Source organism: Alosa sapidissima, chromosome 19 (assembly GCF_018492685.1).
Source record: "Alosa sapidissima isolate fAloSap1 chromosome 19, fAloSap1.pri, whole genome shotgun sequence".
Lineage (NCBI taxonomy): Eukaryota > Metazoa > Chordata > Actinopteri > Clupeiformes > Clupeidae > Alosa > Alosa sapidissima.
In genome coordinates, this window is record NC_055975.1 from 4,405,649 (window position 1) to 4,548,324 (window position 142,676).

A 142,676-nucleotide genomic window follows, 5' to 3' on the forward strand; every position below is an offset into this window, starting at 1 on the left:
TCACTTCAGAGCACAAGAGCATAGCTGCCCCTTCCAGTCCCACTTCCTGGGCACCCCCCCCCCAACCACACGCTCTGCTCTGCACTGGCGATGTTGGTTTAGCCGGTGAGACAGGGAGGGGATCACGTCATGCGAGTGCTTGTTCTCTCTCCTTCACCTCCCTTGTTACTACCATGCCGCGGGCCAATCGCACTACCAGTCATCACAGTATATGGCACAGCCAGCGCAGCACTTCCATTTGCGTAGCGCTCTCTAACATGCTCTAGTTGGTACTGGAGCTGCATGGCTTTTCTGCTGAGTCTGGAAGGGGAGGCAGAGATGATAGGGTGGGGTGGGTGTGGGTGTGGAGGTCCATAAGATGGATGGTATACCAGAGAATGTGTTGGTTACAGTGTTTTTCATTAATAATAGTGCATCAGCTTTTTATTTGTGTGCAAAAGACTGATTGGGCAGATGCTGTTACAGAACCTCTTGCTCTGCACCAGTGGGAGTAAGGAATGGCCTGACACATGCTTACAAAACTTGGGCTGAGTTTCTTGTCATAGCTGGAACTGCATCCATGTCGAGTCCTGCAGCACACAGTTTCAACAGCTAAACCAACTTCAGACTCCAAGAGGACTTATTGATCGACTTTCGAGTGCAATAATCACCGTCCATATCTAAAGGGACTGTGCTTTGGCAGGTTGAAAGCTTCATGGTATTTGAGTTATTTTAAACTTGTACATCAACACAGTAAATGTAAATACATTTGGGGCACATCTCATTTATTGTAGGCTACCTGCTATATTGATCCTTGTTGGCAGAGTTACTGTATATAAAAATCTGACTGAAAATACATTAGATACCTTTAGATATTGGTTGTACTTGGGAAGATCCATGCAACTGTCCTTGTCAGCGAAAAAAATAGCAGTCATACACATTTGACTGAATGCATCTTTTTTTGAAATTGGGCAATCTATATTTTTGCATTTCAACGTGATAAAATGCATAACACATATTACCGCCCACATCTTCAACACACCTGGGATGTCAAGCAAACCAAATTGGCAAAACAGTCAGTTAGTGATATATCTTCCCATGCTTGTGGAATACACACACACACACAACATAAAAAACGACCAATAAACCTACAATTAATTTATCTGTGGGATGGACAGAGAGGGCTACAGTGATGTCTTTCCCCATTAAATGTAATTGTATTATGACATCAGTCCAGATTAAATGGACAGCGGGAGAATCGATGGCTTTCGCCTGGTCCCAAGGGTACCTAGCTGACCCGCTGCCCTGAGAAGTGTAAGCTAAACAGATGCATTCGATTTTTTCCAATGACTTTTCATGTACAGGAACCAGGAGCCACTGTCTCTATCCCACTTATCCATCAATGGGAAGCTTTTGTCTTGATTATACTACTCCCTGTACAATACATACAGTACTGTACCACATATAGCAGACTGGAGGATGCTCATGACACAACATAAAAACATTGGCTCTATGGTTTAGACCTAGCATACTTTACAAAATATTAGTATGCAATAGACCATAATATGTCATATGTACAAAATACCTTTAAGTAGACGTCAAACTATGGTGGTGTGGCGTAGGGGTTAAGGAGCTGGGCTAGCATGCAGTAGGTTGAAAATGTTGTCGGTTCAATTCGCGGCTTCTACAGTTGTGCCCTTGAGCAAGGCACTTAACAAATTGCTCCGATGACAATGGCCCTTGTAATATAATTGACATAGTAAGTCGCTTTGAATAGAAGCGTCTGCTAAATGAATTAATAAACTGAATTAACTATGTCATGCCTTGTGCGCATTGCCATTCTATGTCAACTCATTCTCCACAGGTGCCAGTGACTCTGTGCAAGTAATTCTACAGGTGCCTCTGGCGTGCTGGTATTATGTGTTATTACAGGTAATGAATGCCTTACATGCTGGTGAATAGGCGAGATCGACAGGCATGGAAGTCCGCTAAGTCAAGAGGGAGGGAGAGCTGAGAGCCTCTTCATGTCTGGCTCTTTACCCGCCTTTGATCTCCCTCTCTCCTTCACTCTCTCTCTCCTTTCTATCTCTCTCTCTCCCGACTTTCTCTTTACAGCAATCAGCTGTTTTTGCCTCTTTTTTAGTAGCTTCTCCAACCTCTCTTGCTCTGTCTCGCTCCCCCACTCCCCCCACTCTCACTGTCCATACCTTTCTTTTCTTTTTCCCTTGCCCCCCCCTCTCTCGCTCTCTTCTCCATCCTCACACACACTGTGTCCTTCTTAATGCCCTCTACATGGCTGAAAAGAATAATTTAAATGTTAAAAATGTGTTGAATGTTAAACGTTGAATGTTGATGTGTTTAGATGTCCATGTGATTAGAATTAGCTTGAAACTCGAAGCTCGAAACTGTCAGACTGTGTACTGAGGTTTATTGATACCTGAAGTCGAGTTTGGCAACTGCATAGTAATAGGTGTGGGCTAACTGTAACTTCTTTCTTAAAAATGTAAGACACACACTCAAAGCACACAAACACAGTTATTATTACACACATATTTCTTATTCACTTCTTCAGCTTTATTTGTTGGTCACTGATTTCACACAATACACTAGTGCACTAGTATTTTTGTTTTTGTCCTCATTATGTAGTAGTTTGATGACAGTGTCATAGAGGACTTTGCCTTCTCTGATTTTCTGATGATCGGAGAAGCTATTGGAAACCATGAATAACTAGAGATAACATAGATAACTAGAGGAGCACTCAGAGAGTGCAGGACTCCACCAGTCAAATGTCCTATCTCATTGAATTCAAAGTGAATTTAAAAGGATGCGAAAAAAGACATCTGTGGATCCACTCCCCATTGTAATGGATTCTACTTTGGCCCATGCTACAGCCTTTCGACACATTTCATGGAAGACTGGGATAGTCGACTGCATGAAGTAAGGGGCCCATCTACTGGTGTATTTTAGCACAAGCAACTCGAGTAACAAGAAATAACTTGCTGTATTTCACAATTAACCTAATGTAGCCTATGCTATGCCTTCCAGAATAGGCATACTAGCAACCTATCACAGTGCGCCCTTTGCAAGGACTCTGTCCATAATCCATTCTGTTAATAAATATATTTATTACAATATAATAGCCATACGTTTTAGTTTCGCCCCCAGAGGCCAACCTTATTTATGCACTGTGGTTTGAACAGGGTAGAGTAGCCTACTGTAGCCTATGCTACTGTGCCGGTGCGCCCCACCCAGTTTTATGTTTAATCCATGTGGATTCTGGATGGATATGTTCCAGGTACTTTGCCGTGAATGTTAACTAAATATAGACTAGACTTTATAGTAGCCTAATGTCAAATATTGACCAGGGTCTCCACCTATGGAGCTGCTTTGTCATTTGTGCGCACTATGATATCTTGAAGGAGAACGTTGAGACAGAGCAGTAGCTTACGCATTGACATTCTACTACTCTCGCTGCTAGTCAGCTACATCGACGTGGCGATGAGAAACGGCGGAAGGCGGACCTTGCCGCAGCAAAGCGCTATAGAAGTAGATTGTGAGATATTGTTAGGGCCGCGACACGTCCCTGGTATCCACGTGTACCCTGTCATTGATCATAACATAGCACACTAGCGATCGCAGTAGCCTATAGCCTACCGACCGACGACCATCGGCTCTCACTACGAGGAGAAGCAAGACATCAGTATCAAAGCAAGGTAGGCTACGTTTAGTTGTAGCGCATGCATGTTTTTACCTCAAAATGTTGCTTCGGGATGTTTGTAGCCTACGGCTATACCAGCGGTATATTTACATAACCTAGTCTACTGTTACATTGCCGTTACAATGTGTCGCTACATTTGTAGACAGCGTAGCCTATACAGTCGCAGGTATAGTCTGCTTAATGAAAGTTTGTTTTGTGATGTGAACTCAAATAACCATGTAGAGTGGACTTGGAACATGTGTAGTTTAGATGCTTGCCTCTCCGTGCAGCCCTGTCTTCAGCGTGGAAATGTTTGCGGCGGCGGTGGTCCCCCTGCTCCTCGCACCGCTCCTCATCCAGGGTGCTCCGCAGGGTCAAGAACCTGAGAGGTAGGCTACGATAGCCTACTGTACTGGGGATTGATATTACAGTAGGGGCGTTTTTACAAACACTATCTCGTTTGGTCTCTGTCTTTAGGCCAATTTCGAATATAGAATGTCATTTGTTTCTAGAAAACCAGCAACGATGCTTCGTCATTTGTTTTAGAACATGATGCAAATGTGCACCTTTGGACTCAGGTGTGTTGTATGCCCCACCTAAACGGATGAGCCACGCACCCATATCTCTTGATCTTTTGCATAATGACTTGTCTGTCAGTGAAGTAGGTCACACATAGTAGCCTAAAGTGGCAAATAGTGGCAGACTGATATGTTTGTGTGTGGCTGTTCTTTGTTTGATCAGATCACTCAACTCTTCTTATTGGGGTGTATGGTTTATCCATCTTCTTACAATTAAATTCAATTAAGCAACAAATTAAACAGCAATACAAGGTGCTTACAGCACATAAAAATAAGATAAAACAAAAAGAATAATAAAATCAACTAGAGAATGTAATTCCAGGGAATTACGAGTGCATGAAAATGAAGCTAGGACAGACATAGCATAGCTTAATAAAAAGTTGATAGTTTAGATGTAGACAGTTTAAAAGTTGAATGTAGATAGTTTAACAGTTGTTAATAGACAGATAGTTTAATAGACAGACAGTTTAATGAATGTTGAATGTTTAAAAGTTATATGTAGATAGTTTAAGAGTTGTTGACAGACTGATAGTTTAATGCGTGATAGACAAATAGTTTAAAGGCTCTATATAGGTAGATAGTTGACGATAACTGACAGTTGGAATGGCTCTAATGTTTGCTAGCAGTTATGCTAACAAAGCTAATTATTTTGACCAAGTTACTTAGTTAACTTAGCTCATGTTTTCTAGCAGTTTTGGAAAACATGCTAACATGCTAACTATGCTAACCATGTGACTTAGCTAATCATTTTTAGCAGTTATGTTAAAATGTTAACTATGCTAACAATGCTAACTATGCTAACATGCTAACTATGTTAACCATGTTACTTAGCTAACTTAGCTAATTATTTGTAGCAGTTTTACTAAAAATGTTAACAATGCTAACAATGCTAACATGTGAACTATGCTAACCATGTGACTCAGCTAACTTAGCTAATCATTTTAGCAGTTCTGCTAAAATGCTAACTATGCTAACAATGTTAATTATGCTAACTAGCTAACTAGCTAGTGAGGACTTTTATTTTGAAACAGTTAAAGGCAGAGGATACAGTTGATGGGAGTCATAGTTGACAAACAGTTACAGTAACAGTTGAACAGTTATGGGCACAGGAAGCAGTTGAACGGGATAATACAGCCATATTGTATGCTTAAAGCCTGAGACAGTTGCTCCAGGTGGCCTGAACACCTGGCATAGGATTCTAATTACAGTGCATAAAAATGCACTGTACTGTTCTTCCTAGGATTCTTCTTCTTCTTCTTCTTCTAACGCATTTAATGCAGCTTCAACCGTTTAACGTAGAAACTTCATTCAAACTATGTTACGTAGGTCTTACTTAGGACAAGAGTGCTATGTATTTTTCAGCTTTGTAACTTTTATACTTTTAAACTATTAATTAAAAACTGTTAAAAATTTCCCCATAGACTTAACATGGACTGATGACATCACAATAGAGCCGTTAAGCAATTAGAACCCTATGCCAGGTGGTCAGGCCACCTGGATCAACTGCTAGTCTCAGGCTTTAAGCATACAAACTGGCTCTATTAAGACTACACATCCTGTTCAACTGCTTCCTCTCCCAAAAACTATTTCAAAATAAAAGTCCTCACAACAATATTTCACTGTTAAACAATTTAACCCTTTAAACTACTGAACTTTTTAACTGTTCAGCCATTGTAACTGTTACTTGTCATACTATGACTCCTACCCACTGTAGCTAGTTAGCATGGTTAGCATAGTTAGCATGTTAACATTGTTAGCATTTTTTTAGCAAAACTGCTAAAAATGATTAGCTAAGTTAGCTAAGTAATATGGTTAGCATAGTTAACAGGTTAGCATTGCTAGCATTGTTAAAATTTTTAGCAAAACTGTTAAAAATGATTAGCTAAGTAACATGGTTAGCATTGTTAGCATGTTAACATTGTTAGCATGTTAGTTAGCATAGTTAGCATAACTGGAAAAAATTATTAGCTAGGTTAGCTAAGTCACATGATTAACATAGTTAGCATGTTAGCATTGTTAACATGCTAGATAGCATTGTTAGCATAACTACTAAAAATGATTAGCTAAGTTAGCTAAATCACAAGGTTAGCATAGTTAGCATGCTAGTTAGCATAACTACTAAAAATGATAAGCTAAGTTAGCTAAGTCACATGGTTAACATTATTATCGTTGTTAACATAGTTAGCATAACTGCTAGCAAACATTAGAGCCATTTCAACTGTTAGTTATCGTCAACTATCTACCTAAATAATTTAACCATTTAAACTATCCACCTATTTAAAGGTGCCATGTGTAATGTCCGCCAAAAAATCAATTCATACTCCACATTCCATAAAAGATGGGGCAGTATACCTCCAGAAAGTGAGTTGGTTTACCCTAGAGTAACAACCGAGAAACGTGTATTGCAGTTTGGCTGGCGGTTATGTTGCCCGCATACTGCCTCCCATGGCCGAAACTGGTATTATGATACCTGTCGGGCTGTGGCTAGTGATTTAGCATGCTAATTCAGGTTGATATCTCTGCAGCACTATACCTTGTCATTTTTTAATGACATCATCGTCCTTATTTCTTCTCATTCTTTTGATGCGTGTAGCTCATTTTTTGGATATTTTTACCTCAATTCTTACACATGGCACCTTTAACTATTCAGTCATTCCAACTATATTAAACCTCATCTACCTAGCAAATAATTTAACCATTTAAACTATCCACCTATTTAACTGTTCAGTCATTCTAACTATATTAAACCTCATCTACCTAGCAACCAATATAGTTTGTTTTTACTCTGTATGATATTTTACATAATTTTCATGCACTTACATAATTTTCATGCACTGTATTTCCTTCCTTCCTTTCCTTTCTTTTCTAGTTGCTATTGTGATGTCATAATCTAATGTTAAGTCAATGGGGACATTTTAGTAGTTTTTAATTAATAGTTTAAAAAGTATAAAAGTTAGAAAGTTGAAAAATACATAGCTGAAGTCACATAAGTAAGACTTACACAATGCAGTTTGAATGAAGTTTCTACGTTAAACAGTTGAAGCTGTATTAAACGCACAAAAAGCGTTAAAAAAAGCAGAATAATAAGAAGAAATCAGATAACAATAGAGTGCATTTTCATGCACTCTAATAAAATATGTGTACAAATATAAATAAAAATCAAGGTGCAAAAGTCATAAAATATGAAGAGATGTATACACACATGCATATGCATGCAGAACAGACACATCCAAACCTAAAATTCAAAAAGGTCAGGGATTTAAGAGAAGGCAAGGCTAAAAAGGTATGTCTTAAGATGTTTCTTAAAAAATCACACATTATCATTTGTGTATTACACTTTGACATTTCTGTCAGCTGAAGGAGTAAATGTTGTGTGCTCTTTTTTGTGACGTGCTCCGTTTTGACCTTGTCCTTAAAGGTCAGAGTCCACTGGTGACAGTCTGCCTCTTACGCTGGTCAATCCCTTTGGTTCTGCAGATGAGAGCCGCAGGTAGGCTTCAGCCAAATCTGTCTTATACCCTTTTTCAATTTCCCAAGGAAATAGCACATTGCTTTCATTTTCTCACATGGGAGATGGTATACTTTCTTTTTTTTCATGCAGCCTGTGTGCTTTTGTTGGGTAATCAGTCCAGTAGCAGGGGTACAAAGTCTTTACACACATCAGAGATTATGGTGTGATTTCAACAGGTGAAGACAAGGACATGGGCATGGCACCTGTGTCGGAAAAATAGAACTAGACTACAGCACAGTCCATTTGTTTCACAATTGTTTTTCTTCCCAATTTCATGTCTAAGCAACTTTCACATTCCCTAAAATGTCAAGCCTAGGCACACAGTTTAGGTCCAATGTTATACATTTGTACAGTATAATGTATACATAATGTATATAATGTATGAATATACATTTCTGGCTTTGTGGATGGAAATTACCTCACGATTCATATCATTACACACTACAAAAGGAAAATGCCAAAACTGCTCTTCCTTCAGTGGATTGACACATATTGCAGTCTTTAGCTCACTAGAAGTTACTGTGATTCAAAATGACTTACTCACCTTTGTATTGTGCTGTTTTTAACTCATCTCTGATCTTTTAACAGACTCTTACAGAGCTATATCAAGGCTAATTTGAACGAACAGGCAAATCCAGATGTCAGTACTCGGGAACAAGGTGAAGATCAATCACCCTAGTTATTATTAGCCTATCTTCTTTTTCAGCAGTGTCAAAGACTGCACAGTCCAAAAGCTCCTAATGATATGTTTCTTCTTTGACGTTCTTTTTGTGGTGTGGTGTGGTGACGTTCTTTTTGTGGTGTGGGTGCTATGTGGTCCGCACTTAATAATTAGGCCTCTTCCTCCCATCCTCCAGAGGTCTTCTTCCTCTTCTCCCTTCATGACTATGACAAAAGCGATCAGCTGGATGGCCTTGAGCTAATGAAGCTGTTGTCAGATTTTCTGTCACATCTTTCGCAGACCCCCAAATCAACTGATGGAGTGAGTTTGTTTTTTATGTCTTATTAGGGGTGTTGCTAGAGATTGTACATATTTTATCCATATTGTTATTCTATACTACCGGACGGACGTCAATGGGCTCCTTTCCAAAATGCAGAGCAAATTCAAATTCTCTAACAGGTTCGTCTGTATTCACCCAGGCTAATTATATGCTACTTAAAGACAATACACTTTTGTGCAACCACTTTGCAATTATAACTGCCTTAATTAAATATGACCTTGATTGAGTCTGCCAGTAGAGGCTTTCTGGGTGATCCAATTATGTAGGTCCCTGAGGTCCTCATCAGATATGGTTAAACATTACATCCCTCTGGATTTGTTCTTGGAGAAAACTGTAACTGATCAGCTTGCTGTCTATCTCCGTCCTCAGGTGGTTGCCATGGTGGACTATCTCCTGCAAACTCAGGATCAGAACCAGGATGGCCTCCTGGCTCCGTCCGAGCTGCTCTCCCCACCCATCCAAGCCAGCAAGTTGGAGCCCATCCCGGAGGCTGACCCGGCAGTAGAGTCCGACTCTGCAGGTGGTGCCCAGGATAAGCCGAAGGAAGAGGCCTCCCCGCAGCAGGACGGACCATCTGACACTGCCAATGAGCAGGAGCATCCGCAAGTGGAGGGTGAACAGCAAGTGCAGCCGCCTAAGGAGGAGAGAGGGGCACAGGGGGAGGGACAGGCGCCTGAGGAGCAGAATGTGGGTAACCTAGGAGACGCAGAGGAGAAGGAACAGCCAGAGGCAAAGGCTGCCGAAGAACAGCAGCAGCAGGCTGAGGGGCAGAGGTTAGAATCGAATGTCGTGGAGAACCATCCGAATCATGCTCCTGTGCACCAAGGACAGCCTGAGATGTAGAGAGGGGACGCTGCTTGTGCTGTGTGCAGTGCCGGTGGTCTGCCCGTGAGTATAATGCCTATGCAGACTGGAAACAGGAGTCAGCCATATACAGTAGGACAGACTGTTAATGGATGCTGTGGTTGTCATGGCCAAGTGATTCAAAACAATTCTGTCTCACGTTGCCTGGAGAAAGTTTTTTTTTTATCATTATATATATATTTTTAAATAATTCTGGATGGAAATTCAACAAAATAGGAATATCATTGCTTGATTTTAAAATGCAGGATGGAATCTTATTTAATACCTGCCCATATTAATATTTAAATAATTTCTTGATAAATTGTTGACAATTAATGCACTTTACACCACATACACTTCTATATGGTCATCAGTATGTGCATCCTAAAACAACTATGCATTTTCAGACAGAAGGTCTGTAAACAGTGTTTGTGCCTAATCTTCATTTCTTTAGAGAATAGATTTGTTCCCAGTCTCAAATTTACTTTCAGTGCTGTGGTACACTTAAGTAGTCAATCACTTATGTATTTGCACTATTAACTAGACTTGATTAATTGCGTTATGCTGCCATAAGTCATGTTTGCCACACTATGGGGATTTTATATCTAATGTGTAGAAGTCTTTTGCTGATTGATTTGTATATAATTGTGTGTGTATGTGTATTTATGGAAATCGACCCTTCATTACAGCTAAACACCACAACCAATGGGATATGACTAGATTGTTTCTGGAACACCACTCACTGTTTATTCCCACAAAACAAGTCTTACTCTGTCTGCTGTAAGATTACATGCGTTTAGAGTTTACATTTCTTCACAAACACAAATCCAATGCATATAATGCAAACAATACATGTGCGTTTGAGGCATTTCTGACCATACTTGCAAATCAGCCATTATGTATTACAGGTGAGAGAGCATCTGCAAGCATCAAAAATACTTAAAGGAAACTGCAGCCAAAACCAAGTTCCTGGTTTTAATTTACAAGACACTCTTGGATTGGTGGGATGGGGGGGGGGGGGGGGGGGGGTTGCAGTGAAGTGGGTTAAGAGAGTGTTGGTGTTAACTACTTTATTTTAGTATTCAGAAAATGCTGTTGACATGCACAATCAAGTGAGCTGCATTGAACAAAAGTCCATGGGCAGTACATCATTTAGAAACCATAGCCCAAGGGGAGACCGACATGGAGACATTTAGAGAGAATTGTATTTATTCACAGAAATAAAAACGGCAAAGTACAAATCCAAGCCCTGCAACCCAATTTCAAAAGAAATACTAACTTATAAAACACACCATCATGATGATGATTTAGATGAGCATTTTTAAAAAATATTACATATAAAAGAAACACAGCCACCGTTTGATCTATAAATCAGGTCAGAACAAGCATGTTTGATATCCACAATAGTTGCAATACTACAATGACTCTTATTCTAGTGGTTCAATTGTGCAAAGTAAGACCCTGTTCACATAGTTCCAATTCAGTACTATTCACTCACACACACTCAATAAAAATCACTCTTAAAATTTTTTTAAAACAAATGTGTAGCATGTCTGAAGCCATTTAAAAAAGGCCACATTGTAATGAATACTAAGAAACAAAGTGTCCAACTCTGCATCAGGCAGCACTAAGCCTTAAGCCACAAGTCAAGTCACATGTCACCTACAGTACAGCGGTTGGGCAGTGTTTTAAGTGGATGTCTCTACAGGGCGGAGGGCGCAGTGAGTGCAGTAGTAGCCGCCTCACCCTCAGTCTTCACCAACCACAGGACATATTATGCAGGGATGCCTGCAACAATCTCAGACTCGATGCCACAATGATCTGATCCTCTGAGGATTCTGAAAAAGCCTAATGGGAAGGAAAAAGAAAATCATGCATCAATATCACAATATAACATTTCTAACTATCAACTTGGGTCAAGATAAAGCAGAAATCTAAATATGTATAAATGAAGCCTGTAATAAAAACCCTGGCAATATTCAGCCCCCCCCCCCCCAAAAAAAAACAAAACAAATTGCCAGTAAAATGAACAGAAATATTCTTACTACATACCATTCTCGCCCCAATCAGTGTTCCAGGAGTTAGCACACAGCCAGTAGGGGGTGCCGTTATCTACTCCCCAGCCAAGGACCTTAATAGCATGACCTCCGACCTCAGACCCAGTCACATGCTGGTACACTCCTGGGGGCAGGCAATACAACAGTAGTCACCATCACCCAGGTCTGGTTAACACACCTACTATAGTTGAGTAATGGTTAAATAACTGGCTCCAACAGACAGACTAAGATTGAACAGCAGTGCTCACCACCCTTGTACAGCAGGAAGTCCTCGTAGACAGAGAAGGCGCCCTCTACTGGCCCATTTTCAGAGATCTCCCTCATAATCTGCTTCTCACTCGCTCCCACACTGTAGGAGGTCTTCCCTGCAAGCATTCAATTAAAAAATGTGGGGAAAAAAGAGAAAAGTGTTACATCACCTCCACCAATTTATCTACAATACAACAATCATAACAATTTACAAATATTCTGTTCTGGGAAACTTCAGTTAATAAAATGACCAGCACCTCTACAGGGTGAGAAACACAAGGGCGGACACACACTTACCAAAGTGTTTATCAGCTTTGTAGGCAGGGGTGTATCCATCGGCACATTTCTTCGTACATCTGGGCGTGTCACCACCCTCTCCAGTGCACGGGGGTCGAGAACCATTCACATGGTGCTCACAGGGCTCAATGGTGTAGGGACGGCAGCCTGTTCCAGTTTAAATTTTATTTATGATTTATTTGATAGATAGTGTACATAGACAAACTGAGAATTGACATCTGATGCAAGGGTCATCGTGTCAATTTGTAACACTGGTCCCCTGAGGGACTTTTGTGAATTCAGTACAATACACAAAACTGATAACAGTACAGTAGCAATAACTGTAATGCACATGGTACAAAGAGGAATTGGTAAATACAGCAATAGCACACAAATAAAAAGACAGACCAAACATATCTAGATAGTAATGGCATGTCTGGCCACTAGAGGGCACAACAATGCCTGTGCCAAATGGGATTGGAAAAGCTGGCCGTGGGTAAAACTTGACTAGGTAGGCACTTAGACAAACACAACAGGTTCATCAAGTTGACAGGCCAAAGATCTAAGGGTGCCAGAACTTTTTTTTTTTAATTAAAACAATATAATTTACAACATGATAATTACACCCCTACAACAAGGGGTGTCATGAACTCACCAATATGAGAGTTGTAGAGTCCGCCCGACACCAGCCCCTCAGTGGTCCAGAAGTCCCATGCTGCAGATGGGTAGCCACCATTGCACCTGTTTACCAAAATTACACAAGTAATGAATCAAGAAATACAAATACCAACAAATACTTCCAATTCCTAAACTGATGTAAGTAACAGGTGATCTTCTCAAGTCACAACCCCTCCAAAAAAAAAAAAAAGTTATATAATTTGATAAGCACAAAAGCTTTACTACACTGAACTTTTGATACAAACTCTGCACAGAAACAGTCAAATAGCAACCACTGAATGGAGCAAAGTCATATAAGAAAAGGCTTACTTCCTCCAAAACCAATGGCAAAATTAGTGTTTCTCAACCACTGGAGGAACCATTCTGAATGGGTTGCAGAGTGCCTGTGCCCTCAGAACTTTTGTAGAAGACTGCCTACATGCACTGTGGCTCTTATTTTGGAACGGTAAAAGCAGAGTCTTCACAGCTCTCGTGTCTTAATCACAGAGGACAAAAAGGGCAGAGGGCAGAAAATGCATTATTGCATGCCAAAGTCTCAGCTGGAGCATCCCAAACGCGAACAGGGAGAGCCAAGACTTAGTACCCATTACTGACTTTTGTAATTTGATATATACTACATACAGTTTTGTGTAGGAAAGAACATACATGTTCACATTTTGGCCACATTTACATTTACTTTCATTTTTCTGTGTTTTGAATGTTTTCAAATTTGTGTTGCAACTTTATGACCTTGGGGGTTTTGAACTGATCTGGTTCACAAAGAGCTACATAGAGATTAACACAGGCACTCATGCCATGGCAGCAGAGAATAAGGGGAGCTTCACTCACCCCATCCCACAGGACTCGCAGCAGGTCAGCAGGTCCTCAGAGGAAATCTCCACACTCACTTTGCCATCGCTGTGAATGCACACGCGGTCAGACATGGCCTCAGCAGCACCAAAAGCCTACAGGCAAGGAGGAAACTCATGCTGAGGAAGGAGTCCGGCCACTGGACATTGGTGAACAGCTGTGTTACTTCTATTAATGTTTGACAAATAAATATTTAACCAAGACTTTGGCACAACTGGACTCCATGGAAAGCTCCTAGTGATAAGGCAGGAGTGGCCGGCTGTAGGGACAAGCTCTTTACCCAGCAGGAACCGCATGAGCCCTGGTCCCTGATCTCTTTGATGGTGGGGCAGTTAGGCCAGTTCTCACGTGAGTCAAAGTTATCAGGCAGTGCCATATCCCCAGCATACTGCACCCTAGAGAGAGAAAGAAAGAAAGAAAGAAAGAAAGAAAGAAAGAAAGAAAGAAAGAAAGAGAGGTTGCATTTCCTCTTTCACATGTGCAATTATAGTAAATACAATTCTAAAAGTTCAAACTTAAAAAAAAAAAAGGTCTGCTCTTTTTTCCTTTGCATTTCTCTTAAACCCAAGACTAAGCCACGAATGACATTTAATATTCCGTTCCATCAGGTTTCACTTCCTCTGACAAGTGAGTGTGCAAGATACTCCTGACTAAATGTCTCAATTCCTCTTTGAAATGTTCCCCCAGTAACTAACACACTCACGTGATGGGGAGCCTCGGTCCTTTCAGTAGAGTACCACACAGCTTCTGCACATAGCTGTAGTCCACATTGTGAAAGTTGTGGCCAGCCTTCAAAGGAGCAAGTTGTAGGATTAAAACAATGATATGCTCAAGGACAAGGCACTGAGTTTCACTTGCTCACATCTAAGATTATTGAAGATCAAGCCAGTGTACAAATATTTGGATGGGTTTGACCGCTCTACAAATTGATACACCAACATACGAGTGTTCTAAGTAAATGTAGATGTGAATTAGCCAAAAAGAAACTTGAGATATTGTACACACAAGGGATTATGTTACAGTTTTTTATTTTCGCTTCCTTGATGGAAGCACAGGGTGATTCCTGATAGTTGGGTGGGGAAAGTCTTACCGTCCATGTGGTGTTGGCCTTGTTAATGTAGTTCACCATTTCATTCGAGAGAGGAGGGAGACGCGGTCTAGCCCAGCTGCTTGCCAGTGCAGCGACGAAACACAGACAAACCAAACGCCACATTCTACAAAAGAAAAAAAAGTCAATGATTACAGTAAGGTCCCCATCCCAAATACCACTACATAAACGTTCAATAACATTCTGTCCTAAGGGAGGAGGCAAAAAGATATTTCTACTTAAGATTCAAGTGGTTGTCACAAGGAACCAGTGATGCAGAAACAAGGGTCTCTTTCAGACACAGTCATGCACAGTGAAGAGACTTATAAGTCTGGACTTGAGCTCAAGTCCCCTTAATTTATTGTATTTGCATAACTAAATCAAGAGGGCATGACAAGGACTCTTAAGCAAGCTAAAGTAGAACCTTCATCTTCCCTTTAGGATCCACCTGCTAGTACACAAGGACACAAGCACTTTATTATGCATGGACATTCTTCCTGTTTACTTTTTGTATTGACTGACGCCAGAAACAGTTCAAAACTCAAGTTTAGGTTTCCGATTAAGGCTCAGAGATATGTCATTTTTCCATTTCAACCGACAGGCAGGAACATGCTTTGCGTAGGTTACTTCACTTGGCTACAAAGAGCGTGTCATGGGGCGCATGAATCACCATCAGAATCACTTCCTCAACGACGTCAGGTGATCGATTAATGCACTTTGTCAGCATATCTAATACGAAACTTTAGAAACCCAGGACCGGCTACACATGAGGAAATTATCAGGAGGAACTACAACTCCATTAGTGATTTTTTTTTATTATTTTGATTAACAGGACCTTGCCTTGATCACAGATTTGCCTGTAAACTAGAGGTCAACGAAGCATGACCAACAAACAATATCGCCTTGTTTCATAGGAGCGTAAGCCCAATGCATGCACCAGATGCTTAGGTTACACATAGGGACCACATTGTTTCGTTTTAAGATCAAGGTCAAGGATCATTGATTTATTACGTCAGCATGACTTTACGTGTTGGGTGTTTTGTACAACTACCAGAGACAGGTAACATGTAACACGTAATAGAGCTAACGTTAGGCCTCCTCCCAATCTAGTTTTCACAACAAATTGCGCATAAATGTAAACATGATGAACCTGCGCAGGACTAAACCGACTCGAGACCAACATACAACTTTGATTTCTCTCAACACTACGGAATACGGCAAACGGTAGCTTGTTTTGAGTTTAGCACTAACACATGAGCATACAGTTATTATACATAGTAGTAACTTCGCACATAGACGTTATCTTACGGGTGGCTTGTACGTTAACGTTACAATAATACACAGTACCTTCCCACAATAATTAAAGTTATATACACTTCCACACTAAAAATCTCTGCCCGATAACTAGCTGCTGGATGTGCGCCCACAAAACTAAAGTAAACATCATGACCTACTTTCCTCTTGTTTTATAGCCCACTGAACAATATGTACGATGCTAGCATCAGCGGCTAACGATAGCTGGTGAGCTCTCCAGACTAAATTATAGGAGAAAACCCGGTGACAAATTATCTCTTTTCCTGTTGCCTTCGCATTACTGTGAATAAGATAGATGAAACGCACAGCCTACCTTCCTGTCCACTGCTTGACACGCTGATAAGGGTTTGAATTTGACGAGGCGCCTGAGAGATGGATTTTCTAGGCTATGCACTCATTGCTTTCGGTTCTGTTTTTAAATAGACGTTTTCAATCACGTGGTCTGTCATGTGAACATCTGTCTGGTGACTCTCACGTGATATAAAATCTGTGTTACGCAGTGATCGTACACAGGAAAAATCCTAAAGTAGCTATCAAAAGTACTTGTATGAGAACTGCTTTTTGTATTTTATGATGTCGACACCCACCACGACTGTTTTCAAACAGTGTGCAGACTTTGAATATGCGCAGATTGCGCACCTCTACATCTATACGCATATCTCCACAAGGGGCACTGTTGTGCGCAGCACAGATAAGCGTGGCCTGAGGTTCAACATTGATAGACTTACTATTGATATCTACTATCTACTATTGATAGAATCATTGGTCATGGATTCATGACCTGTCGAAATCTGATTTTGGAAAACATGCTGACCAACGTTTTGACAACATCGTGACTCAAACCACATGAAGTGTCTAAACCAGTAAGACAATGTATCTGCAACTCAACAAGTTTGCTGCAATGTGATGCACATTGTGATGACTTTCATTTCCCATATTCATAGGGTTCTGTCGCGGTCAGAGGACATATTCAGCTGCACTTAGACCGCACAATCTTCAGAAAGCGTGCAAATCCATACTGTACACACAGAGAGACATATCCTTCACACATCCCCCTGACACACTTCTCCTGCCCTGTCCATGTCCATGTTTTTTGAGTACTGACTGCCCACTACTGCTTACTACTGTTTTACTACTGTTTTACTATTGTACACAGCCTAATGTTTTCACTACTGTTTTACTGGGGGAAAAAATTAACCTTCACATATCACCATGAAAATTACTGAGTTGATTACTTACATCAAGACAAACAAAAAATGTATTATAAGTTTTTTGAAATTGTCTGTTAACATGGGCAAACAGGGCATAATGTAATTATGTATAGCTAATGTATAGTGACCCAAAACTAATTGCAACATTTGACAAACAAATTGTCCAAGGCATGGAGGAAGATAATACATGTCTTAACTGGTATTATATATAATCTAGAGGGTATATGCTTATAGAAAATATATAGTTTATGGTGTTTAATTTGTTTTCCCTGGACAGTATAGGCCAAAATGTATCCACTTTACACTAGATTCGCCTTTACAGAATAGAGGGCAATGTATTGTGCATGGCATAGACGAAGATGGGAAATGTCTTAAAGGGTGTTATATCTCCTCCGGAGGGTATATGCTTTCAGAAAATATACAGTTTAGGGTGTTTCATTTGTTTCCCTTAATAGTGCAGGCCAAAATGTATCAGCTGTTGATTCGCCTATACAGAATAGAGAAGTATGTGTTATGCATGGTATGGAGGAAGATGGGACATAAGTTGATTGATGCTATATTTCATGTACAGTGCATATACTTTTAGAATATGTATAGTTTTGATTGTTCTAATGACTTTGGTAAAACCATGACCCATGCATAGGCATGCATTGTTAATTATTAATCTTAAACTATATTTATTAGTATAGCATTTTTGCCAGATGTCACAACAATAGAGTCACTTGGAGGCTAACTGCAGTTATCCTATCTGCACCCTTCTGTCGAATTAGGACATGATCATGTCCATCTTCAACTTTGCCTTCACAATTTTCCTGCATTCACTAACATAAACATACTGTGCTGTCCGATTATTGTTTTAGACAAAAAATGTGCAAAGTAAAGGGGCATCATACAGGCCCCTCTGATTGGACAGACAGTATATCAGTCAACCCCTGGGCAAGAGGTCAATTACTATAAGACTTGCAAAATGATGGACTGATACTTTAGTGTGATATTCTGTATGTTTCAGTGACCTCTAAATCAGATTATGTAAACACCAAAACCACTTTCCTAGGCTGAATAATGCCTAACTATGTGTTTGTACAGATTACACATTGTGGAACACTTACATGCAAAAACCCACTTGGCTCTATTTAAAGATTCAACAACCATTTCCATTGATTCAAAGGGCCACAATGTAAAAATAGACACCAATTTTGCAACAAACCAGTCTGAAATAAGCCAAAGAAATTCACTCTTTGAAAATAAAAGAATATTCCTCAACAATGCAAGATTCTAAAATTCCATGTTAAGTTAGATGGGGTCAGATATTCTTTAGAATGTGTTCTACAACATTCTAATTACAGTTTTGTCAGTATTTGCTGAAGAATAATGCATAAAACAACCCTCATTTTAACATATTTATAACTGGATTTTCTGGTCTTTTACTATGGTGTAAAGATCACCAATTGAAATATAAAAATGTGAAAATAAATTCTGTTGCAATTAGTTTTGGGTCAGACCTTTGCCTGGACTATTAGCTCCGTTGTGGTATTTATACAAATTAACTATAATTACATTATGCCCTGTTTGCCCATGTTAACAAACAATTTCAAAAAAACTTATAATACATTTTTTGTTTGTCTTGATGTAAGTAATCAACTCAGTAATTTTCATGGTGATATGTGAAGGGTAATTTTTTTCCCCTATTCACGTGAGAAAAATACTGTATAGGCGCATGAATAGGGTATATTTGGGTCTTTTTCTAAACTTTCCCCTATTGGGATTCTTCGGGGCTTTTTTTCCCTTACTCAGGACATATTGAGGATTCAAAATCAGTTAAGTTTGCTTGTGTTGCAATTTGTTCAACCTTGACCTCTATTTTGGCTTAAAATGACTGGACTAACTGTTTGCACCTTCACCATGACACTCACTCCCTTTAGCACCTCACCAGTCCCGGCCCTGTCACTACAAGCGTCTTATGCTTGATCACCCTCAAGCACATTGGACTTTCTTAATTTAACTTATATAGTGTATTTAGTATTTAGTTTTATTAGTTTTCTTATCTGTCTTATCTTCTACTGTCTTTATTGTACAGTGGAGTTTAGTTATATGTTTATACTTATACTTATGTTTACCATTTCTGCTGTAAGTGCATGTTGTGTGTTATTTCTATATGCTACTGAGACCCTTGAATTTCCCCTTGAGGATCAATAAAGTATCTATCTATCTATCTATCTATCTATCTATCTATCTATCTATCTATCTAAAGTCATGCCTCGTCCATATCTAGGGCCCACACACAAGGATCAACCTAACCTAGGGGTCCCCGGTGTGGTTTATACTACAGGCACACCCTGGGCATGCATTGGATGGCTCCATAGCAAGCCAGCCCACTTCTTACACCATTTATAGTGAGAGGAGAGAAAGGTCACCCCTTTTACCCTTGAATTTGGGCCTGTAAAGTACTAAAACTGTAGCCATAGGGCCAGAATGGGTGACTGCAGCCTCTATCCGCTATCAATGTTGTTCTCCTCCTTGCTGCAGTATAGCTAATCCTGACACTTCATTGGTGGATAAGCCAACAATGTGCTTTTATCTTTTCCAAAATCCGAAACAGAAATTATTTTTAAAAACATGTCTAGTGGACTGTAAAGTGAACAATAACACAAAATACATCTTACCGCTCCAGTCACTAATATCTGGACCTTATTCCACAGATAAGTTGCAAATTGGTAAACATTTACATTATCTTATAATACTCCAATATGTCTGGAATTACAAATAAAAGTGTAAATAATGTTTTTTTTTACTTTAAAATATTGTCAAAAGTTGTAAACTAGTGCTAGTGCTAGTAATTACATCCTAGTATCCTAGTGCTATGTAATCCTGTTGTATATGTCATTCAGTTGAATGGGCATAAAAAGATTCCATAATTATATTTTGCCAATTTACAGAAAACTCATTATATATAAACTTGTTTTAATGATAAATTGTTCATGTTAACATAGTCCAGAGAGTGGTGGTGGTCACAGAGGTACATCTCTGTAGAAATGTGAAGTACTAACAACATATCATAGTCATGTGACCTAACAATTATTTTTTTCATACAAAAATTAAAGTCCCCTTCTTAACTTTTAAATAATAAAATATAGGTTTGGTGTTACTACCAATTAGAAACACTAAGATATAATAACTGTTGCCATATGGCAACACCATGCAGTAGAGTAACCCTCTACTGCATGGTGTTGCCATATGGCAACAGTTATTACATCTTAGTGTTCAAAAACATATTTAGGCTTATGTTGTGGGCTTATGTTGTGGATTCACTTGGCCACTTGTAAAGCAGTTTAAGCCCAGTATAAGCCTATATAGCCTAGGCTACATTTCTAAACATTTTGATAAGCACCAAAAAGCCTGTCTGGACCCTTCAATGAATGCCAAGCAGAAAAGTAGGCCCCTAGCCTTGGCCTCCTTGGGTAGTCTGCCTATACACAGGAAACCCAGGTCTCTAATTTTCTCTTCCTACCCATAACATCTGGGGGGCCGCATGAATCGTGCTGGCAGGTCTGATCTGGCCCCTTATGTTTGACACCCCTGCACTATGTTGTAAATATGTTTTTGATATTACGTAATGACCAGAGGTGTGGACTTGAATTACATTTGGACTCGAGTCCGACTTGAGTCACGATTTTGATGACTTCAGACTCAACTTGACAAAATTAGAAATGACTTCCAACTCGACTTCCATGCTATTGACTCAAGACTTGAATCAGACTTGGCCCCTTTGAGTAAAATTGTAAAATGGTAAAATTATTTGTATCTTATCAAAATATAACTATTTCCTGCCCATACCAACTTCAGCACAGCAGTTCATCTAAGGTTACACCTGCTTTTTTTCAAAGCTCATCGATGAGAAGGAAATGTAGTAGCAGCAAAAACTGTCCTTTCCTGTTATTAGTGTCCCGAGAAACCCAGCCACTGTCTTGAGTAGTGTCCTGAGACACCCAGCCACTGTCCTGTGACTGTCCTGTCCTGTTGTAGTGTCCTGAGACACCCAGCCACTGTCCTGTGACTGTCCTGTCCTGTTAGTAGTGTCCTGTGACACCCAGCAACTGTCCTGTGACTGTCCTGTCCTGTTATCCTGAGACACCCAGCCACTGTCCAGTGACCGCCCTGTCCTGTTAGTGCCCTGTGACACTCAGCCACTGTCTAAAACAGAATTCTAAACGTTTTATACAGGACAGGACAGTCACAGGACCGTGACAGAGCTCCAGAGCTCATACAAGCCCTCTACTACTACAGAGGAGAAAGGGCCCGTGAGCTAAAGCAATTGTTTTTCAGCCCTTGAACAATCACGCACAAACCGTATGGGACAAACACAGAATAGCCACAGAACTTTTGCAAAGATATGCTTCCATTGGCTACACCAGACGAGCAAGCTTTTTTTTCTTTTACTGTCTATGCGTGCGAGCAGTGTGTATGCGCTCTGCTTCCGTTGTTGTTTAAAGATTCAGAGCCAAAGGCTAAAATTTAACCCAGTTACACTTTGTAAGGTATCACCAATATTAAGTTAATGTTACAGATGTATAGTTTACAATTAAATATCTATTAAAAAAAATCCCAATTGAGGATGTTTAAGAGTGTGATCTGCAGGCGACTTGTTGGCTATTTTCAGAAAGTGCGCTGCGGGTGCCTCATAGGTGCCCCTGTCCCGCGGGCACCTTGTTGGAGACCCCTGCTGTAAGCTGTTTGAGTGTTACCTACTACTACTATATTGTGTAACTGTAAGAAGCTGCATATTAAGCCAAGCAAAAGAGAATGTGCAGGACTGAGCAGTGGTCATATTTGAGATACATCTAGTGGTATAAATTGTATGCAGATTTATGTTTTAATGATTAAGCTGGTGTTCTCAATGGCCTGGATGACAGTCTGTCTGCTGTATGTACTATTTTCCCTGTATGAAACTTTAAATTGTGTCTTCACTGAATCAGTCATTGTTATTTTCACTTTCATCTCACACAACTTAAAGCTGCAGTTGGCAAGATTTTTCTGATCATATTCACTGAAACCGACACTATGCTCCGACAGAACAACATAAATCAGCCGGTTTTAGGAAAAAAACCTGCACTTCTACCTCCACCTAGAGCCTGTTATTTGTTTTGCAAAAATCCACAGTTCTTCTGGTCCAATCAGAGCAGGGCTGTGTGAGATCTGACTGTCAATCACAGTCTGGTGCGCACTGACGAGCACAAACTCGATGAGAGGGTGCTCGGTGGTAGTGGGGGAGGGGCATGAGAGTTGTAAACATTCAAAATTTTGGCTAAGTCCCTTCAATCTGTCAGATTTGCCAACTGCAGCTTTAAGTGATACAAGCTGATGTGCATAACTAGTGCATTGAGGTTTTGTCATCTCAGTCCTCATTCAAGATGCGGATAGGCTGTGGATAGCAGCTTTTTCATCAGTCTCTCAGTGCTGGCTTTCAGGCAGCGGTAACCCAGACAGAAAAGAGGCTATTGTTGGGATGACTGGGGTCTCTGATAATATTCTTGAGTATGCTTGTTCATCAATAAGGTGCAGTAGGGAGTTATCTTGTGTGCATGCTCTCACACTCAAACATTACAGTTTGATAGTGGGCAGTTTACAATGACAGAATGCATTATGGGTATTAAATGTTTTCAAGGTCATGGATTAAGACATCCTTGGGTCATTCTCCCATTTGCATCCCTTTTGCAGGGTTGTCTGATAATTCCACTGAGAAAACTTGGTCAAAGTCCCATCATCAGTTCACATGAAACCATTTTTTTCTTTGCCGTTTTTTGAAGGGTATTACCAAACCCAAGATCCAGCAGATTGGCTGTGATGTGTGGTAGGTGTGGTGTGCAACCGCTCACTAAAACTAGACAATGAAATGTGGAGTAAGCAGGATCATTTATTAATTTTAGCAATCTCCAGCTGTCAAAAATCAAGGTGTAGTCCTATTACAAAAAATATGATTACATTTTCTTTTACAGTGTCTACAAAGCTCAGCGCACATGCCTATCTATGCACATCTAATGGCTCACATGGCCGACTTTTGCTGTATCACAGAATTAGGCATGCATAGACAACATGTCAATATAATTGTCAATAGACAAAAAATTGGGGAGGCTCAAATACCAAATCCAGTTTTGAAGGGGTCTACAGTTGCCTCATATGTTTGTGCTTGTTATTTTGACAAAATATTTAGCTAGATACTGTAAAAGAAAGTGTAAGCAACAGCATACAATAAATAATCCCCAGGTACTGCTTTAAAATGTATGTCAATTTTAAAGTGCATTTTTATGATACTACATTTGGGTTATTTCAAACCAGTGAAAACAAACAAGACAAATAAGATCATCCAACACAACAATGAATGATTATCAATTCAAAATGATCTGGTCACAATAAATACAACAAAGAGTGTAAAATGTTAAATAACAAAATAAAAAACAAGAGAGAAATAAATATAGCCCTTGATGAGATACATAAACAAAAACTGCAACATGCATATGAAATGTCAGATATAATGAGGTCAATCTGATCCAATAAACATAAAGAAGCAAAACTAAGCAAGAAGCAGGTGTGATTCATACTGACATCAATGTGCAACCCCTATGTAAAATGAATGAAAATATTTGCTTCAGGTTATGGCTGCAAAATGTACATGAATAATAGCTTATATTAAGCTACCAGTACCACACTCATTACATTCAGTTGGACAAGACAACACATAGGGAACGGAAAAGCAAGAACATCCTTCAATCTGTAGTTCTGAGTTAAAGACAATCATTTTGATTGGGATGGTACACTGCATATATTCTGTAGTAGAGTGTGGCATAGATTATCATAACAATTTTGGTCAAATCAGGGTAACTGGTTTCAAGTATAAAATACTAAATTGTGTTGCTTAGGGCATTGATTTTGAGATCGATGCTGTATCTGTAACCGTAGAGCTTTTTAAAACAAACTGCCACTGCAATCCAACAATATTTGGCAGGATACTGTAACTACATGATTAAACTAGGCCCTAAAATTACTTGTCAAGTAAAATACACAGCAGACGGTATCTCTAAAGAATACTGAATACTTATTCTGAAACTGAATAAAGAATTCTGTAAAGAATGACATCACCAGCAATAATTTAAGAGCACTAAATTCTGTGCACTGCAATAATAATCCAAAATTTCAGTTGGTTAATTTCCCTATACGTTATACAGTATTTGACCTCTGTATGAAATAATTTGTATACACTTGACAATGTATATGGATTTAATGTCTTAAATAACTTTGGAGCACCACTCAATTTTTTACACAGAAAATGAGCCAATGGGAAAGCCAGTAGTCCATGCAAGGGTTCAGCAGCTACACAGGAATGTGCGTGAGCACCTCAGGTGATGTCTTCTCAGTTGGGGATGTCTGCGTTGTTGTTCCTGCTGCCGTACTTGTGGTGAATGAAGAGGAGAACCACGCCCAAGAAGAAACACACAGAGCCTACAGTGATGTAAGCAATGCCAAGGAATGGGTTTTTCCCTCCCATCCAGGAGATGGTGCTCAGAATCATACGCTTACGGCCTTCAAAGCTGCGCACAGGGTAATCTGGGATTATGTTATTAAGGGAAAAGATGTATATGTAACTAAACAAACAACTGGGCACATTAAGTATGACGCTTATAGCTTTGAAACTTTGAAAAAGAGATCCAAAACATGTTTGTGTATACCTCAGAGGCAATTATATGAAACAGCAGTCATTCTATTAACACCATCTGTTAACCAATTAGAAAAGAGTAAGCAGTATTTCGTCACCAGGGTATAACACACAGTATTTTCATATAGGTAACATTAAACTGCCACAATCGCCCTACTTGTGAATAATACACATAATAATAATAAACAGCCTTTGATTTCCCACACCTGCAACACATTTACTCATACTTCATGACTTATGAATTGTATCTTTTGACTGTGCATATACACATTTTTTTTCAAGTTGATGCTCAATATATGTAAAAAGATACTGTAGGTGACGTTCAGTGTGTAGTTTCCTCTGGGTAGTGTTGGCATCATGTTGTCCTTCTTCTTCTGGATGATGCGGTAAAGCTTTCTGAAAGTGGGAAGGGCAGCTGTGCGCATCCACACAATAAAGTCTTCATTGACAAAGCCATTGTTGTCAGGGTCGCTGGGGTCGAGCTCAAAGACAGGTTTCCGCCAGTTGACAGGCTTGGCTGTGCCTGAAATAAAATATGCATAACATTAACAATTAAATTAATCTTTCTGTCTTCATCAGCAATCTAATGCTCATATAATGATTTCATATCACAAGGCAGGTTACCTGCAAATGTAGCTGTTAGATTGTTGTTGTTTCCTCCTGGGTTCCTGAATTTCACATGCTTGTCAGTCCACCAAGCAATGCCCTTCTTTACTAATGGTATGGGAATGCTAGTACCATTTGGAAAATTGTAAAACAGCTCCAAGGTATCTGATTAATAATAATAAGTAAAACACAAGTAAAACACAGAGTTCATTGTCATTTCTTAATATAAAATCATGAATCATACAACATTATCTTACCATTAAAGAGACTGTTAGCAATAGCACCACAAGGGGCTATGGGTGATCCCTGACTAGAGCGGTAAGGTTCACATTCCTTACTTGGATTCTAGAAAAACAAGAGGAAAGGTATAAATACATACATGTAGATTTCCCAATAAATTTCATTTCTTAAACAAAACAACATTTCCCAGTTTCATTAAGGATATGAAAACATACTCTTGTGGTACAATATTTTTGCCATCAGGACAAATTAAACCAATCAAAGAAGACATCAAACTGTACATACCAATAATGAACTTTTATCACCATTCAACTGGCTATCATCCCTAGATTTCACATAACGCCTGTGGTTCTGGTAGAAGTTGGACAAGCCGTAGTACATGAAGACATTGCTCTGGAGAAAATATGAACATCAATGACATGCACAATCACTGTAGCTGCACTGGCAAACAGCAAATAGTACACAATAATACGTTCATTCATTCAACCTTTAATTCTCGATCCATTCAACCTCTAATTCTGGAAAAGTCATTGAGGGTAGACCTAATTTTCAATTAGATTACAATCACAATGAAAACAGTACACAATAGTTGTAGCACAGTTACAACTACTGTACACCAAAACAAATACTCTGTATTACAATGGAGAATGAAGCATACTGAAAGAACACATAATCAACCGTGATACTTTATTGCCACACAACAATGTTGGTGTTTTTTGTTATCAAGTTCTTCACACACCCAGTACAGTGAGATTACATTTTCAACAGCTTGTCCAAATATTGAAATAGTCTATCGATCTGTCCACACAAAAGCGGCACAGAAATAATAGGACAAGGCAAAGCACTTTTAGGTGAAAGTGTAATCAATGAAAAGCTATTTAGAAGTAAGTCTAATCAATATTTGATGAAAGCCAATGTTATTCTTGTTCTGTTCACAAGAAGGGCATCAGGTACAGATCAATGTCACAGATAATTTTGCTATAGTGTGAGATGTAACCCATAGTGTAATAACTTAAATCACATTAAAAAAAATAAAAGTATATAAATTCTATAAAAACCTATATAACTGCGTGATCGATAAAGCCTTCAAAATACTCAAACAACACAAGATTGCCTACCTCAAATGGTTGGTCAAGAGAGAATGGAATCGAACATTGGCAGGGAGTTGTATTATTCCAGGTGTAATTGAAAGAGCAAACATAGCAAGGACTGGACTCCTCTACTCCTGTGTAGTCGATCTGAAATATTCAAAACTTGTGCATGAGCTGTTGTCTTATAAGTGGCAGAACTGAGGACACGAAAACTTTTGACATTCACCAAAAAATAATTATTTGGTTGGATAACCAAAGACACGGGGCTCACCTCAAACTCTTTTATGTTGTTGGAAGTGACGAAGAGGCCAATGCCAATAGGGATGAAGATCAGCCCGATCACGAAAAACGCTGGGAGGACAGTGCCAGCTGTCAGAATTGGCTGCCAAGCTGGTAATCGTTGTTGTTTAAACGCCGTGTTATCGGGCTTCTTGCTCTTAATGACACCTGCTCCACCGGGACCTACGGCTCCTGAATGATGACCGTCCTCTTCTTTAGCATTGTAGCTCGACGCCATCATTGCTGCTAGCTAATTGGATGTCACCCGACTTGAGTAACGTTATTCAACCTAAACACTGCGTCAGACGCGGAATCTGAGCAGTTTGATGGCTATTCACTCCAATCGATTGATTTAAAACAAATACGATAAATCCTCAGCAGGTAGTAACGTTATTATAAGTACACAGCTACATAGCGTTTCCCATACTCTGAGTTGCACTTCTTTCAGTTTGTGATTAACCCAGGGTGGTAAACACGGAAGCTTTGCGTAATGACGTCAACAAACGATTTCAGTTTCCTCATTCCACTGGGGGGCAGCGTTCCACCTGCTGGCACAGAGCGGCTCTGTGCTGGCCTAATTGTGCAATTTGTAGGCCTACAATTCAACTCCAAAAAGTAATCTTCTGATTGCATACTTAGTTAGTTTAGTGATAGTTTAGTGTTTCTATCACAATTTATTATTGAAATCAATGGTAGCCTAGCCTATTTCTCCCATCGAGATTTGTAGACATTGTGTAAGGTCTGAGTTACTATCACAAGCTGTCCTGAGATGCAGAGCAGATCATATAGGCTTTTAAATATTGAAATCTGAACACTGGTGTAGCCAGTTCAGTGATCTTCTTAATGTTAGATCTTCTAAAAAATATCTAAAACGTATTTTTTTCCCTTGCATACATTCCTTGCACATCCCTCAAAAGAAATGAAAACCTTTTTATTTCAAAATGATTCATTCAATAAACAATAAAAAACCATTTTAGCTACTTTGTAGAAGATATGGCATCAACAGTTACAATGAACAACATAAAAATAGTATCACAAAGTCCCACTTAGTGAAATGGTTATGAATACAGAAAAGCAGTTATCGTTTTAGTCATTTAGCAGCATGTCCCAGCAGGACATCACCTTTGTTCACTCAATTATGATTAATACTAAGAAAAGATCCCAAGCTGATCCTAAACATAGATGTTAAATAGTTTTGTCTACCAGTATATTGACTTTCGGAGAGTCTGTATTCAAAACACATGAACAGCAATGTATCTACTCAAGGCTTTGTGGCCAAAGACCCAGCACCGGTGTACCCAGATCTTTTGTTAGCTGTGTACACTCAAGACAGGAACAGATTTGCACAAGCAAATGATGCCACCTGACTTGTTTTAGGAAATGGTCTTTAGAGTACAGTTCACAGTTTGAGCTGTTAAACTCCCTGACTGCTTCAAAAAGCAGGGTTGTTTTATTGTGAAATGTCCGCTTTTAAAAATTCAACTTTTCCCTCCGCTCAGAAAGGAAGCACCACTGATTGTAGACTTCTTCAGCTCTATTCTCATTGACTGGCCATCTGCGCGTGCCTCCATCTTCATTGCACTGGAGATGCCAAGGGCTCCCAACACTGCCTTCCCTGTTTTCATACCACGGGACATGGGGATTCGGCTTGCTCCAGACTTAGGGGAGAGAATGTCTTGTACTGGTTGCTGTAGGGTTAACAGAAGAGAGAGTAAAGTGATAAGAGAAGAGAGGGAGAGAGTATAACAGAAATGGGGAAAGATTAGGGCAAGAGGTAAGATTAAGATACAGTAATAGAGTAATAAAAGCTCTGCAGTAGCCATGTTGTGCAATCATGGAAACTGGAAATTGATTGTGATTGATTTTTCACTACTTAAACACCTTTTGTGGGATTTGTACATACAGTATGAAATGTTATTGTGCATTGTGACACACTGGAGGACAGCACTTTCCTTGTGAAGGAAAGCTTGTGGCTTTTATGCCAAACTGTTCTGTTGTTTCCACTGCTTCCCATATTATGCTACAGTATGTTACATTTGTTAAATGCTCATTTAAGATATATTAATTAGGTTAAACTAATGAAACAATTTCTAATTTCACAGGGATGTTGTGGGGCAGCCGTGGTTAGCACTTCGGACTTGTAACCGGAGGGTTGCCGGTTCGAACCCCGACCAGTAGGAACGGCTGAAGTGCCCTTGAGCAAGGCACCTAACCCCTCACTGCTCCCCGAGCGCCGCTGTTGTTGCAGGCAGCTCACTGCGCCGGGATTAGTGTGTGCTTCACCTCACTGTGTGTTCACTGTGTGTTGAGTGTGTTTCACTAATTCACGGATTGGTATAAATGCAGAGACCAAATTTCCCTCACGGGATCAAAAGAGTATATATACTTATGTATATATACACTCTCTCTCTCTCTCTCTATATATATATATATATATATATATGTTCTGTCAGTGACCTATAAATGTGAAATTGCATTGTTATTGTCTATCTATGTCCTTTAGAATAGTGCTCTTCTTTTGGCCCTCAGTTATCTCAATAGGTGATCATTCCCCAATTTTTAATTTAACAAAATGAGCCAAAGTACACATTTTTACAGTTAGAGCTTAGATTATGACTTCCTTCAAAGAAAAGCCTGCCATGAGTTGATCTAACAGACAATTAATCTACTTATGAGATATAGCCCATCACATAGAAGTCCAGCACTCACCACAGACAGCACTGGTCTTGCTGGGGCTGTGCACACTGGGGTGATGGTGATACTGCTCGTCACTTTGCTGGCTGCAGCCTTGGGAGTTAAGGAACTCTGGCGTGGGGAGCGCAGGACCGTTCCAGTCGAGATCTCCTTGCCCTCAGCTGCCTCAGCAGGTGACCTGATAGCCCCTATATGGTTGCTGCTTTCAGAAGGCTTCTTGAACTGAGAGCCCAAGTGAATGTGAATTTTGTTGTCCTCGGTGGTGACGATGTTGGAGCTGCACGCATATTTTTTAATAGGTGCGGGCACCATCTGCTTCTCAGGGGTCACCTTGAAAACAGCCCGACCAGTTATCATCTCCTGTGGTTCTGGAGAGCTTGAGACGTCTGAGAGTGAGGAAGTGCTGACGGACATGATTGAGACAGGTGACATGGATCTGTCTGAGCAGGGGATCCTGCTTTCAGGAGATTTTGCCCTGGAGATGGTTGTGATTGTGACTGGGGACTTGGCCCTCTCTGGCCCCCGTGGACATTCACTAGTTCTGTTTTTTGTGGGAGTGATGTGCGGGGTGGTAGGAATGATCGTTATGCGAGGCTTCTGAAGGCCCTGATTTGAGATCACTGTTGTACTTGAGTAAATGTTGGAGGTAGGCGCACTTGTGATTTCAAGGGTTGCCTGGCTGTTCTGGTGGTCTGGAGTTACCCTGATATGTAAAGGTTGCCCTTGTTTTTGGGACAAGGTGAGCTCAGCAGGTGAGCACTCCCCGTTTATTTGCAAAGACTTGTCAGAGCCATTGTGACTGCTGTCCTTCTTCCTCATCCAGGGAATCCAGGACTTCCTCATGTCACTAGCCGCAGAGGGGTAGCGGTCAACAGTTGATCGTTCTGTCGATTTTTTGAGGCATCGTTGTCGAAGGTTACTCATGATATGATTTTCCTCTTGCACAGACTTCTTGATAAACACAGCAGGTGTGTCCTCCTCAATAGTATCATTGGTCACTGGGTCAGTCTGCACTCCAGTAGATGTCATTGGAACGTCCATCATCCTACGCCCATTTGTGCTTGGCCTTAGGGCGCGACTGTAACGCTTAGTAACCTCAAGCTCTTTGCTGAGGTTGAGAACCTCATTGCTTATGCTCTTCTTCTTGTCTTCTTCTTCAAGAAAACGCTGTTGAAGGACTCTGTAGTCCACTTGCAGTTGTGAGAGCTGGTCTTCTTTGTTCATAAGTTCATGGATCTTCTCCTTCAGGGCAAGTACGTCAGCCTCCAGGTCCCTGTTTTTAGCCTCTTCTGCCAGGCATCGCTGCCGTAATTCTGCCTCCTGGATCACAGTCTCACCTCTTTCTATTGCTTTATTAAATGCAATTTGACTTTTCATCTCCTCTACTTGTTGAAAGAGATTGTTTGCCTTATCCTGCTCTGTCTTGAACTTTTTTTCTAACATGTCATACTCATCTTCAGTTTTGATGAGATCTCCCTCCACAACCTCGAGTTGTTTCAGACGATTCTTCAGCCTCTCGATTTCCATAGTCAGTTCTTTTATTCTACTCTCATCCTGTCTACTTTCATCTAACGGTCTACCTGATTCTTGCTTTAACATATATTTGGCAGATTCCTTTTCTACTCCCTCTAGCCCATCGATTTTCTGTGTCAATATACATACTCTTGTGCTGATCTCCTTATTCATGTCTTCCTCAATAACCAGCTTAGACTTTAGTTCATCCCTCTCTTTTGTAAGAATTGACATTTTGGTTTCCATTTCTGACTTGAATTTCAAAAGCTTTTTGCTTTCCTCAATCAGTCTCTCAGTGACTTCCATTACTTTCTCTTGCTCAGCCTTGTACAGTTTGCTCAACTCATCCCTTTTCTTTTCTTCTGATCTTATTCTCTCTGCCATGCTCTTGCGTTCATTAAACATCACAACAGTAACAGATTTTAGCTTTATAAGGTCATCCTTAAGGGCTAATTCTGCCTTTTCCAGTTTTAACTCACTTGACTCTAGTTCTTTCACACGGATCTTCAGTGCCACCAGTTCATCTGTTAGCTCTTTTGAGAGACTCTGCTCTTTTTCCAAAGCAATCTGGAGCTGCGAACAATCAGCTCGACTAAAACTAAAGGACCCCTCTAGTTTCTCCAGCTCAGCCATCTTCATCTGAAGTCTCTCAACCTCCAGCTTTAGCTCTTTGCCTTGGCACTCCTCCTCTTGGAGTTTCTTACGCAACTCTTTACAATGTGTTTCTGTTTTGGTGATCTCCTCGTCCTTGCCCTCCATTTCTAGAACTTTCTTACGGAGGTTCTCCAACTCCGCCATGAGGTTTGAGTTTCCATATTCTCCCTGGCTAATTTTGTCCCTGAGCTCCTGTAATTCATCAGCTGATTTCTGCAGTGCTCCATTGGTCTCTTCTAGAGCTTCGATTTTTGATGTCAGCCCAGCCACCTTTTGTCGCAACTGTTTGTTCTGGGACTCTTGACTTGTTAGCTTGGCAGTCATCTCTTCATGCTCCTTCGCAATCTTTGTTGACGTGTCCTTTAACTCTGTCTCTAGCGTGAGAACTTTCTGACTGTCCTCTTTTGCCTGGTTGCCAACCTCACTGAGCTTCAGCTCCTTCTCCTGGAGGTTTTGAGTAAGCTCCTTGGTCTTCTGGTTTTGCTGATCAATCTGTTCGAGGTGGAGTTGTCGTTCATCTACAAGCATGAGCGCAAAGGATTTGAGTTTCACAAGCTCTGCTCTGACCTTCTCCAAACGTTTGGTGTTCTCTTTGTCTTTGCGCACTTGATATGCTTTCTCTTGCTCCAGCAATCTCTTCAACCTATAGTGAGATATATAAAAGAAACAGATTATACGTTAAAATAATGTACATGTATCATCATTTGTACAATGTATTAATCATTTACCAAGATACATACACTCAGCACCACCATGATTTCACTCTTATACATTTTCAGAACAGGGAATCCCTTTTTGGATTTAGATGTACCTTAATAAAAGTTGGCCACTATTCCCTGACTTCATGTTATGAGGATGATGGTTTTGTTTGTTTGTTGGTTTGTTTTTTGTTTTGTCTTTGTGTTTACTAAAAACCTAATAAAAAGTTAATCACAAAAAAATAAAATAAAACACTAAACCTGATAATCAATGTTGCTGGGCAGTATTCCTGTGTATTGTTGTCCAGGCAAATTCCTGTTGATATTGGCCAGCATTTTTTTTTCTGGAGAACTTTAGTCAGCAGTAGGCAAATTGTCATGATCACCAGCCAGAACACATGGAACCGGTTTTGTAGTTGCCCAGCAACATTGCACAAAAAGTTGCCCCATCTCCACATTTAGAAAGGTGGCAATATCTCAACTACAGGAAATCATTATATTTCCAACTGAACTTTACTGCCTAACTGCAAATGAATTGCCCATGTTGCCAAGATATTCACAGTGTGCCCTGACTATACAGTAGTTGAGATTAGGCATGTCGAATGGATATGGCACAGTGAAGCAATGGCACTGGGGGCAAAGCGGGTGACACTGTAGGCTGAACTCTCATGTGATTCTTCCTGCTGGCATTTAACATGCTTCTCACACTTGATCAAGCCAGAGAGCCTCACCAGCACAAACACACAGACTTGCCAGCCAAAAGTGTTCCTACTGTTTTCTGCACTAGTGGCTGGAACCGTGACCAAAAATCCAAAATGGAAGTGAATGTTTAACTAAGCCCCTTAGTGGGCTATCTTCCCCCCCTTCCCTTCTTCTCACACTGTCTATGCATAGCCTTTCTTTGAAGACCCAGCAAGAGACCTATGTATTCAAATACACAAGAACTTTCTTCAAAGGAATGTGACAGCTCTTGCCTTAAATGTATATGTTAACACTGAGGACAAACAAGGTCTGGCTAACTTTGTGCAAAATTATTATTTTTTTAATGTTATTATAGTACAAGTGATAGCCTGTCACCATTTTGTAATAGCCCAACCACAATGTAAAACTTACCCTCTAGTGTGGATGTGCCACAGGTAAGTCCCTTTTAGAAAATCCTCAATTCTATCTTGCTAATGCTATAACATTAGACCTCTGCTCCTTAACGACTGAAACGTCAAATTCCAACACATGCTGTTACACCAATGAACAGTGAAAAATGTGCAAAGTTGCACAGGCATAGGCTGGTGATGTCATCATGCCCTTATATGGCACACATTTGTAAAGGCTTGGCCGGGTCTCCAAGGAGGTGGGATTATGTCCGTGGGGAGGCTGTTCTTCACTCTGCCTTTCATTGGTTCCTCCCCCCTGTTTATTACTAATAAATTCTGGGCTGAGTTTTGCCATGAGTAGAAATGACCACATGATTTCAGTGGCTGGGAAAATTAGTGCAGCTGACCAATTTTCTGTACCCTAGGACCTGTCTTTCTTTGTTCACAGTTTCCTCAGTAGAACATTTTGTCAGCAACGATGCAGGCATGGCTAATTTTCATTTGTTTTTCAAACACATGCTAATTTACTTGTATTCAAATCATTTGAGATACACAAGAACACACAAAAACAGGTGGTACTCCTAAGAGAAAATGAAAATGCCAAAGCAATAATTTTGTGTGTTATTTTAGAATGTCTAAATCTACATCTAAAACATGGCATAAAATTATGTCAGCAACGTTGAGAAATGGGAATAAGATGAGGGAAACATGTCTACACTTCCAGTATACTTTCATGCCCATGTTGAGTTTTTCATCTAATGTATAAAAGCTAGTTAGTTAACACAACACAAACAAGTCCTGTCATTGATCAAACTCAGATTTACTCCTGCCCGCAGGGTATCAGACTGCCCCGACCATGTCACACTCTATATTTATATACACACTTCTCACAGTCATTAACACCTTTTGAAACTCTCCCCTCAGTTTACTCTCAGGCAAAGGGTAGAGGCATGTGGCCAATGTTAAAGACAATCCAGATTTAGGTCACAACACTTACTCTCATCTAGAATCAGGGCAAAGGCCAGGCAAAATCTGCTGTTACTCTGAAATGGATGGGTTGGATTTAAACATCGATAAATACAGCTTTGTCCATAGCTGTGGGCATTGAAATCACAATTAAAGAGAGCTGTTGTTGCTGCAATATGTTGACCTCATGGATTCATTCTTACTTACTTATTATCAAGAAAGTCATCACTGCGTTCAAACTTGAATAGAAACAATGCTGTTATGATTCAACACTAGTATGGTCCCCAATTTTGATTACATTACATTACATTACATTTGGCTGACGCTTTTTAACCAAAGCGACTAACAACATGGTAAACAGTAAGTTTTAGAACAATTCTCACAATTTCAGGACAGTTTAAAAAAACATTAGAGTACAGTAGGAATAAGTGCGTCGGTGAGTGCTGTTTTTAACATATTATATTTCAAGCACATTTATGTACATTCAGCTAAAAGACACACAAGTCTGTGTGTGTGTTTCCATAAGTGTAGAATAAACACTTTCCTAATAAGGAGAAGAGTTGTGCAGGTGTGGGTTCAAAACTTGAGGTTGATTCCATTCAGGACAACCTTAATGGAATCACGCAATAAAATCAAGTGGTCAAAATTAAATGAAAACATTGGATGGAAACTCTCCCGGCATTAGGAACATCCATTCATTCAGTACATAGTACACTGTATAGTGAATCACTACTGGAATTGGAATTACAGGCAAAGAATGGAGGAAAGAAGGTGTCAGAGTAAGCATGTTGACCTTGGCCTTCAAAATTTCCCCACCAGCTGCACAAAAATACTAACATTTTCATAAACGCTCTCTGATGCCAGACCAATCTTGACACACTAATTATGCTATTGACAGACAAGTTCAGGTCTCTTGGCAGAGGTCACTATGGTGAGTTTATCCTTACTCAAGAGGTACCTAACATGATTTGCATATGGAAAGCCATGTGTTTTTTCATTCCAGTGTGCCAGTAGACCGCTGAGGGAAGAAGGCATGAGCGCTATCTGGGCTGATATGGCCTAAAAAAGGTTGGAAAGCAGGACAAGGAAAGAAAAACCTTTATACAAATACACCGTCAGATAAAAACAAACTTGGGCGTGGCAGAGACTAAAAATTTGCATCTGAGTTTATCTACAAGCTTAATATAGGTGTGTGTATGTGTGTGTGTGTGTGTATGTGTGTATGTGTGTGTGTGTGTGTGTGTGTGTGCACGTGTGTCCGTGCGTGCGTCCGTGAGTGTGTGTGTGTGAGAGAGAGAGAGAGAAACTGAGGTGATTGAGGTCATTCTCTGATACCAGAAGTTTGACAGCCCATGTTGGATTCTGTCTTTTCATGACTACATTAAAGTGGAATGTGATATCAGGCCCTCTGCTCAGTGGCAGTGCTGCTGGACCTGGAGTGGAGTGGTAACACCTGTCTGGCAGGGAGGCAACTAGAGAGCATTTCTAGCCAACCAGGCCATAGGAAATACCCTGGCAGATTAAGATATGCTTTAGTCCAGAGAGGACTCCAGTTCCAGGTCAGCTCATAGTCTGTCTTATTTTGCTGAGAAGGCAAAATGCAGTGCAGTAGCGATAGTCTTTAATAAACAGTCCAAATGAAACCAAGATCCACGCACAGCCTGGTTAGGTGCAGGTAGATTGCAGGAACATACCTAAATAGCAAAAATAAGATTGCTCTACCGCACACTGTTGATATTTGACAAGGCATATGAAAATGTGATACGATGTGATACGTCTAAGTTCAAGTGTCTCTGCCATGGGACATCTAACAGAGCATGAAACTTGAGTAATCCCGGTCAGCCATAAATGGACCCTAGGCCGGGTTCAAGTGGATTTTCTTTCTCTGATGAGATCCATGTGAAAATTCTCTCTCTTCTCGCTCATCTCTAGCCTCTTCAGCCTTTGATGCTGACAGCTTTGACATTGATTTAGCCTCCCTGTCTCCCCCCAAGGTCTTTTGCCAGTAAACGCAGGGGAGAAGGCCTTGTAAAGTAGGAGCGTTTCATGCTCCATCTGTCTGGCGCGAGGCTATTTGAAGTTTATGACTTGTGAGACTGGACCCATGTTCTGACCTGATGTTGTTGAAGTCACTGTGTCTGCTGTCCGGCCCAAATCACCTCATCTCTGCTCATCTGTCAGCCTATGCAAATGAACCATGCAAAACAACTAGACCTCCCAGCACAGCAACTCCTCAACCAATGTGATCCGTATGGGTGAGGCAACCAAATAAGCATTTAACTACAGCACAAATCTCAAGAGATTCACCCCATGTCAGTCAAATCTGACGTGGAAGATGACCCTTTACATGCAGAAAGGGGTTTGCAGTACACACAGACAGCAAGACTGTGGCCATAACGCAGACTAAATATGTTTGGTCATCTGTGGATTTCAAACCTGATGACTGGACATATACCTTTACACATAACTGTTTTAAAATAAAAAAAAAAACATGAATTAGGAGGCATCTGAAAGAAAACATATTGAATGATATTGAATGTTTCTTTTTGTCTGGTAAAAATCTGAATGAACCCTGCATTAACCCTTTTCTTAGGACGTTTTACATCAACATTATGTCTAAGACTTTGAATCATTCTTTTGTGTTTCTGGCATATTCTTCTAATGAATGAACAGTTTAATCACTTGTCTGATGGCACAGATCCCTGTGTGGCCCCTCTCTTTCCTTTTCATGTGTGCAGCTTCTTTTTTTCTCTCTGTTTTGCACGCACCATGTCCTTCTCCATTGATGTGGGCCCACCAGCGATTCCTCTCTACATCTCTGCACCAACTGTCTCTAGTTTTTGTCCTACATGAGCACGGTGTGGGACACACTTGCTGTGGCCATGGCGATGAACCCTGTGCAGTGACCCTTGGACTGAGTGTCATGGGAGCCTAGTTTAGTGCACTGAGCTGTGAGATAACATCATATAAACAGAGGAGACAGGAGCAGGAGGTTTGGGGGACGGGAGACTGGACCTCAAACTCTGTCTAGATTGTTGTCCCACTGACCTAATCATTGATTGACATAGACACATGGTTTTCAGTGGGCTTAACTCAGTGTTTCTCAAACTTCAGACCAAGCACCACTTAAATCAATAAAAAAGAACTCACGGACAAAAAAAAGTAGACCTACTTCAACAGTATATTACACAATAGGCCTACTCACTGAACCACCTTGCTTATAGTGTTAGAGGATTCATATGATTTGAACTGGCGTAGCTTACATAGGCAATGTTGCAGAACTGTTTGGATTTACATACAAGTTGGTTCAATATTGCAAACAACTCATCTATATTTTAGCATATCTGCTCGCGGACCACTTGGGATAGCTTGCGGACCACACTTTGAGAAACACTGGCTTCACCGATATGAAGAGATGTATATGCTGATTTGTTGTGAATATCTGATGCATATTATTGTTCATCATCACATGTGCACTTCATGCATGTCTTTTTCTGTTTTCTATAATCTGTATTTTGCTTGCATATTGCATACCTGTTTTTTTATTTTTGGGCGGGGGGGGGGGGGGGTTATTTTTGGTTCCGAGGGCACAAGTTCAGTGTATCAACAACACTCAATAACAGTTTATGTGATGTGTTAATCAATTAAATTCCCAACAATATCACAACAGCTAGTTCTGGAGTAGGCCATTCAACCAGCCCGTTTGCTTACGTCGAGACTCGGGCTGCGCAGTCGGCACCTGCTTCCTTATTTGGGTTTTGGGTTGCCAGGTTTTAGCCTATGACAAAACGGTTGAAATTGAAACTAAGTGATCGTGTAGGCCTATGTGTAGGGTGTATTTCATACACAATCTGGCAACCTGGGAGATGTCAGACTAATAGAAAAAACTAGAAAACGCAATTCCAGGGAATTACCAGTGCATGAAAATGCAAAACATATGGTGTGAAATATATTGTTAAAACAGATGATGTGCTAATTGGCAACCAACATGATGAGGTTTAATATAGTTGGAATGACTGAACAGTTAAATAGGTGGATAGTTTAAAAGGTTAAATTATTTGCTAGGTAGACGAGGTTTAATATAGTTGGAATGACTGGACAGTTATAGGTGGATAGTTTAAATGGTTAAATTATTTGCTAGGTAGATGAGATTTAATATAGTTGGAATGACTGAACTAGGTAGATGAGGTTTAATATAGTTGGAATGGCTGAACAGTTAAATAGGTGGATAGTGTAAAAGGTTAAATTATTTGCTAGGTAGATAAGGTTTAATATAGTTGGAATGACTGAACTAGGTAGATGAGGTTTAATATAGTTGGAATGACTGAACAGTTAAATAGGTGGATAGTTTAAAAGGTTAAATTATTTGCTAGGTAGATGAGGTTTAATAGTTGGAATGACTGAACTAGGTAGATGAGGTTTAATATAGCCTGGCCACCTGGCCTAGGATTCTAATTGCTTAACGGCAGTCTTAATAGAGCCATATTGTATGCTTAAAGCCTGAGACAGAGTATATAGTTTAAAAAAATGTAGATAGTGTAATGGATGTTGATAGACAGAAAGTTGAATGGATGTTGATAGGCAGATTGTTTAATGGATGTTGATGGATAGTTTAATGGGTGGATGAGTGAATGGTTTGAAGAGGATGAATGGATAGAAAGCTGGATGAAATGTGCCTTATATCCTTGTAGAATGGAGAGACACAGAGAGAGTTGGCCTAGTTCAGCAGAAAGCAGTTGATACAGGTGCAATCAGTTGAACTGATTCTTTGATGGGGCCTAGATGAGCAGCTGGAAGTTGATACAGGTGCAAATCAAGTTAATTAGTCCATTCTGATGTCATCAGCCTAATGTTAAGTCTATGGGGATTTTATAAAAGTTAATAATTAATAGTTTAAAAAGTATAAAAGTTACATAGATGAAAAATACAAAGCCCCCATGTCCTAAGTAAGACATACGCAACATAGTTTGAATGAAGTTTCTACGTTAAACGGTTGAAGCTGCATTAACTGCGTTAGAAGAAGAAAAATATGCTAACTAGCATGCTAACATGCTAACTATGCTAACCATGTGACTTAGCTAATCATATTAAGCAGTTATGCTAACTATGCTAACTAACATGTTAACAATGCTAACATGCTAACTATGTTAACCATGTGACTTAGCTAACCTAGCTAATCATTTTTAGCAGTAATGCTAACTAGCATGCTAACAATGCTAACATGCTAACTATGCTAACCATGTGACTTAGCTAACCTAGCTAATCTTTTTTAGCAGTTATGCTAACTATCATGCTAACATGCTAACTATGCTAACCATGTTACTTAGCTAACTTAGCTAATCATTTTTAGCAGTTTTGTTAAAAATGTTAACTAGCATGCTAACTATGCTAACCATGCTAACTAGCTACAGTGGGTAGGAGTCATAGTTGATGACAAGTAACAGTTACAATGGCTGAACAGTTGAAAAGTTCAGTAGTTTAAAGCATGGGTTCCCAAACTCCATCAACGTGGGCCTCCCCTCTGAAAACAGTGACACCTCCGCGCCCCCCCCCCCCCCCCCCCCCCCCCCCCCCCCCCGACGTTTGGCTTTGTTGCCCATATCAGGCTCGGGCCGTGCAGCGATAAAATGTGACAAATCTGTCCATTTTAAGTTAGCTATCGGAACGTCACATATTACCGTCACGTATGTCCAACCTCTTACGTGTATCTGTCACTTAATATTAATTTCTAATCTATTAATACAAACCAAGGCGGCGGATTCCTAAAGAAACGCAAGCACCAACACCATAAGTTTATCTCAATTAGCTATGTAACAAAAAATAAATTTTACCGTGACTCGAAGAGCTGTAAACAGTGTTGTAAGGCTGCGTGTACAAATCCTCTTGGAGTTCAAGCTCCAACCTGCAAGTTACCGTTCACTGGTAACTTGCAGCTAGCTCGGCTGGCGGCACTGTTGCTAAATTACGTTATGAAGTTTGGCACAATACATTCTCACTCAGGATAGGGATCAATAATACTTTCCACTATCCCAAAGATTTAGTATACATCTCTTCTATGATTTATTTCGATTTTATAATGTTGACAATTACATAATCATAGAAAAAAAACATAGATAGTTCTAACATGAATTAAAAGTTTTTCCTTCTTTTTTGAATCAATCTTCCGCGCCTCCCCTCAAATTATTTGGCGCCCCCCAGGGGAGGCGCGCCTCACAGTTTGGGAACCTCTGGTTTAAAGGGTTAAATTGTTTAACAGTGAAATATTGTAGTGAGGACTTTTATTTTTAAACAGTTTTTGGCAGAGGAAGCAGTTGAACAGGATGTGTAGTCTTAATAAGGCCAGTTTGTATGCTTAAAGCCTGAGACTGGCAGTTGATCCAGGTGGCCAGGTGGTGTTAAGATAGATATCCCCATAGACTTAAGCAATGTTAAGTCTATGGGGATTTTTTAAAAGTTTTTCTTTAATAGTTTAAAAAGTATAAAAGTTTCAAAGTTGAAAAGACATAGCAATATACAATAGTTAAAGTTTGAATGAAGTTTCTAAGTTAAACTGTTCAAGAGAAATTGCGTACGGAAAAAGTGGTAAGCGGAATAATAATAAGAAGTTGTTGTTGTTGCCTAGGAAGAACAGTACAGTGCATTTTCATGCACTGTAATGAATGGATCAATGATTTTAAAATGAAGTTTGATGGCCATGCAAATTACGGGAGTTTTCCGGGAGAAATAAAAAAACGGGAGGGGGCTGGGAGATGACCTTGAAATATGGTAGAACCCGGGAAAAACGGGAGTGTTGACAGGTATGGCATATTGTGTATTGTAAATGTAAATAATATATTTGTTATTTGTATATTGTACAAATGGCTTGTATTCTGATTCTGAGTGTGATGTCCACTGCTGGTTTTGTCCTCTCCTCACCTCTCTCTCTCCTGTTCCAGCAGGTTGGTGAAATCATCGCTCTTGTTCATGTAGTCGGCATGCTTGCGCTTCTCGATGTCCAGCTCGTGGAGGGTGCGACGGTGGCATTTCTCCACCATCAGGAGCTGCTCCAGCATACGACGATACGCCTCCTTGTGCTTATCCTGCAACTGGTCCAGCTGGAGAGACCACACACACACACACACACACACACACACACACACACACACACACACACACACACAGGTTATTAATGAAATACTCAATGTATATTACGGCAATGATTCATCAGTTGAAATCTGGTGAAATTCATGTTTCATTTTTGATTGGCAATGATTGGCATTATTCTCTACTTGTGTCATTTTAGAACAGAAAATCTGACTGTACCGCTGCCCTTAATCAAGCCACCAAAGCATATATTAATGATATACTGTGATGTATAATGATCACTTGAAATGTGATGACATTTTGTTTCTATAATACTTAATAATTGTATTGTTCTCCACATTTGTTGGTGGGATTTGTCATTTATAAACAGAGGATCTGACTGTACCGCTGTCATTTTGTTTGAAGCTACTTGATTTGTAGTCTGGGAATCCTCTTACAAACCTTTGGCAAATTTGGGATTTGCTCGGCGTCTGGCCAAGAAGCCATTGAAGCCCATTTCCAATGTCCCTAAAACCCGGGCATGCAAATACAGTTAATTGCACCAATTTAAGTTTCATTTCACTGCTAGTTACGCCCCTGCTGGAAGTCATAAGTCCATGAACCTTTCCAGACCTACTCTCAATTCCAATTGAGAAGGTCTGCCTGCTAACCAGGCTATTTCATTTGATAAACTGTTAATTTTAATATAAATATAATGTTTATTGATGTCATTGTAAGTCGCTTTAGACAAACAAATCTGTTCAATACCTTAGACATCAACATAAACATACCGCTGCAATGGGTTTCTCGTAGACGTCGTCCTTGTGGCCCTTGGAGTGCAGGAGGAGGCCGTCTCTCTGCAGGGCCTGCAGGGCTTTGGTGGGGCCCACAGAGCCGTAACGGGACTCCAGGCCTCCTGCGTCTCCCTGGCAATGCTGAGACCTCAGCACCCGGATCACATCCTCACGCGCCTACGGGCACAAAGTCACAGAGTCGCAATCAGAGCAAGAAAGCATTTATTTCACATTGTTAAGGGTTATGTAAGTTGATTGTCTTTCAGTATGCTTTCAAATACATTCAAATGCTGAATTGGTGTAAAAATTGGTGTTTTTCCAAATCAAAATATGATGCTTTGCATTTCTTATGCTTGGAGAGCATATATTAGATAGATAGATAGATAGATAGATACTGTAGATAGATAGATAGTTAGGTAGATAGATAGATAGATAAGATAGATGAGAGAAGAAAGAGAAAGAGAGAGAGAGAGAGCGAGAGAGAGAGAGAGAAAGAGTAATTATAAAATCAGATGAATGCAGTAAAAAGTAGATCAATAAAATTGTGAATATGATGAACAATTCAATGTTATCTTGCAGCTGAAATCATGTAAAAGCATAACACACATATATATGTAAGAAAGCCACTGGACTTTAAGACAAAAACACGAAACTTGCACCATTACAGACACAACATAGACATAGAGCAGACTATCTTGTCTCTTGCACTGATTTGCAGTCATCCTCAGTAAAACCTATCAAAGACACTAGATGGAGCCAGACTCTAAGTATGAATCTTTTGGCCCCACGTTCTCAAGTAACAGCTTTGTTGGCCCACCCACATTGTAAAAAGGCATCATATTTTAGCACTGTAAATCTGTAAGTAAGTAAGTGTGAGCATCCATGATCTAATGTGCCCCAAATACACATGTGAATGTGTGAATGAAGTGTGATCCCAGTTTTAGGAACAGTCTGATGAGGTGTCAGATCCACCGTGCTGCTTCCAGGTCCTAAAATTCTGTTTCTGTAAGGATAAACGAACCAGGCTTGGCATATTAGAGATATTCCTTCCAACATGCCATTGTGGGACTGCAGTAAGCATTTTTCACCACTAGCTTATGTCACTTTGCACTTACATATTGTTACATTCAACAAGCTATTGCATTGTGGTTGTACATACAGTACTTCTTTATAATCAGGTGTTTTTTTGCCGTGTGGTTACAACAACATATTTATCTTATTTTCTAATATGCCCGTGCCATGTTACCACATATTCAAAACTTATTTTAGAACTACTGGCACATGTTCCTTATGAGGAACCATCAGTGGCCCAGTTTTTTGTTTTAGTCAACAATACCAACAATGTGTTATATTTATATAGTGCTTTATCTATTCACCTAAGAACAATGCACTCCACACACTCTCCTGTTAGACATGCTTGTGCTCTCTGGCCCAGCCTGAGTACACGCTGTCCACAGCCGGCCTCTAATACGATGGAAAAACCCTCCAGAGAGGCCACGCCGAGGAAGCTGAAGGGACGCAGGAGAACTGGAGGCCAAGAGCTGAACTTGCCTGGAGGCTGACCAAATACAGCGCGAGGCCCAGGCCCACCCAGCCCCGAGATCACTTCCAGGAAATAAGGCTGTTTTCCAAAAGGACCCTGGGTCTGACCAGAGCGTTACACTAATGAGCGTGCTGACAGTGCTATCAGTGCAATGTCCGAAAATTACAGTGCAGCGCAGCGTGCACGCCACTATCCTAGCGCTGGGCAGTTATAACTGCTGTTAGCACAAAGTGATGTGACAATGAGCAGCTGGATGTTGAAGAAGAATGATGATAAATGGGATATAGTCTTGCAAGGATAAAGTAATTGTTCAGTGGTTTATCCACTATCATTACTGCGCTATGCAGTAGTGCTTCCACCAAGGCTGACGGGGCAGTTTATAGTATTTGGTAATCTTTTCTTTGACATTACCTGAACCTCCCCTTCCATGATTCCCAGAAGTTTCAGAAGGTCATCTTTGGACAGGTCCCTCAGCCCGGGGTTTAGGTGATTATTTTCTGTGGACTTCTCGTCTGTTTTCTCAGTCCCTGAAAGCTCCTGCTCTGCGTCATCCTTTTGCTGTTCTTTCAGCGTCTTACTCTTGTCAGGGGCATGCAGTTTGCAGTCCTCCTCTTGGCTGATGTCATGAGGTCCGCAGGGCACAACCAACACGCCATTAACAGTGCTGTCCATGCTATTGCTTTTCGATCGCATCTTCTACCTTTATAAAAAAAGGACATTGGAAAATGAGTATTAGTGCAAAGTATGTAATTACACACATTTGAAATCATTTGATGTCTATTTTAATAGCTAACCTAACATGTAACCCCGAATAAGGTTCAAAGATATGCCTTGGGACCTCCACCATGCTTTACATGTATTTTATATCACTAACCAGTGTATTACACTGAAGTGAAATGAAGCATGCTGTGGAGGGTGACCAATGTATGAAGCAGAACAACAAGAGGCCTAAGTGCTTGCAGGAAAGTGTTGAACCCAACACCCCTCCCGCTGACATCATTGAACCTCCCTGCAGCACCTGGCTCATGCCACGAGCTTCCACCCCGAGCTCACACACTCTCCCTCTGTTTCCCTCATCGCCCAGAGCTGTGATTATTCAGCGCCTCTGCTAGGCATGGGAGCTGCGCGCTGACCGCAGACATGCACTGATCTCTCAGGGATGCGTATGCGGGTGCGGGAGCCAAGTAGCACAGAGCAGGGAGTGGACACATCAGTAATAACAGCTTTCGTCTGTCAGGCTGTCCAATGAAAACAAGATGGGGTAAAAACATATTCTTGGCCACAATCTACTCAAACCTGGGCTTGTACAGAGGGAAAATTTGGCTTATTGTCATTCTGTTGTGATACTACCAAGGATCCTAGTTGCTTAATAGAACTCAAATTAATTGTGATAAAATATCCAGAATATCCAAAATACAAGTAGTATTAATAGTAGCAGATGGTCTTGATAAGTTTATCCATGCATAATGCAAATTACATTCTGCCTTTCTCTGCCTACATTGGTGAAAATTACCAAGAGAATTTTATTCATAGCTCAGATGTGAGCATTTCTTTATATTCAACGCTTAATTGCAACTATAAATTGAACACTACACTACTTGCTTGGCTCAGTTTCTGTGATGAACAGAAATAACAAATTTTTATCAATCATGAACTCAACCTAAATGCATGCAAATCTGAAAATAAAGGGTGATTTCCTGCCCCATCACATTATCAGACACACAAGCACACAAACTGACTTCAAGAACCCGTCTGACATTCTTGTTTGTCTATATCACAGCACATGGGTGTGGGAAAATGCTCGAATAAGTCGAATAAGTAACCTTCACTAATAGCCTACACCACTCATGCACAGCAGTTTCCTCAGGTACTGGAGCAAACAAATCACAGAGGTAGCCTACAGTACAGCACTTAGTTCTTATCATGAATTTGAGGAGGTTTATCACGCCCAGAAAACACCAACAGGCACAGACATGTGCCCATGTATAGCTAGACTAGGTAGGCGTTATACCCTTGAGGAGAACCTCTGTCTTCAGCTGTTAACATGGAAATGAACAAGGCAATCAATTAAACATATCTACATAGGAAGACATATTTATCAATCCCTGACATCTTTGACAGGTTTGCGTGGCCTGTACATAGGGCCTTTGGTTTAACTCTGTGGAAAAGGTACTGACACAGCCCAAGTCCAGGACAAAACGAGTTACGCTGTGAATATCTGTTAATTGAACTAATCATAAGCTTTGGTTGTTTCAGGTATGTGAACTTCAGAATTTACATGTATTGCTATAAGTGAATGAAAATTCAGTCTGGGCCAGTCATAAAATGAAAGGTAAATGATAAAACAAGCCAACAAACACCCATCAGAGCTCTGTGTCTGATGCCAGTCTCCTAATACTTTTGTGCAATAGTCATGTAAGTCAGAATCAATATAGATAAGTACACATTCATAATGTCGAAAGCCCCCCATTCAATGCCTGGTTGAAACTTGTGTGCAAGATAGAGTTATGCTCTTCTGACCAGCTGCTTGTAGCCTATATTGACCCTTCAGCTATATATAGTTGGCTCTTTTGTTGAGAGACTCCATCTCACCCAATGGGTTTGATGGAATGCTGTTTCAATTTTCTGCCGCCATTCTAATTAGTCTTATGGCCATAGTTGTCTTTATGGTCTGCCTAAACACACCAGAGAAAAAGCCCAAGTTGTTGATGCAAAGAGGGTGTATTAAATATCTGCACAAACCATCAAGGTTAAGGCAACAGGGTTAGGCTGTAAAACGCATCGGGGAACCCTGTGTTTAAGGTCTCCTTCCTGTCCTGCAGTATGTGGGAATGTTCAGTCTGGAGCCAGGCCTACTCTGAGTTACACATGTCCTGGGTTGGGTATTTGGACTAGGCATAACTGTCCAGTGAACAAACTCGGTGGACCCAAATACAAAACCTTTTCGATAACACATTGTATAACCATTGTGTTACAATACAATCACCAGCGGCATATTAAATATGAGGTTGTTGTGTATTCTTCAATACTATGTGTTCATTTAAAATGCGGTGGTAAGGCAGGACTAAGGTAGAAGATTCTGGGCAGCATTTCCTCCACAACTTGAGAACTTTTGGCTACAAGAACTGCAACTGTTCCAGCTGTCGGTTAGCTTGGGCTATTTATAGGACCTTCCTACACCTGTGCATTTGGGTTGGAAGGGTGGGAGAAACAGCGAGAGTATATTGCCCTATCAGTAATCAACATTCCAACAGACATCTCCCGTAGTCAAATACCCGGCCTTTATGACTCCCGCGTGGGACCCCAACCCCTCACACGTTAATGGCAGAGTAGTATTTCTGTGACTGGGCGAGCCACTTTCTGTGGACAGGGCACATTCCCATTTGCCGTCTATTTTGGTCTGTTTGTGATGTGTGTTATTTTGAACCTTTCTCTCTCGGTTTGTGATGCTCCCACGTGTCACGGGGACGCACCACACCTCAGGTCACCCTGTGCTGTTGGGGACACCAGTAGATAGTGTGGTGCTGAGGGAGGTAGGAAGGAGTCTGGAGTCTACTCATTTTGAACTTATTTTTTGATATTTTATTTTCTGCACAAATAAGATCCAAGCCTTGTGCACACTTTTTTATTCCGATTAAATTCCAATATGTGATTTTTAATAATATACTTAATATAAAAATAAAATGGAAATGGAATCCGACTTTGCTTTCATAATCGACTGCTGATCTACCGTCAGATTTCTTAAAAAGGCATTCTCAGTAGACTAAGTCAATTAGCTGAAATGCTCCTTGCCTTTGTAACACTCTATGGGCATGTGTGACACTCTTGCCTGATAGACCACTGCTGATCTCTGCTCTTGCAGTGGTCTTGTGTTGTTTTGGTGAAATCAAATCAAGCATGTTCAACAAGGTGTTTGTGTTCCCGCAGGGGTGTAAGGGGCGGCAGACAGCCCTGCTGTGTGCTCCTAATTTGGCCTCTGAAGTCAGCTTTTGAAGATCATCTCTCTCAGTGCTGCACCGGGCAGCTGTCCAAATGCCAGATTCCTCCGCTGCCATTGAAGAAATGACCGATTTCATTGGACATGTCACACATCAGCTGCGGGGAGACTAAATAAGGGCACGGGGAAGCTCCGGCAACAACGCGGAGGTTCCGTAAGAGAGGATGTCAGCGCATATTCCTCACATAAACACAGACAAGTGCAGCAGACAGCGCTGGCTGAGGCAAAGGGCCTAGACCTAGACATAACCTTAGAGATACTGTCACCCTGCCTAAACACATAAGGCTTCACAATGTCACAAAAATAGAGAACATTATTCTTTGAGGTCCTCAGAAAATGTTGCATCTGTAAGAGAATGTTTTTGCTATAATGCAACAAAAACAGTGATATATGAATGGCCCCAGAGGCAAACATTCAGTCACACAACCAAGCGCCCGTGACTTGGTCACAGAATAGCTTAAGCCACTGAAAGACTGCATGGTATGTCCTGCAAACATTTCTAATCATGAGGGCTCTTTTTCCACTCTCCTCAGCTCCACTCCACTCAGTACCTTTCGCTTCATGACAGCATCAACAGTTTGGACAATCTCCAGTTGATCTTACTGTATATAGTGATAGGCCTCTATTTATATCCCACGGCGATATTTCTCTTGCTGACATGTCCTGCTCAGGCAGAATGTCATTTTGCATACTAGGTTTCAACTAGTAGTATCCTCTTTATATGCCTCAGAAATATAGTGCTCAAACTTTGAGAGGGCCACTTGCTGTTGCCCCATGCATGAGGCTCAGGCAGTTTTATGTCCTTCTGACCCATGTGCACAGTGCTCTCTTGCCCTTGCAGTATGAAATCAATGATGAGGTCATGAGTGTTGTATTTTATGCATGGCATAAAACCGATGAATCCAATCAAGCTTGCTGAGTTTGGAGAGTTTTTAAGACTTGGTGTCCATGCCCACAGTGACTGTGCTATTTCAAGCCAGTTACCTCACTCAGCACATACATCACTCATTCAAGCCAAACAAGGCCCTAAGTAATTGCAAAAGTAATTTTCAGGGCCTAACGTGTAAATGAAATACTGTTAATGGGCTAAGCTGCATGGCTACACCATAAGCTTGACCTCCTGAGAAAGCAGAATGGGGAATATCATCCGTAAGCCAACACCTAGAGGCCACACTGCCTCCGGTGTCATGACATCATTTCAAGTCACCTTAAAAGGGTCCTCCAAGGGGGAGGAGTTCCGTGCGAAGTTCAGGTTCAAGTCGGGGTATTAATAGAACCTTTAAATGACACCAAGGTGACACTCAAATACTGTATACTAAGTCAGTAGGTTCCTTTACTTGGATGTTCAAGGCTTCTGGATCACCAATATCCAGTGTAATAAGACATTCACTGCATCACCACATCTCAAATGTGTTCATTTTTACTTTACACATTCATGTACAGAGACTCACTGCCCTTACAATGTGTGGACTTTTACTGAGTTAAAGACTAAGTTTGCAAGAGGAATGATTAAAAACACATCTGCATACTACAACAAGCTCTCACGGGTAAACATTTCATGATCTTGGTATAACATTCTTGACTCTGATATGTACATCTACCAAAACCAGAGATGAAAAGTAAAGCTTACATTGGAAAAGATGATCCACACCAGCTAAGCTCTCATGAATGAAGCTGTTTTTGCACCAGAATCCTCTTGCTGATAAACATGAAGAAACACTGACTAATGCCGTGACATCACTGTCCAAGTGCTGTCCAAGTGCTGTCCAAGAAGTGCCCAGCCTAGCATACAGTCTCTACTTAGGTTGAAGGCATATTCTTTTGAAGAAATGACAGAACAAAAGAGTCACTGCCGGCCTCTATGGTGTTCCCACAACAAACAACAGACTCTATCGCAGTCAGCTACTGAGTTTTGATATGAGCGGTCATAATCTTGTGTGAGAACAAAGGTCAACTCATTTATACAAGGTATGGGGACGTTTTCAAAGAAAAACATAACTAGCCATAACTACTGACTAGCCAATTATATGAGGAGGTACACTCTTTTCAGACACAAGATTAACCTTGTAGCAGTGCCTTCATTTGATAGATTACAAGTAAAGGTACTTTTCACTGTGGATCATTTGCTACTCCAAAGTATGTTAGACAAACAGTCATAAATTTGCTTTATGGGATGGTAATCAAATTATGGAAACCAAAGGCAGTTTAAACAGCTGATGTTTGTGCCCTTGTTTTTACAAAAGCGTGTGTCAAGTATTTCACTGTGGAAGACCTCTCAAATGACAACCATACATTACAGCTGTGAAAACACTCATAAACAATAACTAGAAGGCAAAGCAACACAATGTAGTTCTTATCCCTCATAATAACTGATTCAAACTCATTTTGATCAGTGCCACACTGACATACAATAAGAGGAATGGAGTCTCTTATTGCCAATGCATGTCCGGACGACTGATATTGCACTACGTCATGCTATTGTAGTGGGTAGGAGCATGACCCTTTTCACTGGTTTTAGACTAATTAGGTCTTAGTCTTAGCACTAAATGGGTACCCAGTACGTTGATTATTAACGAAATGGGGAATTCTAAACATTGTGTTACTTTAAATGAGTTTTGAGTGATGTCCCCTGAACTACATATGACTCACTATTTCACAGGTTTCAAAGGGGGTCTGTAATATAAGATGGCAGGTTGCGCACAGCATTTAACACCAACCATATCATCAACCTGTAGAGTCTGTGGAGTCGCCTCTCCTGTAGGGATCTAGGGGTATCAGCCTGTCAGTCTGGCTCCACTCAGGGTGTCTGCTTTGGTGTCAGACGTGCTGCACCTCACTCTGCTGTCCCAAGCCACTACACACTCACACCCCTCTCTTAACCAACCCCGGTAGAGTACAAGATGGAGGACTGTATCCCAGAAACAGGCAGATCACTGAAGTGTGAGTCTTGAACTCAAAATTCCAAGTGGTGAACGAGCTCAAAGACTTCACATTTGACTGCAGTGGACAGGCATGAATTGGTGTGTGGTTATTTTTTGGGGGAGTAGTGACATTGGATGGAAATACACACACACACACACACACGCACACACACACACACACACACACACACACGGTGGGATGACATATGGCCAGCATTACTTGTGCCTTTCTAAAAAAGCAATGTTCATAGCCACATTTAGTCATGTGATCACTCAATGCCCTATCCTGTCTTCACGTCATACTGACTGATGAACTCTTGTCCTTTGTGTTGCCTTTACTTTTTGTTGCTCTTCTTTACCCATGACTATGTTCAAAATAATGCTCATGTATTGTTGACATCATGAGTCCCATTTGTTTATTAAAGTCATCTGTTACCATCTGAATCAGACAGTTGAGTCACCTTGAGACTACAGAGTTATCTGTGAAATAGACTACAACATTATCTGTGAAATATGTAATCAACTGATTTCAGAACCTCCCCTTTTTGATATATAACTTAGTTCATGGAAGAGCATGACCTCTCAGAGCTATATCCATATTCCATATTGTGTATACAGTATGTGTTTGGGTTTTATTTGAGAAAAACTCTGCTCAGGGCAGTGTGGGCAGTAGAGTGGACAAGCGGAGGAGTGATGTCACATTCCAGCCGTTCTCTTATCATTTCCCTTGACAGGGAACAAGTGATGTGGGAAGCTAATAATGCAGTGATGTAAGGCACTGTGCATAGGGAGCCACTAATGCATCTTGTCTTAACTGCTTAATGCATGTCTAAGCTGTCTGCTCTTAAAATGAAGGAGTGGACTATTGTTTACTAAGAGAAAATGGTCTAAGTTCCTGAGAACAACCAAAAACTGATATAGTCAAGTCAAGTCAGTTTATTTGTATAGTGCATTTCACATGCACAGATATAACACTTTCATACAGACTTGCTTGTGTAAAATTAGTTGACTTATATTACTCAACTGTTTTAATTACTTGCTTGGACAATTGTGTCTAAATAGTCATGCTAATATATAAATTACAATGATACAAACCCAATAAGTTGATAAGAAGTTGACTAAGCCTATGGGTTTATATAACGAAATTTGATAACAAACAGGTCTACAAAGACAAGGACTAAAAACACCAAAGCTACCAGCTTTAAAATGTCAAATCATCCTTGACATTGTTAAATGTAAGAGTGCATTGTCTGAACCTCTCAGCCAACAAATAGCATGGGTCATATGTAAGAGATATCCATATAGTTTTAGAAAGTTAAACTACTGCCAAAGGTGGACAAAACAATCTGAATTTGAGCTGTTTCTACCTCACCGTCCAAGTTCCTCTTGAGAGCACAATTTGTCTGGATTAGCATGTCAGTGTGCAAGGTCTCAGCCATCCAGAAGGATTTAGAGTAAAGTAATTTATGTTTGCGTATAGAGTTAGTAAGCCAGCCCACCTCAGGCAATTATACTTCTAAACTTTGAGGCATATTGCAAAACTTCATCATTTACAAGATCCAGAGATCACATTAGCACAGTTGGGTGATGGTTTTTACACACTGTTAAATACAGTGGCATGGAGGGGTGACAGGTCTTTTTGGGAACATTTACTGTCTTATAAAAATCAAGACGGCAGTACTCACCCCTTTTACTGTGGTCCCTGGGTTCCAGGTGAGGATAATCCGTTAGGATGGAGGTAAGTCCTTATTAAATCAAACAGTTGAAAGGCTTTCCCTTGCCTAGAAGCCCACATTGGGAGTGAATGCCATCAGAGAGGAGCCTGTTCACTTTGCTCACTCCCCTCCTCTCTGGAGTGTGGTCAAGGAAATTATGTTCAGTGCAGAGTAAGGTTTTCTCTCCCTTCCTCCCTCCCTCTCTCCCTCTCCCTCTCTCTCTCTCTCTCTCACACTCACTCACTCACTCTCTCTCTCTCACTCTCTCTCTCTCTCTCACACGCGCAGACACACACACACACACACACACACACACAAACACACATACGCGTAAATAAACACAAACACACACAATAGCCTATACAGGTCAAAAAAAAAAAAAAACTGAAAGTGCGAGTGAGAAAAAGAGAGAAAAGCATAAAGAGACATGACAGTAAAACGCGCTGCAGATCACCAAGAGCTAAAATAAACTAATTCAATTGTGCTGCTTCAGTGGGTGACCCATCTAATTTGTCTGGAGTCCGGGTCTTCCTTTTGTTAGTCTGTCATTGCTCCTCCACTTAGAACCTGGAGCTGGGAGGATAAAAGCTAAATTTAGCCACTTTGCTCACTCACTTGAAGCCGTGAGCATCTGAGGAAGATTTGGGGGGCGGCTCTCGGACGTGACAGCTGAGCCCTCCCATTCTCTCATGTCAGGAATGTCCAGCAACAGCTACTCCACCCAGACAACCAGTCTTGGAATTGAGCACACACGGGCTAGGTTGAAATACACTGCAGCTGTGTCTGTGCCTGTGTCTGTGTCTGTGGCCATGGCTATTCTGTAGCATTATTAAAATACACCACCCACACTAATGTGAGAAAGAGGAAGTCATGTTGCCTGAACGTTACATGAACCCTCTCTTTTTACAAATAAAAAGAGACATCTGTTATACAATGGGGGAAGAGGCTGGACTGCTGACATATCACCAGCTCATGGGAAAAATAACAACCACACCAGAATAAGCAGGCAGGGGAACGGATCCACTCCTCTTGGAGCTTTCCTGTGGAGCACAACCACACCCATAGAGACGAGCATGCATGCATGTGGAGCACAACCACACCCATAGAGACGAGCATGCATGCATGTGGAGCACAAGCACACCCATAGAGACGAGCATGCATGCATGTGGAGCACAAGCACACCCATAGAGACGAGCATGCATGCATGTGGAGCACAAGCACACCCATAGAGACGAGCATGCATGCATGTGTCATAAAATTAGCCTTGTCGCACACTCTCAGCAACATGATGTAACATACTGCATTACTGTACCACAACACTACCACTTCACCATCCATACGCAGTCCTTAGGCTACAGAATGGCCGGATGTATGTCTATCTGTCTGTCTTGATGTATACAAAAAGTATAGGTCAACACGGTGTCAAGCGTAAAAATGTTCCAAGAATAATACATATTTGAAACTTTATTTTGTTAGTACACACCTAGCCTCTCTTAATGTTTGCGATGTCACCATGTATTTTTCTTGTTTTGATAGACTATATTTTTGGATTCCAAAATGCATTACTCAAAGAGCGAGAGAGATTCAGCCTGTTTTCTTAATGCTTTTTCAGACTTTCCCACAGAAGTTGTGGTATCATGACAGTTGATCTTGCCAAGGCTGAGGTAGTAAGGATTTAGTGTATTTTGAACGTCATAATGTCGCCACCCAATGTGGTCTGTTTCACTTAAACAGACGTTTATTTAGTTTAATTATAGTCTGAAGGTTGTCACAGTGGTGATACTCTGACAATTCAGAATGAAATGTTACATTTGTATGACGTAATCACAATCCATAGCAAAGTCTTAAACCCAAATAAAACATTTGAGAAAACTTGGTACAGCACTGTCCTGAAAAAGCATTATTCTGTAGGCTGATGACCACAAGTACCATACATTTAATATAAATTATGGTTCACATTATTGTGTCATGACATCTTAAAAACATTGAACTTGATACTTTAATGAGTATGGTGCAACAAATCTCTCATTAGGGAAATATTTTATAGGAAATCCTGATATCCTGATAAATACACCCTATCCGCTCGTAGCAATCTTTGATAGGGATTTCCTGTTTTTTAAAGACTTACAGTATCCCCACTCCGTTCTGTCTTAGATAACTAAAATCCCTGTGATGATGCATATTTTCACCTCTTCAGTCTTAAACAATGGACTGTTGTGGTTTTTGGTTAACTGCCACAATAACATGGCACAGACAAGCCAATAAAGTGCCCATGGTGGATTATGAAATACTGACAAAGCAGAATAGCACTAGATTTATCCTTGCTTTGCAGTAAGAGCATTGACAGTACAAATACAGTTAGTAAAACACAGTTAGTGTCTAGTTTGAAGAACAATGTTGCAACTTAAGTTGTTAAATTGCCAGGAGAGTCACTAAGCCTTTTTTAATTTAATTTTGTGTGTGTGTGTGTGTGTATTTTGTAAAATGTTTTGTGAATTGTCTGTTTTGCTTTTTTTTATATTTTTTTTTTTTATTATTATATTATATGAAGAGTTTGGTTCCAAAACACTATATCCACCATTTTAATGAATTTTCATAAATCATTTCTTTTTTTTTCTATTTTGTTTTCCAAGTAATTTCAGTATTGGGTATTCGTATTTGATATATCTGTACTCAATCAAAACAACACAACTGCAATTTGATTGATATTACCTAAATTACACAATTAAATAGCATGACTTAACATTTTATTATTATTTGTTATAGCCTAATTATTTCAAATAAGTGTGCTGGATTGCGGGTACGCTGGAAAGTCATGCCGCTCTGTCCAGCACCTGGATTTTTATTTTTACTGTTTATTAGGCCTATTTGTTCATTTGTTTGTTCATGCCTGTCTGTGCTAGGTTTGGGTACGCTGGCGAGTCATGCTGTTCTGTCCAGCACATAGTTGTTTTGATTCTCTTTGTTTGTAAACTCAGGGCCTTGCTGTAAAAGAGCTTAATGCTCAATCAATTCCCCCCTGAATAAACAACGGTTAATGAGGAACCAGTATCTGTCACAATAGACTACCGGTACATTTATTGGCACCACTGGTAAAGATAAGCAAAACAAGGTATAGAGAAAATTCTTTTAGCATTTTATATTAGTTTCAATGAGGACAACAAGGATACATTTACATCCCTTCAAAATAGATGTTTTCCTCATAGTTTCACAGTGAAAACAATCATAAAGTGCCAAAAGATGCTTTTTCCCTCTCTTTGTATTCATCTTCACCAGGGGTGCCAATAAATGTGAAGGGCACTGTAGGCTACTCAATTGGTAGATTAATTAAATGATATCTGCAAAACACCAGTGTCATCAACATAAGCTTCAGGATGATGGCCTTTTACACAGAGTTGAAAAGAAAATGGACAATAAGACTGGTCAATAAAAATAAAAGATTACAATGGGCAAAATAACATGGGCAATTGACAGAAGATGACAGGGGAAACGTGATAGACAGACAAAGTTGTTCTAATCACAAAGAACAGCATTTGTTGAGTGAAAAAACACTGATGGCTTCTTTAGATTTGGGGCCCCTAATATCTTCCCCTACACTGCCACCATGTGGAAGCGAAGGGTGGAGTATTAGGAAGTTCTTGCCAATGCAAAGCGTAAAGTCAGTCAGATATAGAACTAAATTTGTCTCAATAATATTTGCATATGCACAGAGGGGGATCCACAAATATTTCTTGATTTGCATGTGTGTTTTGATACCTACAAATAAAAAAAAATCATGTTTGTAACTCGTATATTGATTTTTACAAATATAGATGTGCATTTGTTAATAAAATGCCATTTGTAAAACCGAAAATTTCATTTGTGAAATGTGATTCTGCATTTGTGGATCACCAGCACACGCATTCTTCGTTTTCCAAAGCTACGTGTTTTTGAGACGTTCTTCGCATGAAAGTCGCACAAATCCACACGTGAAATAATTATATTTGTAACTTGTAAATTCGTTTTCACAATTGTAGATGTGTATTTGTCAATTAAATGGCATTTGTAAAACTGAAAATTGCCTTTTGTGAAATCTAATTTTGCATTTTGTAGCCCTGGCAGCAAATGTAATTAGGGGCGCTAGGGGCGCGTCTAACCCAGATCCACAAATAGCCTACCTTTCTAATCCAGTAGATGGCAGTGTTGTTCTATGGGACTCATAACACACAGAGCTAGCGAACCTAGTTCTTAAATGTAACAAGTTATGCCTTTTACAACAAGCTTTTTGATGGAAAAGTGGTGTTTAATTTCCATATTCTTTGTTTAGTGAACGCATAAAACCGTGAGTTTGTTGTAAAAGACATAACTTGTTACATATATTATATTTATAATTTTATTAATGAGAAATTATTTCACAGATGCACAACTTCGGATGCATTAGTTCACATTTACGCACGAATGTTGTGCATGTTCTCAGATTATGAAACACGGATGTGCAAATGTGTTTCACACCAACTGCGCTGCAACGATTGGAGTAAAAGTGTCGAGTATATGACTCTTGAAAGTTGTGACTCACAGGATAGGATTTGTGTACCTGTAAAAAGGATTTGTGAACCCGTAGCCCCTATTTTGTGTTAACAAGATATAAAAAATATGTACAACTTCAACTTTACTGTTACACATTTATGACTTTAGTGTGCACATGCAAAATCTGCAGTTAAATGTGCTCGCCACTTTTGCACCCAATATACCTTCATAGTGGTGACCCTGGTTGGTTAGTAGGCTATATGCGTCACTGCCAACCCTTTCCGAGTCAGGAGCAGGTACTGGGGCCTGTACTACGAAGGGAGCTTAACCTACCCAGATGTAACCCAGGGTTACTTTGTTAAGTTGTTCTAGTAAAGATTTATTTCCACATGTTCTTCAAATATGTGTTACGAAGGATTAATAGCTTGCGGAATGTCTGAAATGAGTTGAAATAATTAAATTGCCTATTTTGAGTTCATGGAAATGCCTACAGATGCAACACAATTTAGAAGTGGGCATATAGATTACAGTAATAGTATAATTGAATGTTTAAGTAGCCCCCATTGACTGATTTAGTGTATGCCTAATCCTGTGAACATTTCAGATGCAACACCATTGCAAACGCACATGGCAGCAGGTGAAAATGAAACACAAACACATTATTCATAATACTAGGTTTATATAGCCTAGTTATAGCTTGCATTAATATTTCTTAATTATGAAAACATGTAGGCCTAGTATGCTTATAGCCTTCACTTGGCCTCTGTTTTACAGCTAACAAGAAAAAGGTGTCGTTGAACAGTACTGTAAGGAGTGTTTTACAGTAGCAGAGGAGTTGGCCATCGCAAATAATAGTGGAAGGCCGATTATGGAGGGGGTTGAGGGAGGCATTCGGTCGGATTCTGGTGCTGTGGAAATGTGTAGCCTTTATGTGCAGGGTACAGTAATATGACATTCAATTCAACAAGTTTGTTAAAATGGTGATTTTTATTTATTAGGCCTACTGTAGGCCATGTCCGATTTATTTTAGGCTATTCTTGCTCAGATGTTCAGCATACTGTAGGCCTATGTCGGATTTATTTTCGGACATACAGTATTCTTGCATCACCGATTGAATACATGAATGTCCACGTACGGGCATTGCTATGAGACGTCTTCCTAGATCATCTGACAAAGATAACGAATTCCCTCGGCTGACAATCTATATCTTCATAGAGAATATCGTCCGGGTAGGCTATATATATATTTTCTGGCGGTCTCTAAAACCCCTCGCCCTGCGAAGAGAGTCCCTCACGATTTACGCTCCAATGTCGTATGGATCATCTAGGTACGCCGACATGTCTCGGGAGAAATTGTTAGTGGAGGGGTGGTAGCCTACTTATAAAGGATGTGGTTAATGGAAACCTCGGGTTAACCAAGAACATAACCTGGTCGGAGCAGGTTTGAGATGCAGCGTAAATTGCCATGGCAGCATAGCTACCTCGGTTAAAACCTATCCACTTTTCGTTGCCTACGGGTTAATCGGGAAATTACGCCACACGTGATCAAGTTACTCTCGAAGTTACCCAGATAAACCAGAAACCCCGCTTCGTAGTACAGGCCCCTGGTTGAATGGATAGCGATCTACTTGGTTGACAAACCATAACCCTACATACATCAACAGTCAGCTATGGATGCATGGTACATGGACGATTCTGATGAAGACCAACGATTACCACATAAACTAGTCCCAAACCAACCGGTATCCCTTGAGGAACTGCAGAAAATTGGAGTTTTCTATTGGAGGGTGGGTAGGTGCATGGTGGTGGGAACGAAGTTGACTTAAAGTAAGCGTTAACAAGAGGTTTATATAGGTCCTAGGCCTACTATACAGTAGTGTGCTGAGTCATTTCAACCGTGTTTGGTTAACCAGTTTGTTAATATCTCAAAGGAGTTAGTTTGGGAACTAGGCAGCTAGCCCGTAGCGTTAGGTAAGGTGCCTGCGTGAAGCTGCCCCCCCATGTTATTAAAAAATGATTAAAAACACTGCTATTCGTTTGTGCCGGTTTGTGCCGTAAAAATGATCGTTTGTGCTGTTAAGGGTTTTAAGTAATTCAACTTTACATTTTCTGGCCAGTGACGTCACTCAGCCCCCCATACTTGTTCAAATTTCCCCAAAATAGTGTCAATCGTTTGTCCTACGTTTGTGCTCATTTGTGCCGTTAAAAGTAACATTTGTGCTACTATGTTTTTTAAGATATTCCACGTTATTTGTTACACGTGTGACGTCATCCAGCCCATGGTCTCAATCGTTTGTGTTAGGTTTGTCGTAGGCTTTTGACGGCACAAATCAGCACAAACGATTGAGACCATTTTGGAAAGATTTGGACATTAATAGGGGGTAAGTAGGTAAGGTGGGTTGCGTTTCGCCAGCGGGCTGTTAAAAGATTTGTTTCGATATTTGTATTTTGATGTATTTTGGCAAGGACTCGTTTGAGTTTTGCAATAGCTAATACACTGATTACGGAAGGTCAGCAGACAGAGAAATACGAATATTTACCTAATTTTTCTCGGACTCGTTGGCTCATTCTCCAAAAGAGGTCTGTAGCAGCGAGAAAAACCATGTGGTGGTGGCCATAGCATAGGTTAATTCACAAAGTGGCTGGTGTGTAGGTAGGCCTACTGTTTTTAAGGGTTTTAAGGGAGATTAATGTGTGATATAAATGGTTAAATATAAATATTATATAAATGTGTATGTTTTTCTATGACTTCTTCAATACTGGGGTTGACGCAAACTTTGCCTTACGCTCTCTATCCCTGTTTCCATTACAAATCGTTACTGCCACCCAGCGGCTCCATGCGTCACTACATCATCCCCTTACTTTGACCTCCGTTTGCAAACCATGTTAGACCATAACAGAATCTTAAATGAGCTGGGGGGTATTCCAAGTACGTAGTTTACTGACAAACCTGGGTAAGTTAACTCAGAGTAAGTGGTAAACCTCCTAACAGAAGAGCTGCATGGATTCATTCTTCAAACAAAACAATACCATAGGGCTCTTGTTGTAGGAGGTTTACCACTTACTCTGAGTTAACTTACCCAGGTTTGTCACTAAACCACGTACTTGGAATACCCCCCAGATCACCTTCTCTCAGATTTGGCATTTTTTTGAGAATGTCAAAGACGACTGTCATTTGATGAAGGGTTTATTCAGCGTTTTTCCTACTTTTTTCTATCTGGGTGATGGTGTCTGTCTCTCTCTCTGGGCTTTACAGGCCCTACATGTCACCATATGAGCCTGTTAGCTGTTACAGTGGCAGCAGGTTTAATGGTTTGAAACGGTTCTTTAGATCTAAAGGTTGTTGTGAGTGGACCTCATACTACAACAACATACACACCAGTGTTTTAGAACATCAACTAAATTTAAAAGCCAACACGTTTTTAAAAGTGTGACACCCATGGACCAGCCAAATGTAACTTTGAACTCAGTCATGATAATTACCTGAATGTTCAAGCCACTTTGAATGAATTGGAGAGCACATGCACATACGTCATCAGTTGGAGACTAAATAACCCTATGAAATAACCTGCCTGACAAGAGAAGGAGCCAGGAAAGGTCCCCTGCCAATATTTATAAGCAGTCACATGAAAACTAAATGTACTGCAATTGTATGAGTCTGAGTTGATTTAGTAGAATTGGTAAAAAGAATAAGAATGTCATGTTTGCTGGCTACTTCTAATTGAAAGTTAATGTTGTATTATGCTGACCATCCAGTTTTGAAAGATCCAAATCTGATCTAATACACTAATTTCTAGTAGCTTGGCAAATTTAAATATTTTGTTCTTCCTTTACAGTTAAATGCAGACGTCTATGAAAATGACCCAGAACTAGAGAAGATCCGTAAAGAGAGGGGTTATTCATATATGGACATCATCACTGTACATAAGGACAAACTCCCCAACTATGAAGAAAAGGTAATTGTATACTGTACTCCTGTGTGAAGCAGCAGTAAAAAGTTTGGTCTAAAACTGGCGGCCTAACCATCTAATCTACTGTAAAAACTAGACTAACTGATCAAAGCTTGCTGGTTTACTTACTGGTGTTGGAAACAGTTTATTCACATTTGTTGCATTTCTACCTGTGTGGTTCTATAAATGTTGCCCTGACGACCTTGCATTTAGATCTCAGAGCTGGTTAGAATTCTTCCCTAGATTAGTATATTATAGAAGAATGTCCATTTTCCACTTGCTAGTAAATTCCCACAAAACTTTCCATCTCTGATACAGTGGAAAGATCCTTAAGTTGACAAAAGGGGGGATGCCTTTTGTAATGAATGTTCCTCTGTATCTGTATGTGTTTGGGGAAGTTTTGTTTTGTGTTTCTGTATGTGTGGCCCTCGGAAGTCTACCGATGAAGTGTGGAGATACATTGAGCCTCGTTAATGGGTGTAAAACAGTGATTTATTTGCATGGCTAGCCCGATGCCGAAGCACCACTATTGGAAAAAGCTGTTGGTAGCATCGGCTAACTAGCGCCAGATTTTGGAGTGCAGGGGACAAGCCGAGATGGGCTATGAGACATACGTTCACACTCGGTATCATGTTTCAATACACTTTAGGTCAATATCACACCGGAATTCTCCTTTAAGATTGAAAAATGGAGGCGTAATGGGTGTCTTTCACTAATTCTCCATTAGAAGCAAATCAAGTGGGCTTCATGGCTGCGACTCTCCTTTCTCCTACAGTTGAAAATGTTTTATGAAGAGCACCTGCACCTGGATGAGGAAATCCGATACATCTTGGATGGGAGAGGCTACTTTGATGTCAGGGATAAAGATGACCGATGGATCAGGATTGCCATGTCCAAAGGGGACATGATCACTCTGCCAGCAGGCATTTACCACAGGTTCACAATGGACGAAACAGTAAGGCTCAGCCCCTTGAAATTTGTATCACTCTCAATTTCAGCTATTTTCAAGTTACCGGTACTTTGGCTTGACATGGCCTTCTTTAACATGTTTTCTCTGTTGTACTTTTATTCTTCCAGAACTATGCGAAAGCCATGAGGTTGTTTGTGGGAGAGCCTGTGTGGAAGGCTTATAACCGGCCTGCTGATGACTTTGAAATCCGCAAGACATATCTGAGCTCATTAAAATGTGCTTAAGTGTCATGTGGTCTGCCCGACACTTGAGGAACCACTATGGATTGACTCACTAACATTTACAGCACAAGATCTACTAACCCTAATGCCTTGTTAGAGTGCTCGGTGGGGACATCTCAGTAACAGAAATTATGATTACTCTAGTGTAGTAATATTTGTTTACACCCTTTATGCTTTGTAAAGATGAATAGTTGACACATTTATGTCTATAATGGCAAGGCTAACATAAAGATACTAGGTCTATTGATTGTGTGCAAATGTAGAATGATACTCAGGTACAGTGAAATAAAGTTTTAATATCAGTGTTGTGAGTCTTGCATCATAACCCTTGCATCATAATGGGCGTAGACTTTATGTTAAGTTTACATCCTACTTTGCCTTACCTTTACAAACTGATAATAAATGGCATTGGCAGACAGGAAATAATGCATTTACTTTTGCTGTAAAAATTGACATACTTTACCACAGGCACTTTTGATTTTGAAAATGAACATCATCCCCTCTCATCGCTGACCCCCCCCCCCCCCCCCCATCCTGGTGGCTGAGGGAAATGTGAACACATTGAGAGGAGCCAGAATAGTATCTTAGTGAAATAAAAATGAGCAAAGATAGTCGGATGTGGTCAGGCTAGTAGAAATGCTGTTAACACTTGAAGAATTATGTTAGCTGTGTTCTGGTTTGAATTGAACTCCACTGTGTTGCAGGATGGGATGAGACGAATTTAGTAGAAAGCTACTGTGGTGGAGAGGGTTTATTATTTCTGGTTTATTCTGAAATCACACCCTCCTTTGGTACTGTCGCTAGACTTATAGGCCTTATATAGTCCTGCATCTGTGTCCCATGGACTTTGTGTGCCTCCCAACAATTTTGACTGCACGTCACACATCCCCACAAATCTTCCACAACTGGTTATGTACATTAAGTCAATATTTTTTTTGTATTGCAACTATTTTGAAATGTTATGTATAGGTTTGTAAATGAGCCATTATCTATTGAAATATGCAGTACATTGCAATACATTTTAAGTACAGAAACCCTACTGGATAAAGAAAAAAATCTTTTTGTTTTTCATTTTGAACATTTTAGAGTGAAATGTTGTACAATGGGTGTTTTGAATTTGGGTATTTTGAATAGATCAAGATACTGCCTAATCTATGATCACCAACCATATTCCCAACCCTGAACCAGATATCCACTTCAATTGTACTTACAAACACTAAAGTTTCCAGATATACTCCTATATGCTGGAGGATTTTATAGAGGAGGTTGTATATGATTTGTGACCTATTGTATGGAAAGTAAACAAAAGTTATGGGATATATATATATATATATAATATGGGTTTTCAGCAAATGTATGAAGACATTCTCAAAAAATACAGCATTTCAGGAATAACATTTCACTCAAATGTCACCAAAATGAAAAACAAAAAGAATTTTGAACCTGACTTTATCCAATGTTAGGATTTCTATAGCCTACTTGAAATGCATGCAAATTGTGGCATATTTCATAATAGCTCATATACATATGTATACATAATATCTCAGTAAACTTCCAGTACAAAAAAATATTGACATAATGTAAATAAGCAGCTGCGGAAGTTTTGTGGGGATATCTGTTAAGATTTTTAGCCTATTTACCTGTAAGGTATCCCCTCATAAGCGTATAATAGACATAAACAGGGTGATAACACACAAATAGCCAATGCAATGCTATCACTTATTTTCTAACTCCAGGGTGGTATACCTTGCCAAAAATCACTATAAGACTTATTCCCGCAGATGGTACCAACCGACCCATGGTACCGACTGGCTCAAGGACTACGTTTTGATGTTCCCTCTTCAGTCCTCACACAGTTTAAGGGATTACTTGTGTAGACTGCTAGATCACAAATAAGTATATGCACAAATGCTTCTTCCAAACACAGTACATGTTCCTCATGAATTGGGTTGAATTCCACATGTATAAAGATCAGTACACGTTTATTTGGATGAACATAATTTGTCTAAAATCACAAGTCATACAGTACAGATTGTGATTAAGATTAACACAGAATGTAAACAGCAATCAGCATTCAAGAATCATTCACATAATATTACAATTTAAGAGGTCATCTTTATACTTGATTCTTTTATTGTTATAAAATATGTACATTTTTGGATGATACAAATACTTTACATTCCTTTTTTTCACGAGATATGTGCTGTTTTACCTAGACCAAATACTACGCCATTTAGTGTTCAAGAAAAGAAACAGAATGCGACACCATGCGCAACACGTCCTCTGGCGGATTACTGCTATTGACTTAACGCTTTGGTCTTGGGATCACTTGCCCTCAGGAAAGCTTGTGTGCTTCTGGTGAAGCCTGAGCACGTGTTGGGAACAACAAGGACTCTCTCTGGTATTTAGTGACACACATTCATCAACAACTCCCGCCCAGTCAGTCACCGTCAGACCACCAGTTGCACCCAAACCTAACACTAAAAACTAACAAACAAACAAGGAACATTAGGCTTCACAGACGGCCAGGGAGCCGCCACCCTTTGGCCTGTGTGGTAAGCGAGTTAATGCCCAATCAGGGACCCTGCCTGTCCCTGGCTCGGCCTGCTGCTTTGGGAGACCTTTGTGACCGTCCGTGGCTGAGTGGCTGGCTGGCTGGACGGCCGGCCGGCGGGAGCCAGCCCTAGACCAGCTTGAGACACTGGGTGTTGAAGCTGTCCCCTTCACGAGCGGCAACCGCCTCCAGCAGTGCCTGTTTCTTCTGGGTGCTGCGTGACGACTCCAGCTCATACATAGTGGTGAGGTTGAAGAGGACGCTCTCGTGCAGGTAGAGCGTCGGGTCCTGCTGCACCAGGCTCTCCAGCTGCCGCAGCGACTCCTTCAGACGGCCCAGGTAGAGCAGGCACACAGCCGCGTTGTTGTTCGCCTGCAGATGGACACAGAGTGGACAGGAGTTAGGAACAGGCCAATATATCACACAACCTCTTATTCCTGCATTGTTGAAAATGTATTAACATATTAACTACAATCCATATAATCTCCACTCCAATGTCATGTACTAAAAGGATACATACACATGTATTGACTGTTATAACACTGAGCTGTACAATAGCAATTGCTTTTGGTACAAATGCTAGTGCTACATTATTATAAATGTTGTGGTCTCTATACAGCATGACACACAAGAGTAACATTTTAGATTATTGTTTTTAATGTGTGTGTTTACAACATTTCTTTGTATTGAGAGAGCTAGCATATTTGTTTGTTAATCTTTATCCAAGTAGGGAAATAAAACTGTGATGGCTTTTTGTAATGTAAGTGCAGGGCAGTAAGTATTCCCATCTGAAGCCAACCAAAAAAAAGACTGGATGTTATTGAGATTGTATCACCTGTGTAAAGCTTAGAGCTTTCAAAATCATTTAGATGAGTACAAATGGAGAACTTACCACAGGGTTCATGGGATCGATCTTCAGTACACCGGCGAAGCATGTGTGTGCCTCTGAATAGTTATTCTGACTGAGGTAAACGAATGCCCTGTGAAGTCAAGGTGTGAAAGACATAATCACACACTACACTAATAACTAACATTCAACAAGTACAATTTAAAACAGAAATTGTAACACACGCACAGCTGACAAGTGCTACAGTGTGACCTCCAGCAGCAAGATTGCACCAGGCCCAAATGGAGTGATACACTGTGACTGTGTCCGTAAGACCTTTCCCTATGATATGAGGGAGAACACACACACACACACACACACACACACACACACACACACACACACACACCTTACCTATTCATCAGCACTGAAGTATCCTGCATCTGCCCCTCTCCCTTTGCCTGGCAGGCCTTTTCCACCTCCTGGAAATACTTCTCCGCAGTCTTAATGTCCCCAATCTAATAATAAAAGATGATAGCAAAACAATTATCGCTTTGGGGCAACTATCGCACGGTTCACTGAGCACCGTCTGCTGTTATCATAATCTGAGTCGACATGCTGCAGAGGCACGAGCTAACTGATGAACACAGGGCCTGGGCCTGAGACCTTATCTTCTCTGTGTTGCGCTGGGTATCAGCTAGAAGCGCCACGCAGTAAGATGATGACACAAACTGCGTCCGGCTTCACGATAGCCCCAGACTTTGAGGAGTGGTTAGTAAAGTCCCGATTAAAAGAGGCAATTTTAGATTAGGCACCAGCAGGGACAGCAATGTGTGATAGCGAGGGCCTGGCAGCTCAGAGGGCACCTGGTGGCACCATTAAAGAAAAAATAGTCCTCCGGTAAAAGGCGCTGAGTTGGTGTAAGTGAACGAGGACAAAAAAAAAAAGGGGGGTGGGGGGGCTAAGGGCCACAATTACCTGCAGGAAAATACGGCCGATGCCGCTCAGCAGCTGCACCCTCTGCTGGGGCTCGTAGCGGATGATGGAGTGGTACGTCTCCACGGCCAGCACATAGTCCTGTGAGAGGGACCAGAGGAGAGGAGAGGGAAGGAGAGAGAGGGAGAGAGAGAGAAAGAAAGAAAGAAAGAAAGAAAGAAAGAAAAAGAAAGAAAGAAAAAGAGAGAGGGGGGGGGGGAAAGAGGCACAAAGGAGCAGATAAATCAATGGGCCCAGGCCGGTCTTCACATGGGGGAAGGTGGCGTGTGGGGGTCGGGGTGAGGGTGGGACTGTCCGTGCTGCAGCTGCTGCTGGTGGCTTCCAGAGATCACTCATGTGGATGCCCAGATAAATGCTGAACCACGCTGCTAGTTGGCCCATCGCTCAAGACAATGGGCCACACCTGCAATCTATATTATGGGATTCTCTTGCCTACCTCAGACAAAAGGGCTTATAAGTGAGCAGCCGACGTGGCCATGTTTAGTATGTTGAGCGTTTAAAAGTATGGGTGCAGTTTGCTGATGTGATCTATGCGGACTGATCATATCGGAGTTGATATGTGAATAGCTGGACATGCATGCTACACTAGGGCTTGGCCAGCAGATGGCTCTCTGTGCCAGAGAATGAGCAACACTGAGCACACAGTCAGGCAATGACAAAGAAACACCGGGGCTACTTACTACCACAACAATGTCACCAGGACTGATCACCAGCTGCACTGCTATATATGGTGAAAATGTATAACAATTTGCATATGTGTCTTAATATATAAAATAGAATAATAATGTGTAGAATGGAATATGCCATTTTAAGTAGTGAATGTTGGGAACACGTTCAGAACTGCCCATAGAGGGATGTTCTGTGAGACTGCGGTCAGGCACAACTGCATGGAGAAAAACTGTTGACCATTTCCTACTGCATTCACACCGTGCCCTCATGTAAAGGTCTGTTAATCATCTCTGACTTGTGTGCTGTTGCGCTGCTCGTGACTGATGTCTCCTGATGTTTGGCCCTGGCTGATATCAGCAGCTATGAGGCAACCACAGGGAGTCACTCCGCTAGAGAGAGGAGGAAGCGCACTGAGGCATGTCAACTGGCACACACCTCCACGCTCCTCTCTAGGTGTTTGACCAAACAGGGAGTGTGTGTGTGTGTGTCCAAAGTAAACAACAGGCTATTTACATGACTGTTATCAATATGTGTAGAATAGAATAGTGTAATAATGTAGAATAGCAAACAGTATTGTCAGGATCAGCAGGGTTGCTGTGAGCACTCTGAGCAGATCATAAATCCCAGGAATGACCCTACGACTCCCACCTTCAGGAGCGCAATTGGAGCTATTCTGAAATCATATACCAGATTTACTGTTCAGTGTAACTGATACAGGTACCAGTAATCAGGGAATTTAGTGAGGAGAATACAGATGGCTCTCACATATGCGTTCACACATTGTGTTTTAGACTCTAGACTTTAGAAATATTTTATTTTTATATTTTAGACTCCGTGTAAATCTCTGGGTGCATTTATACCAGTGAATACGGTAGTCAGTGTCTGCTGCAGCTTCCCACACACACGCACACACACACACACACGCACACACGCTCGCACACACACACGCACACACACACATTTCTCTCAGCGGCCCTCCTCCCCCGCACCCCGCAACACCACCCACGTACCTTCATCATTAGCAGACAGTTTGCAATGGAGTACATCACCCGGCACAGACGTGACCTCCACAACTGAATGGAGGCTGCAGGACAGACAGACAGGGAGAGAGAGACACAGGAAGAGAGGAGAGAGACAGGGGGAGAGAGAGAGAGAGAGAGAGTGAGCAGATTGAGCACAGAGACTTAGGGTGGCAAATTGCAATCCCCCCCACCCCACTATCTCCACCCACGCTTCATAAGTACCACAAGCGACACCCCCTTTCTCCCCTGAAACCATTAATTATTTGTCTGGGAGAGGGAATTATAGCGCCAACAAACTGCGACACTCTCACTCAGTTCGCCTCTCCCCGGCACAAAAGCCGCTTGCTGTACACACCCTCGCCTCATCAGCCACTGTGTCTGCTCGTGTATTTACGAGTCTGTGTGTGTGTGTGTGTGTGTGAGAGAGAGAGACAGTATGTGTGAGCGTGGGTTTGTTTGTTGTTGTTGTGTGTGTGTGTGTGTGTGTGTGTGTGTGTGTGTGTGTGTGTGTGGCTTTTGTTGTTGGAGATCAAGAGAGAGCTGGGGGAGAGAGTGCAGAGAGGCTGCCAGATCAGCAATGAGGCAAGATTGCAGTCGCTAGAGCAGCCATGGACAGGACAGGACAGGACAGAGAAGGAGAGGAGAGGAGAGGAGAGGAGCGGAGAGGAGAGGAGCAGTAGGGAGGACCGGAGCGATAAAGAGAAGGAAGCAATGATGAGAGACGAGAGGGAAAAAATCATTAAAACGGTAAGTTTGAAATCTCCAAGAGGAGCTGAAATAGCTCTGAATTCACTGCAGCATCCCTGCAGCATGGTGGACTGACCTCTCTCTCTCTCTCTCTCTCCCCCTCTCCCTTCTCTCTGACATCCATCCAACCCCTTCTTCATTAGCCTGCTGGACCTGCCTGAGGGCCACGACCCGAGTGCCGGGTCCAATCAGAGACTCCACGTGGGCCGGACAGCCCGGAGTTCTTTCTGACCCACTGCCAGGGCAGAGGGGGGGGGGGGGGGGGGGATGTGGAGGAGGAGGAGGAGGAGGAGGAGGAAGAGGAGTGAGACTGGGCAGCGGACCCGCTCGGCACGGGTACCGCGGGCACTTGGCAGCTCCTCTCAAGACATGTGCCCATGACAGGGGGAGGCCCTGGTGGAGCCACACATCAGCCGTGCCGGACGCAGCGGGACCGCGCAGGCTGACCCCACGTGGGAGCTGGCAGCAGAGCCCCCCCCTCCTGTCTTCAGTCCTGGAGGCGCTGGCTTGTGTGCGCATGGGAGATTGGGGAGCAGGGATGGGGATGGAGGAGAGGGGACTGGGATCACTCGGCCCTGTGTGGAGCTGTCCAGCTGCTCTAGGGAGTCTGTCATGTTGCGACACGAGTTCACATGCTCCATCATTCCCATAGGGGCCAATGTGCAAATTCTTTCAAAATAGTGATTTCAACATGGAATTAAACTTTCCTAGACCCTACTACGTTTTTTTGCATTTAACTGCATTTTTGCAAACAATGTATACACTTGGCTGTGTATCATCTCTCAGTGACAAGAAGATACAATCCCTATTAGCATAAGCTTTGTAAATAAAAGGAAACATGACAGTAATTTGGAAACAACTGCACTATTGCAAAAATGTGAACGAAGGAATGTAATTGGCTACAGACCATCAGACATGATCTGGGGGGGAGAGGACTCCACAGTGGCCTGGCATTACTCCTGTCGTTTGCCTTGTCTGGGTCTGTGCCCTCAGCACTGTGGCCCTCTGTGTTTTAAAACTGTTTTCCTCGCCGCACAACTTCAGCTGAGGAGTTTCACTGCTTTTAGTTTCCTGTTAAATGCAACCCTATCCGCCGCAAAAACAAACATGCTCTGCCAAACAGCCATGACAGTTAATTAGTGGCCGGCTCCACACGCGTTGTTCCGTCCGGTTCCGTCCGGTTACCTTGGCAAATTGGTCCAGCTGATGCCCTTGTTGTTCCTTGTTTTGAAACTTTCGATCATTTGGGTGCAAGCGGCGTCTGGCGCGGCTCCCTACCTTGCCTGTTCTCCTGCGTCAGGCTCATCATGCTGCCGTCCTCGGCCAGGCCCTCCTCCAAATGATCCGAGATCTGTCAGAAAACGAGAGAAACCAACGAAGACCGCTCACACTAGATACCGTTGCATTGGTTGATGAGGATGTGTGTATATGCCTGCGTGCCTAAGCCTGTGTTTTTATGAGCGTGTGTGTGTGCTCCTCTGTGTTTGTATGTGCGTGTGTGTTGATTTAAAGCTCGGGGTTTCACCTTCTGACAGACAGTCCTCATCCTGTGCAGTCGGTCCAGAGACTCCTGGGGCTTGCCCAGGTACTGGGGCAGCTCAGCGTGCAGGACACGCATGGAGAAGGGAACCATCGAACCTGAACCACAGGACCAGAGAGAGGAAAAGTAGTCAGCCTTCAGACACACACACACACACAGACACACACACACACACACACACACAGACACACACACACAGCAGAGCTGCTGCAGTCCGGAGGAGGGCTACCTCTAGGCCAGAGGATAGACACTGCCTCAGCATTCTCTTTGATCCACTGAGACGCTTTGATCCGGCGCGGGCTCCGACAGCTGTCTACGGGGCTCAAGCACCTTTGATAATCTCAGCCCGACTCCACAAACTCTGGCCCTGCGCGTCTGAACTCACGACTGTGGCTGATTAGTCGCGCCTTTATGACATCAGAGCGGGACAGATGCCAGTGTTTGCAAGAGGACACGCAGAGGCGAAAGTGCTACGACATCACCAGCTTAACAATACACAAGTTCAGCACAGTAAAATCATCCCCCCAAAAAGCAAATACATTTGACATTGAATTGACCTTGAAGTCTCATGAATGTGTTTTGCAGTACTGCATATTTAACAAATGTGAATTGCACCAAACATTTGCAGTATGAGTATTTACATTTATTTGTATCACTTTCTTTCCTGCATTGCACAGTAGTGTCTAAAAAACACTCACGCATCACACGTAAACGGCATTTCCAACTGTGCCACAACTCCCACAAAAACCTGCAGAATTCACAAAGGGCTCCTTCTACAAGCCAAAGGAATTAAATTTGCTGCTAGGTTATGCCTTTTGATGTGCCAGAGATATTTTCCAGCAGACACCCATAAAACACAGTGTTTTCATTACAGTGCGTGATGTACATACTGAGGTCAGGATGCTTCAGGGCCTCCAGAGCTTATCAGTGCAACATATCACAGTCTGAACTGACATTACTACAAAATAAACTGACAAGTGCTGTGAAGCTATTGTACAAAGTCACCATCACAATGGCCAATGACTCTTTATCCAACTTCATCCCTGTGCTGTTGTTGTTTAAAGCAAGCTTAGTCACACATTAGCATCTTATATTTGCCCTGATGCTGACCATATATTCTACCAGTGGCTTTGCTGCATGACCAGCGCCCAGACTGCTAGTGTGTGTGCTGTGGATGGAGGGCACTTGTTTGATCGTGTTGCACTGCCCTGCTAATCCAGCCCCCGGTGGGGAGGGCACAGCAGTTGGAGCCAGCGAGCGCGGAGGCAGGGGTTAGGGTTACAGCTGGACGCTGGGTGCTGGCGGGCACCGGGCGGCGCCAGCTGGCTGGCTGGCTGACTGACTGACTGGCACTCACCGCGGCGGCCCGGGTAGGTGGCAGGGTAGTACTCGTAGTACAGGTCCGGCTGGTCCAGGTTCCCAAAGGGCTCCATCTCCATCTCGGCGTTCTGGAAGAGGCTGAGCTTGGTGAGCAGGGCCAGCCGCACGAACCAGAGCTGCAGGGGGACCACAGCACAACATGAGCGCACAGATCCACAGCACATGGTGCACAAGCTAATATTAGCTTAAACATTAATATTAGTGCCAAAGTTGTGCCAATGACACATCGTTCATTTCACAAAAAAAGGTAAGTTATGCTACCTATAGGATATAAACAGGAATGCCTCCAGCGCAGACGGATGATATTCCTTTATTTTAAGTGTGTGTTTTATTTCATTGACAGGTCAACTCCCCGTAATTTAGTCCGTTTTATGCAAAGGCATGCAAACACAATAGCGGCGCGGTGCCACATGAGGCTGGAACATCAGAGAGACTAGGGCTCTTTGATATGAGTGGATGCTGGGTGCGTGGGGACCCCCCCCCCCCCCCGGTGGCTTGTGTGGGCGCTGGGCCGGGGAGAGTGCGGAGAGTGCGGGGAGCAGCGGGAGCGGCGCTGAGCTGCCAGCACCCCTCGCCTCACCGCTCCGCTCCACTCCACGACAGGACACTTCAAACACCCGTACACGTACGACTCATCAGGGGCCAGAGATGGGTGTTTGCCGTTGGTGTGTGGGTGTGTGTGTGTGTGTGTTTGTGTGTGTGGAGAGAGAGAGAGAGAGAGAGAGAGAGAGAGAGAGAGAGAGAGAGAGAGAGAGAGAGAGTGAGAGAGAGTGAGTGAGTGAGTGTGTGTGTTCTGGGTGCATGGGGTGCAAAGGGATGATCATGTGTGACAAATATAGCTGGAAGTATTAGTGCACTTCTGGGACTGGTCTCATACAGGAGAAATTGTTGATGTGTGTATTTGTTTGTTTGTTGTGTGGGCCTGCCTGTGTGTGTGTGTGTGTGTGTGTTTGTGTATGTATGTATGTATGTGTGCACGTATGTGTATGCCTGTATGTGTGTGTGCATGTTAATGAGTAGCACACAGAGAGATATAAAAAATGATAGATAAACAGACAAGAAAGAAAGGGAGAAATAGACAGTGTACGTGAGTGAGTGTGTGTGTGTGTGTGTGTGTGTGATATGTAGAGAGGGGAAAAAAGAGTGGTGGTGATGCAGTTCTCTGATGTGTGGGGCGCTTGTCTGCACACATTATCGTCATGCCGGGGGCACAAAAACAAAAACAAGCGCCCTCCCCCTTCAACCCCCTCCCCAACATTGATTCTCTTTCCCCTGCCTCCCCACGCATTTCTGCCTACATTTCCCACGTGCCCCGGTGTGGTGTGTGTGTGTGGAGGGTGTTGGGCTCCTCACCTGCAGGGAGTCAGTGGTGTGGCTGGTGGGCTGGCCGCTCTTGCCGTAGCCCTGTCCATGCGCCGTCAGCAGCCGGCCAGTCAGGTCCACGGCCGCCCTCCAGTTCCTGGTGCTCTAGGGGTCACCACGCGGCACAAGGTGAGGGGGAGAAATGAACCCATTAAGCCAACAGCTGCTTCCACAGGAGGGTGTACGCGAGTGTGTGTGTGTGTGTGTAATTGTGTGTGGCCCTGTAATTGTGTGTGTGTGTGTGTGAGAGAGAGAGAGAGAGTGTGTGTGAGTTCTTGGTCTGCTATTGGTCATGATGAAGGTCAGTGCGGCCATTCCCGGTGATCTAACCGCGTCATCCATCAGTGCTGCGGCTCTAATTACGAGCCCGCTTTTTAAGCAGGCGTGCGGGAGAACGCCACTCCAACAGGAACTCAGCTGACCTGTGAGAGGCCTGACCAGCCGAGCGGGACGACCTGGAGGAGATGTCACCCCGGCCTGTCAGTCTGACGGACCGGCTCCCTCTGTGCTTTGCTCGGTCACTCTCTCACTCCCTCCCTCTCTCCTTCTCTCACTCCTTCTCTCTGCTTTATTCCCTTGTTCCCTGCCCCGTTCTGTGCCATACTCTTTGCACGCCTCTTTACCATCTCCTCCTCTCCGCTATAAGCTTGGAGCCGCTGCGGATTACATCTTCTTTAGTTTCACTCCTCAGTCTCCTCAATTCCCCCTCAAACACACACTTTTGTAGCACACACACAAACACACACCAGTACACACACTAGTACACACTCTCAGGTTACCTGCACATTTTTATCTATTTTCCCTCCATCTACTCTAACCTCATCCTCTCCTCTATAACGATTCCTCTCTCCCTGAATCTATCACCCCATCTCTCTCTCTCTCTCCCAACCCTCTCCCACTGCCACCCCTCTCTATCTCTCCCACCCCTCTCCCACTCCTACCCCATGTCTCGCTCTCTCTCTCTCTCCCAACCCTCTCCCACTCCCACCCCACCCCCCCTCTCTCTGTCACTGGCCTCTGTGCCTCTAAATCTTAATTAGGGGGAGAAATGAAGCTGCAAACGACTGGCAGGGAAATGGGCGAAAGCAGCTGCAGCCACTGAGACAGAACATAAAAAAGTCAATGGGACTCGAAATGTGGGGCCATTATGATGTGGGGCGCATTCCGGAGACTTCCACGCACGCTCCACGCCCACAACAAAACCCTCATAAATCTATCAACATAAACAATGACATTTGAGGGGAAAAAAAATCCTTAAAACCTGTCAACACCAACAAAGCAACACACACAATGCCAGTTGAGGATCCAGCTGATGAAATCGCTCTACTGAACACTGACTACCAAAGTGGTGTATCTGAGAGGTATGTGTGACGCATGTTCCGTTATTACATATAGAAAATGTGCAGCAACGGCAGTACGACTTGTTCAGACCATAATTTATAGTGTGTGTTTGAGAAGGCAGTTAGAGAGAGAACAGGAAAGACATTATATATATATATATATATATATATATATATATATATATATATATATATATATATATATATATATATATATATATATATATATATATATGAGAGTGAGAGAGAGAGAGAGAGAGAGAGAGAGAGAGAAGCAGGTGGAGGAGTAACCTGCAGAGGGGACAGGAGCGAGGACAAAACAATGGTGACAGGAGGAGGGGATGTAGAGGAGAGGAAGAGAGAAAGATAGGAAGAGAGGGGCTGCAGAGAAGACAACAGGGGAGAAGAAGACAGACAGCAGAGGAGAGAGTGGGGAGGGGAGAGAGAAGCAAGAGGGAGCCTGCAGAATGACACAGAATAAAGAAAACAGAGGAGAGGCAGCGAAAGAGTGAGAGAGAGAGAGAGAGAAAGAAAGAAAGAAAGAAAGAAAGAAAGAAAGAAAGAAAGAAAGAAAGAAAGAAAGAAAGAAAGAAAGAAAGAGAGAGAGAGAGAGAGAGAGAGAAGGAGAGAGAGGGGAAAACCAGAGTGGCATCTGTTGAGGAGCTTGTGCTTTTCACTGCAGGGGACTGCATGCACCACTCTCCAGCTCCCTCCCTTCCTCCAGCCCTTTCAACCGTCAAACTCAAACACACACACACACACACACACACACACACACACACACACACACACACACACACACACACACACACGCTCACACACACACACACACACACACACACACACACTCACACACCTCCCCATCCCTCTCCCCCTCTCTCTCACATCAAACTGGACCTTCCGCGCTGCCACGAGTGTCAGCCATTCGTGATGGGCTTAGCCGCACCATAATTGAGACACACTTTAACCCCCCCCCCCACACACACACACACACACAAACACCAACCCCTCTACCCCAATTCCTGCATGCCGCACACACGCTCAGATCACACTCATTACTGCCAGTTGGCTCTCTACCGAGGGCTCATTCTGAGGCTCCGCTACGCTAGTGCTAAGCACCTTAGCATGCCTGTAGTGTAGCACTTCTCCTGCTGCTGCTACTGCTGTGGTGGTGGTGCAGCGCGGTCCAGGCCCCTCTGACCAGCCCGCCGGACGGGTCCCCCTGCTTCCCTAGCGCATTAAATATGGATCAGCCTCGGCCAGGTGTGCTGATGAATAAAATAAAATCCGTCGAGTGATGGACAGCCAGGTAGGAAGGTCCGCATGATGGGTCCATTAATAATGGATGCCTTCATATTGGCCTGCATCAGGAGACAATTGAGTCTTGGCAATAGTTTGGCTAGAAAGGAGGGCAGGTTGAGTAGATTATCCCACCATAATTAGGCCTCAGATTGTGATGTGTAATATTTCATGAGGAAGAGGGTGAATGGGGGATAGTTAAACGGGGCTGAATGAATGCAGGGGGGTTTGACTAATCCTACTGCAGCTTCCAAAAGTCTCCTTCCCTGGCACCAAATGTGAAAATGTATACAGAATGCACAAATAAGATGCAAGTCTGCACACACACACGTGCACACACAGCTTATCTCCATTTCAGCTCATCCTCTCATGCGTGTCACCTAACAGCATCCACAATAGATGGGGAACTCCTTATTTTCCTGCACACCTTTAACAGAACACAGAGAGAGACAGAGAGAGAGAGAGAGAGAGAGATATCAGTTTCATTTAGGCTGGCCTTCACCTAAACTGAGGGTAAGACGAGCCACAAAGGCCTGGTAGGCAGACACAGCGGTGCAGAGATAGGCACTAGCATGACGAGTCAGCCAGTATCAGCTCATGTGGAGCAGGTGAATAAGGACCGGCTCCAAAGGCTCCCAGTCCAACAACAGAATAGACCCCCAAACAGGCGCTATCTGGAGTGCTCTCTCAGCACCGGTGAGCACACAGACTAGTATGGATTTAGTTTATTCCCAACAAGAGAAGGATTTTGAAATGCTTGTACACGCACAGGCACAGGCACAGGCACAGGCACAGACACAGGCACCTCTGCTTTAGCAACTTGCTTCATAACTTCATAGCTTCATACTGAAGTCTGCAGCAACATGCTGTGTTCTCTCACTGCACCAAAGTTCAAAGCTCAGATTTGGAGCCCCCAGTGTGGAGAGTAAGGACACAGAGAGCGAGCGGAGAGTCCAGTCAGCCATGTGAAACATGAGGGGTGTTATTCACACAATGTTAAGGCGCACACTGACCTCTCATCTTCATGTCCGTGTGGACATAACATTTGACATGAAAACTGGGCATTTTTTCCCTTCCGAAACATTCCGAACATTCAGCAAAACAGTTTGGCTTTTCGCGTGCCTTTGTGTAGCATCACTGCAGTGGGCAGTTTGTGGGGCAGCACTGGCTCTGCTGGTCGCCCGTGCAGGTTGAAAGCGAGAGGCGTGCCTGGCTGGTCCCATGGCAGCCGCTGATGTGATGGGGGAGAGACTGCTGCAGGAGGCGGAGAAACAAATAAATAAAAAAGTCTCCCCCTGCTGAGAGCAGTCCTGCATCACAGAGAAGCCTTCCCACAGCCAAGGACAGCTGCCCCACTCTTCCGCACAGCTCCTCTTTTGGGTCTTTCTGCCCTCCTCAGACTCTCCTCTCTTCTTTTCTCTTCTCTTCTCTCGTTTGTCACATCCTCCTCTACTCTGTCATTCCATCTCCATTTCTTTCTCCTGTCCTCTCTTCTTCTCTCCTTGACTTTTCTCTTCTATCATCTTTTTCCATGCTATCCTTCCCTCCTACCTCTCTGATCTATAAGCTAGGCCCATGTATCTTATAGACCCAGCAGTCGCTCTGCTAAATATACATGGCTGTTTCACTGACTTGACTCGGTCAATTTGGTATCGAAAACACCAGAACCTGACTCGAGCCTTAAAATAAATAAATGATAAAAAAAAGACAAAAAGAACTCCCCGAGGCTCTGGAGCAATTCAGAAGGTACACTAAAGACGCTCGTATGGCCAAACACACCTGCTGGGTAGAGATGAACACATTCACATAATGAACATTTGGCTCCACAGGCGGTGAGGTATGCCCACTGCCAAGCTGACCCTCGCAATAAACAGCGACTTTAACAATGAGGCTCTGATGTGCTTGTTCCCCGAGACGCCGCTCGCACTGGGCTGTCGCTCGGTGGGGATTATTTAAGACAGCTGCACAGACAAATGAATTGCCGACGCCACTGGGAAAGCACGGCTAAAATAACGGCTTTTGCGACACGTTGTGCAACGCGCACTGAGGAAATGAGATGTGACCGGCACACACGCAGGCTTCCTCTGGGGTGTGTGTGTGTGTTGTTTGTGTGGGCGTGTGAAGATGCTGGCGTGTGTCTCAGGCTTCAGCGAGATGGGAGATGGAAAGAAAGCACGGCATCTGTTCGTAGCACTGGCTCTCCACTGCTGTGGAGCCTTATCCTTCTTTATCATGCTCCGTCTCTCTCTCTCTCTGCTAAGGGGCTGCGGTGGCATGTTGCTTTGTCACACGTTGCAGCCGCAGTGTGACTCACCACCAGCAACCACCATGAGTCAGGGGAGAGTCCTCGGAAGTGTGTCCGCCTTGGGGTGGGGTGATGTGGGGTGCATACCGCCACACTGAACCCCCACCCCCCACCCCCCACCCCACCGACACACACACACACACACACACACACACACACACACACACACACACACACACACACACACACACACACACACACACACACACACACACACCACCCCCTAGCAAGCTACCATCAACCCTGAACTAGCCACAGGCTGGATGCAGCCTTGAGCTACAAAACAGAGGAACAGCACCATGAGGAGGAGGATGTAGGCATATGTGCAGGCAGAGTGCGTGCACACACACGCACACACACACACATGCACACACACACACACACACGCGCACGCGCACGCACACGCGCACACACGCACGCACGCACGCACACACGCACGCACACACGCACACACATCTGCACAACACAATCAATGCCAGTGGCAGTATATAATGATGGCATAAAGACAAGAGACTTGCTGGCATGAAAACTTGGTCTCGAGAGCAGGAAGGAAGAACTGAAAACCAAATTAAAAAACAGGAGAGTGAGAAACCCCCAGTCTGTTTCAAAATAATATGAAATGAAATGACGGTCTGTTAAAAATGAATGCAATCACTGTCAGACTCAACAGAGGCACCGAATGTCAACCAGCTCTCAGTCTTGCCCCTCCTGATACAGCGAGACGCCAGCTGCTATCCTCAGGTTACATGGAGCATGGCATTGTTTCTGCATGCCCGAAACAGTAGCGGGATCGATACATCGATCGGTTGTTAAGCCCATGTTTGTCCCTGTGCATTAGTTGGGGGACGCTGGCCTTGTGGGAACCATTGTCTGCCTGAGTGAAAGCCCACTGACATTTACTTACCTCCATCTCAACCTTCCTGCCTCCCCCTCTCTCATTCTCCCCCTCTCTCATTCTCTCCTTTCTCTTCCCTCTCTCCCTCCCTTTCTCTGTCCTCCCTCATGCTCTTTCTCTCCTCTCGAGCATTCTCTCTCTCTTTCTCTCTCTCTCTCTCTCTATCCTAGCACACACCCACGCTCGAATCCACGCCGCTGACGCACACAAACTCTGGCACAGGGCAGTATTTTAAGTCTGCCAGTCGAGTAGTCTGTGTGTGTGTGTGTGTGTGTGTGTGTGTGTGTGTGTGTGTGCACGAGCGTGTGTGTGTGTTTGTGTGTGTTTCCAGGCCTTTTCCCTCGTGGCTAGGGCAAGAGCACACTTGGCTGTCTGCATGGGCCAGGTGTGTGCCTGTGTTTGTGCTGGTGTCTGTGTGACTGCGCCAGTGTGTGTGTGTGTGTGTGTGTGTGTGCGCGCCTCCAAAACTGTGTGGGCAGTGGCCCGAGAGGGCACTCTGAAATATGCACACGGCAACTATGCATTATACATGCCCTAAGCTGGATTCTACATCTCCATCTCTGTCTCTCTCGCTCCCTCCATCCCACCCTCCTCCTCCTCCTCTCTCTATCTCTCTAGTTTATTTCACCTCTCTCTTTCTCTCTCTCTCTCTCTCTCTCTCTCTCTATAGCTGAAGTTTTAAATACCAGCTAGCAGGTCAGGGTGGTGTTGGGGTCATGGCTCATCCCCTGCTGATTAAAGGCGCACTGAAGGAGGCAACTTCCCAACTCTGTGGCCAGCTCCAGCTCCAGCCCCACCAGCCCCACAGCTGAAGCAGAAAATCAAGGGAGTCTTTTGCTTAAGCTCCCCCGCGCCCACATCCCTTTTGAGGGAGCGAGCCGACACGAGGAGGAACTGGAACAGAAAGCTGTAATTGCGAGAGGACCTGCGTCTACCACAGTGGCCATTTTAATGGCCCTTTGAAGAACCGGAGCCACACTTGCATAGAAAAGTGACAGGCTGTTTGTTATTTCTGCGCGGCGCCGCTCCTGTGGAGAGCGGAGCGCTCGGTGCCGCCGGGCCGACCAGGAGAGAGAGAGGGTTGAGGGGATGGAGGGAGCCGGACCGATTTAGCAAGCGACCGGCCCGCAGGGAGAGGATGGCTGCTGGGATGGGGCAACACTTCAGCAGACGCGGGTCTCCAGCAAACAGGCGCTCCATCTCTGTCGGTCTCTGTCTCGCTCTCTTTCACACACCCACACACACACACTGCTCTCTCGGTCTCCTAAACACACACACACACACACACACACTCACTCGGACACAATCTACTACACACAGACAATAGGCATAGATACACACACTTCTTTCTCACTGTCTTATGCATAGACACGGTCATCGCTCTTCTGCCTGTCTTCCCAAAACATACACAATCACTAACACACACACACTAACACACACACACCTCCCCACTCTCCCTCTCCTTGTAAGAAGGACGTGGGCACAGTGGGTAGGCCTGGGCTTCAGTGCGCGCGTCTGTTTGACAGTTCTGCTCCCGGGCAGCGCAGCGAGGCGGCCGCCCGACAGGAGCCACAGACCTCAGCTGGGGAGAGCCGCTCTCAGCCCTCACCCAACCCCCAGTGCCCTTATGCGGCAGCACTGCGCCCCCACACCCCGGGGGTGAGAGAACACCTCAAAATACCTGGAGCACACTCAAGGGCATCACACAGACTCAGTATGTTGTTGACGACAAAAAATAAATAAATAATGGAAACGCTTCATGGGAATTGTAAGTGGTAATTGTGTGAAGCAGTGGCTGCAGCCGCTTTGGGACTCCTGTCCGTCATTGTGTGTGGAGGAGGAAAAAAAAAACCTTATGGTGCATTATACACGGTGAAATTTGAGTGTGAGAACAATCTGTGAAAAAAACATGGCATATGTGCGCAATGTCAAATGAAAATAGAAAGGGGACACGTAAAGGGGAAGGTGATTCAGCAGAAAGTCAAAACAGACCCCACCCCCCCTTCTCCCAAAATTAGCATATTCATGCGATGCAATATTGCCTTAAGCAGCACCCTAATCACAGCCCCCATATTGGTGTAAGTGTGACTCACAATTAGCTGCTTGAGGCCCAGGAAGGACTGCTCCACGGAGCTTGCTGTAAGAACCTGACGCTTGGTTGCTGCCTGGTCTCCCAGGAAACGCAGCATTAAGTCCTTCACTGCATCACCCTGGAACAACAGGAACCTTTCACCGGCTAGGCTATCACATTTCTACACACATTACTAGACCACACAATGACCAGACTGGTCCAGCTTTGAGCATCTAGCTTTTTAGTGTATCCTGATTGCATGATGTCATCCCTATTAGGCCTAGAAGAGAGATTAAGTTGCTTTGGCAACACTTTGTTTGTGAATGGTCATCAATAAAGCTTTTGAATTTAATTGAATTAATTAGCCTAATGTCTCATGCAGTCATAGAGGCTAATATTCCAGCATTCCACTCAGTAGTTGATACTTATTGTGTAAAATATACGCTTAAGGCAATTTGGTATAGTATATTTTAGAAAAAAAATATCCACAGTGAACAATGTGAGACGGAGGCATGTATTACCATCAAATACCATTTGGTGCATAGTGGCAAGTTTAACATAACCGCATGGTGCAAACTCACCTGTAAATTGTCAAACTTCAGCCCTGGCATGGACAGACGCTCCCTCTCCACATGCACTGTGTTCAACTGCTGGGTTGCCACAGAGATCAACAGCTTCCTTGTCTCCTCTGAGGGCAGCCATGCGTCATGGCGGCGGTCAACCTCGCTCATGCTCAGTGCTGTGGCAAAGGGGTCATCGCTGCCTGAGAACACAGCCTGCAGCTTGGAGAACGGCGGGGTGGCTTCGGCCGCCGAAGGGGCCTTTGGGGCACTGTCCATTTGGGGGGCGTCGAAATAGGAGCTGGGCGTTGTGGTACTCTCCTGAGGAGCCGCGGCGGGTATTGCAGGACCCGTGGAGGAGGAAGAGGAGGAGGACACCTGCCGTTCAGGGGTGCCAGACGCTTTGGGCGACTCGGCGTTAGGGTTGCTGACGGAGATAAAGGAGGATGAGGTGGTGAAGGAGTCGAAGAAGTCCGAGGCGGGGTTGACACCGCCGTTGTCGGAGAAGAACTTGCTCAGGCTGGGACTGGGCTGGCACACGAGGGGCGCCTCGGCCAGTTTGCTGGGCGTCTCAGCGTTCCCGCTGCCGCTGCTGAAGCTGGGCGACTTCACCAGCGTGGGCTGGAAGCCGTCCGGGACCAGCATCTTGGGCGGCTGACCCTGGCTGAAGATGGTGCACACTGGGATGGGTTCGTCCTTGGGGGTTGACTCGCTAGCTCCTAAATCTACTTCCTGAGCCACAAACTCAGAGCTGGGCAAGTCTTCTGGTGGCTGCACAGAGACAGAAGTCTCTTTTTCACCTTCTTGAGATTCATCGTCTTTCTTCTCTTCTATCTTTTCTTCCACTACCGTCTTCCCTGCAGCTGTGAGAGACTCCTCTGGTGAGAGTGACTCCATCTTGATTTCAGTGGTGGTCTGCTCCTCAGTGGCCTCAGGTTCTAATTTCTCTCCCACTTCCTCGTCATCAGGCTCTTTGGAATCCGGTGTGTGACTCTCCTCAAACTGCTCCAGTAGAGAGTCCATGGGAACAACGTCGTCCTCCTCACTGTTATTAGGCGAGTCAGAGATCATGACACTCTCCATCATCTGGTCATTTAGTTTGTCCATCAGGCTGCCCGAAGCCAAGCTGTCATCCTGGGGAGAGCTGAAGGGCTCCCCGCCAAGGTCAATGCTTTCCTCCGGGAAGAGGACATCGCTGGCTGGGATAGTGGAAGAGGAGCTGGACTCTGTTGGGGCAAGCACTAGATCCTGAGGTTTCTCAGGCTCAGCAACTTCTGTGATGTCCAACGTCACAGGCCTTTGGGCGGGACCTTCACTGCTATCCATGTCTCTGCCCTGTCAGCAAGACCTAAGAAACGTCAGAGTTAAACAAACAAATATGGTAATTAGCCGAAGATAAATAGCACATTCCCTTTTCCCGAGAAAATGACTCACAATAAGCTTCTAGACATAGACCTTGTTGACCTAAAGGCTTCTGAAACGTCACATCAATATTTTACAAAACCCTCCATCACAATCAAGAGCCTTGCACAGAAACATTTCCACTAGATCCATCCAGAACTCGTCACAGCATGTTTCAACCAGATATTGGTACATCAGCTAGCGAGCCTTATGGCTAGCTTCATTCATGACTTGTCTAAATTATTCAGAGGGACCGACAGAATTTAGAGAGCAAGTGGTATATTGAACAGATGTGAGTCCTTTGGTAAAATCATACTCTTTCACTGACCGTGCACCAAGATGTCTCAAGCCTGGGTAATGACTTTCATGCTGACGTTAACTATGCTACGTTATCGTTGGTAACGTTACGTTGGAAGTGAAAGGTTTCCCTCAACCCTCAACTCTCAACACAATAGATTGTTAAATAAAAGACAGTAATAGGCAGGGTTATAAACCAAGGATTCAATAAGAACACTAAATTGAACAAATATTTCATAATCAGCAGCAGTCACACGACATTTATCAAAGCGTAAACAATCGCATTTACCTTTGCTTGAAGAGGATGACAGCGGTGCAAAAGTACGCATGCGTGAAATACCAGGAAGTAGTCTAGATGGTGTCTGAGATGGGACATTTTCCACGTTTGAACAGAGAATGTCCGTAGACGGGCTCTGGTTTGAATTACTTTTGTATTCTCATAATATTTACGTACGTTTCTGGATGTGCATGCGTTGTTTGAAGGACCAACTACGTCCATAATTTCGAACGATTACTCCGACAAATTACGAAACGCCTTTTTCGTTTGCGGAAAACAAACAGGAATAATTGATTCATTTACCTGTGGTTGTGCTGCCAAATTGTAATGGTACCTATGATCTTAAATTAAACTAGTTCGAAATGGAAGACGACGCACCTGTTATTTATGGTCTTGAGTTTCAGGTAATGTGTTTACATTATCTTTGCCTGGCACCACTTTTAAATGATCAAGCTAATCATCAGAGAGGATTGCATTGGGCTAACTAGCACTGACGTAGCCTACATCGCTTGCTAAGGTTGCTGTGCTAACCTGATAATATAAAATGATACACTGATTTGTAGAGATCATTGCGAAAAACTGGGTTTAGCGTTCGGTTGCGTTATCAGTAAAATCCTTGGGTTTTTCTGACCCGCTAGATAAGAAACATTGCATGGGTGCCTTGCTACCTACCAAGCCAAACCAGTAGATGTTTAAAGTTATAGCTTACTACAACTATATAAACTATAATATATTGCGTTTAAAGATGCACGGGGAACATAAAGGGGTATTTCATCTAATGTCGGTGTTTTGAAGTATATGGTTATGTTGTTACTCGTTGGCAGTGTAGGCTAGTCATTACAGTGCATGATGCCCACCAGAGGTGGGGAAATGGACTTCAAGTCCTAGTCCTACCTCCTCTCTGTGCACCTAGAACAGGTGACTGCGCTAAGCTTGAGAGTTGTGCTATTTAGAATCAACTAAATAATGAAAAACTATGTGGTAGAACTTGGACTTAGAGCCGGAGTTTCCTACTGGTGCCCATCTGGTGCAAACCTACAGTTTACACCCTACACATGCTAAAGTTGACTAAAAATAGGAATAGAAAAATCATCTTTTGGAAATTGATGTTAATGCCTTAATTAAAACAATTAGAAAAAATCCAACCTTTAAGGACACCAATTTTCTTTGTGAATGAACAATGTATCGTAAATAAATAAATAAATGTTGTTCCTTAAAATACAGTGACTCATAATACCCCTATGTTAAATTCCCGTAGAGGCAGGCATATTTTTATTTTTAAAGGCCAGTTATTGAATGGATCCAGGATATTATCCATCCTGATGAAGTTCCCTTGGCCTTTGGAATTAAAATAGCCCCACATCATCACATACCCTTCACCATACCTAGATATTGGCATGGTTTTATTTCAGTTAGCCTGATAGCTGGTTTGATTTGCATTGAGAGATGATCTTATGGAAGATGCCCTGTGCCAATCGTGAGATATGTTGAAGTGTATGTGGTTTTTAGTCAACTTTAGCACGTGTATGTAGAGGGTATGTAAACTTATGAGCACAACTGTACATGAGTCTGAGATCAGATTCAGTTTTACTGTTGTCCCAATTGATATTCACATAAAAAGGAGCAAGACTTGTTGGTCTTTTTTGCCTCCTCTTGACCTGCAGCAGTTTAATAACAGATAAGAACAGTAAAAACAGAAAAAAACATCATCCATGAGACTGAAGATAATCAGTATACATTCTATATGAATCTATATGATTCTATATGAATCTCTGGATCTTAACTGTGATATGCCGTAGGCCGTAGACTAGCCTATATATTATTGTTATTGTTATTATTATTGTTATTATTATTATTATTATTATTATGAGTGGTAGTAGTAGTATTTGTTGTTGTATTAGTAGTAGAAGTAGTAGAAGTAGTAATATTAGTAGTAAGCTAACGGATTGAGGTGAATACACAATGTCCATGACTTGACATCATCACAGTACATGGTGTCATCACTTGTGATGATAGGCTGTTCATTGTAATTGATCAATCTGTGTGACTGTCTGCAGGCCCGGGCGCTGACAGCACAGACAGCTGAGACAGATGCCATAAGATTCCTCGTGGGCACACAGTCACTCAAATTTGACAATCAGGTATAGTTGATGCGATATGTGGGAAGAATTCATATGAAATATGTTTATAAAATATATATATATTTTATAGTCAGTCTATTTTCCTGTTTTGCAAAGTGCATGTTTGTGATTATGTGTTTTTGCTGTTTTGATTCTGAAATACCTTGTCGATACTACTAATCATCTAATAAATTAATTATTAGTTGCTCTAACTTTCCAATGTGTTTGGAATATTTCTCATAATGGCTGAAATAGATAGATAGATAGATAGATAGATAGAAACACACATATATCTCACATACATAAAAATCACTCACAGAAATGTAAAAATTAAAGAGTGTGTGAAGTTATTACAAAGGTCTGTTATGGACTGACCATGTGATGCATTGACCATGATATGGTGCTATGGTAGAGTGTGTGCAATGGTGGTAATGCAAAAGTGAACAGTGCAATAACTTTGCTTGTTATTAAATATGAACTATGACTATGAAAAGACAAGAATTTAAACATAATAGAATTGCTTAAGAAACAAGAAAAAGAATATACTTTAAGAACAATATATAACAGGGAATAAGTTATAAGGTGTAGATGTTATGACCACAGTCCAGATTGTGTAGAAGGGCTTATATAAAACAGTCAGATGGACAGCAGACAAAGTGATATGATGGTAGGGGCTGAGAGAGACAGGCTCATGCTGAAAAGTCCATTTCTTCCCTCCCCTTTTGTGTGGCATCGAAAAGTTGGATGGCCCTGGGGACAAGGACCTCCTCAACCTGTCTGTTGAGCATGACAGTGACAGAAGTCTGCCACTGAACATGTTCCTCTTGTTTATTAAAACATTTCTCTGCCATGCCCTTGAACTTTATTCAGACCAGATAAAAACCTGATTTGTCACCACTCCAAAATAAAAGTCTTTATAAAACACCAGAGTTGACCCCTGATCAGTCATGAGGGTGTCATAAATGTGCCCAGTGGGATTAGTTCCCATTCATTGTGGAAGAGAGTGCAGGGGCAACACAGATGCACTGGAAAGGTTATTGAGAAGCAGCAGAGGGAAATGACCAATTAAGCCCAAGCAGCACGCGCCATAATCCACGAGATGATAAAAACCGTCCCAGGCTTTATCCCCCCTCTCATCTGATCCCCTCTGTCCCCATACTTCCCAGCAGCCCTTCCATCATATCTAGCCCCAGGATTAGTCACCAGCCCTCTCTATCTCATTTACCTGGCAGTGGCAATTACTGCTCCCCAGAGGAGCTGCTCATTTTAGAGGCTTTTGGGAAAGCTGGATAATGCTAGCCTGAGGGACTGAAGAAGCAGGGGCTTTGGGTTCTTTTTTTATTATTCTGGTTTGTGTGTGTGCGCCTGTCTCTCTCTCTCTCTGTGTGTGTGTGTGTGTGTGTGTGTGTGTGTGTGCACGCGGCGCATGTGTGTGTTGTGTAGGCTATATGTCAGTGTATGTGTGCTGTGAAAGACAGCTAGCGCAACCACAGGACAGGTGCAGCGCTGTTGTTGTAGACTAAGCCTCACCTCCTGTTGTTGTTAATTGGTTATAAGCTCTCATTTCAATTCTGAGTGTGGTGTTGCCTGCCTGTGTGTCTATCTGTTGTGCGTGAATGTTTGACATTGCGTTGCCTTTGAGGTCCATGTGCTTGAGTGGCAGAGACAGATGATATAATTGGCCAAAAGTGAGACGGGTCAATAACCAGGCAACGAGGAAACAGGCAAAAATGAGAGACATGTCTGTCTGCAATTTGCGCCTGCATAATTTGGCAGGAGAATAACTTTGGCCTTTATGGGATCACTGTCACTTCAGTCACATATCACAAGCATAGTTAGGCCTGCTTTTAGATCTCCAATTGAGACTGTCACAAGGAAAATACTCATCTGACATCTCATTTAAGAAGATTGGTTTAGATGGTCTTCTACTTTCCTGTCCACTCTCGGCTTGAGAAGTTAAGCAATAGTATGGTAAGACATTAGTTACATTATTTCAGACCGTATTGGTTATTGGCTTAACTTTTCAACTTCATTTGGACTTAAGTCTCCAGGAAGGGGCTCATATTTGCTGATTCTCTGGTCTTGTGGGGCAGGTTCTGCTGCAGTGCTGCTTCTTGGCATTCCTGTCAGTAGACATCGTCTGACATCAGGCCTCACTCAGTACTCCATGTGTTGCCCACTTCCTTGCCCTGGTCATTAGAGACTGATAGCCTCCGGTCTCAATATCCGAGAGGGAGAGAGAGCTCTCAGTCACTGCTCCCTGCTTGGCCTTCTAGCCTTATTAGTTCATCTAATTGGCAGTGGGGAGGGCTGTGGGGTTGGATGGGAGGGGTGGACAGGGCTGGGCTAGGCTGGGCTGGGCTGGGTTGGGCTTGGGTGGGGTGGGGACAGTTCAACAGACTTAATTTAGCCCTCCTTCCACCTCCTCTCCCCGTGATGGCCACTCCAGCCGCGGTAGCGAGTGGAATAATGATGCCGGTCAACAGGGCGGCCCATGTGACATGAGAGGCGGCCACTAATGTGATGAAACACTCCTGGCGCGCTCCTCTCGCCACGTCCCGCCGCCCGGCAGGCCACGCTTACTGTCATCCCCGGGACTAAAGAGCTCTAACTAAAGAGGCCCCAAAGTGGGGGCCAGTATCCCACCTGATTTTCATCCCCGCTCTCTTCCTCGCCGGTAATTAATATGGCTGGGAAGGAGGCCCAGGCGGTGGAGAGGGATGACTCACTCCACATCTCGGCAATAAGAGGGAATAAATCAGGATGGGGCAGAGGGGGTGGGGTGGGATTGGGGGCTTAGCCATAGCCCAGTTCATCCGGGGCCCTATTACAGGGCCTTCTTTTCCCTCCAATTATCCTGTCCGGCCATCGGAATTTATTTGTATTGCTCCCCGCCATAAAATTATAACTTTGCCTAATAATTTTCATTCAGTGCGGTCCAACCCAAGGTTAATGGTTTCCCCTCTCTCTGACTTTCAGCAGGCTGTGCAGTGAGTGGATGAGGGATTGTGTGTGTGTGTGTGTGTGTGTGTGTGTGTGTGTGTGTGTGTGTGTGTGTGTGTGTGTGTGTGTGTGTGTGTGTGTGTGTGTGTGTGTGTGTGTGTGTGTGTGTGTGTGTGTGTGTGTGTGTGTGTGTGTGCGTGCGTGCGTGTGTGCGTGCGTGCGTGTGTGCGTGTCTGTGTGTGTAGATGCACAGATGCACCTACCTGTAAAAAGTGGCTTATAGAGAGGAGGGCCATGAGGTGTTGTCAGGTGCAGTCCTCTGGGGCTACAACTCATTACGTTTTCCCCCTGTTTTGGTTTGTTTGTTGATTTGTTTGTTTTGATGTCTTGGGCATCAGCATGAAGCCCGGCGATCGTCACACTTTTACCAGGTGCTGGACGTCCCCAAACACCTATAAAAACAGGGGGTGCAGGATGCATCATTTGGTTTTGTTTTGATGGGAGTTGCGTTCCCATTGGTCATGCTGTAAAATCTGTTTTATTTTGCCTCTGCGTCACACACCAGTCGAGGTACAGCCACAACTAACTTGTGCCCAGAGCAGACATTCATATTTATTTGTGGGTAATGCAGCTAATAAGCTGTTCTTACAAAAAAGCACAACAAGAAAATATTTAATTCAAGCTGACAAATTTGGTAAGTTTTGTTCAGTCAGCATGTTATGTTTCACATTATCCGCTTATTGTCTTTTTAGGCCTAGAAGCAGAAGGGTAATTTATTCGGATGAAAATGTGAGATCTCAGACACTGCATGCTCATATCTTACCTACTAGGTCTTTTTATATTATTATTGTCTCTTTATATAAACTGTCTCAGTTAACATCTTGCTAACATTCAACTTGTATCTTGTTATGATATAACTGGAAGTTTGTCTTGCATCACAGCCTGGAACACAGATCTACATCGTTCATATCCTGGATGGTTATTGGGAACAGCATATGAAGAGTTTGGTTCCAAAATCTCCGTTTTTAAAAACATTAAAAAGTCAAGCTATTTAATTGTGTATTTCAGGTAATATCAATCAAATTGCAGTTGTGTTGTTTCGATTGAGTAAAGATAAATCAAATAACAATACCCAATTACAATTCTACTGAACTGACTTGGAAAACAAAATGTAAAAAAAAATATATATAAATATAAATATATTAATATTAATAATATAAATATATATCTATAAATGCAGAGAGCAAATTTCCCTCATGGGATCAAAAGAGTATACAGGTATATACCTGTATACTCTTTTGATCCCATGAGGGAAATTTGCTCTCTGCATTTATCCCAATCCGTGAATTAGTGAAACACACTCAGCACATAGTAAACACACAGTGAGGTGAAGCACACACTAATCCCGGAGCAGTGAGCTGCTTGTTACAGCGGCGTTCGGGGAGCAGTAAGGGGTTAGATGCCTTGCTCAAGGGCACTTCAGCCGTGGATGTGGGCATTGGAGAGCAGTGCTCAACCACTTCCCCCGCCCACATTTTTCCTACTGGTCGGGGATCGAACTGGCAACCCTTCGGTTACAAGCCCGAAGCCCTAACCAGTAGGCCACAAATTTTATGAAAACTCATTAAAATGGTGGATATAGTGTTTTGGAACCAAATTCTTCATATATTTTTAGCTGTTCTTCATATGGTCATATACAATCAAAATGAATTTGAGGATGATGCCAAAATAAGTTTCCCACAAAACACATGCCTTGAAATTGTTACACAGTTTTGCAGTTAAAACACTGGTGATTTAGGATGTAAGCCATAAGGTGTTTGCCTGCTTGTTGGAGTTATACTGTACTATACTTCTATACTATACTACTGTACTATACTAGTACTGAATACTTCATTTCTCCATTCCTAAACCTCAGCTCTTTCAGCATGGACTGCCTAAAATGGCTCATTTAACAATGTGTACTGCATGATTTGTAAGCACATCGGTTAAACTGTGAGTAGAGCCTTCTTGACAGTTTTGGTCTGTCCACACTCATTGGACTTGGTCCAGTTGGAGGGATAAAGCTGGTAGCTGATCTAGCAAAACAGTTTAAGACTGATGTGACCCTTTCAATCTGTTTCTCACCAACACCCCTGCCCCCACCCCCCCCCCCACCAACCCTAACCCGCAATCCACCAATATGGAATGTCTTGCATAACTTGCGAATGTTGCATCCTTTCAAAGGATGCATTTAATGGCCCCTTCAGAAAGTCTGTCAGGACAGAGGTAAAGAGGAGCGGCGGAGAATGTGAAGTCTGGTGAAATCCAAAGCGACGCCTGCGTCTAAGGCTGCACTGATGGCCATATTAAAGGCAGTGTCTCCTTGCCAAGCCAAGGCTCTTTGAACTGCTGCAGGGCATGCATGCTGTGATGTGGGGGAGTTTCTAATAGTCTCTCTCTCTCCCTCCCTCTCTCTCTCCATCACTGCCTCCCTCTCTTTCTCTGTATGACTTTCTCTTCCTGTTTTTTTTCTGTCCATTTCTCCTCTCTTTTTTCCTTTCTTTTCATCTCTGTGTCACTCGCTCTCCCTTCCTCTCCCTTGGCTCTGGCCTCACCCTCTGTGTCAGCACTCCCTCTCTCTTTTCTCTCCTTCATCCACCTCTCTCTCTCTTTCTCTCTGTCGTTCTTTCTTTCTCCGTTCCTCTTTCTGTGTTCCCCCAGATCCACATCATTGACTTTGATGATGAGAATAACATCATTAATAAGAGCGTCCTCGTGCACCCTGCCGGGGAGATATGGCACATCAGCGCCAGTCCTGCCGACAAAAGTGTGCTGACGACGTGCTACAACAAGAGTGAGTGCCTGCTGTCCCCGTCTCACACACTGCTCCATCTCATCTCATCCCATCCCCTCTCCTCCCTGAGCCAAGCTCATTGGCGTCTCACTCCCTGACTCTGCTCTGTGTGTGTGTGTGTGTGTGTGTGTGTGTGTGTGTGTGTGGGTGGGTGGATGGGTGGGTGTGTGTGTGTCTCTTTCTGCTTGCATCCTCCCATAAGCACCCAGTTGTCTCTATCAATAGAATTAATGTGGAAAATCTTTAAAAAATGTAACACATATAGACTGACTGACAACAAGACAAAGAGATGGAAGCTCCACAACAATTAACAGCGTTCAGTGGCAGTGGGAGAGAGAGATCACATTTTAATTGTTCCCAAATATAGTCCTGCTGGAGTCACATGACCTCCGTGGAGTATATTATTCAGCGCTTGTGCCAAGATGCAGGAGTCAGTGACATCTTTTCATTCCATTTAGCCATTAATTATCTGTAGTGCGAAAAGGCAAATATTTACATTTTTACTTTTCTCAACCTGTAAAATGCATTCCATTGACTGAAACATATTGCAGAGGTTTGGGGAATTCAAATAATTCACTGAGTCATCTATTCTGATCATTCTTTAATGGATTTGTGTAACAAAATAAATATTCCCCTGGAACCCATGCTTATCAAAACTAGATGTACCGCAAAGCGTTAAAAAATATGACCTCCAGTCAGTCCTGCACATTCTCTCCGTGTGTGTGTGTGTGTGGGGGGGGGGGGGTAATGGGGTGTGTGTGTCTGCTCGCCTGCATGTGTGTGTATGTATCTTTATGTGTGTGTTTGTGTGTGTTCATGAGTGCGTGTGTACTGTATGTACACATGTATTCATTTATTGGGGCAGGCAAATTCCCGGAAGTTGGACCACTCATGGAGCTGTGGTTATCAACTCTCTGCTAACCCCATAGAACGCAATCCTAAATGAATTTTTTTTTTTTTTTTTTTTTTTGAACTTCATATACCATATATCCTGTGCCGACATTGTAGTTTCTGTATTAGCTACATAAACAATAGAGGGCAAAACTGGCTCAACTATATATACAGTCTATGTGAACTATCTATCAGACAAGTTACAAGAATCAGTTCTATGGCTAACGTCACAAAGTTACGTGCGAGTCTGCGCAGTGCGATGGGAAGCCAACTGAAAAAAACCTTCAGTGCCTTCCCATTGAAAACGACTGAGTCTGTTCGTCCATTTCTTTTACTGTCTATGGTGCCCCCCACTACCCCCCGTGAATGGAATTCCACAAAACTTGACATGCAGTCAGAAGGTGTCATAATGATCCTACACTCGTTTTTGCTTTTTCATTTTTAACTAGGTGGCACTATACATCAAATGAGTGGTTATGGGATGGGTTGACATGGCCCCTTGAGACCAACATACAAAAAAAATGTGGTCCTCCTAGGCCCTACGGTTCTCGAGAAATTCACAGAAAACTGTGTCCACCCTACCCTCCTTTCGTGGGTCCAGTCCGGCGGGGTGGCGACAGATCAAAACAAAAAAAAATGGTTCTGTGTCATCCTTGTGGGGCTACATGTCCACCAAGTTTTATGCACCCTGGTTTTTCAGTGTCCCGAGAATCGTTGATGCAAAATGCAAAACCTATATGGCTGCTGCTTCGCTGCACGGCGGTCATAATTATCTCTGACCCTATCCATTTCCCAAGATAATGACTTTAAATCCTCCCGTGTACTAGTTCTATTTTACACCTACCAAGGTATTTATTACCATTCTTCAATGCTGAATGTCTCCAGAGTCTATGAGAGTCAATACTTGTGCAGCTCCACAGGTTTTCTGTTGAGTTTAGGTTGCCATGGCAGTAGCTTCATTTTTGTGGGTAGCTAACCTTTTTGTGTTGATTTTAATTGTTGTCTTGGAAGCCCCAAAAAGCCCAGTTAAACTCTGGCAGAGGCTGAGACGGATCTCATATCTGCTGGGATTTCATGGTGTCCATGGTGCCATCTCCTCTGGCAAACTGTCCAGGATCTTTAGGCGAAGCATAACCATGCATCACATTGATGATTAGCTGGTTTTGGGCATAATTATTTGTTTTTTTGTACGCCAAACCCAGATAAGCTTTTTGTTTGCTTCAAAAAAAATATTTTTAAAAATCTAAATGCACCTCAGAACCCAGGCCGATTAAATGTCTCAGTCACAACTGGCTGGAATGTTGAAGCTATGCTATTTTATACTACCAACCCTCAAAAACATGTGGTTATGGATATGACCTCTGATTGTAGTTTGGAAGTCTGTCTTGACCGCAAGGTGACTTGTAACTGCTGTAATCTGCCCACCACTTGTTCCATTCCACACGCTGTGTTTGCGGTCAAGACAGACACATTCTCTTGTCAGATTTCTAACATCTCCATTTGCTGCAATCTTGTAGATAATTACCCTGACTAATTATTGCTCTTTGCCCACGTTTAGCTATTTTCTGATTGGCAACTCAAAACCCTTTTGTCTCGTATCATTACTGTGATCGTTATTGTATGGATGGATGACCTGGGAAATTTGTCATATTTATATCCAAATGAAACAGGAAGGCTTGGGTGCCAACTTAAGTTTCATTGACACTCATAGGAGCTATTTTAATCGTTCAATTCATTTATCAGTATTTCTTTGGGTGCCATTAATTTTTGACACCGTCCTGAGGAAATTCATTTTCATTTTTTCCCCTTTAATTAATTTACTGACATAAAGCTTATGCGTTTGTCGATATCTGGAGTGACAGATTGAGACTTTAACCAGCAAAGAGTTTTCAACAGTCCCCTTTGCACAGATTTAACTTTATCAGGGGTGCCAGTGTTAGTAGAGGACACTGCACTCCACATTTCCAGTTTTTACTCATGCGGGATGTCATGAGCTTTTAGCTGCCTACATTCATAAGGTGGTGTGTCCGTTGCATATACTCTCAAATGCAGTATTTCTGCACTATGGAAAAAGAACACACACAAACGGCCCAAACCACTTCCCCGACTCTGTCACACTGGCGGCCATGCTAATGGAACATGTCACATTTTGGCACTCCCTCTGTCGCCGGAGTTGCCACGAGGCAATTAAAAAATTAAATGAACAAGAAGAAATGATTTGGAGGAAAAATGTAATTAAATTTTGAGTTTATTAGAGACTGACGCCCGTGGCCTTGGCTGGTCTCTGACAATCCAAATAATGGCTAACCCATACATGCGTATACATATACGCCATACCCCCCACCCCCCTTTTCTCCTTCTCTAAAGAGTAGAAACGAAAACAAAGAAGCTGAGCGTGTGCATCTCTCCTCTGCGGGCCTCATTGTGACGAGGCAGATACGGCGAGATGTCAGAGCAGAGTTCAAAAGCGAAATGTAATTACCGTGACATCCAATCTAATGGAGCGGGCGCGAGTCAAAGGCGCCGGGTGCCCCCACATCACCCGCTATTCCACCCCACCCCACCCCACCCCACCACCACAAATTCCAATCCGCTATCTGATCAGAGTGAGCACCACGCTGACAGCAGTGTCATCGCCCCACATCGGCGCAGTTCTGCCAAAAATAATACGGAAAAATAGGAGTGGTGGTTGGAGTTTCCTTAGTTGAGTGTGCAGTGAGGGTTAGTAGTTAGCAGTAGAAGTCATAAGCTATTGGTGGGAGTTTTGGTGATAAGCTTTTAGCAGAACCCTGTATAGATGTTTTGTTGTGATGACATATAGCACATTCCCATTGATGGTAGACGTTGTTATGAAACCAGAAGAGGTCTGCTTGTGTGTGACTAAAGCCTTAGATCCAGCAGCATCTACTGATGATGACTTACCTGGAGTCACCAGAGACATTTGATAAGGAAAGACGAAAGCAGACAACCCGCTCATATCTGCGTTTCATACGGCGCCGATCAGAGTGTTTGGCACAAGAGAACATGCATGCCTACACTGAGAGGTGCAGAGCAGAGCAGAGCAGAGGGCTGCACACGCACACACACTTATAGAACAGGCCTCTAGGGGGAGTAGACTCACAGATGTATGCCTTAGATGGGCTAGTTACTGAGGTGGCTAATATCGACTGAGACACACACACAAACAATGCACAGATACAAAGAAATACACACTGAAAGAACATGTAAAACTCACCAAGCAGACATACGCTTGTTTATCTAAGAGAACCATTGTTGGCATGCCAGATACTCTGGCTGTGATAAAGCCCCTTTATGAACCATAAGTGTTTTTGTGCTGCACAGGGGGATTGTCAGTAAACTTGGTACAAAGCTAAAGTTGTTTCCCATAACAGTTTTCTAAAGATTTTTAGATTTAACATTTATCACACATGGAGTTGATAAAGGCCTTTTGCATTTGGACTGGAGACTTGTAACAGTGGCTATCTACTGAGGAGATAACAATGGGTCTAGCTCCCACTGAGACGCATTATCAAAGTTTTGCTTTAGTGCTGCGTGGCTGCATTTTATCAGCAGAAGTTTATACACCCCCCCCTCCCCCCCCCATGGTCGATTGTTTGTGTTATGCTTTGGTATTCTTTGTGTATGTATGTGTGTGCCGCATTCGTTTGTCTATGTCCCTGTTTCCTGTGTCTGTGTTTTTGTCCTATTTTCTGTGGGTGTTGATTGCATGCACTGTTGCTTGTATTCTCTGCTGTGTTGTGTGTTTGTGTGTGGGTGTGTGGCCTGTCCAGTGCCCTCTGTGATACTTGTACTCTGCTGAATGCAGCGTGCGTGCACATGCTACTTTGTGCTCAGCAGTGCACATAGCTTACTGTATTTCCTGTGAATTGTATTTTGGGATTGTACTTGTTTTCTATGTGTTGTGTGTGTGTGTGTGTGTGTGTGTACGTGCGTGCGTGCCCGTGTGTGTGTGTGCGTGTGTTGTAAGCATGTGTGTGTGTGCTGTGAGCGTGGAGTGTAACCCTGTCTCTGCTCCCTGTGCCCTGCCTGTGGTGGCCAGCCAGCGAGAGCCGGGTGGTAACGTGTGCAGCCGTGTGGAGGATGCCCCCGGAATGGGAATCAGGCAGCCATGAGTCCCCCGACGATTCATCAAACAACCCACAGACCCTGGAGCTCCTCTGTCACCTTGACAACACAGCCCACGGCAACATGGCCTGGTATGCTGCGCGCTATCGATTTAACCCTACAGCTACCTCCACTGCTGCCTGCACACTCTCTCTCTTTCTCTCTCTCTCTCTCTCACTCTCACTCTCTCACTCCTCCCTTGTTTTTCTTGTACTGTTTCTCCCTCTCTCTGTTGCTTTTCCTTTTCTACTGGCTCTTCTCTTCTCTCAACCTCTTGGTATCTCCGTCTGTGCATCTCCGTCGGTCTGTTCTGTCTTAGTCCATCTTCTATTTTGGTCTTGCCATTGCTCTCTCTCTCTCATCCCTTCTCTGAGTTCATTCCCATCATGGTCTCACTCCATCTCACTATCCAGCTCTCTCCTTGTCCTCTGCCCACCTCCCACAACTTCCTCCATGTCTCTCTCTCTCTCTCTCTCTCTCTCTCTCTCTCTCTCTCTCTCTCTCTCTCTCTCCTCTCTCTCTCTCTCTCTCTCTCTCCCTCTCTCCCTCCCTCACCCTTTCTCTATCACGCTTCCTCATTATTTCATACAGTAAGATGAAGCTTTGAAGCTTTTGTTGAGTGGCCTTGCTTGCATTTGTTTTGTGCAGGGAAAGTATTGACTGACCTACATATGGCAAGGCTTAGCCAGAGCGCACACGCCTTTTGTCTTAGCCCCACCGTGGATAATATCATGTGCATCCAGTTCACAATGGCAGAGACTGAGAGACTAAACGCTACCCCCTCTCCATCTCTCTCTCTTTCTCTCTCTCTCTCTCTCTCTCTGGCTCTGACTTTTCTGCCCACTGGCAGCTACCAGTGTGTTCCCATTGGAAAGGAAGCGTTACTGGAGTCGGCACATTCTGATAGAATTTCCATTTGATGTGTGAATAAAAGAATACTAGCCCCTCCCTCCCCCTCCACTCATCCTTACTGTTTTTTTTTGGTCATTTTCTTTCTTGCAGAGCCGCTTTTCAATTGAAATTAAACAAAAGAGTCCAAATCTCCTCTGCCCTCGCCCTCTCTCTCTCTCTCCATACCGCCGTAAGGTCAACAGAGTGGTGCTCTGCACAGTGCTCGAGTTTGAGTGCCCTTATGTCCACGTGTGGGGTCAAAGTTCACAGAGGACGCCGTGGCCCCTGGGCCAATGAGCACAGGTGTGTCACAGGTATGTGTTGGTGCCCTGCATTCTCACGTAACCCCCCCCCCCCCCCCCCCCCCACTCCTCCTCCTGTGCGCTGGCACCTTGTGAGTCACTGGCGTCTGCTCACGGGCTCCCGCCTGGCAAGTCAGCACCTGCCCCAGCACCTGCTGTCGTCCAGGAGCTGCTTCCTCGCAGGCGCCTGGCCTGGCCTAGCTGCCCCCTCCACCCCTGCTGCCCCGGTCAGACCTGGGACCTGACGGCTGCAGCGTGATGGGAGGGTGCCGAGGGCTGTGGCAGGTGTTGATTGGTTCGCTCAGGTGTTGGTGAGTGCGTGGTTCAGGGCTGGCATGCATGTGTACGTGCTAACGGCTCCCCCAGCTAAAGGGTGGCAGCTGGTCAGGGCACACCTTCCGCTCTTGTCTGTCAGAGACTTCCAGAGGAGGGGTGTCACCTGAGGGGTGTGTGTGTGTGTGTGTGTGTGTGTGTGTGTGTGTGTGTGTGTGTGTGTGTGTGTGTGTGCGCGTGTGTGTGCGCGTGTGCGTGTGCGTGTGCGTGTGCGTGTGCGTGTGCGTGTGTGTGCGTCTGCCTGCACGTGTGAGAAATCGAGCAAGAGAGCCAGGGAGTGTGAGACATGGTGTGTTTGACTTCCCTTAATAATATCTTTGGTTCTAACAGCATTCTAAAATTTTAATCTGTAAGATTGAAATTAAGCACTGTTTGATTTGTTTCTCGGTTATATATTGGGAGGGAGGGAGAGATTATTGGGTTACTGAGTTTATGCATGCATGCTTTTGTGTTTACACACATACAGTATGTGGCTAAGCATTTGTCTGTGTGTGTGTGTGTGTGTGTGTGTGTGTGTGAGTGAGAGTTTGTGTGAGTGAGACGTTATATGTGTATGTGAGTGTGTGTGCATGTGGATTTTAGCAGTCGATGCTTGGCAGAGAGGACCAGTGGAGTGGAGCCCTGTGGGGGAGATTGATGGGGCTGCTGCCGCTTCCCTCTCACCTCCAGAGCTGTGAAACTCTCAAGGGCAGGGGACCGAAACAAGCTCTGTGTGTGTGTGTGTGTGTGTGTGTGTGTGTGTGTGTCTGTCTGTCTGTATTTTTCAGTGTGTGTGTTTGTCTTTGTTTGAGTGCGTGTGTGTGTGTTTGTTCTGGGTGTCTGTGTAGGTATGTATCGGCTCTATTTAGTTTGGCATGGGATGTTTTTTTCCCCTTTATTTGTGGTTTCTTTATTCTCCCACATGTGTGTCTTTGTATGTGTGTGTGTATGCGTACAAGTTTGTTTGTATGTGTGTGTGTATGCGTACATGTTTGTTTGTTTGTGTGTGTGTGTGTTTGTTTGTGTGTGCCTGTGCCTGTGCCTGTGCCTATGTGTATGTGTATGTGTATGTGTTTGATGAGCATCCTGTAGCATGCTTGCTGCTGCTGTACTATTGGCTTTTTGAAGATGGATTGCCTCGCTCGTCCGCCCGCCTCCCTGATCCCTCTCCGGCAGCCCCACTCCATCTCCGTCTGCGTGCTCTGATGGAAGCACTCCTGCAGCCACGGCCATCGAGCACCCCAGCACCCAGCCCTGGAGCCCCCCAGCCATCGAGCCCCCCAGCCCCCCAGCCCCCCAGCCCCCCAGCCCCCCAGCCATCGAGCCCCCCAGCCCCAAACCCACCGCTCCATTCCCCCAACACATCTCAGCTGGCTAGCCTCGTGCTGTGATTGTCCCCTCTTTGTTGCCAATGCCGAAAATCAAATGGAGGAGAATGGAGGTATAGATTCAGAATTATTTTGCAGACAGTCTCAGGTTTTAAAGCTGGTCCTTTGAAGAGACCACACAAAAGCGAGACGCCAAACAAACAAACAAAAATAAATAAATAAAAGAAACATTAAAAGACAGGGTTTTTTTGTTACCACCCCGTTGTTGTTTTCCTCTCTATTTTTTTGTGTCTTTTGTTGTTGCAGCCCTTAGGAGTGTGGCGTCTCGTTTTGGTGTGACGTGCATCAGCGAATCGATAGCGATTGAGCATTTAGCGCCAATCGGGCGTTGGCTAAGAGTCAGGAGGAATTTTAGATGATCATCAGGCGAAGAGATTTCTGACAGTCGGTGTGATTGGGCGTGGGGAGAGGGTGGAGTGTGAATGGAGGTTGGTGGGGGAGCTTTTGTCGTCTTGGTAATCACAGCGCGAGTTGCACACAGTTGGGCCTCTTAGGGAATCAGTTGGAGTCCAATGCGGAGCGCAAGCCACACATGCACACTTGTGCGCACACGTATAAATATATAGGTCAGTCAATATGCCCAGCAGAGATGGAATAATCACAGTAGGGGTCGACAGGGGCTGGGGCGGCCCACCAAAACAATTGATGCCGTGCCCATTTCTTCTGTGTGGGCGACTCTCCGCGCCTTGCCTCCATCTCTAATCCATCCAGGAGACCAGATGCACCCAGTAAACCTACCCACTCACCCACTCACCCACTCACCCACAACCCTCAACCCCCAACTGGGTAATGCGACCGTGGACATTTGAATCCCCTCATCCCGGCTTCAGCGGATTTAAAAGGCTGCCGCAATAGGTGCCGGCGTGCAAAGAGCCAATCGCGTTTACAGCAACGATGGCCCGTGATGAGCAAGCGCATCCCGAACTTTCATTTTAATATGCATGGGGCCTTCAGAGAGAGCTGGAGAGAGCGAGGGGAGAGAGACCATTTTAGCCATTTCAGGACATATTTACATATTCACTTCAATCAAAGATGCAAAGCCTCTGTTCTTCAAGGTCAAATGCACATGACTTATGTTCTTTAATCCTCCCGCCCTTAACTTATGGGTCTGGCATAATAACACGGCCATAAAAGTGAGTCGCCTCCGTTCTTATGAATTAATTGATACTATTGGGAGGCCCGCACTTATAAATCTCAAAGCACTGAATAAATTGAGCTGGATTGGGGCTAATTCTTTTTTATGGAATAAACGGCCGGCAAGATGAGCCAGTGACTGGCAGGGGGTTTACCGGGATGATGCACCTGACCGCTCAAGACCCCTGACTCCCAGCACCTTGGGTGGGCCAGAGAGAGAGAGAGAGAGAGAGGGAGAGGGTAAAAAAACACTCCACTGCTGCCACCAGTGCCACTCCTCTGCTCAGCGATTTATATCCCCCATAAATGCTTATTCTACCCTGGCTTCTCTCTTTTTCAATCGTGCTGCCTATCCATCTATCTCTCTTTCCCTCCTTCTCTCTCTCTCCCCCCCCCTCTCTCGGTATCCTCCCTCTCACCTCCTTCACAAGTAAAAGCATGCAAATGACAAGAGCCGGATGGAATCCTAAGTAGGATTTCTTCTTGCCTCCTCTCTCTCTCTCTCTCTCTGTACCCCTCTCTCTCTCTCTCTCTGTTCCTCTCTCTCCTTCCACCGTCCTCATCAGCCCACTGCAGTGCAGACGGCTGCCGTTGCTGCTGCTGCTGCTGCATCTGGCACCGGGGCTGCTGGGTAATTAGGCGGCTGGCGGCTGGAGCTTGACGGCACTGGAGTCTCCGAGGAGAGAGAGAGAGAGAGAGAGAGAGAGAGAGAGAGAGAGCTGCTGCCTCACATGCTTTTGAGGACACCGAGGATATAATGCGCAAATATATAGGCTGCCAAGCCAAGCTTTGGCCCATAACTCAGCCAGGCTTGATTGATGTTGAATGTCACCTGTGTGCTTAGTTAAAAATCTGCCCATGTGATGGTGGCCTTGGTGAGATGGCACTTCACTTCAACCATAAAAGGCCAGGGAAATGGAGGAGTGGGAGACTGCTCATTGTGGTAATTTCAGTACACTAACTCACCTCTATCTGTCTCTCTCCCTCCATCACTCTCTTCTTGTCTCTTTCTGTCTCTCCCTGCCTCTTTCTGTCTCTCTCTGGTTCTCTCCTGCAGTGTGTTATGGGAGCCCATGGGCGACGGCAGTCGTGTGATCTCTCTGGCCGATAACCACGCGGTGCTGTGGGACCTTCAGGAGAGCTCCACCAAAGCCGCGGTGAGACGCCGGCTGCCTCATTATCTGATAACCACAGAACAGCACAGAACAGCACAGCACAGCACTGCACCGCACTCTGCCTCTCCGGAGCTCCACTCCGAGGGGAACAGAGAGAGAGAGAGAGAGGGGGACAGAGAGAGAGAGAGAGAGAGAGAGAGAGAGAGAGAGGGAGGGCAAAGGGGGTGGGAGAGATAGAGAGAGTGGTGGGAGTAGCATTGCATAAATGCTTCAGTGAATTTGTCCCTACTTAAACAGCACTTTCCACCACCGTCTCTCTTAGTTTCTCTTTTTCATTGATGCTGTGTTGGGTCCACGGCTTTATAACACCACACGCTTCAATGACACAGACTGCCCACTGCCTGGCCATGGCCTTCAGAGCAGGTGGCCTTTACCATAGCTTGAATCGTCTAAAAGTCATATCAAAAAGCTGATGTTTTAAAGTTGGTAAATTGCTTCTTTTCCTTTTAAGTTCAAAGCCTCTCAATTAAAAAAGGTGTGTGTGTGTGTGTGTGTAGCAGTAGTGTGTGGATGATGGGCCGAGGTTGGTCCCTTACTTTCCTATTAGCAGTGGTCTGCAGTGTGGAGGCCACTCGTTAATAATCCCTCCGCCATCGTTAGCAATTAATGCCGGGGAGAGGAACCCTCAGAGGGACCGAGCGTGGCCTCGGTCTGGCAGGACGCAACCCTGTGACTTGACATTTGGGAGTGTGTGACGGCGTGCTGCAGCGGACCTGTGAAAACATCAGCCTTTCACTTCTCCCCCCTGCTCTCACACATAGAGTCATAAACCACACACACACACACACACACACACACACACCACACAGAGAGAGACAGAGTGAGGTTAGGCGAGAGGGCTGTGGTCGATGCCACGCACAGACCCCTTGTGAGGTCACACTAATGTCAGCTTTGCATGCTGAACAGAGAGGGGAAGGCAGGGGGGGGGGCGGGGGGGGGGGGGGGGGGGTTATCGAGTGGCAAGGCCTACTGAGGGCACTTCACCCATTAAAAATGGAGGGAGGAGGGCGAGCGGAAAAAATAGAGAGAGCAGCCAGATTCCTCCACTGCTGATGAGAATGCTAATCTCCTGCAAGCAGACCCCTCTCCCTCCCCATCCCACCTCAACATCACGGCACAGCACCCCCTTCACACACACACACACACACACACATACACACGCACACACACACATACACACCCTCACATCACACCCCCTCCCTATCTCCTGCTTTCTCATTCGCACACTCACTCTCCCTGCCACTGCCTCCCTCTTCTTCTCTCTCTCTCTCTCTCTCTCTCTCTCTCTCTCTCTCTCTCTCTCTCTCCTCCATCCCCACATCCCGATTTGCATCTGAAATGCTGCCGTTGATGTGTTCATCTGCGCTTCAGCCCCTGCCACTGCCTGGATTAGGCTTCCCATGAAAGCAGAGCACGTTCCCAGAGAGAGAGAGAGAGAGAGAGGGAGAGAGAGAGAGAGACAGAGAGAGAGAAAGAAAGATAGAGGAAGAGAGGGGATGAGAGAGAATTGGATAGACATGAAGACAGACTGACAGACAGAATGCTGTGGGGAAGATAGAGAGAGTAGAGAGGGGGAAATGACAGAGGGAGGGAGAGAGGGAGTGAGATAGTGAGGAAAGGATGGACAGCCAGAGACTTGGGGAGATGTCGAGAGAGAGAGAGAGAGAGAGAGAGGATTAAAGGAAAGAGATGATGGTGATAGTGGGTCTCAGCGCAGGCCCGTGCAGGAGAACCTGCCACCCTGGCAGCCTGGCCAGATCCTATCCAAACCACTGCCATCTCAAGCCGTTCATGACTGGTGACCGCCACTTTCTCTTAACAGCCACCGAAAAGCGCGGCACTCGAGTGAACGCCCACCACCGTGTCGGTCCAGCACCACCTCTCGGTTTGTTTTGCGAACGCCGTTTCTGTTAGTGTTTTCACTATTTGTTATTTTCCTTTTTTTTTCCCCGATGGCCGTCTGTTGCGAGGGTCGAGAATGGTGGAGCTCTGTGTGAAATAATGAGGCCGAGCACAGCGGGAGCAGGAGCAGGAGCGGCAGCGCGAACCCTCGGATCGATACGCCCCAGCGCAGGCTTTGTGCACTGGCCTGTCTCCAGCAGGCGCGGCTGAATCCAACACTACCAAGCACCAGCACCAGCACATTCAAATCATAGACTTAAGAGAACAAAATATAGAGGGGAAAAGGAAACAAAACAAATCCAGGTCCCTTTTCTATGGCCACAAAGGTTCCATAGGAGAGATTTCTAGATCCAGTTCTGGGTGTTTTTATATATTTATTTAGAATTATTTAGATTTATTTGTCTATTTGCAGGGGAGCTGTGGCGCACTTGGCTGTGGCGAGCGTCCGTCCCACATTCAGGTCCAAGTGCCCACGGGGTCCCAGGGTCTTTTCCCAATCCCACCCTGTGTCTCTCTCTACGGGCTAGAACTGTGCTGTCTAAATGAATGCAAGTCCCCAAATGTCAGGGGATGTCAGTGACCATGCCAGCACTGATGGGCAGTTAGTACCACAACCACTGTGCGTGCGTGCATGCGTGCGTGTTTGTGTGTGCGTGTGTGTGTGTGTGTGTGCGTGTGTGTGTGTGTGCGCGTGCGCGTGTGTGTGTGTGTGTGTCTTTTGCAGTCATATTATGTGCAGCTATTATTGGCGAGAGAGGCTTGTGTCTTTGTAATTCATGTCAGTAGTGTTCCTCAAGAGCTCTGACAAATAGAGCCTGCTCATACTTTGCATCACTTAAGCCTTTATGTTTTATACCCACATTTATAGTGAATGGCTTTTTATTCCAATGCTCTTTTCTATAGCCCGTCGTGACTATTGAATCCTCCATCGTGCTCAGTCAAGGTCACTAGAACATCACAGCACATCACAGCACTCCTCCACTGAATCCCTACAATCCCTACATACCCTAAGTGTTGGGAGATCTCCAGTCACGTGCACCTTTGTGCTTTGCGTCAATAGTGTACCTGACTCCCCGGCGAGAGGCTGTTTGTTCATGCAGAAGAGCCTGAGGTGGTCTCCCGTATGGTATGAGGTGCGCGCGGTGGCTGGGGGGACTCCCACACGTTTACGCTCTGCTCTTCTGTGCTGTCCTCCTGGGTTTTTCCCAGTAAGGCTAGAGGTGAACTAATGCGGATCGATCTCCCCCCCCCCCACACACACACACACCTCCCACTTGTCTCCCTGCAGGTTTCCAGCAGTGCCACCCTGGAGGGGAAAGGGCAGCTGAAGTTCACTTCGGGCAAGTGGAGCCCGCACCACAACTGCACCCAGCTGGCCACGGCCAACGACACGGCCATCCGCGGCTGGGATCTGCGGAGCATGAGGTAGCGTCATGTCAGTCTGTCTGTCTGTCCATCTGTCCCTATCTGCTGTTTGTTCTCTCTCTCTCCCTCCCTCCCTCCTGCCTTCATCCTCTCTCTCTTTCTCTCCCTCTCTCTCTCTTTCTTTCTTTCTCTCCCTCTCTCTAGCTCTCCGTCTGTCCTGCTGATTTACTTCTGTCATAGATTGTTCTAGAAATTGTAAAATCTTTTCCCAATACTCTTGTGAATGTTTGTTTGTGAACAAAACAAATTTTCAAAGCTACCTTTGAAAAATATTTCCCAATGCAGGATGACACAAATAATAAATTAATTTGCATAATTTTTCAATAATCAGCCATTTTGACAACATTTACAACAGAATGCCTCTGTTTACAAAACAGCAAGTAGCCTATAGTTTCCGACGTCAGGAAAAATGACTTTGCCAAGAACAGTTTTCATCACTGATCTCAGGTATTCAGGACGGCGCCTCTCCCAAACTCTTTTTCCTTTGAAGAGCCTCTCAGATCACTTTAGTATCTTTTTCCGCGTCACGTTCGCTGTCACTCAGAAGGGGAATGGCGGATGTGGTGTACAGCGGTCTATTGGCTAATTAGCAAAAGGGATGTAACGATTACCGGTATAATGGTAAACCGCGATAAAAATGTTGACGATAACAATTACCGTTTTCTTTTGAAATATCATAACCATCACGGTTGATTACCGCGGTGTTGAAACCGTGTGTTTAATTCTTCTCAGCTTCATCTGAGCCTGCTTTTTGACATACAGTAGGCCTGGTACAATGAAACAAAACTGGTAGCCTACCCTACTGATTCTGATATCTAATTTATGGATTTAACTGAGATTCGGATTAGGCTACACCTGATTTTAAAAGGCGGAACATTTTCACCGCAAAACGTGCTCTGTATCATTTAGCCACTCTGCGTCTTTTTATGTTTGCGTCCACATTAAATCCATTCCACTCACGTTATCAGGAGAACACAGTAGCCTAAAGTTTTATTTTGAATGCTTACTTTGGTCTCACTCATTGGACACAAATAACAGAAATAGCAAACTCCAAGTCATGGTAGGGTAAGTTAAGCTATAAGCATATAAGCAATAATAACAATTAACAATTAAACATGAAAAAGTGAACGGGACACAAACTATTTCAGCTTGACTACTTGACTACACTTTTAAAATACCATGATAATACCGAAAACCGTGATAATTTTGGTCACTATAACCGTGAGGTTAAATTTTCATACCGTTACATCCCTAATTAGCAATCCGATGTACCGCTGTGTCGTATAATCATGACCTATCCTGTGTGTGTGTGCGTGTGTGTGTGTGTGCGTGTGTGCCTTTGCCTGTATGTATGTATGTATGTATGTATGTATGTATGTATGTATGTATGTATGTATTTGCCTGTGTGTGTGTGTTTGCGCACCTTTGCCTGTATGTATGTATGTGTGTGTGTGTGTGTGTGTATGTGTGTTTGTGTGTCTGTGCATGCGTGTGTACAGTATGTGCATTTGTGTGTCTGTGCGTGCGTGCGTGTGTGTGTTTGTGTGTCTGTGCGTGTGTGTGTGTGTGTGTGTGTGTGTGTGTGTGTGTGAGGTGGGGTAGCTGTGTGATGGAATAAGGCCGGCCGATGTGTGGGCTTTGCGCACAGAATAATGATCACTGCACTATTGATCCCTCTGATGAACCAGATGAGCTGCAGTGAGCCGGAGAGATTGAGAGCATGAACAGAGGGAGAGAGAAAAGGGGAGGAGGAGTGGGAGAGAGGTACAGAGGGATGCTTGGGTGAAGGAAGAGACGGTGAGAGAGGGAGGGAGGGAGAGGGGGAGATTGGAGTCGGATAGAATCAGAGAAATGGAAAGAGACAGCAGAGGGGTAGAAGCGAGCGCTAGGAGATGGAGAACGAAAGATAAAGAAAAAAAAGATGAAATGGCCAGAGACGAGCAAAGCAGGAGCAGTGGAACAGAGAGACGAGAGTTGGGTCAAGCACAGCACAAGAAGAAATGGAGCAGGGAAAAGCAGGAGGGTGAGCAGAGAAGCATGTAGTGGCCTTGTAAGAAAATGATCAATTTTAGTTATACACAGGAAGGAACATATGTTCAATTCCTCATGGTGTTAATTGGGGACTTTTCACAGTAGCCAAACCTAGGCTTGGGAATCGGTTCCAAACGTTCCGATCCATCGGAATCGTACACATCCACATGTTAACGATTCCACTAACGATTCCAATGTTTACTTTTTTAGAAATTTTAAAGCATTCAAAATTGATATTGCACACTTGATATTCATTCTCTAAAACCACTTTAAATTAGACATTCAAAGCCAACAACTCTCAAAGGCATCCTATAAGTGTTCAGCAAATGGTATATCGCATCGATAAGCAGACTCGACAATGGCATCGATATCGATAATTTCTTAACGATGCCCATCCCTAGCCAAATCTCTCTGGTACATACAAGTACCAGTACTCATTCCCAACAACTTGAAGCCTGGATATTATAACATTATGGAGTCCAACTACCATCAGCCATCATATGAACCTGGGTGAGGGTAATGGAAATAATTGGATACAAACCCAGGCTAGGGAAAGGGAAGAATTATTAACCCTGGTCACCTTAGGCACCTAACATCTTCTGGCAAAAAGGCTTCTTCTCATAATACAGATAAATGTACATGTGATGTCCCCTAGGTGTCTGTGAGCACCTCCACTGGTTACATGTTTTAAATTTCCTCAGACAACTCCTTTAAAGCTCCTTTGAGCAACTGCTCCCCGAAAACCAAAATACAACAGAAGTGATTGAAGTGGTTAATTTGGCTGCAAAGTCTCAAACACTCATCTCCACTGGTCTTCTGTGTGCCTGCCGGCCTCTTTCTCTCACTTCTTCTACTAGTTCTGCATACTTTAGCTTTTGCTTTTAAAGGCTTCTTCAATTGCATCTTCAAATGGTATCGTTAACTCAATGGTATGTTGAAATGTGCATGACCCTCAAAATAACTAATTTGTGGAGTTGGGCCAACTAGTGAATGACATCAATCAAACATCTAGCGTTTTTGAGACAAAACAAATTGTGTGAAATTCTGTCCATAGGGGGCACTTCAGTTGGCATATTTCAATATCTCAACAACATCTTAAGCTAAATTGTTGAAGAAATTTAGTTGGCTACAACTAAGCCAACTACAACCAACAGTCAATCACTATCCAACAGCCAATAAATGCCTAAGTGAATGGTCACTTTACATAAGCTTCATGGACCCCAATGACCAATTCAATAGGAAGCTATCAGAAATTGACAAACATCAGTGGCAGACAAATTATGCACTGCTATCTTTTTGAAGAATCTGTAGCTGTGGTCAGGTTGGTGTATAGGAACCCTCTCGCACACAGAGGGATCATTTTGTACACACATGGTACATTTTGTTCAGTTTCTTTACTCTATGTGCCGTTTTTATCCCGCGCAGTATGGGACTATGAGTGATTGTGAGTTTTTGTGTGTGAATGTCCAATAGAAAATCCCATATGAGCACCACACACATGCACTCATACACACACACTTGAACACAGGTTGTGTTTCTATGTGTGGAGGTGGGGGAGTAGGAGGGTCAGAGAATCAGGCAAGGGCACACGCCGAACTGTCTCTCTGTCTGGCTACCCAGTTGGCACACCAGCTGTGTGTGAGTGCCGCCTTCTCATGCTTGACTGCACCCGCAGACAGCCGGCCGGTTGGCCACGTGGCTTCTCTCACCCTCAGTACCATCGGTCAGTGGTGCCAGTCCAAACAGCACTGGCCAGGCTCCCTTAAAGTCACAGCAAGACATCATCCATGCAGGAACCCAGTCAGTCCAAAAAAGCCATAACCTTACACAGTTCCTGAATGCTTTGACATCCAGTATCTCATGCTGATATCAAAATATCATGTATTATCTGGACTCTCAGAGGTTTCCTCATTTTTGTATGTTTCACAATTGTAATGTCTCTGTGTTTGAGGAAATGTAAACAATTCATTCCTGGAATGTTTTGTTAAATGTCAAAGTCCTGGAATGTTTTCTTTAAATGTCAAAGTCCATGACGTTTTCTTGTGTTAAAATGATTCTGTTTGAGAATTACTCCTGGATTATCATGTCCATGTTCACCTCGGGGATTATGGTATGGGTTTGCAGTGTTTTTCCCCGAAATATACCTCTTCGTGTTCCTGCCAAAGCATCCAACTTTGATCTTATTTGTCCACAGTATATTCTCCCAGTAGAGTTGCGGTCCATCCTCTGTTATTTGAAGCTTGGTGGAGGGAGCATCCTGGTTTGGGCCTTTGATGCCTCCAGGCCTGGATGGGTTGACATCATTGAGGAATCGATGAATTTTACAAGAGAATGCTGGGCCAGCATTATATACTGAAGTACAGTAGTGGCTCAAAGCAAAGAATATTTGCATTGTGGGAATGCCCACATTCCTTATAGTCTCAACAAACAACACTACAGGGTTCCCACAATCCATGGAATTTCTGGAATATCATGGAATTTTGGAAAGTCTATTCCAGACATGGAAAGTCAGGGAATTTTATCATTTTTTGGACAAAGTCATGGAATATCAGGGAATTGTGTTGTAGCAGTTTAAAATGTACTTGCCGAAAATAATACATTAATTCAAATATTTCCACACAGAATTGGAGTATATCTGGTTATTCGCTTTACTGCTTGCTTGAGTTGCCCAAATTTATTTATTTAATGCCCATTTATTCATCTCCCACTCTGAAGAAGTAGAAGATTCTTGAACGCTACGCGGCTGCTCTGAAATCATTGGTCAGTATATGCTTCCAGTAGCAGCAACTGGAATACATGCATTTCCACGGAATTATTTTTGGAATCTGATCCCTTATCATACCTGTTCATTCTTACTCGTTGCTCGACTTATCGTGACTAAATTCAAGATGGCTGCAAACGCTAAACTTTGTGAAGATACTGTCTGTATAAATCGTCTTGTAGGTAAACTACCAGTGCTTTTTCAAAGTTCTCAATGTCTCGTTTTAAATGTCAGGGCCCTCGAAGTCTACGATTGAAGTGTGGAGATACGTTGAGCCTCGTAAATGGTGTAAAACAGTGATTTATTTGCATTGCTAGGCCGATGCCCGAGGCACCCCCATTGAAAAAGCTGTGGGTAGCATCGGCTAACTAGCGCCAGATTTCGGAGTGCAGAGGACTATGGGCTATGAGACATACGTTCACACTCGGTATCATGTTTTAACACACTTTAGGTCAATATTACACCGGAATTCTCCTTTAAGCAACATTTCTATTAAAACGTGAAAAAGTCCAGCTTTTATTTATTTTATCTGATTGCATTTTCTACCATTGTGATTTAGAATGTATGGTACTGCATTTTAGGCCTAACTAATGCACAAATCCAGCAAAGTCAATCCTCAAATCATCCACAATTGTTTTACATGCCATTACATATTTCATGCCCTCATATTTTCATCTCCCCAATCCTTGTGTGTCTTCCTGAGTTTCTATGGTCAACGGAAGGTTCTCTCCAGAGTCCTCCAGTTTAGCACATTGGCAGTGCTCCCATGTGCTTAAGAGTGGATCAGCGTGTGTGTGTGTGTTTGTGTGTGTGTGTGTGTGTGTGTGTGTGTGTGTGTGTGTGTGTGTGAGCACGCACAGCCATTTTCTTTAGTGTGTGTGATGCGGTGCTGGTCAGAGGCTGGCCACCCATGTCACTGGGAATGGTCTCCCACAGCAGTCACTACTCAACAGCACTACTCAAAGCAATCGGTGCAGCGAAGGCGAGTGTGTCCTTAAACACACACACACACGCTGTCTCATACACACACTCATATTTGTCACGCACACATACTCACTCAGCCAAAATCTCTGCATGCTCTTTCAAACCAGCTGCCATAGCACACACTGTGCCATGCTTTCAGAAAAGAGAAATGAGAAGTCTGTCTGTCTGTCTGTCTCGCTGTCTGGTTGCAGTGACCACTCGGTGGAGGGGCTGTGCAGACCACGACATACCACTCATACGCCATGGCAGCCAGTTTGGACTTTTACACACAGGCTGCTGCAGAGCACTCTGTAACTTTGTGTTATTGCTGGCATGTAATCCAAAGAGACTCATTTGTTAGTAAGATGTCTAAATCTACATAAAACAGAAATCAGGGAAGATGGCGAGGTCTTTCAAGTATCACACTGATTTCCCAAACTAAGTGCCAGCGTGATGATCCCCCGCCGCGCGGAGAACAAAAACCCTCCACTGTGTGTAGGGAGGTCTGCCCAGACCAAATATAGGGACGGGAGGCGCAGACATCTGCAGACGCCCTACTGCAGGAAGCGTGTCTACGTCGAAGCAGAACCGCTTTGGATGGGTCTAGCATATTCTCCTACTCAGATGAACAATAATAATGGTGGAATATGAATGATGGTTATGTTCTGATACTGCCAAGCCCTTGTTGTTGTACAGCTTGCTATCCTCCGGGAACATTTGAATAAGATTCTACTTTAATGTAGGGTTTTGTAACCGAAGTTTAGAAGAGCCCAAAAGTGAAGTGCATTACTGCATATGATTTACTGTACAATATTCAGCTTGAGTAGATTTCAATAAATTTTACGCAGTTGGCAGTTTCTCTCAGTCTGAATGGGAAGTGAATATGATTGATTACAGCCATATTAGCTCTTTCTTGGCTTTGTTTTTTTAACCAAATTGGCTTCCGGTTTAAATGCCTTGTCTTTAAGTGTATGTCTGAGACGTAGTCCCTTTGACACTCTGCACACCGAGGCATTAAGTCCCTGCCTGCCATAGGCTGAGTTGAATCACCATCTGTTTTACAGAGGTAGAAAAATATAGCTTTGAGGTGGAAGTGTCTGGAAATGTTCAATCAAACCTTGAACTTTCAAGGCCGTCAACAAGATTTCCCATGACCTTTTTAAACTAATATTCCCCTGGAGACAGCGCTGGGCCCATGATACTGTGAATGAAACCTTGCATTTATAGGGCACATATGTTTGTCTCTTTCCTCAACTTCACTGCCAGTAGATCCTAACTTTTATGCTCTTACTCTCAGTGAATTATCCGTGCTGGCTGAAGTCATTATTTGACTTCCAGAGGTGCCATGTTGTGTAAATAGACTCATTTGATGAGACAGTCCTGTAGATCCCGATTGCCACTCACACACACACAGCTGCGCTCTGCGGCCCATGCTAACCTGCTCACCCTCCCAGCCTCAGCCTAATTTTGATAAGAGAAATGATTTCAGGGGGCCAGTGGTTGTCATGGAAACAGAGGCTTGTCAGTGTGTGTGATTCTCTCTCTCGCTCGCTCTCTCTCTCTCTCTCTCTCTCTCTCTCTACCCCTACACCCCACCCCACCCTGCTTCCAAGCACCCCACCCCCCCTTCCTAGAGATCCAGTCTGTCCCCATCACACAGCGATTTATCACTCGGCCTGTTTGTGTGTGTGTGTGTGCGCGTGTGCACACGTGTTTGGGGGTGTCCTCTATGTGTGTGTGTGTGTGTGTGTGCGTGTGCGCATTTGCGGGGGTGTGTAATGACTTTTGTTGCCTGTGGGGTATGCGGTAGGTGGCTTTAGATTGGGTTTGGTCCTGTCCAGCGGCTTTAGGGGGCGGGAGAGGAGAGAGGGTGGGAGAGTGAGGGATAGAGAGAGAGAGAGAGAGAGAGAGGGATGGAGAGAGAGAGAGAAGGGCCTAATCCTCTTCACGTTGGCGAGCTCGTCACTGCCTCTGCCGGGCTTTGCCTGATCGGATCCCAATTTCAGATTTGCAAGGATGGAGGGGCTCGGAAGCGCGGCGAGACTAACCCAATTTCCTGCTCCATTTCCTCGGCCCTGCCGCACGTCCCCTCTCGCTAAGACGAGCAGGCACGAGTTTACACCTCCTCCTCACCCCACACCCCCCACCCTGGCCAGAGGTCGCTGTGGTTACCTCGGAGTCAGTCAAGGAAGGACGTCTCACCGTGTCCACGCTCCATCCAGTAGCCTCTGTGGCCCTGACTCGCTAGACGCAGACGATTTTTGTTTACCCGTTTGTTTTTGTTCCTGCTGCTTCAGCGAAGACAAGGCACCACGGTTAGAGCTTTCTCAACAAAAAGGCCACTTAGGATGTTCAACCCTGGACAAGGCGAGAGGGGGTGAAACACATGCATTTTATTACAGCAAGCTTTTCATTTCTCCCTCTCTGTTGATTTGGTAATATCCACTTATTAGCGTCGTGGCTGCACAGAGATCTAGACTCTTCACACCCTTCCAGCTCCAGTCATGAGGAAATCTGTGAGGATATAGACTCTAAGCTTGACCTAATTGAAGCCCAGTTACCCCCCTTAGGTCAATTTTTTTCACCTCCAGTTTTAATGAGATTTTTAATTAGCGTGGTAATTGCATAATAAGATCCACGGGCCGCCAGATAGCCCGTGAAGGGGGGGAGAGATGGCGAGGAAATCTGACAAGATCTCCCATGATCCTCTGCAGGGAGAGCCAGCTACCGACCTCAGGAGGTGGATCCTGGAGCTTAGAGCACGGCGTACTGTCTGTTCATTCAAATGGGAGGAAAAGAGAGAGGGGGGGGGTCATCAAACACAAACAGCGACCCAAACGCTTAACGCTTCATGGCAAGTCATCACCTTGCGTGGTGTGAGCACGGGGTTCTTTATGGCTTGTCAGGTTTTTATTTGATTTCAGATGGAGTCTGGCCTTGACTGCCAGAAGTGCGAGCCAGCCCAGATTTACGAGATCAGCATTGTAGATATTTTTTCCCCTCTCTATTCCTTTTCTTCCTTCTGTCCTTTTTTCCCCGTTTTGCTTTTTGTCCTTCTGTGTTCCGCTGTGTGTCTGATGTGTGTCTCTCTTGCTCTCTCACACGTCCAGTCAGATCTACTGTATTGAGAATGCCCACGGGCAGCTGGTGCGAGACCTGGACTTCAATCCCAACAAGCAGTACTATCTAGCCAGCTGTGGGGACGACTGTAAGGTCAAGTTCTGGGACGTGAGGAATGTCAACGAACCAGTGAAGAGCCTGGAAGAGCACTCACACTGGTGAGACACACACACGCACACAAACACACACGCTCTATATGTACCCACAAATCTATACACTCGTACATACGTATAAGTATAAGTATATACTGTATACTCTTGATCCCGTGAGGGAAATTTGGTCTCTGCATTTATCCCAATCCGTGAATTAGTGAAACACACACAGCACACAGTGAACACACAGTGAGGTGAAGCACACACTAATCCCGGCGCAGTGAGCTGCCTGCATCAACAGCGGCGCTCGGGGAGCAGTGAGGGGTTAGGTGCCTTGCTCAAGGGCACTTCAGCCGTGTGCCTACTGGTCGGGGCTCGAACCGCCAACCCTCCGGTTACAGGTTCGTAGTGCTAACCAGTAGGCCACGGCTGTCCGTAATACATACTTAAAACCAATGAGATGAGCGATTCGTTTTAGGATGTGAATTGCTGATGGTTTTCAAAAAGTAAAGTTTCAAAAAGGGAAAATGCCAGTTTTTGATTATTGATTGCAGCATTCATCATATACTGTGTTGATAGCTGCCATATTATAATGGTTTTGCCAGAAATGAAACAGCCTGGAAACAGTTTGGGGGATTTAAATTGCTGATACCTCCTTTTACTAGTTAAGAAATGGTGAGACATTGTTGCCTGTGTCACCAATTGAACCTAATATAATGATAGGGGACATTTAGTGGACTGAGCACAATTCATTAAGATGCTAACAAGCTGTCAGTAAAAATGCATTGGGCCAGATTCATTATAGTCAGTGATGGCCATGTCAAAAGCCACTCATGAAGTTAACACTGTAGCATGGTGATTAGCACAAGGTGTCAGACACCATAGCTCCATTGTTGTCATTGCCATGTGACAGACGATGTTCGATGATGGCCAAGCTTACATGTAAATAATTGTTATATATGCAGGAGCCTTAACTTAAACATTGTGCTGTACTTGGTTCCTTTATTAAACAGAAAAGGCAAATCCATTTCTATTATGATATAAACTTATAATGATCTAGTTTTAAAGTCAATGAGCAAAGGATACTCTCATGGTCCAAATGCATATGCACATACAGTATGTGTGTTCACACTCCATCACACACACACGCGCGCGCCCACACACACGCGCATACGCATGCGTGCACACCAGCACACGGATTTATACTTATTGGAGCTGACACATATGCTCATAAATGCATGTGAGTGTTTCTGTGTTAGGGATGCGGTGCACGTGTGGACACATCCATAATGACCGTGCTGGCATGCAAGCATATGTCCAGCTCTCCTCTGTGGCAGCCACACTGCTCATAGCCATGCCCTCCATCAGAGAGGAGCACATAGGAATTCTACCCCTCTCGCTCACGCGCACACACACACACACACACACACACACACACACACACACACACACACAGAGTGTGTATGCCTGTCAGGTTTGAGTGTCAGAGAGCTCTCTCTGATCCTCCCTCTTAAACCAGACATCAAATTCAAAGCCTGCTTTTCTCTCTCTGCTTTTTCTGTGTGTGTGTGTGTGTGTGTGAGTTTGTGTGTGAGTCTGTGTGTGTGAGTCTGTGTGTGTGTCTGTGTGTGTGTGTGTCTGTGTATGTGAGAATCGCTGCTCTGATGCTGAGTGTGTGTTTGTACGTATTTATTTTTCTAAGCATGTAGATACTCCTCAGTGTGTCTGAGCTTGCGTGTGTGTGTGTTTGTGTGTGTGTGTGTGTGTGTGTGTTTTTGTGTTACGGAAGTGTTTGTGTGCACGTCCCAATTAGTGTTCCGTGCACATGTTCTTTGTGAATGCAGCTCTGGTGTGCCGCAGTATGCCTGCGGATAGGTTTGTAGTTATGCTGTGTTCCATGCCAGCCTAAAGAGGTGTGTGTGTGTGTGTGTGTGTGTTTATGTGTGTGTGTGCGCCCTTATCCGCGTGTTTTCATATTTGTGTACGAGCAGAATACACAATCATATTGTTTAAAGTGCAAAACACAGCCTCTCTAGCGCCCAAGAGCACACTCTCAAACTCTCTCTCTCTCACTCTTTCACACTCACACACACACAGAGAGAGAGAGGGAGAGAGACATAATCTTTCTCTCCCACACACGCACGGACACACACATGCACACATACTCACACACACATACACACAGACAGGCGCGCACACACACACACACACACACACCAATCACGGCACGATAACGCATCAGACACAGGATGCTATCATAGAGCGAGATTGGGTTAAAAAAAAACATATCAATAGCAAAGAAGATTTGATCCTATTTAGATAGGAAATTACAAAGCCACAACAGGACACCCACCCCCTCTCTCCCGCCTCCTCTCCCCACTCAGGCATGCAGGCAGGGCAGAGAGAGCTGGGCTGCCGGGTTGAGCCGCGGGGCGAGGGGTATTAGGGAATATTTTTGGGAGTGAAGCAGATTAGCCGAGCCGAGGGAAAGGGTTGACTGAGCCAGATTTTCTGTCGACAGCCCCGGTTATCCACCTCCAATCCCCCTCCCCACACACCCCTTCAGTAAGGAGCAGCGATCCTCTCTGCCCAGGGCCACGAGAGATGGAGACAGGGTGGAGGGAGGGGGGGGGGGGGCAGAAATGCATAGAGCACAGAGGAAGGAGAGAGGTTGAGTGGGAAAGGATGGTGGGGGGATTGCAGAAAGAGAGAGAGAGAGAGGGTGAAGGAGGTAAGCTTTGAACAATAGAGAGGCTGACTGAGAGCGATGGAGAGGTAGAGGGGGAATTGTGGAGAGAAAGAGAGAGATAGAGAGAGGTGCAAGGGAGAGGTGCATAGAGAGAGACAGATGGAAATTGGGGGTACTAAGAACCACCTGGCATCGTCCAGGTGACTGACAGAGACGGACAGTGGAGGCAGACATCTGATTTAGAGACGACGGGGGGGCATCATCGTCTCCGTCTTCCCAAAACAATCTGACGTGGAGATCCAGCCGCAGTGGAGACGCAGAGGATAGTGACCGACTAGACTCCTCCATCTGTCCCCTTCTCTCTCTCTCTCTCTCTCTCTCTCTCTCTCTCTCTCTTTCTCTCCTCTCTTTCTTTCTTTCTCTCTCTCACTCTCCCTCTTTCTTTCGCTCTCTTCCTCTTTCTTTCTCTCTCTCTCACGCTCTTTCTTTCTCTCTCTCATTCTCACTCTCTCTGTCGTTCTCCCTGCAGGGTGTGGAGCGTCAGGTACAACCACTCCCACGACCAGCTGCTACTGACGGGCAGCAGCGACAGCCGGGTCATCCTGTCCAACATGGTGTCCATCTCCTCCGAGCCCTTCGGCCACCTGGTGGACGACGATGACCTCAGCGACGGCGAGGACGGCCACCAGGAGGAAAAGTATGCTGGACCAAGCTCTCTCCTGTCGTCCTTCTGGCCCTGTCGCACTCCTCTACCTCTCTCTCTTCTCTCTTCTGTCCTGCATTCTCTCCATCTCACACAGTGTGGTACTCTTTCTGTTTTTTCTTTCTCACATTACCATTCCCTTGTCCACATCCCTCCATCTCACTGTCCACCTTTCTTTTTCTCTCTTTCTTTCCCTTACTTTTTTGACTTTTTCTCTATTTCTTGCACTCTCTATTCCACCCTCACTCTCTCTCTGCATCTGTTCTGCCTGCCTATCTGTGTGTTTCTTCCCCTCTCCCAGCACTCCTCCTGCACTCGTTCACTGTTGCTGCTGCTAGTGTTTGTTAATGAGCAGCAGCAAGAACACATTTTCACACCAGTCCTGTGTAGGGTGGCAGGAGCAGGGGACAGCTGTGACTGTGGCACCCCTCCAAAGCCTCTAGACATGCAGCTCCTGCATACAGCAAAGACACCTGCGGTACGGTGACCGACCGACCGAACAGCAGTGTGTGTGTGTGTGTGTGTGTGAGTGATTGTTTGTGTGTGTGTGTGTGTGTGTGTGTGTGTCCCAGCTGGCCAGTGAGTCCAAACTCACAAACAAGCCCCTAAGTACAGAAAGGACGTTGCCAAGCGACAGCGGGTGATTGACAGTCAGGGGTTGTTATAGTGTGTGTGTGGTTTTTTTGCGTGTTTGTGTGTGTGTGTGTGTGTGTGTGTGTGTGTGTGTGTGTGTGTGTGTGTGTGTGTGGTTTTGACAGGAGCAGGGAGCCGCTACAGGACAGCATCATCGCCACATATGAGGAGCATGAGGACAGCGTGTACGCGCTGGAGTGGTCGTCTGCCGACCCCTGGCTCTTCGCCTCGCTCAGCTACGACGGACGCCTGGTCATCAACAGGGTCCCCCGGGCCCTCAAGTACCGCATCCTGCTGTAATGGGAGAGAGGGAGAGGGGGAGAGAGAAAGAGAGAGGGGGGAGAGAGAGAGAGAGAGAAGGAGATGGGGGGGGGAGAAAGAGGGAGGGAGAGAGAGAGAGAGGGAGATGGGAGTAAGAGTAAAAGATGAAGAGCAAATGAGTTTGTTTAAGTGGGAGGGAGGGATGGAGGGTATGTCTCTGCGACAGAAAAACACTGCAGACTAGAAAGACAACCGAGACAAAGAAGATGGAAGAGTGTTGTAGTGAGGGAGAGGGAAAGGAGGAGAACAGAGGGAGAGACACACACACACACACACACACACACACACAAAGACATTATTAACAGCACCAATTAAAGCAGCTTTGGCGCAGCCGCCTGTGTTGCCCGGGAGGCTGTTTGAAGAGCAGTACAGAGAGGGTGTGAGACTGGGGGGGGGGGGGTGCAGGGCTGGACAGGCTGGGTGGACCGTGTCTGTCTTTGAAAGTCCCTATATATGCTCTGAACCTGAACGCACCCTAATGCCTTTTACACACATATACACACACACACACACACACACACACACACACACACACACACACACACACACACACACACACACACATCATCCCGAGGCCCCTGCAACGCACCACCAGAGCCCCACTGCTGAGAACAAAACCCAACCATGGAGAAAGCACTACCAGCCCGCCAGGGGCCTCCATCATACCTCCCACCCCCCACACACACACACACACACACACACACACACCTACCCTTTTTCTGACATCAAGCTAGCGTTAGCCTCACTGGCCTCCCTGTTTCTCTCTATTAACTCTCCTCACAAGGGCTGCGTGTGCTGGTGGGGCTGACTTCAAAAGCCCAACAGAAAAAAGCACCTGAAAGCCTATAATGTGTACACATAAGCCCATACCCAGCCCCACATAAATTATACATGTTCAGTGTAGAGCCTCTGAGCCCCCGAAACATACTGTAAACACACCGAGCTCATGAATAGGGATATCAAAAGTACACCGTCTTACCTCAAGTCATGGGTCAGGTATCACTCAGAAAGCGGTGAGAAGCACATTCTCTCTATGTGTCAGGCAGAGATGGCTCTATTATTTTATTCAGAACTGAATGTATGTATGGCATACCAACAACATGCGCAGTCAGATATATGATTGGAGCCCCATAATGCTGTATATTTCTATATGGACATGCAATGTTACCAATGAAGCCCAAAATGGCAACTAATTATGTGTACATTCCAAATAAAATTATAAATTAATATGAAGCTATTAAGTCTGAAAATAAATGCTTTGTCTTTTTAATGTGGTTTGTTTTTCATCCCATCAAATAGATCAATCAATATAGCCTTACTGTGGATTACGGTAAATAGTTTGGCAAATATAACAATAGCTTTTGTTTACAGAACATTTTTGCCCTTCTTATACTACCAATCATCAAGTTGTTACTTTTATATAATTACATAAATTGGTAATACGAATAACCGCATGTATTCATGTAAGCAAAGTCCACACATGAGATGCAGAGCCCACAGGCACTGAGGTAAATATTGTGAGCTTCAGCTGTAAGAACTGTAGAGCACGTGATCTGAGGGTTCTAGAACTTCACCTCCTCCATCTCTGTTCCTTGGAGAAGCGAGCCTCTCCCCCCGCCCTGAGAGGTGGAGTGCCTGTGGAGTGTTCATTAGCGCAGCCCCCAGTGATGGGGAGGTGTAATTGCAGCTTGACCCCGGCGGGTCCCCGCGGTGAAGGAGGTCCACGGTACGGTCCCTCACCTGGGGAGGGAGGGGGGTGGGGGGCAGCCTCTGAGTAGCGCGGCTCTGCTGAATGCATAATGCCTCAGCTCCATCCTTAGGCTTGCATGACACACGGCGCAGGCATTATTGATGTGAGGAGTGGGTTCAGATGGGTTGGCTGCCCCGGGGACAGGACCCTGGACACCTCTATCCTCTCCCCCAGATGGAGTGGCGCTCTCTAGCAGGCGTCCTCCTCCTCTGCCCTCCATCACATCGTGCGCCTGCATGCATGTGGATACGCATCTTTCTGTGTGCTTGTTTGTGTGTGTGTGTGGTAGTATGTGTGTGACAAGGAATGTGCACATGTGTGCTCGAGTGTAACAGCTGAGTCTGTTTGAGTGAGTCACTTGTGTGCCACCGGGGAGTATGTGTGTGTGTGTGTGTGTGTGTGTGTGTGTGTGTGTGTGTGTGTATGTGGCCTGTCAGCCATGCCATGATGTGGCGTGTTGCATGCTTCCTGGTCTCCTCCAGTGGCCTGGCTGTCTGCTCGGGCGGGCGGGCGGGCGCTGGGGCTTTCCTGTGAGCGCTCACACGGCACACTCGCAGGCAGCAGCCTGAAGCCCAGGGGGCCGCGCTGTGCATGGAGCGCAGCAGGAGGGGAGGACAGGACCAGTAGACAGACCAAGAGATCCACTCTCTGGCAGAGGAGGGGAAATCCATAGAGCTCTAGAGTTAGGGCTGGGCTGGGCTGGGCTGGAGCAGGTTGGGAGGTGAGGACCACCCTCCCACTCTCTCCTCTCTCCACTCTCTATATACAGCATTTTTTTTTTTTTTGTAATGTTATGATTTTTGTGCCATTTGCTATGCTCTTTAAAGTGGAGTTTTAAAAGTACTTTTTTGGGGGCTAGTGTTTTTATTTATTCATAATTATTCCAGGTGGTATGTAAGCAGAACTATCAGAACCCGCACCTGTGTCAGTTCTCTGCGTTTGAGGTAGTGTTGAATTGTAGGGATGATGAGCCTGGAGGAGAGCAGATCTGGTGAGCAAACCTGCAGAGCTGAGTGAATGTTGTTCAGCATTCACACACCATAGCTTGGAGAGGCAACCCTAGTGCTGACGCATGTAAAACAGATGTGAATAGTCGGTGTGTGTGTGTGTGTCTGTGTGTGTCTGTGTGTGTGTGGTGGGTTGGAGATGCTGCAAATGGCCCTTCAGTCTGAAGCGGTCTGGTTGGAATGGCAGTGTGAGGAGAGCAGAGCGGCGCCCCGAGCATCTGCTGCTTTAAATATCTCCTGCCAAGTGGCAGGCGCATGACACACCAGCGCTGCTGCTCCCTCACATCCATCAGCCTGCCGCGTCCATGGGCAGAGTGCGGGCTACGCCAGTGCCCCTTGTGTGCCCCATGCACAGACTCTTTTTATAAGTGCCAAGCCCTCAGCTGGACAGGGGAGAGGGTCACCATGGGATATCTCGAGACGAGATCTATGCATGGGGGGCTCATGTTTTGACTGCAGAGCTGGTAGAAGTAGTAGTTTACCATAGGTGAAAGAATCTTACACTAATTGAAGTTTTGGAGTTTCAGGCCATGTGAACTTTTATTCCATTTAATTGTGTTACCATTAGAGATGCTTTTGATGAGATTACCCAGAAAATTGACTTTTTAGTATTTTAATGTTTGGTGGTTTTCAATGGCATTTAATATTCCAAAAGTCAATGCATTCCACTTCTCATTCAGTTTCCACTTTTCCACAGTTTCTGTGTTTGAATGGTTCTCTTGGGACATTCTTATCATCTCTTGGTCTTTAACGCAGTGACACCATCACCTTTTAATCCAAGTTTAGCCTTCACACCATTTCTCACCTCCGTGTTCGAACAGAGGCTGTGCGGTATTTTTTACAGCTCTTATTTTCATTAGCTGAATTTAAATGTAAATGCTTCGGAAAAAGTAAAAAACCTTGGGGGGGGTCAGGCAAGCGACATCCTTTGAGAGGGGTGCAGGAATTGGTTTCATCAGCTCGGCAAATGAAATAAATGAAATTAGATTTAATTTAATAATTTATTCATATCCTCTGTGCGGAGCGACAACCTTCAGGGGAGCCAGGTGATTATTACCTACAAGAGACGCTCAGTAACATGACCAAATAACGCGCCATCCCTGGAAGTGAAAGTGATGCACAAACGGTATGTGCATCAGTTTTTGAGGGCAGACAGAAAATGAAGCTAGAGAATGAGCAAAATGTAACGCAGAATGAATGATCAGAATCCAAGTTATTGTCTGGTTGGGTGGATGTACAGAAGAATGTGTTGGGTGGTCTGGCGGTGTGCCTAAGTGAGATGATGTTCGATCTTGTGTAAAGTGCCGCTGTCATGCGGAGCACTTCAGCATGAAGTGACCGAAGCGGGAGTGGCTCACAGTATGGCCCCTCTTGAGCCATTTATGTGATGAAAATTTAATGTCATGTCATGTACTTGAATATGCTACTCTTCTGTTATGGATATGCTGTTGGTTGGGGGCATGGCCTAGAGGACTTTTTTCGTTTGACCCTTGCTCTCTGCCGGCTCTAAAAATGGCTCCAAGTCCTACATAATTCTGACTGTTCTGATTCCTGAATCTGAAGGAGCAATTTTGAGCTGAAGATCAGCCCTGTCTCACGCTGCTGAACAGCAGTGGACAAGGCGAGTCCAGTCCACCCTAGGCCTTGATGGCACCTGATGAGAGACTGAGCCCGTGCAGATCACAATCAGCTGCGGATGCGAGTTTGGATGGGAGCTGGAGACTCGTGGGCGCCGCCGCTGAGCGCCCCAGCTCGTCCTCGCTCGGTCTCCACTCGTCCCTCTGAACCTGACGGGGCTTGGCGTCAGGGGGCCGTGAGACTACTTGGCTGCGGTTTTTGACATGGCGGTGTCAGCCCCGGCACCAAACCCTCGGCGCACTCTCATCGCTCTTATTTGTTTTCCGCAGCATATGCCGGTGTCATTTTGCTCCCACGGTAGCAGCCGAGGCGAGACAGCCAGACAGTGACGATGTGCCCCAACAGGCAAGTTCATTCACTCCTCACTCTTGGTGGTGGAGGAGCTTTTTTGTGTCCTTTTTTTTAAAGGGAATCTCTGTCTGCATGTTCAGCATGGTGGTGGTGGATGTGGTTCCTCAGACAAGCTGGGACGTGGTCGGAGGCCTTTGATGTTCCCCTCGCCGCGAACATGGATAGCTACTTAGAGTGACAAACACCCCAGCGAACAGAGCAGGGCCCGTTGTCATAAGCTGCTTATTTAGCATCGCCGTTCCCGAGATAAAGTGCTTTAGCGCTCGCAAACGAGCCCATCAAGCACAGCGGAAAAACGGAGGGGAAAAATGTGACGCCACATTCTGCGTTTAGCAGATCTCTGTTTCAGCTCCTGCCACACACACACACCCTCTCTCACCCTCTCTCTCTTTCTCTCTCTCTCTCTCGCACACACACACACACACACACACACACAGACATTCTCACATTTTCAGAGCTGTTGGTTTAAATTTGTGCCGCTCTCTCTCTCTCGACCACTCTACAACCACTTAAACGCGTACGCGCCACTGCTTCCAGGTTTTTTGCACTATTTCCTTAGATGTCTAACAAATGCCTACAAAGGACTGCTTAATTTTGCATTTCCACCTCCTTTTTAAGCGTCGCTTACCACACACACACACACACACTCACCCGTTCCTTCATGGCTCAGTGTCAGGAATCTAAGAGGAGGTTGCCGGCCTGGATTTTCTTCCGGCTTTGTCAGGCATTAAGTATTCTCACTGTCTCTGTGAGGCCACAACACAATGGCCTCGGCATCAATGCGCCACACGTGCCTTTTTTCCCATTCGACTTCAATTGTTCTTCAATTACAAAACAAGTAAGCGAGTGAATTTGCTATTATTTATTGCCTTGGCCTACATGTGAAACATATAATTGCCTCTCTAAGGCTGTAATTGCTTTCATTTCTCATGGTCTCCGTGAAATGTCCATAGACATGCTCCACAAGTACAAGAGGAGATTGAGAGGGAGAGAGCTGCCGCTGGAATACGAGTAGAAAGAGGCCTCTGATTAAACTCTTAAGAATTTAATTATGGATCTGGGGTCCAGGTGCTTGTGTGGCTGGTGTGATATGTGTTAGTAGACTGTCGTTGCAAATCATTTGCCTTTGTCTTCTAATCAAGGGCAATTTGCATGTGGGGCTATATGCTTGAAAGACCTACAGCATACACATGCAAGCTATTGAGACGGTCCCCTCATTGTACGGCAAATCTGTCCTTCATGAGGACATTTGCATGAATCTGTTCCCAATACCCAGACTCTTTCCTCAAATGTTACAACGTCATTTGGTTTGCTGTGCATGTAGTGAATATGATGTCCTGCTTCAAAACGCTGTTTCTCTCTCCTGGACATTCCTGCCTTCCGTCCACTCTGCCATGATTCCTTACTCCTAGCATGATGCATGCGCTCTGAGCATGTCATGGCAGTCTTCCCGTGGTGCGTTAGCCGCCATGGACCCTCGAGCGTGGCCAGTGTCTCCAGCGCATGCACATGACACAGCTGTCCTCCTGTGGCCCCGTGCCCCCTGTGTGTCCCCCGCTGACCCCCGCTGACCCCCGCCGCCGCTCCCATCACGCGTCACCCGGCCCGGCAGAAGCCAACAGGACAAGGCGCGTGGGAACCCTGACCCACATTCCTGCGCTCTGACATGTGAGCCAGGCCAACGTTGACGCAAGGCGGGGGATGGGGGGGGGGGACTGGCTCTGTCATGTCAGGGCTACCAGGTGATACTGAGCGGTGATCCCTTGACCCTCCCAGACATCAATGTTTGTGTCGAGGGATGTCATCTGGATGCAAAGTAAGGGCCTATGATGTATGGTTACTCATAAGGCACAGCCCCCCCCCCCCCCCTCCTTGCTGTGTCTGTCATACAGGTTTGCTCTGGACATACCAGTCCCATGGGCTAGAGTTGGACACTGCATGTTGGGTTTGGTAGCTTTTGCTATGATGCAGAGAAAAAAAATAGACATAATTTTACATGAAAGGTTTTGAGTTAGAACAAATGGTTCTAAATTGAAGCGGCTTTATTGAAGATATTGTTGTTGTTAGTCTTCATTTTCAGTAATTAGAATATATATAGCCAATCCTGCCCATACTTGCCATTGTGATTGCCTTCATAATACATAGGAAGTGGTGATTATACTGTATGAATGAATGCATCATTGTATGTATTAATATAATCATTCTCTCCTCAGTATAATGACCTTATAGAGATGATAACATATAAGTGTTCCCTTATTTAGTCTTCCCTTTATGTCTTGAATGAAGTGTGTGTCTTACAAGGATGGAAGCTAATAGGTATCCTCATTGCTTTGTTTTCTGATTAGAACTAGTTAACAAACAATAAATACTGTACCTAATCACTGTCAGGACAGTTCCCAGATCGGACGAGGACATCAACAGGACCATGGCCAGGAAATCTCTTTGACTGTCTCTGTGTTCTCATCATTGTGAGGTCTGGTACCCCAGTGAAAAGTGTGTGTGTGTGTGTGTCAGTCTGCTTTACGGTCTGGGGCTGTCTTATCTTCTCTGCCTTGTGTGCCTGCTATAATAGGAAACTCTCCCTCCCTCTTCTCTCCCTCTCTTTCCCTCTCTCTCTCTCCCTCTCTCCTTCTCCTTCCAAGTTCATCTTTCCTGCCATGCAGGCAAGAGGGAGGAAGTGACCTACATAGAGCCAAGCATTATGCTTGCTACGGCGCTGCCTCTTGCATTTGAGGAGGGGGGGGTGCGATAAATAATTCAGCCGTTGCTGCAACACGGCTGCCTCCGATAAAATGATCAGACTTAATGAGCTTTAATGGCAGGCAGACGCTCCGGCAATCAAAGGGCCGAGCAGCGGGTGGAGGGCCCGGCCAGGGACGCCAGGTTGTCAAGGTTGTCAGGCGTGATTTCTGAAGTGCACCTAGAAAGGGCTCGCAAGTCGGGGGAGTCAGCACAAAAGCTGTCGGGAATGGCAGGAGGTTCATGAAAGTCATCCTCAGCGCGTGAAGTCGTTTGTCAAATGATCATTGCCCATTTTCTCTCTTCCGTCACACACAGACTCCTGTGCATCGTTCATTGACTGTTGACTGTTGACCTTTTTTTATTATGTGTTTGTAGTTTTATTTTGTTTTTCACATAGCTCTTCACATAGGCTACTGTAGCCTTCTTTTTTGTGCGTGCACAGCTTGTGAACATACCTGTGCACCACCCACTCACCATATCCGCTAAATGAGCTCTTGCAGGAGAGAGCCCGCTGTACCTGAGGGCACCAGATTCCAGTGTTAATCCTGGCATATTCCGCACAGCACGGTTTTAAATGGGCCCAATCTGCCACAGATGATCCAATCAAAAAGCCCAAACAGCCAGCAGATGTACTTGTGGAATGCTGGCGCATATGGTGGCGCCGAGGCAGCTGTTCCTAGCGTAGGTGAGCCATCGCGCTATTGAATGATAAACGGCCAGCGCGTGGCTGCCATATTAGCGGCCCACACAACTTCTGCTGTGGGCTGTCCACGAGAGGACCATGGCTGACCCTCTGGGGGTGGGGGGGTAGGGTGGATGAGCGAGCCACAACAGGTTGTTCTCAGAGCCTGTGTCTGGTGGTGATTATAAATAATGTGTGTGGGGAAGAGAATTTCACACTGATTATGTGTGGGAGGACTTGATTGACTGTTGGATCGGTTCCAACTCGGAATGGAGGAGGACGCTCTGTTTGTAATGTGTTCGTATATAACATGGTCACAGTGTTTGAAGATTCAGTGTAAAAAACATGGTTTAGATAATGGGAGATAAATATGGAGATATTATTTTCTGATTTTACATCAGAAAACCATTTGTTGATTCTTTCCATATGCATATACATTTTATTATACAGCTGTTAATTTTAGACTACACAGTTTAAAGCTGATGAGCATAAACAGGGGCCTACTGTAATTCCCAGTAATCGAAGAGGTCATGAACTTGTGCTGCTATGGACTGCAGAACTCCTCTCTTGATTTTGGAGGCAGTAATTTTTGTCCCTGGTTCTTCTTTACATTATGCTTAACCACCGTCTGTTTACCCAGCACTGGTGGGGATCTGCATACAGCCAGCTTTCCCGTGCAAACGTGTGCCCCAGATTTACCGCTGGTTTACTCGGGTTTACTGGACTATATTCTCAGATGAGTAAATGAGCTTATAGCTAAGCTAGCCGAATGGGATTGAACTGAATTTTAATGCGAGGATCTTTAGAAAGCGATATATACCCTGGCTAATATGGATGCCACATGCGACGAAAAGGTGATGGTGGAGGCAGGAGGCAGGAAATGTGCTGAGAAGATGGAATCGAACGGGAACAATGCTGAATGTTTGTGCACAAAGTCTAAAAATATCCCCTTGTTTGGAATAGAGAGGGATTTGGTACCATGCGGCTTAATGGAATGATTATTCAAATTTTGTCAGGACTGGTGAATCCCAAATAGAATGATGGAGAGGGGATGTTTGTGAAGCATCTCTACAGGGACTCCTGTTGTTGTGGTTGCTGGTGTTGTAACATGAATTGGTGCTATTCATTTAGTTCAAAGGATTGCAATTTACTCAACAGGCAAATGCGTAACATGGGTTTGTTGCATTTGCTCTCATTTTGCTCAGTTCATACCATGAGAATTATCCATTCTCAGAAGCAAGTTCGGTTTTGAAATATGTATGTAATATGTACAAAAATCACATGTGCTACTGAACATCAAGTGAGAGAATAGTAGCCTATGCTAACCACACACAGATGAGTTCTACTCTGTGAGCACTCATACAGGTAAAAGCATAGAAAAGCATAGCTGAAACGCTCCATGAACTCCAAATGCACAGTCATCCAAACATGAAGCAATTAACATTCTGTTGGAAAATGACATGTCCCCCTTGGGTTATACCAAATGCTAGTCTGTTCTTTCAACACGTTAATGTTCAGCTTGATCTTGATTTGATGATATGAGTGGGGTGCTTCTAAAAGAATGTGCCCATCCAACATGTTTAATCATTTCACCTGGTTTTCTTCATCATTTTGTGGAGTAACAACATCCCTTGTATCACATTCTCTGCTGGAAAATGTAAGCCTCATAAAAACCATAACAATTTGCAACAGATCATATCTGCACATGGATTAGGCTTTACAAGTTGATAAAAAAAAAACATAATTTCTTTATAATCTCATTGTAACAATCCTGTGTTCCCTGTCCCTCCTTTGTTTACCTCCTGTGCCATGTGCTCCTGTGTTTACTTCCTGTCCCTGTGTTTTAGTTCCTGTCAGCCATGTGCTCCTTTGTTTGTCTTGCCATGTCTTAGTTCCCTGTGTCTCCGCCCCTCACCTGTTCCTCATTATTAGTCTGCTAGTTTAATTATGATTTCCAGCCCTGTGTTCACCTGTCTCTTGTTTCTTGTCCACTTGTGCCTTGTTAGCCTTGTTTAACCCCTGTGTATTTAAACCCTCTGTCTCCCTCAGTCCCCTGTCGGTCATTGATGTTGTTTCGTGGTTGTAGTGTGCATTTGCATTAAAGATTCCTGGTTTCAAGTTTAAGTGTGCCTCGTTCTCGACTTGCCCTGCGCCTCGGTCCAGCTCTCCATACTGCAACCCTGACACTCATTTGATCAGATTCTTAATATGGTTCCCACAACATTCTGTAATTACAAGTTATTAAAATATGAAAGAAAATGAAGCAAAAACCCAGCTCTGCTCATGAGCTATTCCTCCTGTATATGGCTGCCAAGCCCATGTTGTTGCATGCAGCTGTGCACCAGCTAGGCAGCAGTCCTGCCCAGTGTTACATGCAGAACTCTACCTTCAGCACTGGAGCCCAGCGATAAAGCACCGGGCCCGGCCTTATGGTTCACCTTGAGAGCTCTTGGAGTTTTAACAGCTTAAAAATAGATCCGGCATGTTTAATGATGAATTTAGGGAGTGCCCCCGAGTTATTTATGGCCCAGCGCAAAGCTTATTATAAAATGCGCCCGGATCTGAAGGACTCTCATAAATTAGTGGGAAAGGAGGAGGCCCCTCTAAACTCATTTAATAAGTACTGTGTAGTATACTGCAGCATCATAAAAGGCCACTGAATCATCCCCCCAGTGTGTGCTTGAGGAGGGTGCTTGTTGGAGTCTTCTTTATGGAACCAAATATGATGTATACATATACCTCTCCGCAACAGCCATGGCTGAGTGCTGTTTACATAACAGGTTCCGATGGAGAACACAAGCTTCCTTGAAAACCGGAACATTCTTCAGGCTTTCATGTGATTTTGGTACAATGAGAGAAATAGCAGCTTAACCGTGCAGTCAATTAATCTGGTTCTGTTTGGTACAATTCAGGAATGACATCTTCTTCTCTCATCATTATCCTCAGTACCATCATCATCATCAGCACCACCATGACCTTCATCATCATTATTATAGTGCCGTCGCGACTCCCATCATTATCACTGGTGGGCAATTTGGACCACAATGCTCCCCGCTTCCACATCACTGGGGTCAGCGGGGGCCAGGCTGGTGTGGAGGCTGACCGCAGCACCTTCCCGCGTGCTGCCCTGCTTGTCATTTGCGCCGGGCGCTGCCGCTGCCGCGTGCCGAGCCGTGCCGTGCTGCTGGAGTGTGGCATGGGAGTGCTGTGGATGGAGCAGTAATGGGGCATAACTCTAATGGTCTGATCAGTGGAGATGCACTGCAGGGAATGGCCAGTGCTGTAATGGTCTGTTGATGTTGGCGGTGGCTTGGCTGTAATTGGGCTGGGGTGAGATATTCTCTGCTGTAATGGGGCAACCTTGTATCGACCCTCCTACAGAGATTCACTCTCTCTCTCACACACACACGCACACACACACACACACACCCACCCTCTTTCACTTTCTTTTCCTTCCTTCCTTCTATCTATCTATCTCTCTCTCCCTATATATATATATATAACTCTTCTCCAACACCACACACACACACACATGCATTCCAAACACATCACAGATGCTTCTGATGTCTATCATGTTTGTGTTTCAATCAAAGCAGTTGGCTATGCTGGTCGGGGTCCATGCACACTGACCAGACAACTTCTTACAGTCACACCGGGCTCTCAGGATTGTAAGTTGTTTTAAGAGAATATTTTAGATACCATATATTTAAAACTATTCCCTGCAGTCTGTCTTCTATATACTTTAAAAGCACCCATCATTTCAGACATATTTTAATTCCATATGATTGTTTGGTTTACACTTTACGGTAAGGGTACATGAATTATCATGAATTCATGATTTCTGTATTACTTCATTCCTTAATATCTCATGAATCATCATGAATTATGATTTATTATGAACTATGATTTATCGAGCGTGATCATGATTATTTCTTTTTCTGCCAAAAATGTCATCATCACTGCTCAAATTCTGATTTGAACACACACTTTAGTTGATGTATTGTCCATGCACAAACGAGAGACTATGAATTCATGTCAATTCCTGATGATTCATAAGATATAAAGGAATGAAGTAATGCATAAATCATGCATTAATTCATGATAATTTATGTCATCTTACGTAAATGTAGAGTGAAAGAATAATAATCCAACCATATTTTTTATTTCATGAGTAGCACAGCGTCCAATCTATTTCTCTCTGTACGGTTCTTTCGAGAACTGTACCCACCCCTTTTTAAATGGCGAATACAAATATTAAAGCACCTCCTCAGAATTATAATTGATATTAAAATAAGAAATCATATTGCTGAGAGCACATTTTTACAGCATAAAATGAACAAAAGTAATAACCATGTAATTGCTAATTAGTTACCCACTCATTTCATAAATTGAGAGATTTGGGTGCCGGGTGCTTAAATATCAAAGAGTAAATAGCTGTGGATGGTGGGTTTGGCATTCATTACTGGGATGCAAGACTGAGTCTTTCCTCTGTGTCTAAAATCACCTCAGCAAGACAAGCATTTGCAAGCATCTCTATGGTTTGGTGGTGGTGTCCACTGCAGTGCAAGTGTGCTGCAGATATGCCCTTCACAGAGACACACATCATCACCATAAGCTGACAACGACTGGTTAGCCCCAGGGAGTGGCATCCAAAAGACATTCACAACCACCTTTAAAAAAAAAAAAAAAAAGTGGGGTCAGTAAGTGACCTCCTAATTCAAATGTTAGACATGGATTAACCTTGTGTGCTAAAGAGCAATAGAGGAGCTCCTTTGCATCTCATGTCTATACAGCAGGGACTGTGTCCTCTGGGGATGATGACATGCCGTAGAGGAGCCACATCAGATTGGCCCGCTATTGCTGTTTGTGAAGTTGCACTATCGACATAATGGAGGCCAATGGTTCAATCCCTCTCCACGCCCTGGAGGTTGCTGGCGACACCTCAGATGACCCTGTTATGCTAAGAATAAAGGGGGATCGCTGGCCTAAGGCCTCTTATTTACTAGTTCTGTATGATTTATGGATGTAAATAAAAAATTAAGCAAGTTATTAAAATGTGCTTAATTGAATATACTATTTTTTCTGGCATCAGAGAATCTTTGTTTGCGTTCCAATTCCTTCTACTCACATATGCTGAGATATGTTGAAAACACTCACTCTCTCTCAGAAACACACACAAACAAAACATAAGTAGATGAAATGAAAGACTCTCATCTCCCCGTTCCTTTCTCACATATTGTTTTTTTGCCCCACCCTACCCACTCCAACCGTGCGTTTGCATCCACGGTCGGCTTGCTGAAGTGTTTTAATTGTTTTATCGGAGTGACAGCAGAAACGAGTGGACTAAACTTCTGCCTCCAGTGCAGTGCTTCATGCTAGAAAGTCAATTACTGTGCGAGGAAAGTCCCTGAGGTAAACATATGGGAGGGAGATAACAACCCTGGCAGGGCCCGCGGAACGTTCCAGACTGTCTCTCCGCCTTAGTTAGACTGCAGCACTTGTTTGCTGCACTCTCCTGTGGATACGCGCTTGAGAAAGAATGCATGGTGGGCTGAGGTATTGCATTAATCCATTTCCGAAGTCAACCCATTTTATTCCTCCTTTTTAGGGTGGGCTGTGCATTCTAAGTCTGTGTTCACATGCGGAAAACAGCCATAAGACCGGCAGCTCAGTGCATCATCAGAACTCTAATATCTTTAGGATTATGTGGACAGCAGAGGAACTCAATCTATAGTTCCCCCATATGTCTTTGGACCTGTGAAGCCTTATAAAACAACATTACTCCAATCCCCACACGTCTCACCCCTCTGCAGGAGCAGCCATATCAATTACTGACCCATTACAAGGCAGCTTAGCTTCTCCGCCACAACCACAGTTGTAAGGGTCCCTGCCAAGGCCAGTCTTAGAAGGCACCAGGCAAATGAACTTAGGGAACAATCTTGGGATCAATGGGATCACTTAACCGATTAAGATATTAGCAGACAGACGCCTATTACCATAAGGCCGGATCAATACGCTGAGAGCCATGGAGGAGCTTAATGGTTCTCTGTGTTAACACAAAGTCACTGAGGGAAGGGTGGGAATTCAGCCGCCGTCGCAAACGCTCCCAACTAAGGGGGGGGGCGATGGCTGCCGTGTCCTCAGGTGATGTCCACAGGCTGTTAGAACCAAAGATTAAAATTCAGGCATCATACATCGCACAGTTGTAATCAATTACTGGAACAGATAACGAGTTTGTTTCGCTCGACTTTAGAAGTGTTTCCATCAATGGTTTACACAGTGCAACGTTTCAGAGTTTACATTTGGGAGGTCAAGATAACTAATTGAGGTTGGAGAAGGGATAAAAAAGTCAAAATGAGTAAATGCCGTCACCAGCCACTGAGATACACAATGACTATGACAGCTCAACGAGGGAGGCTTGAAATTCTTCAACAGAAATTGAAAGCACTTGAAAAGAATTGCTTTGCCAAATCAATAAATGTGACATTTGGACTGAAAAGCAGAATGCAACACAAGTTAGTGAGTTTTCTTCTTTCTTTGCACCTAATCCCAGGCTGATGGAACGCTGACAGCTGAGTGTCATGGTGTAATAGCTGGTCAGGAGGATGAGCCTCTATAGCGTCTGGTCTTCATAGGGTCTCTCTCTTCCTCCCACTCCCTATTCAGTCTGTCTGTCTCAGATTTTCCCTCATGTCCCTCATTTTTTCTCCCTCTTTCACTCTGTTTTTTCTGTCTCTCTCTCTCTTTCTGTCTCTCTCTCTCTTTTGATTTTTGTCTTTTTCTCTCCCCCTCTTCTCAGATGCAGAGGCGGTTTGGGCTTGGAGCCCATGTTTGTACCACTCTAAGCTCCTCCACTAGAGGACCTCCATTTATCCAGCCGCACCCCCCCACCCCCCACCCCTCACACACACACACACTTTACCGCAGTGTGTGGCAGGGTTCGCTGAGGGAGAGCGGAGAGTGTGTGTGTCTGTGTGCTTGGATGTCAGTCCAAGCAGGTGCATCCAACCCTCTCTCATCATTAATTGTGTTTAATCAAATTACAGGCGTGGAGTGTGACAGTTCCACTCGAGCTGTACTGCTTCCCTGGTCCAGCCTCCCCCTGCTCTCACCGATACCGTGGGGGGCGGGGAGGGGAGGAAGTGGCCGCCTGCAGTGATGGATAGGCTGCTTTTTGTTCCCAGCGTCACAGCCATGCAGTGCAGTAGAAGCTGCCCCATTATACATTCTCTGGCTTGTTTATCGTTCGGTCGCATGATGTTGGTTACACACGGCGGCGAGTGGCTGTACGTACGTACGTACGCGTGTGTGTGTGTGTGTTTGTGTGCGCGCTTTATTATTTTAGAGCAGAGTTGTAACTCCACCCTTGGTTATCTCGGCCATTTGTCAGCTGAAAAGGCGGATTTGGAATTTATCAAAGGCTGCAATCTGACATGCGGAGAGGCTCTTCTTCACTCGGCCAGTCGGGGTGTTGGCTGAGGACTGATAGGGACTGCGCTCTGGACAGAGCCTCTTCTACTCGATGTGGCACAGGCCACACTAATTAGTTTGGCTCCCACCATGCCTCATACGTTGGTGACCACGTGGGCCAGAGGATGGGTGGACGGGGCGGTGATGGTGATTGGGGGGGGGGGGGGGGGGGGGGGGGGGGGCGTCCCCGCCTGTAGGGATCAGGAGGAATCCACACAAGTTATTACATCGCCTTTAAAGGCCCATTTTGTCTTCATCAATTCTTAAACTCATAAGACTCCCAGCCTCTCTCCCTCTCAAAATTGTACCATCTATCAGGCAGCTCCTCTCTTTTTTCCTCTCTTTCTTCCTCCCTCGTTCACCACCCCCCTCCTCCCCCCTCACACTTTCTTTCAACAGAGGGCGATGGAATGGCAGTGGATTGTCAAATTATCAAGGGGCTCAGGAAGATGGGCCTTTATTGCAGGTGGTAATAACTGGCCCTCTCCTCTCTTCCTCTCTCTCTCTCTCTCTCTCTCTCTCTCTCTCTCTCTCTCTCTGTCATTCCCTCTATCTTTCTTTACCTCTTTCTCCCTGTCTCTCTCTCTCCCTATCTCCTCTTTTTATCTCTCTCCTGTTTGCTCCATCCATCTCTCTCACCCCATGTCTCTTTCTTCTCTTCCTCTTCCTCCCTCTCTCTGTTCTCTTCCTCCCTCCATCTCCTCTGTCCCTCTTTCATCATGCCGGTGGCTCCTCATTTCGGTCGACTGGTGCTGTGCTCTCGTCGTGCCATGTGCTAATTACGTGTGAGACAAAGGAAACTGATTCGCACTCCCACTCGCTGCTGTCAGGCCTGGTCTAGGAGAGAGTTAATTTCACACTTACTGCATGCTTTAATTAAAAGGAAAAAAGAAAAAAAAAATGCACCCATCTTTCTCCTTTTCCCTCCTCTTTCTATCTCTCTCTCTTTCACACACACACATTCTCTCTCTGGGTCTGTTTCATGTGTTACCTCTTTCTGGTTGTGTGTGTGTGTGTGTGTGTGTGTGTGTGTGTGTGTGTGTGTGTGTGTGTGTGTGTGTGTGTATCAGAGAGAGAGAAAGAGAGAGAGAGAGAGAGAGAAAGAGACTCAAAGAGATTGAATTTGACCATCACAAGCTTTAAGCATTGATTGCTGCTGTGTCCAAGGATTTTTTTTTCTCCCTTGGGTGTTAATGATTTTTGCAATTTTATAAGCATGATATGATGCCCAATATATATAGAAGTGTATTTTTTTATGAGAATGTCAAGAGATGATGCTCTTAAATCTTCACTTACTCTACATTTCTAAAGACAAAATGACAATAATACTGATCTTGCTAGTGTGAAAAATCCATAGTGTTTTTTTTTTTATTTTATGACAATTTATTAATAGTGCTTCATTATTTTTGTTCTTTATATTTCATATATATATATAACAAAAAAATGTGTTGTTATGTTGGCTGTGCTTGCATGCTTCTATGCATATCGATCTAAGCAATGTGTGTTGTCTATCTAACACCAATTATTTTGTATATTATACGGGACTCCAAATCCACTGGACCCTCAGAGCCATTTGCACAATGGTTGGCATTAATATCTCCTGGAAATTGTATTTCTTTAAATTCATGTTCAGTTAGAAAAAAAAACAGTAGCTAACAAAAGGGGCGACTCCAGCAGGCTAGGCAGGCCTACATCCGTTTCAATAGTGTGTTAATGAGAAGATTAATGGTGTGAAGCGCCATCCAAGCACTTTGTCCCTGTGTGTCATCAGGGTACACAAAGCAGCCATGCAGCATCCTCCACCCCCACCACCACTGCCTCCACCACCACCGCCACCACCTCCACTCCTCAGGAACAGTGTGAGACAATGTATCCTTCGAAAGGGACAGCAGACAATGAGTATGCATGACAACAATTAGCAGGCTATGGAGGCATCACCTTTAAGTAAGTCGAGCCTTTTAAGTGAGGTGTTCATGACAGTATCCACATTCCTCTTCATGCTCTAGCCAAATGAGAGAAGGTGATTGGGAGAAAGGAGCTTTTCTCCTTGATTCCAGGACAGCATGGCATGCTGCTTTCAATTAGCAGGCAGACGTGTCCAGCTGTGTGCTGATGTAAGTTGTTTTTCTTCAGATGCCAAAGCTCCACATAAAAGAAATGGTTTCTTCTCCTTCAAGGGCCAAGCATGTTCCCTCTCCCATTGCACAGTGCTGATTGCTATTTAATACCACCATTAAACGCACTTCCTCTCTCGGTTATTTTGTGTAAGCGCAATCAGCGGCCCAGACTCAAGGCTGGACTCAACGTCTTTTATTCTCAGTCCTTGGCAGTCTCTGGGTGGGCTGGCTGCATTTCGCTTGCCGGTGTCTTTCAAAGTCGCTTATTAATTATATTGTGTTTTTATTTATCGTAATTGTCGTTATCAATCCCGTTTCCATGCACGATAACTAGCTGTTATGCACAAACGACAGTAGGTTTTATAATTGTATTATTGTAGCAATAAATCTGGGGAGCTTCACAGGGGAAAGGGGTGGGAGAAATGGCCCTGTTGTCGCTCCAGCGTCTCATTATATTCCATGATTACAAGAGAGAATAAGCAACCCCACAATCAATTACACACTAACAACACAGGCACGTTCCAATTGCCTGTCACTATTTTTTTTAGTCGGTCTAAGAAGGTGGGGGCTGGTTTCATATGACTTGATTACAATACATCCTGGTCTTTACCTAGTCTGATTAATCATCCTGAGTGGCCATATAGATTAGCGACACCCGTTTGACCATATGTAAAGATGCGGCCACTTATTCCCACTATTGAATTTGCATCCCTAATGTATTTACAGTTGCATTAGGCGGAATTGGAAGTCGTGCATCACGAGTCGGCGCTGTGATCCAGAATGGCGTCTGTCACTCCTGGTGACCGCAGTGACCGGGGTCCTCCGCCCACAGCCAGACTGACTTCTTTGTGACCGCCGCGCTCGGCTCCTGGCTCTTAAGTGGGAGACAGCGAGTCATCCGATGGAGCTCTGGCCGCGTGCCATGCGGGGGCAGGCGAGGGGGGCGGTGAATGGGAAAGAGGGGGCCATGAAGAGGCTAATGTGGCCCTTAGCTGCCCAGGGCCCCCGTGCCGTCCGGTGGGTTGGCTCCAAACGGCTCCCGCCGGACTCAGGGAGGTGAGCACTGGGGGCCCGCGCTGAAAGGGGTCAGGAGGAGAGTTCACCCAGCCGCCACCCTCACCCTCGCCAACCCCATGCTTCCCCGCCCTGTCCACTTAGAGAAGGCGGCCGGTGCTCTGAGTTCACAGCTCATGGAAGGTCTCTTCAGCGCTCTCCGCCTTCACCTTGGCTCTCATCCCACATCGTTCCACCTGCGCGGAGTTCGGACCAGTGGCATGAGGGGAGGTGACCATAAAAGCACTTTTTGACCTTGTCTGGTTGGAAATGCATGCTAACATAATGTCCTCCTCTAGTCACGAAACAAGGAGCGTTCAGCTTTTATCTCAATGCGTACAGTACCTTCACCAAGGGCCCTCACCCACCACATCTGCGACAACCACCTACACTTACCAGCCCTGAAGACAAAGAAATGAATGAGATGGACTGCATCATGAAGCGGAACTTAAGACAGGGAGAGCTGCTCATGTAGCAACATCAATTAAGCTCCGGTCTCGGAGCGATCTGGCTCGGGTCCCGTGTTTGTGTATATTTGATTTGCTTTATTTCTAAATGTATCCTTCTCCATTAGATCACTCCTTTTGGTACCGGTCCAACTTTCCTCCCTAATACATTCCCCACTCCAGCAAATGGGATTCGGTGTAGTGAGTAATCAACTAAAAGCCAGCCCATGCATGCTTAAGGTGAGGTGTGTGTGTGTGTGTGTGTGTGTGTACGGATGCACCCGTTACTATAAATATGCATGCAGGTATATTATCTCTGCCGGCCCAGTACTCTTCACTCTCCGATAGCATCATTCATTAGTTAAACCGCTGCGATTTCTCCAGTGCCAAACTCGCCACACCGCTGCCTGCTATTTGTTGACTCTTCCACACCCTCCCCAGATGATGTTGCTCCTACCTGACTTGTGATATTTATTTTTCAACATTTTTAATGTTATCAGCTAGTTTAGATTCATTTTTGTAGACGGCAAATGGTGACAAAGTGAATGTAGGATGAAATTTGGTTACTCACCCGACTGTAACGTACAGTCTTTCAACTTTCCTTCCCTCTCTCACACCACCCACCCGTACCTGTTTTCCCAAATGCAGGACTTTCAATTGAAAGTTCACTCCCCGTCTCCTAAGTAAGATTAATCGACTCGGCCCTACTCAGACTGAGGCAGCGCCATGTTAAATGGAAATAATGGGATACAGGCCAATGAAGTGCACGCTGTACCGGGCCTGCTTGATTGCTCCAAACAGTCATGTCCCGGGTCACCCTCCCCAGCGGAATACCGGTGCAAGAAAGCGGTCCCCCGACGGGAGTCGGCCGTGGACCACACTGGGCAGCACTGACTGATGAGTAAAGACAAGTGCATGCTGGGTGTGCGTGTGTGTGCGTGTGTGTATGTGTGTGTGTGTGTGCGGCGTGGATGTGGACGTATGCATGGGAGAGGGGGGAGCTGTGGAAACCGTGGCGCTAGGAGACCAGGCACAGGGCGAGGGGTCATGGTTGTCAGAGGGAAGGAATTCTTTAATGCTACAGATGGAGGTCGGGAGGGAGGGAAAGAGAGAAGGAGGGAGAGAGAGAAGGAGGGAGGGTGTGGAGGGCTGTCGGAGGAGAGGGGGGGATGTTAAGAGGGGTGCTGTGGGGGGCGGGGGGGTGGGTAGGGGATGTCGGTGAGACAGTGGCCTAAGGTTGGTGGCAACCTGTCACTTCTAATGAGCTGTTGTCGGCTATGGCTCAATGCTGAGTGTCTGGGTGAATGTGTGGGTGTCTGTGTGTATGTAGGTGGGGGGATGGGGGCATTGTTGGGAGGGGTTGTCTGTGTGTGCATGTGTAGACTCTCTGTCAGTCTGTTTGTGTTTAGTGGTTGAGGTCTGAGAATGTTCCTGATGTGTGTGTGTGTGTGCGCGTGTGTGCGTGCGCATGCGTGTGTCTGTTTCTATCTCTCTGTATGTGTGTGTGTGTGTGTGTGTGTGTGTGCATTTGTGTGTGTACATGAATATGGCCTGCTTTCTTTTCGTTGTATATCATCAAGCATCTGCCTTTGTGAATTTTGGGAGATATGCCTGCCCATTTGGATGTAAATATGTGGGTCTGAGTGCATGTGTATTTTTGTGAAATTGTGCACCTCTCTGTGCATGCGTGTGCGTGTGTGTGTGTGTGCGTGCGTGTGTGCATGGGCGTGTGTTTGTTTGTGTGTGTGTGTCTCTCAGTCTGCCTGCATTCTGTGAAGAGGTTTATTATGTGTGTCTGAAGCAATGGGTGGCTTCACCTTCCTATATGACCCACAAATACACACATTCAGGCACTCACACATACACATAAACACACACACTCACACACTCACATAAACACACACACACACACATTCAAGCATATTCACATGCGCACATACATACACTCACACTCACACTCTCACACACACATACACACACACACACACGCATGCATGCACAGACACACACAAACAGCTGACCCGGATAGCTGCCACTGTGCCATGCCTTCCCTCCCCTCCACCCCCCCTCTCCCTGCAGACAGAGTTCACTGCATGCACAGGGCAATGGGCTGAGGCCGCCAGCAACCTCCTCTTTCCTCCTGCTGAGCCTGTCCAAACCTGCTGAGCCTGTCCAAACCCATTTGGGTGTTTGCTCCTGTCAACCATCCCTCTTTTCCTCCGTCTCTCTCTCTCTCTCTCTCTCTCTCTCTCTTCCTCTCCTTCTCTCTCTCTCCCATTTTTCCCTTGCTTCTCGTCACACCTCCGCTCTCCATTCTGTGTGTGTGTTGTTCTGCTCTTCTCTCCCCTCTCAGTGTGGCGATAACGGACGGATGTCTATTTACCACAGTAGCCGTGGTGATTAACTCCAGTCTGCCCACAGCCCTGAGTGCTGCAGTCAAGTCAGTCGAGTGAGAGGCATTTCATTCGAGATGAAATTTCTCGCGGCACATCGGGGCGAATGTCGAGAGACACCTATCGATTTCTGGATCTCACCTCTCTGAATCGATAATAAGCCAGGATTGAGAGGCCTAGGGTGGGGCTGGAGGGGGGTTGGGGGGAGGGGAGCAAGGTAGATTATAACACACGTCTGTTTCTCCCCGTGATATTGACCCTGAGTGGACGACTCTTAGACCAGTGGTAGAGGGAGGGGGGAGGAGGAGGGGTCAGGGCAGAGGCAAGGCTCCCAGAGGGGCTCACCTCTGGATGGACTCGGCATGGAGGCAGAGAGGCAAGGCTGGAGAAGTGTGGAGCTGGTCTGAATGCAGAGGAGCTCGCCCTGTGCAGCAGAGCATCGCTCACCGCCTGCGCCACTAATGGGGAGAGAAAGTCGACGCAGGAGAGACAGACAGAGAGAGGGAGAGAGAGAGAGAGGGACAGAGGGAGAGAGAGAAGGAGAGAAAGATCACTTCTCAAGGGAGCTCTCCCTACCCATCCACACCCAGCAACCCTCCTGTCTTGCCTAATTAACACAATGGACCCCCTCACCCCCAAAGTCAGCTTGTTTACCACCTTCATGCGTCACATTCAACTCTCTCTCTCCTTACCTCCCTCTATCTCTCTCTTTTTCTCTCTGTCTCTCTCTCTCTCTCATGCCTGGCTTATGGTGTGTAGGGATTTAGGAGGCTGCCAGCTCCTGTGCTGTGGCTGGGAGGGAGAATATCCGTGCAAAAGCCTCGAGCGAAGAAATCCTTTCCTCCGTGGCTCAGAATTAGCAATTAGCATTCCCTCCCTGCTCTCTCTCTCTCTCTCTCCCTCCATCTCTCATTGTCCATCTTTCCTGTTTTATGTCTGTCTTCTGGTCTCTCGCTCTGTTTCCTCTGTTTGACACACTCTTTCACACACTCTTTCTCTCCTTCTTTCTTTCTCTCCCTCCCTCTTTTCAGCTCTCCCTCCATCTCTCTCAGGGGTCTTACAGGAGGTACTTTGCCTGCTACAGTGCACAATATACCTAGATATGCTTCCTCTCTCTCTCACTCACTCACACTCTCTCTCACACACAGACACACACCACACACACACACACACACACTCTCTCTCTCTCTCTCTCTCTCTCTCTCTAACTGTACACATCGCATGCATAATTATAGCAGTGGATCTGCACTCATCACAGCAGACTCATTTGCTCCTAATCACCTGTCACTTCTCCTGACATATTTGTAATGATTATTATTAGTTTGTCCCACACCCTGGCCACATCTCAAGTGAAACCTCGTTGTCTTCAAAGTGTTCCATTTCACAGACAAATGGTGCCTCTAACACCATCGGTGTTGTGTGTGCTGTAGCCGACTGCAGTGTTCTGGTCCCTCCTGTGCACCGACAGGCGCTCCACTCCAAACACAGGGAGGAGAGGAGAGGAGGACTGCTTTTAATTGCAGCTGTTGGCAAGTTTAAATCCGCGCGGATAACCCCTTGTGATGTTTTAAGGGAACCTTAGGGAGGATAAGAAGCTGTGCGTAACACAGGCTTCCCGTGAGGCAGGGCTTAAAAGTGCGGCATGGCGCAGGTTCCAGCAGGCGAGCACATCCCTGCGTCCCCGCCCCCCCCCCCCCCCCCCCACTACACCACTCCTCGCTTCAAAAACAGGGTGATTCCTGCTGCTCGCACGTCACAGATGGTGCTACTGAAAAAGGGCCACTGCAAAATCACTATTTACGTAAGCCGTTTAGGTTTGGTTAATTCCTCCGATTTTCCTCACTCTCTGTGGTAAGAATAGTGACAATGTATTCCTCTCCACGGACGCTAAATGAATAGAAGCGGATGACGACTGTGTGACTTTAAATACAAGTAGGACTTTCTCCCACTTTGTAGTATTGGCCCTTCGTTTCTATATTATTTGAGAACAAGCTCAATGTGGGCCTACTTCTGATTAGGGTACATGATATTCCTATCCTACCCTGAACCCTAAAGCCACGTACATCTTGTGACAATATGTACTCATTTGTGAATTTGATTAATAAACTGTTTAAATATTAAATACATAGCATATGCCACATTTGTTAAAACCTGGGGTCTATAATAATAGCTGGTCTTCTCAGCT

General features: G+C 44.3%; 7 protein-coding genes across 13 annotated transcripts; 3 read left to right on the forward strand and 4 right to left on the reverse strand.

Annotated features, from left to right (window-relative positions):
- The first annotated feature begins 3,212 nt into the window (after window positions 1-3,212).
- On the forward strand, window positions 3,213-10,477 carry cgref1 (cell growth regulator with EF-hand domain 1). The gene is made up of 6 exons (XM_042072368.1): window positions 3,213-3,692; window positions 3,967-4,065; window positions 7,673-7,744; window positions 8,354-8,424; window positions 8,623-8,747; window positions 9,136-10,477. The coding sequence occupies exons 2-6, from the start codon at window positions 3,986-3,988 to the stop codon at window positions 9,607-9,609; spliced, it is 822 nt and encodes a 273-aa protein (XP_041928302.1). The 5' UTR covers window positions 3,213-3,692; window positions 3,967-3,985; the 3' UTR covers window positions 9,610-10,477.
- A 323-nt stretch (window positions 10,478-10,800) lies between these two features.
- On the reverse strand, window positions 10,801-16,563 carry ctsba (cathepsin Ba). 2 transcript variants are annotated; one of them, XM_042072366.1, is made up of 10 exons: window positions 16,433-16,563; window positions 14,809-14,932; window positions 14,422-14,507; window positions 13,999-14,113; window positions 13,698-13,813; window positions 12,847-12,932; window positions 12,213-12,359; window positions 11,915-12,031; window positions 11,662-11,790; window positions 10,801-11,457 (listed from the first exon to the last, which is right to left on the reverse strand). In XM_042072366.1, exons 2-10 carry the CDS (start codon window positions 14,929-14,931, stop codon window positions 11,384-11,386), a joined length of 993 nt encoding a protein of 330 aa, XP_041928300.1. In that variant the 5' UTR covers window position 14,932; window positions 16,433-16,563; the 3' UTR covers window positions 10,801-11,383. The 2 variants fall into 2 exon arrangements, with proteins under 2 accessions (XP_041928300.1, XP_041928301.1); XM_042072367.1 differs by having other exon boundaries at window positions 16,437-16,541.
- Window positions 16,564-23,221: 6,658 nt separating this feature from the next.
- Window positions 23,222-27,735, reverse strand: tmem30aa (transmembrane protein 30Aa). Its single transcript, XM_042072859.1, has 7 exons — window positions 27,247-27,735; window positions 27,003-27,122; window positions 26,170-26,277; window positions 25,902-25,989; window positions 25,663-25,809; window positions 25,349-25,561; window positions 23,222-24,929 (listed from the first exon to the last, which is right to left on the reverse strand). Exons 1-7 carry the CDS (start codon window positions 27,493-27,495, stop codon window positions 24,736-24,738), a joined length of 1,119 nt encoding a protein of 372 aa, XP_041928793.1. The 5' UTR covers window positions 27,496-27,735; the 3' UTR covers window positions 23,222-24,735.
- Window positions 27,736-28,164: 429 nt separating this feature from the next.
- Window positions 28,165-53,138, reverse strand: LOC121692732 (filamin-A-interacting protein 1-like). 3 transcript variants are annotated; one of them, XM_042071580.1, is made up of 7 exons: window positions 52,872-53,138; window positions 44,680-44,968; window positions 42,723-42,902; window positions 42,394-42,459; window positions 41,785-41,963; window positions 29,964-32,757; window positions 28,165-28,942 (listed from the first exon to the last, which is right to left on the reverse strand). In XM_042071580.1, the coding sequence occupies exons 2-7, from the start codon at window positions 44,959-44,961 to the stop codon at window positions 28,733-28,735; spliced, it is 3,711 nt and encodes a 1,236-aa protein (XP_041927514.1). In that variant the 5' UTR covers window positions 44,962-44,968; window positions 52,872-53,138; the 3' UTR covers window positions 28,165-28,732. The 3 variants fall into 3 exon arrangements, with proteins under 3 accessions (XP_041927514.1, XP_041927516.1, XP_041927517.1); XM_042071582.1 differs by lacking the exon at window positions 52,872-53,138 and adding an exon at window positions 49,896-50,091; XM_042071583.1 differs by lacking the exon at window positions 42,394-42,459.
- A 5,807-nt stretch (window positions 53,139-58,945) lies between these two features.
- Window positions 58,946-62,849, forward strand: adi1 (acireductone dioxygenase 1). Its single transcript, XM_042071589.1, has 4 exons — window positions 58,946-59,193; window positions 61,243-61,362; window positions 62,132-62,311; window positions 62,434-62,849. The coding sequence occupies exons 1-4, from the start codon at window positions 59,077-59,079 to the stop codon at window positions 62,548-62,550; spliced, it is 534 nt and encodes a 177-aa protein (XP_041927523.1). The 5' UTR covers window positions 58,946-59,076; the 3' UTR covers window positions 62,551-62,849.
- Window positions 62,850-64,512: 1,663 nt separating this feature from the next.
- trappc12 (trafficking protein particle complex subunit 12) lies at window positions 64,513-84,186 on the reverse strand. 2 transcript variants are annotated; one of them, XM_042071584.1, is made up of 12 exons: window positions 84,101-84,186; window positions 82,135-83,461; window positions 81,576-81,692; window positions 73,635-73,748; window positions 72,259-72,397; window positions 70,887-70,999; window positions 70,640-70,712; window positions 68,603-68,676; window positions 66,906-67,004; window positions 66,342-66,445; window positions 65,994-66,081; window positions 64,513-65,473 (listed from the first exon to the last, which is right to left on the reverse strand). In XM_042071584.1, exons 2-12 carry the CDS (start codon window positions 83,437-83,439, stop codon window positions 65,231-65,233), a joined length of 2,469 nt encoding a protein of 822 aa, XP_041927518.1. In that variant the 5' UTR covers window positions 83,440-83,461; window positions 84,101-84,186; the 3' UTR covers window positions 64,513-65,230. The 2 variants fall into 2 exon arrangements, with proteins under 2 accessions (XP_041927518.1, XP_041927519.1); XM_042071585.1 differs by lacking the exon at window positions 84,101-84,186 and adding an exon at window positions 83,843-84,077.
- Window positions 84,187-84,255: 69 nt separating this feature from the next.
- eipr1 (EARP complex and GARP complex interacting protein 1) lies at window positions 84,256-120,112 on the forward strand. 3 transcript variants are annotated; one of them, XM_042071586.1, is made up of 9 exons: window positions 84,256-84,492; window positions 86,146-86,229; window positions 91,852-91,984; window positions 96,936-97,092; window positions 102,085-102,184; window positions 105,393-105,529; window positions 114,395-114,562; window positions 117,715-117,882; window positions 118,647-120,112. In XM_042071586.1, exons 1-9 carry the CDS (start codon window positions 84,451-84,453, stop codon window positions 118,819-118,821), a joined length of 1,164 nt encoding a protein of 387 aa, XP_041927520.1. In that variant the 5' UTR covers window positions 84,256-84,450; the 3' UTR covers window positions 118,822-120,112. The 3 variants fall into 3 exon arrangements, with proteins under 3 accessions (XP_041927520.1, XP_041927521.1, XP_041927522.1); XM_042071587.1 differs by having other exon boundaries at window positions 118,650-120,112; XM_042071588.1 differs by having other exon boundaries at window positions 118,653-120,112.
- The last annotated feature ends 22,564 nt before the right edge of the window (window positions 120,113-142,676 follow it).

What these genes read in the sequence shown, in the direction of transcription:
- cgref1 (XM_042072368.1), top strand. Translation starts at nt 3,986, where the DNA reads ATGTTTGCGGCGGCGGTGGTCCCCCTGCTCCTCGCACCGCTCCTCATC. An exon ending in TCTGCAGATGAGAGCCGCAG is followed by an intron (nt 7,745 to 8,353) that starts GTAGGCTTCAGC and finishes ATCTTTTAACAG; the next exon opens with ACTCTTACAGAGCTATATCA. An exon ending in CCCCCAAATCAACTGATGGA is followed by an intron (nt 8,748 to 9,135) that starts GTGAGTTTGTTT and finishes CTCCGTCCTCAG; the next exon opens with GTGGTTGCCATGGTGGACTA.
- tmem30aa (XM_042072859.1), bottom strand. Translation starts at nt 27,495, where the DNA reads ATGATGGCGTCGAGCTACAATGCTAAAGAAGAGGACGGTCATCATTCA. An exon ending in ACAACATAAAAGAGTTTGAG is followed by an intron (nt 27,123 to 27,246) that starts GTGAGCCCCGTG and finishes TGAATATTTCAG; the next exon opens with ATCGACTACACAGGAGTAGA. An exon ending in GTGATAAAAGTTCATTATTG is followed by an intron (nt 25,990 to 26,169) that starts GTATGTACAGTT and finishes TTGTTTTTCTAG; the next exon opens with AATCCAAGTAAGGAATGTGA.
- ctsba (XM_042072366.1), bottom strand. Translation starts at nt 14,931, where the DNA reads ATGTGGCGTTTGGTTTGTCTGTGTTTCGTCGCTGCACTGGCAAGCAGC. An exon ending in AGGCCAACACCACATGGACG is followed by an intron (nt 14,508 to 14,808) that starts GTAAGACTTTCC and finishes GCTCCTTTGAAG; the next exon opens with GCTGGCCACAACTTTCACAA. An exon ending in ACTCTACAACTCTCATATTG is followed by an intron (nt 12,360 to 12,846) that starts GTGAGTTCATGA and finishes AAACTGGAACAG; the next exon opens with GCTGCCGTCCCTACACCATT.
- eipr1 (XM_042071586.1), top strand. Translation starts at nt 84,451, where the DNA reads ATGGAAGACGACGCACCTGTTATTTATGGTCTTGAGTTTCAG. An exon ending in CACTCAAATTTGACAATCAG is followed by an intron (nt 86,230 to 91,851) that starts GTATAGTTGATG and finishes GTGTTCCCCCAG; the next exon opens with ATCCACATCATTGACTTTGA. An exon ending in TGGGATCTGCGGAGCATGAG is followed by an intron (nt 105,530 to 114,394) that starts GTAGCGTCATGT and finishes TCACACGTCCAG; the next exon opens with TCAGATCTACTGTATTGAGA.
- LOC121692732 (XM_042071580.1), bottom strand. Translation starts at nt 44,961, where the DNA reads ATGCGATCGAAAAGCAATAGCATGGACAGCACTGTTAATGGCGTGTTG. An exon ending in AAATCCCAAATTTGCCAAAG is followed by an intron (nt 41,964 to 42,393) that starts GTTTGTAAGAGG and finishes TGGTCTCTCCAG; the next exon opens with CTGGACCAGTTGCAGGATAA. An exon ending in CTGGAACAGGAGAGAGAGAG is followed by an intron (nt 32,758 to 41,784) that starts GTGAGGAGAGGA and finishes ATCTCACTATAG; the next exon opens with GTTGAAGAGATTGCTGGAGC.
- trappc12 (XM_042071584.1), bottom strand. Translation starts at nt 83,439, where the DNA reads ATGGATAGCAGTGAAGGTCCCGCCCAAAGGCCTGTGACGTTGGACATC. An exon ending in TGGGCCTCAAGCAGCTAATT is followed by an intron (nt 73,749 to 81,575) that starts GTGAGTCACACT and finishes GGTGACCCCTAG; the next exon opens with AGCACCAGGAACTGGAGGGC. An exon ending in ACTTCAGTGCTGATGAATAG is followed by an intron (nt 66,082 to 66,341) that starts GTAAGGTGTGTG and finishes TTGACTTCACAG; the next exon opens with GGCATTCGTTTACCTCAGTC.
- adi1 (XM_042071589.1), top strand. Translation starts at nt 59,077, where the DNA reads ATGGATGCATGGTACATGGACGATTCTGATGAAGACCAACGATTACCA. An exon ending in TTGGAGTTTTCTATTGGAGG is followed by an intron (nt 59,194 to 61,242) that starts GTGGGTAGGTGC and finishes CTTCCTTTACAG; the next exon opens with TTAAATGCAGACGTCTATGA. An exon ending in TCCCCAACTATGAAGAAAAG is followed by an intron (nt 61,363 to 62,131) that starts GTAATTGTATAC and finishes TTTCTCCTACAG; the next exon opens with TTGAAAATGTTTTATGAAGA.